This window comes from Cynocephalus volans, chromosome 10 (genome assembly GCF_027409185.1).
Source record: "Cynocephalus volans isolate mCynVol1 chromosome 10, mCynVol1.pri, whole genome shotgun sequence".
NCBI lineage: Eukaryota > Metazoa > Chordata > Mammalia > Dermoptera > Cynocephalidae > Cynocephalus > Cynocephalus volans.
This window is the reverse complement of record NC_084469.1, coordinates 44,701,158-44,809,092: the sequence shown is the minus strand read 5'-3', so window position 1 is coordinate 44,809,092 and position 107,935 is coordinate 44,701,158. Positions and strand designations below refer to the sequence as shown.

Genomic DNA, 107,935 nt, shown 5'->3' with positions numbered 1-107,935 from the left:
CCATCCCCTCATGGTCCTCTTCCCCAGTAGCCCACCGAGCCCAGTTTGTGAGACGATATTTAGTCTTTTGCCTCCTCCTCTGTCTCCCTCACTGCCAAACGCATGAGGACACAAACTTATCTTGCCTCCTGCCCAAAGCCCAGGGTCTGGCCAAGGGTCTGGCACACAGTAAGTGCTCAATAAATGCTTGTCAAGTAAATGAACCATTGCCTAAACCACTTGTCTTTGGTTAACTCCTTGCTCCTCTGTTCCAGATGTAAATGCCACCTTCTCCAGGCAGCCTTCCCTGATTCCTCTTTGGGTTCCCAGAATCCTCCCTTTTCCTCTTCCCTGCAGCTGCCTCGCCTACTGGGTCCCGCTGCCCAACTACTGGGACCCCGGCCCAGCCCCTGCCCCCTCAAGCTGCCTTCCCCAGGCCTGCCCGGAGCCCGCCCGCCCGCCACGAGGGAATAAAGGGCGGAAGGAAGAGGAAGGAGGAACGAGGAGCCGCAGATGCATCTGGAAGGCTCGGGGTGGCGGCGGGACAGTCTTCCTGCTCCTCGAAGGCCCAGTCCGAGCGATCCCGCATTCCCGGGGGTGGAGACGCGAGCGGAGACCGGGCGGCCGGAAGGAAGTGGAGGAGGGGCGGCGGGGAGCGGGGACGGGGGGGCGGGGACGGGGGCGAGGGCGGGAGGGGCAGGGAGGCACGGCGGGGAGGCGGGTCGGGAGGGGCAGGGAGGCGCGTCGGGGGGGCGGGTCGGGAGGGGCAGGGAGGCGCGTCGGGGGGGCGGGTCGGGAGGGGCGGGGAGGCGCGTCGGGGGAGCCGGCGGGGGGGGGGGGCAGGGAGGCGCGGCGGGGAGGCGGGTCGGGAGGGGCAGGGAGGCGCGTCGGGGGGGCGGGTCGGGAGGGGCGGGGAGGCGCGTCGGGGGGGGCGGGTCGGGAGGGGCGGGGGGGGGCGCAGGGAGGCGCGGCGGGGGTCGGCGGCGGGTCTGGCATTTCCCGGGGCCTGGCAGGAAACGCTTGGGGCTGGCGCAGGGGCGGGATCGTCGGGTGGGACCGGCCGGGAGGGACCCCACGCGGCGCACGGGCCGCACAGCGTGCCCCACCCTCTTAACCGGCCAAGGAGGTGCTGTCCTACTCCCCATTTTACAGTGAGGAAACTGAGGCTCGGAGAGGGCCACGGGGCTGCCGGGGTCACGGTGTCTCCAGCATCTTCCTGCGGACGGGGACAGGCTGCTCTCTCCAGGTCCCCCGGGCGCCCGGGTCTGCGTCACCCACACGCCCCGCCCACCGCGGCTCAGGGTCGGGTCCCCTGCGGCAGGGCGGAGGGACGTGGCGACGGGTCCCGAGCCGGGAGCGGTTGCTGGCTCACCCCCCCTCCCCCGGACGGCTCCGCCCGCCGCCCAGGCCCGCGGCGGGAGCAGGTGCAGCCCGTCGCGGGGCACGTCTCTGTCCCCCTCCCCGCCCCGGGCCAGCCTCAGCCCTCGTCGCAGCAAGGCAGGCGCCCCCCCAAACGTCACAGAGCCCCCGTTTCACGTTTGGAAGACTGAAGCCCGAGCAGGGCGGGGACGCTCCGTTGTTCGCACACCCACTCCTGCTCCATTGACTGAGGAGCCAGAGCCCATCTCTGGCTGGATTCCGTCTGTCTGAGTTCAGATCCTGCCCGTGCTGTCCACTGCCCCGAGGGCCTTTGGACAGGTCACTCTGGGCTGTGTGGTGGACGTGAAGCAGCCGGCCTCAGGCTGTGCTGGGAACTGAGTGGGTCGATCCGTGTGAATTACTGTGCTTGAGCGTGGTACGTGCTCAGCAGATGTTGACTATTATGATAGAAACATGCTCAGGACTCTCCTGAGACAAAAAGTCTCACCCTTTGACCTTTACCCTCCACTGACTCCCGCCCAGCGTCTGCTTTTCCCTCCTCTTGGGAATTTTATCAAATATCCATCTTCTGTAAAGTTAGGAATGTGTTTGGGAGATGGCTTTAGTCTGGCCATTCTCCAAGTTTAGCAGGAAAGATGGGTTGGCCTAACATCTCTCCTCAGGTCACCGGTACTCCTCAATATTAGTTTGAGACACAATAGGGCTAGGCCTGTGCACCAAACTGACTCCATTTTCCCTGCAGAGGACACTTGTTACTTTTCCCTTCCTCAGTCATGAGACCCCAGGGCACGTGATATCCCCATGACCCACCCTGATAAAATAAACTGAGATAAGAGGGGAACAGATGTTCACTGAGTTGCAAAACCCCTTCCCAAGGCTTGTTTCCTGTAATTGTAAAAATGAAGTTACAGATTAACCTTAAGACCCCTTTAGGAATTCCTGCACAGGCACAAAGCTTCAAGGCCACCACTACAATGACCCTCCTGGGGTGAGGATAATGAACACCACCACCATCTTAGACTTACTGAGCAGGCAAAAGGACTAAAGTTGTAACTGAGCATGCACCCATGACGTGACAGAAAGAACAGAATGGACCATCTCCAGAGGTGCAGAATGATGGCACTGGCCTGCACCCCTTAATCCCTTGCCCTATAAAGGACCCTGAACAGCTGCCCTCGGGGGCGCTAGCTTTACTGTGGCTACCACCCTTATGCATAAGTCTATCTCCTCTTGCAGTAAAGCGTTGCTTGCTTTACTGCTGGGTACATTGTTCATTTCTATGACTTTGGGGCCCAAGCACCTAATTCGGTAACAAGCTGACTTCCTATTCCACCAACAATTTGACTTTTAAGTTACTTGTTTGTTTATTTGGGGCAGGTAGCCAGACTTGGGTTCAGTAACAAGGTTTTGGGTGAGCCGAGCCAGGGTTTTTGTACTGGGCAGGTAGCTGGACTTGGATTTGGTAACACTTAGGTAGCCAGAATCATGGAAGGGTTTCTTGGTTATGCTCTGTACTATTGTTAAGTAAAAATTATAGAAGGCCATTGCTTTGGACTAAGTTCTTGCACTAGGCCTCAACAGACCAGGCTAAAAGTCAAAATGGGGTCACCCATGCTAATAGTTCCACATCAGCTAACCCAAACTAAGTTGTGGTCTGACCTTCTGAGAAATCAGGAGAGAGAGATAGTAGCCAGTTTCCCTGACAGGCCAGTTTAAGTCTTCCATATGCATGATAATGAACTTCCCTCCATTTTAATCCTTACACAAAAGAAGTGAGCTGAGGTTAAATAATCAGTCATTTTTTCATTGTTCTGTCTCCCTATCCCCACCTTTACAGGGAAAGTAACTGTGAAATGACCAGTCTGCTTTTCGTTCTCTACTTTCATCAGCCCTTTGTCGATACAGCCACCCTCTGAGTAAAGAGAGCTCAGCTTGGTACACACAGTAGCAACTGTTCTTTGCCTGGGGATTCATAGGTGTCTCTGTTTATTGCTCAAAATCTTTGACTCTTATGCTATCTGTGTCTCTTATGGAAAGTTGAAGTAGACGGAGTAAAATTAATAATAATTGTAATATTAAAGATCTCACTCAATGGGCCAGCCCCGTGGCTCACTCGGGAGAGTGCAGCTCTGGTAGCACCAAGGCCGTGGGTTCGGATCCTATATAGGGATGGCCGGTGCGCTCACTGGCTGAGTGTGGTGCAGACCACACCGTGCCGACGGTTGTGATCCCCTTACGGGTCAGAAAAAAAAAAAGATCTCATTCAAAGTTACAGTGAGTGATGGATTCAGGACATAAATTCAGGTCACAGAGTCCAAGGGCTTGTATTAGTGGATGGAACAATCCAGGCTTTGGAGTCATGAAGATCCGGTTCTCTCCCTGTTCCCCCGCGGCCAGCAGGGGGTCTGGGCCTGTCTCTCCCTCACTCTGATCCTGTTTTCTTCTTTGTAGAGTGGGACTAATAATAATAATACCAACCCCAGAAGACCAATATGAGGATTCAGTAGCGTAGGTTTATGGTGTCATCTGTCTGGAAGACCAGGTTTACTGCCACACAGTAAGTGCCTGATAAAAAGTGGCCATTAATATTCTTATTATGGCTGGTCCGAAGGTAGTGAGTGATGTCAGTTGATTGCTCACAGGCAGTACAGATCGAACCCCTTGTTCTACTCCCTTCTCACCACTGCACTGGACTAGTCTTAAAAAAGAAAAGTAGGGCCAGCCCGTGGCTCACTCGGGAGAGTGCGGTGCTGATAACACCAAGGCCCCGGGTTCGGATCCCATATACGGATGGCCGGTTCGCTCACTGGCTGAGCGTGGTGCTGACAACACCAAGTCAAGGGTTAAGATCCCCTTACCGGTCATCTTTTAAAAAAAAAAAAAAAAAAAAAAAAAAAAAAAAAAAAGAAAAGTATCCTCATCCCTGCTAGTAGTATCCCATTTGGGCCTCGCATTGTGAAGAGATTAGGGGAGGGTTATTACCCTCACTTGACAGATGAGGAGACGGAGCTTCAGAGCGGTGAACCTTCACGGCCTTGTGCTGTGAAACCAAACCCTACAAGGCCGATGGGCTCCCTGACCCCATCCGGGCAACGGGGCTTTCTGGAACTCACCCCTGAGTCTGATGACTGGAGGATGAATCCCTTTAGGGACTTGCAGCCTCACAGGTGCCAAAGACTTGCTAATGGTGGGCGTCTGGGGATCGCGACATACTGAGGCAGGGAGATGCCTCAAATCCCTTGGGCCTCCAAGTGGGTCCTGGGCTGACCTCACCCTGGCCAGGGGCATCAGGCGGGGGCAGGTGATCCCATCTGAGCCTTGGAGACTTGTGACCTTGGCGGCAGCACAGAGGGCCTCAGTGGCACCCTATGACGCCCCCTCTGCTGCATGTGACGTGAGTTTCCAGGCCTGGGAGAGGCAGAGGTGCCGAAGGAGAGCAGCGGTCAGTGCTTCGTCTGCACCGTTTCACCTAATCCTCACAGTGGTTTTGTAAAGGAGGGGCTGTTGTTACCCCCTCAGTACAGAAAAGGAAAGTGAGGCACAGAGCAGCGAGGTAACCTACCTGGAATCACACAGCAGAGTGGTACAGCTGGGATTTTAATGCCCACCTGCTACTCCAGGGCCAGCACCCAGGCAAGCTGGGAACTGTCTCCTGACCCAGGGCTGACTGCCCAAATCCAGCTTAGCTCTAGGGCTTGGCAGCCCCCAGGCTGAAGGGAGCCCTTTCCCTCAGCCCTCCAGGTCACTCTGACTGGTGGTGACACCTGAAGCCACCTAGGGCTGTGTGCTCAGAGCAGGGCCAAGATCTGGGGCCTCTTCATCCCTGGTATGGGGCTGGGGCACTAAAGTCACCTCAGGGACCCAGAGGCTCAGGAGCCAGACTACTCTTTCCCGGCCGTGTGGCTTTGGGCAAGCCTCCTCCCCTCTCTGAGTCTGTTTCCTCACCTGTAAAAAGGCATCAGTAAATGTCTCTCACTCATGAGGTTGTGGGGGATTAAACGATTTAATAAATACAGGAATCATTTAGGAAAGTTCCTGGAATGTAGGAACACAAGAAGAGAGGAAGAGGAGCAGAAGGAGGGAGGGGGAAGGGAGAGGAGACTGCCGTTATTACTATTGGTAATATTGTCCTTGGAATCTCTTGCAGCAGGAAGCAGGGGGACAATCTGCTGGGAAGGGGGACCCTAGAGGCCAGTTCCTCCTGCTGACCTAGGACCCAGCACATGGTAGCTGGAAGGGGCCTCAGGACATCCCCTGAAATCCCATTCTACAGCCGACGAGACTGAGGCCTGGGGAGAGGCAGCCCCTGGGTCCAGGCCACCTAGCGGAGCAGTCCAGGCTGCCTGCCCTCCTCTCTGCTTCCCCTTCCCCCGGTCCCTGCCCACCCCTGCTTGGTCCTGGTCTCCAGTGTTTTCGTATCTCCAATGACCAGAGGCTCCCAGAAGTGCAGGTGCTCTCCCACCTGGCTTGACCTCTGACCTTCAGGGACTTCAGGTTCTGACCCCAGTTGTTGCCAGTTATTGCCCCTCCTTGGGGTACAGGGGAGAGGCTCTGTGTGGGCCCAGGGGAAGTCCCCTGGGAAGGGATGAGCCCCATTGTCCAGAGCCCCCTGCTGAGATGGGCTCAGGGTAGGGTGGGGAGAACACAGGGGTGGGGATGAGGGCTGGCGGCTCCCCTGTGGGAGGTACCAATGTCGGCCACAGAGCATCTTGTTCTGAGTCTGGGAAGTGTGTCAACCAGGGAGCCCTTCCTGTCTGACCAGGGGCAGCTCTGTGCAAGGACTCAAGCCTAGGGCTGTGAGCCGGGGACACGTGGGCCAGCTGCCGCCCCTTCTGGGATTCACTGACACTCAGGAAAGGTTACGCGCCGATGCACCCAGAGGTGCTGCACGGGGCTGTGGGAGCCTGCCCAGCCTCTTATCCCCTTTACCTCCTTTGCCTGAAGACCCACCAGGACCGCTGCTGCACAGCTCTGGAGGGCCAGTCATGCTGTCCTGACCAGCTCATTGCCCCTGACCGAGTTGTACACTTAGTCCGGGAGACCTACTCTGGCCTTTGCACATCCTGTGCCTGCACCGTTCCTTTCTCAAATGCCATTGCCCATGTACTTTTCAGGACACAGTTAAAAAATCAACTCCTGAGAAGCCTGCCTTCATCCCACTGGTAAAGGCCCTCCTGCAGGCTCCCACAGCCTCCCTCTGGCCTCAGTCTCCCCAACCTGTCTGCTCCCCAGAGCAGACCCATTGCTCCCTTTTCCTCCCCAGATTCAGCCCGACCAGCACCACTTGGGCGTGGACACGCGTCGGCAGCGCCCTCTGCCGGCAACTCCAGCTCTGCCCCAGGCTCCAGTCGGGGAACCCGGGGGTCCAGAGGTCCAGACGAAGCCGGAATCCCAGGAAGAGCATCATCCGGAGACGGGCCTCGGTCTTGGAGCCACAGGACCCTGCCTGAGTCCTTGTCCTGCCTTTTCTTTTTCATGTGATCTCGGGCAAATCGCCTTCCCTCTCCGAGCCTCACTTTCCCCTTCTGCAAAATGTATCCATTTATTCCATAGATATTTCCTACTGTATACTATATACTGAGCTGGGCATTGCGGATACAGTGGGGACAAGGATGAGCAAAGTCACTGCCTCAGGCCGCTGACACGGAGGGGACAGGCAGTAAACAAATGAGTACTACATGTCACGTCAGTTGTACTGGTGCACTTGGGGCGAGTGCTCTGAAGAAACAAACCCAGGTGGAGGCTGCTGGGAGAGGCCTCACAGGGAGGGCAGGACACGGGCCCCACGCCGCGGGCCATCTGGGAGGACATGCCGCTGCAACCCCCTTGCTCGCGGTGGTCCTCCCCGGCCCCCTCCAGCTCTCAGGCCGCTCCTCACTGTCTCCTCTGCTGGTTCCTCCTCCTCTGTTCTCAGACCTGTTAACGTCAGAGTGCACACGGACGCATCCTGGCCTCTCTTCTGTCTACACTAACTCTGGGGGTGGGCTCAGCCAACCTTAGGGCTCTAAACACCAGCTTTACCCTGACAGTTCCTGAAATGTCACCCTCAGACCTGTTATCCCTCAACTCCAGGCTCTTGCATCTAACATCCCACATCTAAAAACAAGCTCAGGCCTGCCCAATTAGCTCAGTTGGTTAAAGCACAGCCTTATAACACCAAGGTCATGGGTTTGGATCCCCCTACTGGCCAGCTGACAAAAAGATAATAAATTTAAAAAAAAAAAACAAGCTCGTCTTTTCCCCCAAACCCATTCTGCCCCACTGTCTTTTCTATTTCCAAAAAACTCTACCCTGCCAATTGCTCAGAGTGAGAAATCTCTTTGTCTCCTGCCCTGCATCTGATCTGCCAGAAAGTCCTGTTGGCTCCCTCTGGAATGTGCCTGACGGACCCTGTGGCCCTCAGGGCCCAACACCATTCACCTGGACCGACCAGTGCAGGGGCCTCATCGCCAGCCCCCGTCCCCAACACAGGATGGAAGCATCACTGGAAACCTAACTCAGATCTCGCTCTCTTCTGCTCAGGACCCTCCTGGGGCTCCCAGCTCAGAGTCAACATCAAAGGTCTCACCATGGTTGACAAAGCCACCTCCTTCAGAGCAGTATCTGGGTTTTTTGGGGGCCTGACGCTTCTCTAACGTAAGAGGCCCTCTTTAAGAAAAAGAATACAACCTTACAAATAGAAAACAAGGGGATCTGGGACGAACAGTGAAGTCAGAATGGAAGACAGAGTGGAAGACAGTGTTCTTAACCAACTGCCATTAAAATAACTTGTTTGTCATGGACGACACTTGGGAAAACAGCCTCATCCTGCTGCTCAGCCCCCAGGAGCAGCCCCCACAGGGCCTTTGCACCTGCTCTTCCCTCCGCCCCGAGCGCTCCCCAGGTCTCCCGTGGTTCCCCCACCTCCTCAGCGAGGCCTTCCCTGCCCGCCTTGTTGAAGATTCTGCTTTCCTACTCCTCAGCTCCCTTCCCTGCTCTTTTTCTCTTTGTTTTTCTTATCACGGCCTGCCAGCTCTCCAGCTCTCCGTTCTGCTAATCAAGGTTGTTGCTCGTCTGCCCCATGAGAGGGAAGATGCTGTGAGTGTAGGGACTTTTTTTGTGTGCCATGCACACAGTAGTTGCCCACTGAATGCTGGTTTACAGATTTATGAACCAGCCGTGGGCCAGTCTCAGGCCTGGGCAGGATGGTGCCTCTCACTCAGCTGTCCACACCTCCAAAGCCAGCCTTGTGCCAGGCCTGTGCTGGGCAGTGCTGGGACTCAGCCATGGAGCAGCTGGGGACCCCACCCTCAGGAAACTCCTGTGCCGGTGGGAAGAGAGAGACAGAGATGGCCTGCATGCTTGAATAGGGGACACTGGGAGGCCATGGGAGCCCACAGAAGCCTGACCAACCTTGGTGCAGGACAGGCTTCCTGGAGAAGGCAGTGCAGACTGACCTGAGACTTGAAAAGTGGCGATAACAAGGGGGAAGGTGTTCAAGGCTGGGGAACAGCAGTGACAAGGCACAAGGCATCGGGGTTCTTCAACTGGTTCAGGGTGGCTGGAAAAGAGAGCACAAACGACAGAGATGACCAGGTCAGGGAAGGCCTCGAGGGCCAGTCCAAGGGCTTGGATTTCACTCCAGGGCTTGGAGAGGCCCTGCAGCCCAGCATCAACACATGGGCACTGAGCCCCACCTCCTGGACGTGGACCCATTTCTGCTGCTCGCCAGCAGTGGGACACTGAGGAAGTCACTCGTTTCCTTGCGCGTGAAATGACTTACCAGCGCCTCAGAAGGTTGTTGGTGAGAAGTGAGTTAATACATCTGGAACATGTAGGCAGTAAGTGCTCCGTAAATGTCAGCTGCGACTGTTGCATTCAGGTTCACTGTCCTCCACTGTGAGGCGACACGTGGGTGAGTAGGTAGAATACCTATCGTCACGATAGTTAGCCTTCACTGAGCTCTTCCTGTCTTCGCTGGGTTCTCCTAAAACAGACCCTGAGACAAGAGCTTGGGTGCGAGGAGTTTCTTGGGGATGTGACCAGCAGGGCTGTGGGGACGTGAGATGCTGCAGGAGGAAAGCAAAGAAGAAGGAGGTCACTGCTGCGGGCAGCTGAGGCTCAAAAAGCTGGGAGGGCACACCTCAGAGCTGTCCCCTTAAGGGCTGGGGAAGGTCGTATCTGTCCTCATTGTCCTTTGCCTCTCACTGGGGCTGAACACTCTCCTGCAGCCAGAAAAAGCCCTCAGCGTTGCCACATACAGCAAATAGATATATGCTGGACTCCCAGTTAAATTTGAAAGCAATAAATGATTTTTTTTTCTTTTTAGTGTAAATATATCTCATATGATATTTGGGACATTCTTTTTTTTTTTTTTTTTTTTTTAAAGATGACCGGTAAGGGGATCTTAACCCTTGACTTGGTGTTGTCAGCACCACGCTCAGCCAGTGAGCGAACCGGCCATCCGTATATGGGATCCGAACCAGGGGCCTTGGTGTTATCAGCACCGCACTCTCCCGAGTGAGCCACGGGCCGGCCCAGGGACATTCTTATACCAAAAAATTATTCATTCTTTATCTGAAAATCAAATTTAACTGTCTGTCCTGTGTTTTGAGGTTGGAATCCATAGGCACGGGCAGGAGGTAGAGGCTGGCAGCTGGAGCCCCGTTCTCCACCCAGGGTCTTCTCTCCTTGCATCTTGGGCTTCCTCACAACATGGCGGCTCATTCCAAGCTGGACATACCAAGAGGTAGGAATCAGAAGCTGCCAGTTCTCTTGAGGTCTTGACTCAGAGGTCCCAGACATTACTTCTGGCATATTCTATTGGTCAAAACAGCCTCAGGGCCAGGCCAGACTCGAGGGGAGGAGAAATAAACTTCACCTCTTGATGTGAGAGCAGCATTTGTGTACAGGGAGGGGAGAAACTGATGGTGACCGTTTTGTAAGATAATCAGCTACAATGGGAGGCTTTTAGTGCTCTTTTAGACTGATGATTACATCCAGGTAAAATCTCTGCATGGTGCCAGGGCAACTTTAAATCTTTCTCAAACAGTTTTTCCACCCATGGGAAACTAAGATCACTTAGTGAGCTGAAAAATCAATACACTGGATTCGAACCAGTAGTTGTTTTCTTTTGTTTTGTTTTGTAATTTGCAATCTCTGAACATGCACAAAAGTAGAAAGTACACGCCCCCGTGTACACTCAGCTTCAGTCTCAACAACATTTTCTGTATTTGTTGTGTCTACCCACTTTGGAGTATTTTAAAAATTAAATAAATAGCATGAATAAAATACAATAGAAAATATCAGAATTTTTTTTCCCACAAAATTTTGTGGAAATTTTGTTTCACCTTTATGGGTCTATTGAGCCGGAATGTGAAATGTGTTTGAGAAACGTCCTCTGATACTTTGCTAATCTCCCTTTTGAGCAGAGGAAGCAAGGCACAGCCTTTGTGGGAACATATCCAACAGCGTTTAGTGATATTGTTTTGTTTTTCTCCGATTTATTTTCATTGTTATTGTTTATGAAAGTGACACAGATTTTCCATTTAAAAATAGCGATATAAGGGCCAGCCCCTGGCTCACTCGGGAGAGTGTGGTGCTGATAACACCAAGGCCACGGGTTCGGATCCCATATAGGGATGGCCGGTTGGCTCACTTGGGAGAGCGCGGTGCTGACAACACCAAGTCAAGGGTTAAGATCCCCTTACCGGAGCCCCGGCCACGGTGGCTCAGCCTCGCGGGGCCCCAGGCTGTCTGTCCGGGCTCCAGGCCTGCCTGTGGCTCCGCTGCAGCCTGCCCCTCGGCAGGTCCCTTCGTCGCTGTCTCGGTCTCTCTGTCTGTGGGAAGCCTGGGTGGGTGGCGGCAGTCGCTGCCTTGGGTTCTGTCTCTGTGTGGCTTGGGTGACCCTGTCGATCCCTCCTTCTCAGCGCAGCCCAGGCCGCGGACCCCTCACTTCTGCGACCGGAAGGCGACGTGTAGTTCCGAGAGGCTCCGCAAGAGGGCAGCGGCGACCATAGGACGAGGAGCTGCCTCGGGCTGGGCACGAAGACACCGCGGAGCCCTGGCACGTCCCTGTCGCCTTCCCTTGGGAGGCTCTTCATGCGGTCCCCGGTAGAACGGTCCCTGTAAGGAGTAAACCGTGTGCACGTAAGCTGCCTAGTTTATCGCTAGTGCCTGATAGGGAGAGCAGGGAGCAGGGGGATGAAATCTTTAGAAAATGCAAAATAAGTGAATAAGAATCAAAAAAGAAGGAAAAAAGGTACCTAACAAAATCTACCTGTAATTCTGCCCCTCCTCGCTAACCACAGGAGGTTTGGGTATATGATGGATTTGCAGTCTTCTTCTCCCTGCAAACTCTTACACACAAATGTAAATAGAGAACTACTTGCCCACATACTCAGAAGTGCAAGACATGTCACCTAACTTCACTTAAAAAGTTTCTAAATTTTTTTTCAATGACCGTTTTTGTAAAAATAATATTATCTCAACAGAAAAAAATCCAAGCGATTTAGAAAATACACAGGAAAAAAAGCAATAAATCACCCAATATTTGTGGGATTTTATATTTCATGAATATCATGACAGGATTCTCTCTACACAGCTTCCTCTTTTCTCTTAGGATGAACGGATGGGTGGACAGGTAAGATTTTTAAGACTAGGATCATAATCTATGCCATTTTTTGCTTCTCTGGGTGTGTATTTTTTAAAAATTAATGGACTTTCCTGGGGGGAGCAGTTTTAGGTTTACAGAAAAATTGAGCGCAAAGTCTAGAGAATTCCTACACATCCCCCACACATCCTCCACACCCTGTTCCCTATTGACATTTTGTATTATAATGTGACATTTGTCACAACCGATGAGCCAATATTCATACACAATTATTAAATAAGGCCCATAGCTTACATTAGCGGTCACTCTTGGTGATGTACGTTCTGTGGGTTTGGGCGAATCTATGCTGACGTGTGTCCTTTATTATGGTGTCATACAGAATATTTTCACTGCCCTAAAAATCCTCTGTGTTCTGCTTACTCATCCCTCCCTGCCCTCCTAACCTCTGGCAACCGCCAATCTTTTTGCTGTCTCCATAGTTAGGCCTTTTCCAGAATGTCACACGGTTGTAATCATACAGTATGTAGCCTTTGGCCCCTCTCACTTAGTGATAGGCACTTGTGGTTCCTCCATGTCTTTCCGTGGCCTGATAACTCATTTCTTTTTAGCGCTGAATAATATTCCAGTGTCTGGATGGACCACAGTTTACCCATTCACCTACTGAAGGACGTCTCTGTTGCTTCCAAGTACTGGCAATTATGAATAAAGCTGCTATAAACATCTGTGCACGAGATTGTGTGAGGACATACATTTTCAATTCATTTGGTTAAATACCAAGGGGTGTAATTGCTCTATCATATGGTAAGAGGATGTTTAGTTTTCTAAGAAACTGCCTGTCCTCGCTCGGGCTGCCATAACAAAACACCACAGACTGGGTGGCTTCAACAATGGAAATTTATTTCTCGCAGTTCTGGAGGCTGGAAGTCCCAGATCGAGGTGCTGGCAGGGTGGGTTTCACTCTGTGGCTCTTCTCTTGGCTTGTGGACGGCAGCCTTCTCACTGTGTCCTCACACGGCGGGGAGAGCGAGAGACAGAGAGAACTCTCGCGTCTGGTCTTAAAAAGACACTAATCCTATCAGGTCAGGGCCCCATCCTAGGACCTCACTTACCCTTAATTACCTCCATAAAGGCCCTATCTCCAAATAGAGTCACATTAGGGGTTGGGACTTCAACATATGAAATTTGAGGAGACAAACATTCTGTCCATAACATGTCCAACTGTCTTCTGCAGCAGCTGGACTGTTTTGCACTCACCAGCAATGAATGACAGGCCCTGTTGCTCCACATTCTCACCAGCATTTGATGTTGTCACTGTTTTGGGTTTTAGCCATTTGCATAGGTGTGTGGTGATATCTCATTGCTGTTTAATTCCCTGATGACATATGATGTTGAACGTCTTTTCATATGCTTATTTGCCGTCTTATATCGTCTCTGGTGAGGTATCTAGGTCTTTTGCCCATTCGTAAATTGAGTGTTTTTTTTTTTTTATTGTTGAGTTTGAAGAGATGTTTGTATACTTTGGACAATAGTCCTTTATCAAATGTGTCTTTTGCAAATATTTTCTCCCATTTTGTGGCATGTCTTCTCGCTCTCTTGCTATTGTCTTTCATAGAGCAGAAGTTTTTCATTTTGATGTCCAGCTTATCAATTGTTTCTTTTTTTAATTTACTTTTGGTATGTGTATTTATTTATTTTTGAGAAATGAGTTTTGAGCTTGATTTCAATCTCCCATAACAGTCTGTCAAAGAAAATGAACGATAGTTACATTTAACAAGTTACACAATATATATAATGATTATTATACCCTAAAAGAAGTATGTAAATTTAACGTTGATTAAAATATTTACATCAACGGTGCTTTGTAAACTGCTCAATAGTCGGTTTTTGTTGTTGTTGTTTTTTTTTTTGATTCTTTAAAAAGGTCAACAAAATTTGCAAACCTTTAACTAGACTGACCAAGAAAAAAAGAGAGAAGACAGAAATTACTAAAACCAGAGGATAAAGCAGGGGCATGGTAGAGCAGTTGTTTCTTCTATTGCACTGGAGTAGGCTTTGAGGGGAGAGACGTCCTCTTCTTTTTCTGGTCTCCCCTGGTGACTCTCCTTGGGTCATTGCAGTTGGGTGTCTGGCAGGCCACCTGCATGGTAGCTGTGGCTACTGCTGTGGTGTCGAGCTGCTTTTGCGACAGCTGTGGCTATGGTGGTGGCTGTGGAGGGCCACCTGCGAGGAAGTGGTGTTTTTGGCTTGCTCCTTGTCTGTTTCCCAGCGGGGGATGCTGCCCTCGGCTCCTGCCTAAGGATCCTGGGCGTGCTCTGTTTCTTGCCTGCTTCCGGGTGGAGGGGGCTGGCTCTTAGCTCCTGCTTTAGGACCTCAAATATTTCTTTCATGGATTGTGCATTTGGTGTTACATCTAAAAAGTCATCACCATATCTGAGGTTAAGTGAGGTGTCAGGCCTAGTAACCATTTGATGTAGGGATTGTAGGGGTGGGGGAAAGACTTTACAGTGGGGTCTGGGACCCTATGTGAGCAACTGGGCAGATGAGAGGTCCTGGAGAGGGAGTAAATGGAGAAAAGGAAGCACGAGGAGGGGAAAGTGATGAGTTTTATCTGGGCTGTGGCAAATATGGGGAATGTGCCACCCAGGAGGCCTTTGGAGCTTAGAGGAGAGGTCAAGGATACACTTATAGGAGTGTGAGAGGCTCTCAGGGAAGTGGGAGTGGCTCCTGAGCTGTGACCCCCACTGTCCCCCAACATACATGCCCAGAAAGGCCAGGCTTGGGTAACAGTGGCCTCACCTGCTCTCCCTTAAGTGACTAATCTGGGCAGAACTCGGGGCTTCCTTTCCAGGATCCAAAGTTAGGGACAGGCTGGAGGCCTCCCTGGCAGGGTCTCTCAGCCCTGGAAGGATCTGATTCACCATAATTAGTCTTTTCATTCTAGGAACTAGCTGGGTAAAGCCAGGACCCAGCAATGCCTGCACTCATGGAGCTCAAGGACCAGGATGGGGAAGCAGCAGACAGGGGTCAGTGGTCATCAGGACACCAGACATGATTATATAGCCATTCTAGGGGATGTGCAGGGTATATCTTGTGGGTCTGACTTGCATTCCCTAACGACTAATGATATTGAGCATCCTTCATGGGCTTGTGAGCCATTGTATACCATCTTTGGAGAAAAGTCTATTCAGGTCATTTGCCCATTTTTAAATTGGGTTGTGTTTTGTTGTTGAGTTGTAAGAGTTCTTGTGTATTCTGGATATGAGAACTTCATCAGATATATGATTTGCCAATATTTTCTCTCATTCTATAGGTTTTTGGGTTTTTTTTTCACTTCCTTGATAGTATCTTCTGATGCACAAAAGTTTTAATTTTGATGGAGTACAGTTTATCTTTTTCTTTAGTTGCTTTGGTTTTGGGTGTCATAGCTAAGAATCCATTGCCAAATCCAAGGTCATGAAATTTTACCAGTATGTTTTATTTTAAGAGTATTAGGCTTTTAGCTCTTATATTTAGGTCTTTGATCCATTTGGGGTTAATTTTTTATATATGGTGTGAAGTAGGGATCCAGCTTCATTCTTTCTGCATGTGGCTATCCAGTGCCCCAGCAGCATTTGTTGAAATTATTCTTTTCCTCATTGAATAGTCTTGGCACCCTTGTAAGAGATCAATTGGCCAAAGGTTTATTTCTGGACCCTCAATTCTATTTTATTGATCTGTATGTGTATTCTTATGCCAGACCCATACTGTTTTGATTATTGTAGCTTTGTACAATGAGTCCTCCTAAATTGTTCTCTTTTTGAAGATTGCTGTGGCTATTCTGGGTCATTTGCAATTCCATGTGAATTTTATTTTATTTTTATTTTTTAAATTTTTTAAAAGATGACCAGTAAGGGGATCTTAGCCCTTGACTTGGTGTTGTCAGCACCACACTCTCCCAAGTGAGCCACAGGCTGTCCCTACCTTCTGTCCTTTACGGTTTCTGCTGAGAAGTCAGATGTGAGTCTTAGTCAGGTTCTCTTATAAGTATGGAGTCTTTTTTTCTCTTGCTACTTTCAAGATCTTCTCCTTGTCTTTGACTGTCAGTATTTTTGCTACGGGGCATCTGTTTGTGGCTTGCTTTGTGCTTATCTTACTTGAAGTTTGTGGAGCTTCCTGGACGTGCAGGTTACTGTTTTTCAATAAATTTGGGAAGTTTCCTTCCATTATTTCTTTGAATATCTTTCCTATTCCTTTCTACTCCCTCCTTCCATCTGGCAATCTTATTATGTATACGGTGATGTGCTCAGTGGTGTCCCACATTTCTATAAGGCTGTCTCCATTTTGGTTCATTTTTTCTCTCTGTTCAACTTGCATAATCTCTATCAATCTACCTCCAAGTTCGCTCATTCTTTTTTCTGCCTGTTAAAATCTATTTTCAAGTCCTTCTAGTGAATTTTTTGTTTCGGTATTGTACTTTCAACTACGTAATTTCCATTTGGCAATTTTTCATACCTTTTTATGGATACTATCTATTTCTTTTTTTTTCTCTGTGTTTTTTAATATTCTTCATTTTACGCAACATTGTCATATACAGTCCTGTACTTATCTCATCATGATTTCCTTTAGTTCTATGAACATGTGTATAAGGTTGCTTTAAAGTCTTTTTCTGACTAATCTGACATCTGCTCTCTCTTGCAGGCAGTTTCTGTTGCCTGCTTTTCCTCCCAGTGTATGGATCATGCTTTCCTGTTGTTTTGCATGCCTCATAATTTTTTTTGTTGTTGTTGGAAACTGGACATTGCAGCATTTCTGGGTATTGTTATTGTTACTTTCTTGTTTATGTGTTTAGTGACTGACCAGACTATTTTAGTGACTCCCCAGAGTGTTCAGCCTCTGATGTTGCTTCTCAGGGAGGCACAGCTTTGGGTAGGCCCACGGTCCCCCAGGATGACAGTGGTTTTGGTAGGACTCTCTTCCTCTTTTTCCCCCAACCACAACCAGATGTTAAGCTCCATAAATTGCCAACTTATTGCTCTAACATTTTCAACAATGCCCTGAGGCATAAATTGCTCTACAAATGCATCCAGTCAACTTTGGTTCCCTGGAGAGAAGAGTGTGTGAGGTCCATATGCGATATTTGTTCTGACCTTGGGATGGCTCCTCCTGCCTGTTTTATTTCCTGATCTCTCCTGCAAACAGCTGGCCTACAGTTTAGCCTGTATCTTGAGTCTCCTCCCAATTGCCTCTTACGATAACCTCCACCACTCTTAAGAGCGCCCTTAAGAAGAAATTTAAAAATAAAAATAAATAAAAAGAAGATTACCCTTAGGCTTGATTTTCTTCCTTCTCTGTTGAAAACCAGGCCCATTCCTTTGGGAAGAGATGAAGAGGTCTCTGTTTTATGGCCTGCTTCCAACCCCAGGTGAAAACTCTCTCTCAGGTAGGGCTCTGGAGCTGGGGTGGAGACAGTGGCAAGCTTCTCTCTGAGTGACATCCGCTCCAAATGGCCTGAGGTCCTCTCGGCTGGCCTCTTGGGTACAGAGCCACCTCCTCACGAGCCAGGGCAGGGGTGATCAGCGATCCAGTACTCACAGCACACTGAGCCCAAGGTAAAGGCTCTGTTCCATGAGTGGGGCTGGGCAGAAGAAGGGGGCTCCTACCTCTTGGGTACAGTCACCCAGGACTTAGCCTCAGCAACAGGTAGCTGGGAGCAGGATGGGAAAATTTGACACCCTGCTCATCCAAGGAAGAAAGCCCCCCCACTGGGAGCTGGGGCCAGAGGGAGCCCACGTCCTTGGTCTGGGGGCAGTTTGCCATGCCCTTGGCTGCAGCCGTCCGGAGTCTCTGCCTCACTGAAGTGAAAGGAGGGGACGGAGGGGTGGGATTGGTTCCAATGCCACACTTACCGAATTTTCACAGATGTTCTGGAATACACGTGTCTGCACTTTCCGTTCATCCAAAGGGCTGTTTCCTGAGGCTTTAAATGTGTGTCTGTTTGTTTACTAGTTCTCCCCAGTCTCACTGGGGAGCTGGAAGTTGATCTCTGAAGTCTTCTCTTTTTTTCACTGTTATAGACACAAAACCTCACACAGAGTCTGGCACGGAATTTAGCCTCAAGAAATATTTCTTGAGTAAGTGAGTAGCAGGAAACTTGATTCTTTCTCTCCACTCTATAAACTTTCCCTGAAAAACGCTTCCATCCCTACCCTAGATAAAAACTCAGGGAGGTCCCGCAGATGTCCCAGCCAAGCTCTGAGGATGAAAAGCCACCACCCAGCCTCTCTGGAGTGTTTGAGGGTCTAGTCCAGTCTGATTAATTATAGAACTCTAAACTTCACTGAAACATGCACCTCCCTTCCCCACCTCACACCAGCTCTGGACTGGCATGGGAGGTCACGTTGAAAGGACGAGTCGACACCAGTTGCCGATCCAGAGAGAGCTCGTTTATTAGGCAGCACACACACATATATATAGGGCTTTAAGGGAAGGCTGATTGGCTTAAAATACAATCCCTACTTAGCATACCGCATGGGGCTTGGGGTGGGTGTGGCCGAGAAGGATCAGGGTGTGATCCCTTGGGGCATTTGGGTTCTTACATTCCTCGGTGTGATCCCTTGGGGCATTTGGGTTCTTACACACGTGGTCAGTTTCTTCCCTCTGTCCTCATCTTCCTCACCCCCAGTCTCAAGCTGCCAGTTCTGACTCTCATCCCCTTAGGATCAGCCCCAAGGGAGAGGGGGTGTGTTTGTTTCCTGTTGCTGCTGCTATAACAGATTAGCACAGATTTAGTGGCTTGCAACAACACAAGGTTATTCTCTACGGTTCTGGAGGCCAGCAGTCCAAGATCAGTTTCACTGGCTTAGAGTCGAGCTGTGGGTGGGGCTGGCTCCTTCTGGGGCCTCCAGGGGAGAAGCCCTCTTGCCTCTTCCAGCATCTGGAGCTGCATTCCTGGCATTGCCGGCCAGCAGGGCCCTTCCTCCACCTTCAAAGCCAGCAGCATCTTACTTCTGTGGTCACGTCTCCTCTTCTTTGTGGCATCTCCCTGTTATGATGAGCCTTGTGATTACATTTAGTGCCCACCCAGATATCCAGGGCAATCTCCCCATCTCAACATCCTTAACTTAATCACACCTGCAAAGTCCCTTTTGTCATACAGGGAAACTTCACAAGTTCCAGGGATTAGAGTGTGAGTGTTTTCAGGGCCATTACTCCGCCAACCAGAGGGGGCTAGGGTTTAAGCACAGACAGTGGCTGCTTCTGCTGTGGCCAACACTGATGTCTTCCTCCTGTGGGCTGCTTTCGAGGGGCCTCCCGTGATGGGTCTTGATGCTGAAGGAGTGAAGATTGTGCTATCCCCAAATATGCCGGATTGATGTATTGATTATTTCAAGCTGAAAATATTGGAGAAACTGGTTTCAGAAAGGGCTCACTGGCCTGTCTTCCTGCACGCACCAACCATAAAGATCTCTCTGGGAGGGGTGCCTCCCCACACCAGGGCAAGAAAACAGGCCTTGTCACTGCAGCCTGGGAACTGTGGCTGCTTGGGGCCAAATAAACCTCCGAAGCACCTCTGGTCTTCCACCAGTTTTATACTCACCCCATATATCTCCTAGTGACCCCTGGTGCTGACTGCCCCGAGCCAGAGCCCCTCTGTCCTGTCATTTCTTTATAAATTTATCATGCTTTGTTTAAAAAGTATAAAAGTATCTCGGGGTCAGACTATGAATCACTCAGGAGAGCGTGGTGCTGACAACACCAAGTCAAGGGTTAAGATCCCCTTACCGGTCATCTTTAAAAAAAAAGGTATAAAAGTATCTTGCTTTGCCCACTTTGGACTTTACACTCTTGCAAAGATCCCCATGGATGTGTAAAACTAATAAAATTTATATGCTTTCTCTTCTTAATCTGAGTTGTGTCAATTTGGTTCCCAGATCCAGCCAAAGAGCCCACATGGGAACCAAGGTCAGGGCTGGAGATAACCCTAACCCTGATGTTCCCTCACTCTAGGCCCCAGCAACTGCCTCAAGTGGGGTGCCTGCACCCCCAAGAGGTCCTGTCAGTCAAGTGCCATTTGTGGAGGCCCATGTGCTCCCTGGGAGTGCCCACTGGCACGGCTCTCTGGGCTAACCTGCAGCAGGTGTGCAGGGGACAGGCTGGTGGCTGCTTTGAACTGGCTGGCACCTCGGGAGGGTTACTTGCCTCTTTACACAGGACTTGGCACAGAGCAAATACTCTTAAAAACTAAAAGATAAAGCAGCCATCTGGCCTGCAAGGCCCAGGGGACCGATGCCCAGCTTCATGAGAGGAAGCCCTCCCCACATTTGGCTGGAGACACCTCAGATTTGGGGTGGGGGTGGGTCCACTATTCTGAGGCTTTGAAACCTCAGCTAAAACTGAGCCGGAAAGAGGCGCCTTCTAACATCCTGTCACCCTGGGGTTGGGGCAGGTGGAAGACGGGGAGGGCACAGGGGACAGAGGGAGGCCCAGGAGGCAGCCACGGTGCCACCCGCGAGCCTGGGCAGCTCTACTGCCCAGGGGATCAGGGGCCCAGGGGCCACCAGAGAGGCTCCTGGCTTCTGCCACCTCCCCATCTTTTCCCTCAGCCGTTAGAAAAGTAAACCTTTTAAGATAACTGTAGATTCACATACAGAGTCTCAATTTTTATATAGAAAAAATTCAAACCTTCAGAAAAGCCGTAAGAATGATGCAGATGCCACCAGTACCTTCACCTGCTTCCACAATCACATTTGGTTGAGTTTCTGGTTTTCAATCTGTTATCCTTTTTTAACAGACAGCTGTGCGTGGTGGTGGCTTGGAAAGGCCTCGAATGCCAGGCAAGGTGCTTGGGGTTGAAGGAGCAGGTGTTGGGTTTAGAGATCGTGGAGGATAAGCTGGTGGCAAGTGCTGTGAGACACCGTGTCGGAGCATGCAGGATGGTCACCTTTCTCCTCCAGACACCTCAGTTTTATCATCTGTAACGTGGGTACAGGGGGCCCCACTCCCAGGACCTCAGGGTCTGAGGCAGGGGCTGGGCCAGCTCACCCGCCCTCCCTGTTCTGTGACATGTCTCTGCTTCCTGTTTCTCCCCCATCAGAGGCAGATTCAGTCTCAGCTTCAAAAGAGCAAACAGGCGCTCGGAACAAAGGAAGACGGTCCTCTGCAGAGGAAGCAGGAAGCGCGGCCTGCTCTGAGCGCAGCTGCGGGAGTGCAGGGGCCAGTGCGATGGAGTCCGTGGCCCTGTACAGCTTCCAGGCCACAGAAAGCGACGAGCTGGCCTTCAACAAGGGGGACACACTCAAGGTAGGGTGGGTCAGAGCCAGGCCGACCAGTCCTCGCAGGGGGCGGGGGTGGATTTGAGAGCTGGGGCCCCAGGACAGCCCCAAGCGGAGTCTGGTCTCTGGAGGACAGGCCCAGCCTCTCCAGTCACTTATGCACTGTGTGATTTGGGACGAGTCACCGCCACCCTCTGAGCCTCGGTTTTGCTGTCTAGGAAATGGGGAGAAAATTCATGATCCTTCCTTTGGGGGCTGTTGTAAGGATTCAAGGAGACATTACCACAGTGCCTGGCAGGAGTTGTTCAACCCCCAGTTTTCCAGGAAAAAAATTTGAGAAGACTATTGTTGAGAGAGCAAGAGAATGAGAGCTAGAGAGACAGACAGACAGACAGCCGGTGTGGGGGGAGAGGGAAGGGTCTTAGGAAAGAAGCAAGTGCACACACTAACCTAGCAGGGCTAAAGCAGCTGTGGTTTAAGTGCCAAGAAGGAACTTCCCAGCAGGGTGGAGAGGGAAACAAGTCACCCCACCGCTCATTTCTCTTGTCTGAGCCACCACCCCCCCACTTTTTTTTTTTTTTTTTTTTTACTTTTTTGCTGTCATTGTTTTTTGCTTTTTTTGGCCACTGGCCAGTACATGAGCCATTTCTGATGGACGTCACAGACTTCCAAGACAGTCCAGGCAGATGGGTCTGTGCAGTCCTTCTCTGGAAATGTTTTTGCTTAAAAGTTTGTGTAGGAAAGCAGAGCCCAGGGGCCAGATTTAGGGCTCAGGGGGTGGCCGTGCCAAGACTTGGGCACTGGAGCTGCCGCTAACTCTCTCTAAGGAAGTCACTGCCTCTCCCTGGGCCTCAGTCTTCCCACTGGAGCAATGGGTACTAAGACTAGATGTCCCTCCACTCTGAGCCCTGGGCCTTGCTCTTGACCCCAAGCTTCAAGCACAAGAAGGGACAGGAGCTCCCCTTTGCCATCACCCTACTACAGCTGGGTCCCAAACTCAGCGATGCTCACCAGTGTCTCGTTTAAGCTGCTCAGGTGGCGAGGATCAGCATCCCTCTTTCGCAGGTGACTCTGCTGAGGCACAGGGAGGTGGGATGTCTTGCTTGGTAGGGGGTCACATTTGAACCTACGTCCCTTTGACTCTGGAACCTGCATTCAGTTCCCTGCAAGACTGAAAAGGCTGGGGGGAGGGATGGGGAAGTAGGCACTGAGGTCAAGAGGAGCCATGTGCCCTTGAGGAAGTCCCCCCATCTCTTTGCTAGCTGCTGGTACCTGGTTCCACCTGCACTGCTGGCTTTGGACCTGTGGACATGTGGCCAGCTGGGGACAAGGGCAGGCTGAGCACTGGGACTGTGCAGACAGGGCAAGAGACTCTTTGTGAGGATCCAGGCCTAGTTCAGAGGCCTCAGTTACTCATCTGAGAGCAGTTTGGCATGTCTAGACCCAGGGTTAGGGGCTGAGAGGGAGTGGGACAATGAGGAACCAGGAATGAGTGTCAGGGTCTCTGACCCAGGCCCAGAAGGATCCGCTGGCCGTGGATAGGGGTGGATCGTGGGAGTCCCCCTTGCCAGACTCTTGTGCCCACCACCCCCACCCTGAGACTTGGCAAGTTTCCCAGTAACCTTTGCTAAAGTGTTAGTGGATTCCTGGTGTGTTTGCATCTAACATAGGTGCTGGCTGCTGAGGAAGGAGTGAGCCCATGATAGTGTCCCCCCACCACCCCCAGATCGTGAGCACCGTGAGGGCAGGGATCACACTGGAGCACCAGGACATAAAACAGTGCCTGGCACATAGTAGGTCCTCTGTAAGACACGGGGAACGTCAAAAGGAAGAGGGCAGGCAGACAGGAGTGATTACAAGATGAGCTGAAACTGGGCAGTAGCCCTCCCAGTGGGACTTGCACCCTGGGTCCCTGGAGACCGGCAGTGGGGGTGGGGACCTTTCAAGCTCAAGGAACAACAGGCAGTGGGAGGGGCTGCCTCTTCCTTCCTTCATTCGACAAGCTACTCTGTCCAGGCATCGCCTAAGTGCTGAGGATGTGCAGTGAGCAAAGCGAAATCTCTGGCCTCCTGGAGCTGACGTTCCAGAAGGTAAACAACATTGGGAGACGATCAGTGGGTTGCAGAAGTCAACACAGGGAGGTGGAGTGCAGAGTGACAGTGGGGTGGTCAGGGCAGTCTCTCAAAAGAGGTGATGCCTGAGCTGAAACCTGAAGGATGAGCAGGAACCCATCATGCAAAGAGCCAGGGGAAGAGAGGACCTGGCTGGGGAAACAGCTGGTGCAAAGGCCCTGAGGCAGAATCATATTAACTGGAGGAGTTGAAAGAAAGGCTGTGGCTGGAGAGCAGTGAGAGAGGAGGGGGTGAGGCTGAGCTGGGAGGTGGGCAGGAGTCGGGGCTTGTGCAGGATTTTGATTTCACTCTAAATGTGAGGGGCACTCAGGACTTGGTCAGATTTACATTTTGAAAAGAAAACAGAAGGGCAGGAATGGAGGCAGGGAGGGAGCCTGGCAGTCGCGAAGGTGGGAAATGAAGGTAGCTTAGGCTAATGAATAATTCATGGCAACAGTGACAAAATATCGATGTCCTTGATACATGAAGAGCTCTTATAAATCGACAAGAAAATCACACATAGCAGAATAGAAAAACGGGCAAAGGATAAATAGGAAAATTGCTAAGGAAGCCATGTGAGCAAGTAAATGCCCAATTCCTTCAATAACAAAAGATGTGTAACTTAAAGAAAATACCTATTTTCTACTTGCCCGGTCAGCAAAATTTTATTTTAAAAAGAATCTCTGAGGTTGTAGGGGGCTGTGGGAAAAAGTGCACTTTCACATGTAAGTGGTGATAGGTAACGTGACACTGTCATTTTGAAGTCCATTTGCGAAGCAGATAAAGAGACTTAAAAATATCTACACCCCATGGCCCAGAAAACCTCTTCCTGGGAAACAGATGTGATCAGAGATGCTCACGCACTCTGCCATTAGCAAGGACTCAGGGAGCGCCAGTGTGTCCCGGGGCCAGTTCTAGGCACTGGTGAAATCACCAGGGAAGAAAACAGACGCGGTCGCTGCTCTCATGCTGCTGACGTTCTGGTGGTAGACACGGAGCATAAGCCAGAAAGTGAGGAAAATACAGAGCTTGTGGACAGTGAAAGTGCCAAGCAGACAAAGCAGGTGGGGATGCAGGACACTGGTGAGAGTTTGCAGCCCTGAATCAACAGATGCCTGTTCAGCGGTGGTAGGTACAAAATACTGCGTAGCCCCTAAAAATGCTATTTTTGGAGGGTGTTTAATGACATAAAAATGCTCACGATGCACGATGAAGTGGCAAAAGTCAGAATGCAAACATATATACATGTGCAGCGCGTCAACTCTACACACAGCTAATCCACAGCCATCAGTTTTGTGAGGGAAAACTGACGTCCATGCACTGGATTTGTACATAGAAAAAACGCTGGAAGGAAATGTCTCGATGAGCTGGCAGCTGCGCGTTCTGGGAGGTGGCCCCTGAGTAATGTGTGTTTTCTTCTTCTCTCTTTCTGCGTTCCCCAGATGTTCTGCAATGAGTGAGTATTTCTTCCAGGGCCAGGGCCAGGGCTATGCAAGTGCGAGGTCAAATCCTGACCTTGTTTAAGATTTTGGTGGATTTTTTATATTAATTAATTTTTTTTTTTTAAAGATGACCCGTAAGAGGATCTTAACCCTTGACTTGGTGTTGTCCAGCCAGGGGCTGGCCATATATTAATTTTTAAAGAGACTTTATTTTTTAGAACAATTTTAGATTTACAGAGAACTTGAGGAGACAGTGCAGAGTGTTTCCACAGCCCCGCACCCAGCTTCCCCTGTTGTTAGTTTCTGAACTGAGCACAGTACACTCGTTAAAATCAATGAACCGATACCCATACATTATTATTTACAAATGCCCACTGTATTAGTCCGTTTCTACATGGAACTACGTGATTTTATAAAGAAAACGAAATTTATTGCTTACGGTTTCTGAGGCTGGGAAATCCAAAGTCACCTGGTGGTGGTGACAGTAACCCAAGGGTCGCACATTGCAAGATGGTGGAAGCAGAGAGAGAAAGACAAACCTCCTCTCCTTTTAAAGCCTCAGAACCACACCCCTGACCACCATTATTAATCCATTCACTACAGCACAGTCCTACAATCCAATCACCTCTTCAAGGCTCCACCTTTCAATTACGGTAATAGGATTTCCCACCCTCTTAACAGTCACAGTGGGGGCCAAGTTTCTAATGCATAAAACTTGGGGGACACAATTCAAGCTTCAGAGAGTTTTGGGGGAACACAATTCAATCCACTACACCCACGTTCAGATTTCTACATTTGATTTTTTAACATATTGCATTAAGACATTATTTCTATTGATTCTTGAGTTTTTGGTGTCCCCTTACATTTCTCACCGGCCTCACTCTAGTCCAGGGCTGCTTTCTATAATGTACGCATGTAATGGCGTTGTGGGGCTGCGTGCCCTCTTCCTCTCCCAGCCAAGGCCACAATGCGTCAAGCAGGTACATTGCCAGCCCCTCCCTGCTGGTGCCTGGTGGGACCATCCAGTTCTCTCATCCAACAAGTGTCTCCTATGCACCCCCTGCGGGCTCAGCCATGGCAGCACCCACAGTGCAGATGTGTCCAGCCTGGAGGAGCCTGAATGAAAACTCATGCAGGCACACCCACTCCAGACACATGGCCCCAGGTGTCACCTCCCTCCTTGACGGGCCAGGCGTGTCTGGGTGCCCTGTACCTGCTGTTGCAGCTGGAGGACGGACGTGGGTGGTGGCTGCACTCCCATCTCTCTGTGAACAGCCTGGCCCTCGGGACACAGACTCGGAGATCCCAAGGCCTCCTCGACATGTCCCTGGGGAAGGCCGGTGGCACGGACCCAACACAGCCAACCTGAGCTCCCCGCACCTGCTCCTCTGCAGCCTGTCATTGAGTCTTGTCAGCAACTCTGGCAAAACCTTCCCCAATCTCACCGCTTCTCAGCACCCCCACCGTGCCCTCTCCCTGGCCAGGTCCAGGCCTCCATCGTCTCTCACTCACTCAGTGCCTCCCGCTTGCCTGTGCTCCCCAGCCCAGCCCCATGAAGCAACCACAACTCAGACCTTGACCCTCCCCAGATCATCTCACGACCCCCCCTTCCTCTCAACTCTGGACACACCGGCCTCCTTCCTGTGCTGGGCACGGAGCTTGCTCCCACCTCAGGGTCTTTGCACTGGCTGTTCCCTCTGCCTGGACACCGTTCCCCACATCTTCTCACCATTGCTTCCTTCTTGTAATTTGGGCCTCAGCTCACATGTCACCTCCTCAGAGAGGCCTGTCTTGACCACCCCAGCTACCCCCTTGACAATTTCCCTGCCCCCAACCAGACATTCTCAATCTGTCATCCTCACGTGTATTTTTCAGAGCACTTACCACTACTTTAAACTATCTTGTTTACTAGTTTCTTTCCTTGTTTACGGTCTGTCTCTGCTCACTGGAATGTCAACTCCTTGTTCCATGCTGTGTCACGGGGCTTAGCACAGTGCCTGGCACACAGCAAGTGTCAGTAAGGGTCTGAGGCTCCTGAGCAATGTTAACATTAGAATTCAGCTCTTAGGGCCAGCCTGTGGCTCACTTGGGAGAATGTGGTGCTGATAACAGCAAGGCCATGGGTTCGGATCTCACATAGGGATGGCCGGTTAGCTCACTTGGGAGAGTGTGGTGCTGATACCAAGTCAAGGGTTAAGATCCCCTTATCTGTCATCTTTAAAAAAAAAAAAAAAAAACAGCTAATGAGCATTCCTGGGTTGAGATGACATGGAAACACAATAAAAGAAAAAAGGGATTAGATTAGATATTTAACATTCACAGATCCACACAGGACCTTGTAATTTAGAAGACACTGCCACGTTCGGTGTAGGCCACAAATGTGCCCATTTAACAGATGAGGAAACTGAAGCCAAGGCCACACAGCATCAGAAGCACACAGAGTGGTCTAGAGCCCCGGGCCCAGGGCATCTTCCATGAATCCACGTTCAGGGAAGGTGGCCCACGGGCCCTAATTTTCTCATTAGGTTGGGGGAATTGTTTTGTGTTGTGTTGTGTTGAGTGAAAGTTTTCCTGAGTCAGCCACCTGCTTCCATCTGTCCCTGGAGTCGCTGACCTTGCCCAGGCTGCGGGGGCAGGAAGGAAGAGGCTCAGCCAGCAGTGGACAGGCAAAAAGGTCACGGCCTGTGAGGGTGGGGACTCAGGCCTGGGGCTGAGGGAGTAAATCCAGCTCCTCTTGGCAAAATTTTCCCACCTGCGTTGATGTCCTGGCATGGGCCTGCCTGAGCCTTTGTTGTTCTGTATCCAATTTTTTTCTCAACTATCTCTGCTAGGATTGAACTGACATTGGAGCCTGCTCCAAGACTGACAGGGAGATGTCCCCTCTGGCTCAGTCCAGAGACAAAGTGGGAGGTGGAGTGGGGGTAAAAACTGGTGGGCTAGGCTCCCCTGACCACGGCCAGCTGAACCAAAGACCCCAGGCTTCTGAGTCCTGGCTGACCTCTGCCTCTCCCCTGCTGTGTGGTTCCGGCCCAATCACTTCCCCTCTCTGGGCCCCCGTGTTGTCATCTGTAAAATAGTGTTTGGTGATGTCCACCTTGGAGGGTTACATGAGAATCAGGAGTGGAGGAAGGAACCCCAACCTTCGTGCTGTGCCCCGTCCCCAGGCCTGGCCCGTTCCCCACTCATTCGCTTGGTTGCTTACTGCAGTGACTCCCTGTCCCCGCCTTGGCTATCTCAGTTCCTCTTGGCCCACCTGTGGGGCACCAGGGCTTCGGGGTGTGGAAGATGAGTCCCTGTGAGCCGAGCAGGCCAGGCCAGAGCCTGAGAACCAGCCCCATCCCAACCCAAAGGTCTCCCTTATTTGTCCCCCAGTGCCTGAAATCCCCCCACTGAACTCAAACTGTAAGGGCTGTTTAAATGCAAATGACCCAAGGTGACCACTAGCGCTGAGCTCAGCTGGGGTTCCCCAAGCTTCCTGGGGACCTCCGACCTTCAACCCAAGGCACAGTGCATGGTGTGCAAATGCTGTGGGACCCCATGCTCAGGGCACAGCTCAGGAACTGAGGCCCCCCATTTCTACTCCCCAAGACCCCATAGTCTGCTGGGGGTCTGGGTGGCAGAACCTGAGAGTCCAGCTCCAGCTGTCTCAAACCCTCAACCTGAAACCTCTTCTGGGTCCCCAGCTGTCCCACTCTGGGAGGCTGTGACCCTCCTGTGTCCCGTGGAATCAGACAGCTGGTTCTAACTCGGCCCTGTGACCTTGGGCAGGTCCCCATCCTGGCCCCAGCCCTCCTCTGTGAATGGGCACAGGAGCTGGTGCAGGTGAAGCCCACCTGGGGCCCGGTGTGCCACAGGCTCTCAGCAGGTGACAGTTGTCCCTTCTCAGTTGACTGAGTGGCCATGTCTCTCCCGCCCGCAGATCCTGAACATGGAAGATGATCAGAACTGGTACAAGGCTGAGCTCCGGGGTGCCGAGGGGTTTGTCCCCAAGAACTACATCCGCGTCAAGCCCCACCCGTGAGTGGCCGCCACCCCCCACCCCCAGCCCCCTGCAGCTGTATGTCCCCACTTGGCCTGGCCCAGGCTGAGTTAAGCTGCCTGCGGAGGCCTAGACATGGCGTTTCCCTCAGGTGCAGCACTACCTTGGGGGAGCTGGATGTTGGCTGAGCAGAATCTGGGACCAGGGTGGAGTGGGAGTCATATCGGGGGCCCAGGTATCCTGGGTCCTGCTGGTCCAGGGAAGTCCCAGGTCAGGCTCTCAGCAGGTGGCATCCAACACTGCTGCCCTGAGAATGGCTGGGGCAGACCGCAGCCCCAGAACAGGTCTAGGTGGCCAAGAAGTCTATGCTAACTGGGACAGCCTCAAGATGCAAACGCTTACTCAGTCATTCAGCAAACACTGGCCACGGTTCTAGGAGGCCCACCCTGGGTGGTGCTGGAGACCCAGAGGGCTCAGAGCAGCCTGTTCGGTGGGAGAGACAGTACACAAAGAAAATACTACATGGAAGGCATGCAGTGCTGAGGTGACTAACCTGCGAAGGCTTCTTAGAAGAGGTGGCAACGCATGAGGCTGTAAAGGATGTGCAGAAAAAGAGAAAGCGTCAGGACAAGCAAAGGGAGAGCCATCAGGGAGAGCCGGTGTGTGCGGGACTGGCAGGGGGCCTCAGGTGCCAGGCCCAGGCTTGTGGGGAGCCATGGAGGTGTTAGCGGAGGGGAGGGCCTCAGTCAGATGTGGGGGCAGGTGACAGGGCCAGCAGGCAGGTCAGGAGCTGTGATGGGTATGTGGCTGTGGGGTGGAAGGGGAAGGAGGTTCAGGGCCAGGGAGGGGCCTGAGGAGTGTTTCCTCTTTACCTCTCTTCAAGTTGTTTCCATGGCTGCCACCACCCCCGGCTTCCTGTGCTGGGCACAGCCCCCGTCCCACCTAGGTCCCCAGCCACTCTATCTGGGCTGCAGGCACTCCCAGCCGGCTGGAGGACACGGGCAGGAGTGTCGCCGTGGGCTGGCTGGTCAGGGGGGCCTTCGGGTCGAGGAAATGGCCTGGCAAAGGCTGGAATGCCTGAAGCTACTGAGAAGCCCTGAGCAGAGGGTTCCATTTGCTCAGGCGGGGAGAAGATATAACGATGGCCGTGGTGCTGGCCCAGGACTGCATGGGGTGGTGCCCATGGATGAGGCAAGACTCCACCAGGAGGGCTGGCCGTTAGCTCAATTGGTCAGAGCGTGGTGCTGACAACATCAAGGTCTGGGGTTCAATCCTGTACCTGCCAGCTGCCAAAAAAAACCCAAAAGTAGACTCGACAGGGCCAGCCTGTGGCTTACTTGGGAGAGTGTGGTGCTGATGACACCAAGGCCACAGGTTCGGATCCCTATATAGGGATGGCCGGTTAGCTCACTTGGGAGAGCGTGGTGCTGACACCACCAGGTCAAGGGTTGAGATCCCCTTACCTGTCATCTTTAAAAAAAAAAAAAAAAATAGATTCCACCAGGGTAGTTGAGAGCTTTGGAGGGGTCCAGCCTCCAATACCCCCGGGGTCAGCTCTGGCCACTTGTGTGTGGGACAGTGCAGGGATGGGGTCAGGCCCCTGCCCAACCTGCCTGCAGCCGTGCCCAGGTGTGTTCTTAGCTAACCTCAGCACCTGCACTGGTCCCTAAATAGCTGTGGGGAAACTCCAGATTCGCACCTGACTCAGCCCATAAAAGTCCCAGGGTGTGGGGGAGGCTAGGCCCCAGAAGGCCTCGTGCCTGCCCCAGGCTCAGTCTTCCCCGAGCACCCCCTGTCACCCCCTGCCTGCCCCGGGAGCCCCTGAGAGAGGCATGATGCAGACCCGGCAGGCCATAGAAGCATCTGATGCCACTACGTGTCCGGTGGGCACAGGGAGGGCTTCCTAAAAGACGGGCATGGCCCACTGGGCCTGGAAGCTTGAGGACAAGTTTGCTGCAGGCGGGGAGACAGGCCTATGGGAGGCACATGTGGGAGGAGGGGTCTATGAGGTGAGTAATAGCGTCAGAAAAGGAGACAGAGGCACAGAGAGGTCGGGGGACTTGTCCAGGGTCACACAGCTGGTGGAGGGCCCTGTGCTGTGCGGCCCGGGCAGGGCGGTGGGGCGCCCGTGAGAGCAGCTGTGGGGCCGGGGCGAGTTGGAGGCCTTGCACTAGCTGTGCAAACTGGGGACGGGGGTGTTCCCTTCCATCAGTCAGATGGGGACTCTGTGAGGTGCCACTAGTGGGGCGACGCTGGTGTGGTGGCCGGCGCTGGGCTCGGGGCACCAGGGAGTGCTCTCTTCTCCCGGCCCCCATCTTTTAAGCTGCCCTCGGTAGGTGCAGGGCTGGCGGCGGATGTGGGGGCCGCCTTAGAGGGTGTGATTGTGACAGCCACCCGCACGCTGACGCCTCCTGTGGGGTTTTGTGGGTTCTTTGGAGACACCCGGCCTCTCAGGATACTTCCCCCAAGGTCCCCTTGGGTCCTGTGTTGACAGGACAGAGTTGGGGGCTTCCTGGGGTAGGAACAGGCGGCAACCCCCCTTCCCTGGTCACTCCTTCCCTGGGTCCCCCACGCTCCATTTCTGCCAAGGCCGGCAGCATTAGCCTCGGTTGGAGCCTCTAGGTCTCCAGCTCCGGAGACCAGGCCAAGCTTTGCAGGTGGCTGCCTGAGCCCCCCGCTCAGCAACCGCCTCCACCCCTCCTCAGCCCCCCCGGGGGAAAGTCACTGTGATGTGGGCCGCAGGTCCCCACCAGGGCCTAGAACCTCATGTTTGAGGGTGTGGCTCCCCCAGATGCAGTCCCTGAGAAACAGATGTGAGGACAGGAATTTATTTAGAAGAAGGCAGCAGACAGGGAAGGGAAGCAGCCACTAGGGGTGGTGGCAACGTCATTGCCACTGGGGCAGCTGGAGCTGCAGGAGCCAGGCAGGCAGCATAGGACCAGCACCTGAGTTGCCCCACCTGACGGGCAGGGGCCAGGTGTCTACCCACGTGCTCCCACTGTCCTCACTTGAGAATATTCCCATGGCCTCGGCCTGCCCTGCACACAGGTCAAGTATGTTAGGCCCCAGTAAAAAGCCTTGGGGTGGAATCCCCAGGTTTGTGCTCAGCAGCCTTCGTCTTTCAGAGAGCAGGGATGTGGGCAGGACACCAGCAGCGTCTGCGTGTCACCACCGCCCTCTGATCTCAGCTTCAAGGTCTTGTCAACATCCTGAGACCACAGGAAAAGTCCCACCTGACACCTGCCACCTATGCCAGGCTGAGCGAGACTCAGGAAGCGTTTGCTGAAGGAGTGAAGGAACCATTACAGGGAAACCGAGGCAGGAGGGGCCGGCAGCTCTCTGGGGTCTCTTTTGTAAGGGCACTAATCCCATTCGTGAGGGTCCTCATCACTTCCCAAAGGCCCACCCCAGGTCTGCTCGTGCTGGGGATTAGGTTTCCATATGTGAATGTAGAGGGACACGCGCGGTCTGTCTGCAGCAGCGGGTAGGCACCAAGAGGCCGGGGCCGCCTGGAGCCGCACGGCAGGACGGGCAGGACTGGGACAGAGGTCGCAGCCCAGCCTTTCAGCCCCAGACCCTGGGGAGCTTGCAAAAGTCCAAGCACTTACCAGGCGCCTTCTATATGCCCTGTTCTGTTTGGTCAGCAGGAAGAGGAAGCTGGACCTGCAAAAATGTGCGGGAGGCCTGAGTGTGTGTCTGTGGGATGGCTACAGGCCGGGATGTCTCATCAGATTGAAGCCACAATTACTTTTGTCATCATTTTTATATTTTTTGACTTTTAAGAATCTCCCATCTGAACAGAAAAGTTAGGCTGAGGTCGGCTGGAGGGGGCCCACTGGAGTATGACTTTTCTGTTTGCCCAGTGTGGTAGGATAGGCTGGGCTCAGGAGCCCACATGCTGGGGTTGTGTCCCGGTTCCTGCCTGCCTCAGCCATGTGACCTTGGGCACATCGCTTTGCCTCTCTGTGCCTCAGTCTCCCCACTTGTAAAATGGGTGCCCTCACCTCTCCCACATCTTGGGAATGCTGAGGACCAGCGATGTGGAGCACCCGGCACATGCTGCTGGGGGAGGCCCGAGAGCCTGGTGTCCACGCTGCCCTCACTGCCCCCTCTCTCTGCAGGTGGTACTCGGGCAGGATCTCCCGGCAGCTGGCCGAAGAGACTCTGATGAAGCGAAACCAGCTGGGAGCCTTCCTGATCCGGGAGAGCGAGAGCTCCCCAGGGGAGTTCTCTGTCTCCGTAAAGTGAGCTCCGATCCTCGGGGGTGTGCAGAGGAGGGTGGGCAGGGAGTTGGCATCCGAGCTGAACCTTGAAGCCCAGGACAGGGGGGAGGGATGGTGTCCCTGTAGGAGGAGTCACCTGAGCAGTGGCCTGGGTGTGGCCCAGAGCAGCAGAGTTGTGCTGGGAAAGTGGGCTCTGGACCTCTGAGCAGGGCCTCGAATGCCAGGCTGAAGGGTCCAGACTTTATCCCATGAGCAGGAAGCAACCATCAAAGATTCCTCATCAGGGTAGGAAGGACGATGTCGCCGGTTGACGTGGCAAAGAGAGTGGAAGCAGGAGAGTGCTGAGGCGCACAGGGCAGGTGTCCGGCATGTGGCCCGAACAGGCTCCCGCTCGGTGGTGATGTAGCTGAGAGAATAGACTCTGAGGCCGGGCTGCCTTGGGTTCAGATTCTGACTCTGCCTCCTCCTGGCTGTGTACCTTGGGCAAGTCACTTAACGTCTCTGTGCCCGTTTCCTCACATGGAAAATAGGTTATTGTAAGGAATAATGAGTCGATATATTTAGTGCAATTAGAATAGTGCGTGGAAGGCTGGCCCGTGGCTCACTTGGGAGAGTGTGGTGCTGACAACACCAAGTCAAGGGTTCGGATCCCCTTACTGGTCATCTTTAAAAAAAAAAAAAAGGAATAGTGCCTGGCATCCGGGCAGAGTAGCCATGATGGGGACTGTCTGGTACTGTGACAGGGTGGCTCCTCAGTCATGGCGTGGCAGCTTCTGGGCAGCACAGAACCCTATCCCAAAGGCCACAACTGGGATGACTGAGGGATCCAGGCTGTATGGTAGTGGCAGGAATGGGGGTGGAGGTGACAGAGTCAGGCCCCTGGAAGCTCTCTGTCTTTCCTACTCCCAGTGCCCAGAAGAGTAGGGTCTAGATGCATAAATTTAAGAAATATTTACTGAGCTCTGTGCCATGTGCCAGGTACCCCAGGAGATGGAGAAATGACATTGGAAAAAAACAAACTTGCTGCCCTTATGGTTTAAGTCTTAGTGAGGGAGACAGACAGTGAACAAGAAAACAGATAAATACAGAATGAACCCGGGCGGTCAGGTAAGGTCTCTCTGAGAGGCAGCATTTGAGCAAAGATCTGAACTAGGAGGCAGAGGCTGCCCATGTTCCTGGGAATGAGGACCTGGGAGGGAGACTTCCAGGCAGAGGGAACAGCAAATGCAAAGGCCCTGAGGTGGGAATGCACCTGGGGTGTGCAGGAGCCAGAGGAGGTGACAAGACTGAGCAGAGTGAACAAGGGGCAGGGAGGTGGGGGTTTCAGCCAAAGAGATGGGTGAGCCAGATCACGCAGGGCCTGACAGACCCCCCACAAGGAGGGTGTGTTTTCTCTCAGAGCAATAGGGAGCCATGGAAGGTCTTGAGCAGGGGAGAGGTGTAATTGGCTTCCATTTTTTAGCAGACCCCTCTGGCTGCTGTGAGGGGAAAGGAGTGTTGGGAGTCAGTGTGGCAGCGGAGAGGCCAGTGAGGAACCAGGCAGGAGGTGATGGCATCTGGGAGAGTCTGGGACGTGGTGTGGATCTGTGCAGCTGGACCCAGCAGTGCCAGCTCTCAGGGATGCTGTGGGCACACAGCCTGGCATGGAGTAGGTGCTCACTGTGCCAGTCCTTCCTGCTGCTGTCAGAGCTACCTTGGGGCGGCACAACTGCCAGCTGGAAGGAAGGGATGGAAGGCAGGGGTGGACCCTGGAGCCCAGCAACGTGGCCTCTGGGTGGAGGTGGCTCTGCTGGAATGACCATTTTCCTAGGACTGGCTTTACTCACAGCCAGTAGCTCCATGATTTTCCAAAGGATAAACAAACACAGAGCACCTTGATGCTGGGGTTGGGTGTGACCGGGCACAGGGGTCAGGGGGATCCCAAAGAAGCAGAGGAAGAGACTCAGACAGGGACAATTCATGTTGTCCTCACGCAGCTGGGCCATCATAGCCCACACGAGGGCTCCTACTTGTAGAAAAATATCCCTGCTTGACACCCTCTGGGCTATCAGGGCCCTGCATGAGCCCCGTGGCATGAAACCCAGTGGGCCATTCCAGATGTGCTCCCTGCTGTGTGATCAGCACATCTGCTGTCAGCCCTGCGAGGTGGCCATCTCCCATCCGGGACTGGAGGCACCCACGAGGGGCAGGACACCCTGGTCAGGGAGGCTGCTCTGGGGGCAGATTTAATGTCAAGAGGGGCCATAGCCCCCCAGCACTCACCCTGACCTCACCGCCCCGGCTGTGTAACCAGCCATCAGCTTTGTTCACTGCCCTTCTCCCCTGGGAACAGGCTGGTTATCCTGAGGGGTAGAGATGGCTCTTGCCCTCTCTGGGCCTCTATTTCCCCATCTTAAAAATGGGAGCACTGTCTGTGTGAGTGTGTGTGGGTTCTTGGCCCCAACTGCTCCCCCCCAGGATGGTCGTGGGCATCTGGAGGCTGGAGTCCCTGCTGGTTCACCCCCAACACCTGCATAGTCCAGCCCCCACTTCCCACCAGGCTCCCTGCAGTCCCCGGGGAGTCGCTGCTTCTGCAGAGGCAGGAAGTGTGGCTTTTCCTAGTGCTGGCTGTCCAGGGGCCTGGCCATCTCCTGGGAATGGCACCCGCCAGGTGGGCTGGTGTGGCTTGAGTAGCTCCTGGAACCTACGCCAGAGCTCAAGGTCACCCGGCACAGCAGGGGCACAGGGGACTCAAACCATTTGTGGAGCCCGAGCTGAGGAGGTGTTGGCCCTGTCTGCCCCCGCCCCTGCCCCCTCTGCTACCAAATCCACGGCCTGAACCTCCACCGTGAAGGCCCGGCGCACTGCCCTCTTCTGGTGTCTCTCTGTAAATGCAGCCCCCCCACACACACCCAAGATCAGACCTGACACCTCAGCTCTGGGACTTTGTTCAACGTGCATATATTGAGCATTGGCTGTGTGTGCCCACGGGGCTGGCAGAGAGGAGTCAGACCCAAGCAGGGATATGGGGAAACGGACTGTGCCTGGCCCAGTGGGTCTCCACGATGAACAAATGAACAAGTGAAATTCAATGATGGTGGACACATTCCACACGGGGAAGGTACCAGGCCGGAGGTGACATCTGAGCTGGTCCTGAAGCATGAGGAGGCGTCTGGTGCACAAGGAGAGGAGTGGGTATGCCAGGCACAGGGAACAGCGTGTGCAAAGACCCAGAGGTGGGGCAGTGAGAGGTGTGTGGGACAGCAACAAGTTGTCTGAGAAGGAGGGGAGGTGGTCAGTACTCGGGAGCAGTTCTGGGGCAGGGAGCCAGCACCATCATTTCCTGGGAAGGGATCTGGTAATGTCTCTCTGAGAAATCCTGGCCCATGCCCCCCAAGGGCATTCTGGGCTTGCACCTCAAGGTCAGAACCAGCAGGAGCTTCCTGGGCTCAGCCAGCACCACCAGGTGGCAACCTCCAACCTCCATTTCTGCCCAGCTGGGCCAGGGCTCCTGGGTCCTGCTCCCACTCTCGCTCCATCCTCTGTCATAGCCCTTGGACCACCACTGAGCAGGGATCAGAATAGGAAACTGAGACTCAGGTGACACATGGCTAGGAGTGTGGGATTATGAACAAGAATCTCAGCTCTGATTACACTAGCTGTATTATCCTGGGCAAGTTACTCTCTGAGCCTCAGTATCCTTACCTATAAAATGAACATCTATGCAAAGTGCTTAGTATGATGAGTAGCACATAATAAGTGATCAAATAAATACCAGTAATAGTAATTCTCATTCTATTGACCCCCCAAGGGCCACACGATGTGCTGGGGAGTCCCTTCTGGCCTGGAAGGCTGCTCGCCCCTCCCCCCCCAGCCCATGAATCCGGGGCTCCCAGAGAAGAGGCAGTGGCATGGGGAGGTCCAGCTCTCATGCTGCTTTGCCCTGGACCTGCTGCATGACCTCAGGCAGCTTCCGGCCTGCTCTTGGCTGTGGTGTGCTCATCTACAACGTGGAGGCAGTTGTGAAGTCCAGTGACCCGATGGCCAGTCAGAAATGTGACAGCTTGGCAGATCTGTGTCTGAGAGCTCTTCTGCCCTCGCTGGCTTGGTGCTTGGGAACTCTGACCCCACTGAGCGTGGCATCTCCTGCACACTCATGCCAAGCCTCGTAAAGCTGTCAGAGGCGGGGTTTATGGGCCTGAGCTACCTCGCAGCATGATAGTTGCCATAGCCAGCTGCTCTCTACTAGTTTACAAAGGGTTGCCCCCCCATCTCCAGGGAGCACGTCTGAGCTGGCGGCCCGTGGGCCCGGAGCCAAGAACAGACAGTGCCTGATCTGCATAACTTCTGCCCCACGCTCTATCCCCTGTGGACTCTGCTGCCACAGATGACAGCTTGTCCTCAAGTGAGGAGTTTGGCTTCCTCTCTGGCCAGAAGTGCCCTGGAGTCAGTGCACATGTGTTTGCTCTGCCTGTATAGTCACTGAGCACCTACCATGTGCCAGGGCCTATCTCAGGACCTGCCCCAACAAAGTAGGACAAAGCTCCCTGTCCTTTAGGCACTTGCCTTCTACTGGAGAACAGACAATAAACGGTTAGTAAATTATATAACATCATGTACAGTAATAAAGGCTTTGGAGCAAATGAGGCAGGGAAGAGGTGGGGGTATGATTTTAGGGAGGGAAGGACTGCCTGCATACAAAGACAGGCAGGAAGTGAGGAAACCTGCATGATCCCCAGAAACCCAGTTTGCAGATAAGAAAACTGAAGCTCAGAGAGGTGTAGTAAATTGTCCAAAGCCACATAGCAAGGAACAGCAGAGCTGCTGCCCACTAACCCTCTGGCCCTGACAGACCTGGTCTACCCTTCCACCCACCTTCCCTGAGACCCAAACACCCAGCAGGAGTCAGTCTCCACCTGCTGTGCCCCACCCCCTCCCAAGGTCAGTTTGATGCTATTTCCTGTCTGCTGCTGTATAGGTTATTTCACCCCTCCCTTTTCACAAATGGGCAAACTGAGGCTAGAGAGAGGCCATGCCTAATGGACATCACCCAGTGGGCACCCACGCCTCTGCCCAGGTGGGTCCACACACCTTGGTTGGGGCAGTGGGGGCATCCTGGGCTCCTGCCTCCAGCCCAGCCTTGTTTTTCCTCCCTGGGCTGCCATTGTCACCTTTGCTGCTGCTGCAGCCAGGCCAGAAAAACCCGCTGGGCAGGACTGGCTGCTGCCAGCATTAGGCCTGACTTGGTCCTTGGGGCTTTTCTGACAGACCAGCCCTTTATCCCCCTGGGTAGGTGCATGTGGGAGTCACACAGAGAGATAAACACACCCACAACTGCTCAGGGAGAGACACACATAAAGTCACTCCCTCAGAGTGGGGACACATGCAGACATACACACAAAAGCGCGTGTGTATCTCTCACCCCTCCGCCCCACAGACACTGTCCCCTGTAGGGGACCACCTGAGCTGCTCTCTCTTCACCAACCCCAGGCTCAGATCCCAGCTCCCTGCAGTCACCTTTCCCTCCTCCAGCTCCAGAGGGCTCACCTGGCGAGCGGGCTGTCTGCACTTAATCCAGCTGACTAGGTCCCTCCTGCAATCCCTGAAGCTCCCCTGGACCTGGGGGTGAGGATGGCTGAGGTCTGGAGAAGCCCAAGGCTCTACCTGGGCCTTGAAGGATGGCTAAGGCCAGACCAGGCAGAGGAAAGGGAACGCGTTCCTGGTGAGGGACGAACAGGGGCCCAGGGATGCGGGGTGACAGGCCAGGCTGGAATGAGAGATTGCCCCAGATGCTGAGCGTGGGGTCCTAAGACAGGGACAGCACTGGCTGGCCTCAGACAGGGGCTGGCCCAACAGAAGGGGCCCCACCCATGCCACACACAGCAGCAGTGCCCAGCATGCTGCCCAGTGGCTGCTGGCAGGCCCCTCTCTGGGCCTTGCTGTCCTCAGATGTGAGCGGGAAATGTGGACCAGGTGGGAGAAGGAGAAAGACTTTTACTTTTCACTGAGCACCTGCCATATGCCAGGCAAAGGCTAGGGGCTGGCACATGCACGTTTCCCAGATTTGCGAATTCTTGAATTCTCAGGTTGGAAAGTTCTAGAATTCCTGAGTCCCTTGCCCCTTTTTCTTGTCTCATCTCCTGTTCTCCACTCCCTGACCCCCCTATATGATCAGAGCTTGCTTTGCTCTGGATAACTTTTCAGGTAACTGAAGATGACACCAAAGTGTTCAAAGTTGTGGTCATTTGGGGTTGAAATCTGTACCCCAGCCTCCTCACTGGGGTCAGCATAGAGCCAGGGCCTCTCCCTCCATCCACTGCCCGGAGCACACACGGCCAAAGTCCAGGAAAGCCCCGAGCTCGCTGGAGCACCCCACGAAGGCATCACTGCGCTCAGAGGCGGCCTCTCCGAAGCATGTGGGAGGCTGCTGTGGGCCAGACAGGGCGGGAGGCACCTGTCACCTGCCACCTCCTCTCCATCGCAGGCACAGCCGACAACACAAGCGGCTTAGTCACCTGGGAACAATGCTCACTGATGGCACATGAGCAGCTCTGTCCCAGGTGTGGGGACCATTGGCTCCACCTGATCGAGAGCCTCTATTCCCTTGGGGAGAACTGGCTCCCTGGGAGCCGAACACATCTTAGAGTACTGGGCCTGCCACCAGATCCCCTGTTTCAGGGTCAGGACACCTGGAGGGCTGGAGTCCCAGTTCAGAGCCAAGAGGAGAGGGTTTCAGGAACACGGCATCCCGCTGACGCTCGGGTCGTGGTGCTCCACTCCCCGAGTCTCAACTAGAGGGGACCCTCAGGGCCTCCTCCCACCTCCCTGCCTTTCCAGTGTCTCCTATGCAAGTTATTAGGAGCAGCGGGTTACAAGAAGGCTGTACAAGGGCTGAGGGACCCCAGGAGACCCCTGACTCTGATGTGGTCTGAGGCAGCTCTCCGAGGATGGGCCATTTTGCTGGGGCTTTGAAGCATGGGGAGTTTGAGAATTGCTTGCAGCGGCAGGACAGAGCGTGTGCAAAGGCCTGGGGGTGTGCTGAGAAGTGGAGACAGAGGCCCTGCGTGCTTTGCATCCCTTGACTTGGGCGTGGTGGGGGGGATCCTGCCTCTCCCTACACCTCATGCACCAGAGGGAAGTAGCCTTTATCTTCAGTCCTTATCTTGAAACGAAGCAGCACGACAGCCCCAGGGCTGAGAGCGGAGGCAGTGAACTGCAGCCAGGGACGGGGCAGACAGTGCGGCAGGTCTGGGCAGCTGGGGGTGACGGACACCACCCCCTGTTCCGGAGAATTGTAGCCCTGAAGGAACTCAGGCTGCGGGGAACCCCAGCTTGCAAATGAGCTGCATCCAAATTGTTTAAGGAGATTTTAATTTAGAACTCAGGAGGTGTGTGGGTTTTTTTTTTTTTTTTACACCATCGGGTCTCTGGACTGGTGATCCGATCTCATTTAGCCCCAAATGTGAACAAAACTGATGAAGGGGCCTCTCCCTCCCAACAGCCATCCTGGTCCCCCCCCAACCTGGCCCCGCCTGGCTGGCCACAGGTGCCCAGGCTTTCCTGGCTCTCAGCGCCACGAGAAACCTGAACAGGACACTCTGCCCTGAGCTCCTAAACTGGCTTCTTCCAGGTTGGGAGCTGGGGCTGTTCTGTGTTCTCCCCATGGCCCCCAGCATGGCCAGGGCTGCTCCATTGGTGGCGCCTGCACTGTCCCCAGTCCCAGGCCTCTCTACCTTTCTTCATCTGTGAGGAGGGCGCCAGTGCTTTCTGTGTGGCAGGTGAGGACACGGGCTGGGTGCAAGTCCAGGCGGGCTGACTGCAGATGGGAGGGATGTTAAGGTTTGGCCAGGCAGAGAGGACGAGGGAGAGAGGGCTGGTTACATGATGATAGCCAAGCAGAGAGCAAGTTAGAGCCACACTGTACGGATATAAGCTCAGATGTGGCCCCAGCTCCAGCCTTGCTTGCAGTGTGGCTCTGGACAGGTTGAGGCTGCGCTCAGGGCCTCAGTTTCCCCACTATACAAAGGGCCCAATTTACTTCTGGGCAGGGAGGGAATCACAACAGTTGTGTCTTCCCACTGTCCCAACTCACGCCACCATTACCTCCAGTCTCATCCCTGCATGCCCTGACCTAGTGTGGGAGGCGTGGGGCAGGTCTCTCTGCCCAGTCCCAGCTAGGACAGGCTCCACCCCGCCGGCCAGTTTGGGGAGAGCAGGCTATCTGCTCAGCTGGGCTGGAAGGTACCTCGGATGATTTAGTGGTACTGGGTGGGAAGGCTGAGCAGAGGCTAGGAGAAGAGAAAGGGGCCTGCTGACTGCGTCAGAGAGGGTACGAGGGAAATGAGGTTGGACATGCCATCAGAGCCAGATCTTGAGTCTAAAGTGTAAAGATTTTATCCTGAGGGCAATGGGGAGCCATAGAAGGTTCTTGGGGGGGGGGGGGCGTGAAGATGCAACACACCTGAGTTCCTGTCACACCGGCAGGCTCTGGTCTGAGTCACGATGATCTTTGGACTTGCTCTCCAAGGGACTGCAGGGATGGGAGAGGGGCAGGGGAGGGAGAGAAAGTCAGCACTGAGCGGGATTTGGAAGAGATGCTGTCTGATCGCCACTGACTCCGAGTATCCACTTAACATTGTCTATAAGCCACGGTCGGCATTTTCTACACACTTATCCATTAGGGAGGTATTATAAAGAAACCGAGGGTCAGAGAAGTTCAGTGTCTTGCCTAAGGTCACACAGCAAGAAAGTGTCCTGGTCCAGAGCTCACACCCTTAGCCCCATATTCCACTGCCGGGGGGATTCCCCAGGTCTTATGTGGAGCCAGGTCAGTGGGGTCTCCCCCACATGTACCTGATCCTGACTCCAGGTCTCACCGTGAGAAAGGCCTGGTTCCAGGTGGTAATGAAACGGGAGCACTGGGACAGTGTCGGGCTGGGAGAGCCATGGTCTGAGGGGGCCATGGGTCCTGTCCTCTAGCTACGGGGACCAGGTGCAGCACTTCAAGGTGCTACGAGAGGCCTCGGGGAAATACTTCCTGTGGGAAGAGAAGTTCAACTCCCTCAACGAGCTGGTTGACTTCTACCGCACCACCACCATTGCCAAGAAGCGGCAGATCTTCCTGCAGGACGAGGAGCCCCTGCCCAAGGTAGGGGACAGGAGGTGGGGGGCAGGCGGGGACCAGCCCACGTGAGCCTCTCTGCATCTCCTGCCATCTGCGAGGGGTGCGGGGGAGAGGCTGATGCTGATTCCAGGTTCAGGCCTGGCCTCCCTTTCTTCCCCAGCAGCCTGGTGTTGTAGGAGGAGGGTCCAGCCCAGGTCTAACATTCTGTCCTGGTGGTGGCTGCAGTGAGACAAGCAAGGGTGGGAAAGGAGAAGAGGGAAAGAAAAGGAAGGGACAGAATGGAAATCCCATGGGGGCCAACTGCGTCTGCCTTATTCTAAGCTCCTATAATGGTGTGTGGCACACAGTAGGTACTCAATAAATGTTGGTTGAAGGTGCAGACACCTGCTGAACCTCCTGAGTACCACATACCAAGCTGGTCTCTGTACTCTGGGAGCCTCACCATTCCCATTACACAGATGAGGAAACTGAGGCTCAGAGAGTGATGTGACTCATCTGAGGCCACATACGCAGCAGCTTCAGTACGGGTTTCTGCTCCCTGAGGAGCTGAGCTGGCCGTGGGCGGGGTGTGGGGCAGTGTGAGTGCTCGTGGGCGAGGTCCTGGCCGGGCACTGGGTGTGGGGGGCAGTCCACCCGCCCCTTGTCCTCACAATAACAGCAATTTGCCATCCAGCCCTTTCATCAAGGGGCCCCGAGGACCAGCTCTCATCCTCATTAGGATGACGACACAGCCAACAGGGTTATTAGCCCTGACATGCTGTTCTCCTAGGAAGGGGGTGTTGGCAAGGCCTGGGGCTAGAGGTCAAGGCTTGGATTTGGGCTCTGCAGAAGGTATAGGGCGTATGGCCAAGGCCAAGTTCTGGGGAGGGGGCTGATTGACCACTGCAGAGAAGGTCCAGTCTTGCCCTGTCCCCTGCCCCACCTTCCAACCACCTTGCCATGGGACCTAAGGGCCAGTTCATCCCTTGACTGGGCCTCAGTTTCCCCTCTGTCCAGATGAGCCCTCGGGTCTGATATGCCAGGAGAGTCAAACAGTGTCTCAGAAGACGCCCCCTAGTGTATCCTGTGTTGGCCTCCTCTGCCTGACCCTGAGGGCCGAGGTCAGCTGTGAGCTCCCAGTCTCGGGGACTGTCCTTCCCAGCTGGGCCTCTGTCTCCTAGACCTCCATCCCGCGCCTGGGCCGCTCTGCCCTGGGAAAGTGTGAGGGAAACAGGATGGAGCTGGGGGGCTGACTGAGGGTTCCCCTACACCCACCACCTCATTGTGGCTTGTGCCCTGGGGTCACCCATCCTGTGGGGCAACTCCAGAGCCGGCTCAGTTCCCTGGGACCCAAGACGCCTCCTCTTTCCTGGGCAGAGAACTGCTAATTACAGCCTCTCTGCTGATCCTATCACCCATGCTGGATGAGATTCTGCAGGCTCAGAGCTGAGATCCCAGTGGGGCAGGCAGGGCTAGGACATTGGGTGTAATAGTCACAGTGCCGAGCAGATGTGTTACAGGGGGCTCCTGTCCAGCTGCCATGATGCACAGGTTGCGAAAGTCCCACCAAGGGCAGGGATGTACTCAAGATCACACACAGGGCATAGATAGGACTGGAACTCAGGTCTGTGAGCTGGCAGAAGCTCCAAGTGACAGTCCTCTCCCTCAGCGTCTGACCAAAAGCCAACAGCAGCAAACACAGTTCATAGCTGCATATCACTTTATAGTTTATAACCATTCGTGTGGTTCCATGATCTGAAATCAAAAGTTATGAGGGCTGCTGCAGAGCCAGGAAAATGAGACCCCAAGAGAGGCAGGGACCTAACCAAAGTCCTGCCTTGAGGACCAGGACTAAGGTCCTTGACCCACCAGCTCTATGGTCCCAGCTGGGACACCAGGGAGGTCCTATGTAGATGCAGCATTTGCCTGCACAGCAGACATGCAGGAACATGGCTAGCAGGAGGCCCATGGGGTGGAACGACCACCGATCTGGACTAGGAGGCAGCCTCAAAGTCCAGCTCCAATGCTACTCCAAGACCCCTCCCCAGCTGCGGCATGTCACCTCTCCATCACTTCTCTCCTGGGGGCCTCCGCAGGGAGAGTCTGAGGACGCCCCACTAACCACTTCCTCCCCTCGCAGCCGCCCCGGGCCTGCTTTGCCCAGGCCCAGTTTGACTTCTCGGCCCAGGACCCCTCACAGCTCAGCTTCCGCCGCGGTGACATTATCGAGGTCCTAGAGCGTCCGGACCCCCACTGGTGGCAGGGCCGGTGCTGCGGACGCGTCGGCTTCTTCCCGCGGAGCTACGTGCAGCCCGTGCACCTGTGACCGGTGTGGGCCGTGGCAGGCAGAGCCAGAACTGAGGTCCAGAGGGACGACGTGGGCACCCCACTCGAGGCCACACAGGGCCCAGCGAAGGCCTCGGACTGAATGTGGGCTCCTAACTGCCTCCGGCCACTCCAAACAAACCGGGATGGTCCCCCAGCGCCCCCAAACCACCGCTGCCTTAAGTGACCACGTGGAGGGGGGTGGCTCCCAGGACTTCCTGCCTGGCCACTTCCCATTGGCCAGCGTCTGACGTCAGAGGGTGGAGCACGTGGAGCCCCGCCCACTCCTGTCAATGGCATCCTCTCCTCCTGGAGGGTTGGGGACTCCTAGGTTCCACCCACTGGGGGCTCAAGCCAAGGAGCCCTGGGCTTGGTGGGTGGGTTTGCATTGGGCTGACCACACGCCGGGCCTTCCTGCCCCTCCCTCAAAAGGCCTCTGGAATTGTTCCAGATATTGGGAAGGTGGCTCAGCCCCTAAAGACGGGCCGCGCACTTGCTGACCTGGATTCTCTGGACAGACTGCAGGTGGACACCAGCTTCTCGGCAGCCCCATGACTGCAGGCTCCACCTGGAGCGTCCAGCACCCTGACCCTTACCACAGGCACATTATGGAGGGGCCCTTAGAGGCCTTGAGACCCTCAGAAAGGGGCAGGCGGTGGTGAACATGGAGGCAGCGGCTCCTCTCCTGTTGGGCCCACGCACAGACAAGCTCGGAGGGGGAAGCCCTGGCCCATCCATGGGAGACCAGGCCGCACTGGCTCTTGTTTGTTGAGGCTCAGGTTCTGCCCAGGCTAAGGCCCAGGAGGAGACAGAGAAACCTGCAAACCAGCTGGGAAGTTGGGGCCAGAGCCAGGTTTTGGAGATCGAACAGGATCCAGAATGGGGCGGGCAGCACAGGGAGGGGCACAGCTCGAGAAAAGGCAGAATATCCAGAAGGAATGTGCAACCATCAGGAGATGCTAAGCAGTACCTCCCAGAGCCTGGGCACCTTTGGAAGCAGGAAAAGTGAGGTGGGACTTGGGAAGGCCTTAAATGCCGGGTTGATGGTGGAGGGATGGTGAGCAGGGAGGGAGAGAGGCTCCCGCTGGCAGCTGGGAGCAGGTGGGGACGGAGGGACATGCTATGGAGGTGGCTGCCGTCTCTTGAGGGGGGCCCCCTGCTGTAGGTATGGGGGGCTCTCCCTCTGTCCAGGGCTGGCCCAAGACGCTTAGAGCCCTGAGCCCTGGTAAATTACGCTGCTCCTGACCTATGCCTGTGTATTCAAAATAAAAACGACAAAACCAATATAAGGATGTCCATCAGAAATTTAATTTTCTATCCAGTTATGACTACTTTGGTGCTATTTTTGAAATATCACACTCTTTTTTCCCATTCCCCCCTAATTTTTCAGGGCTCTTGCTTTACTGGCTCAGCCAGGCCCTGAGCATTGCCTGGGCACTGCCCCACTGTGTGGCAGTGAGGGGAGTCCGGCCCTCTCTGGGCCTCGGTGTCCTCAGGGAAGGGGGGTGTGCCCCAGGACTCAGGGCTCCCACCTTCCTGCCCAGCATCAGGCGAAGTAGGCGTAGAGGAAGATGTTGACGCACAGGAGGAGAATGGCGTTGAAGCCACAGGCACGGGCCCAGAAGGCATGTTTCCAGGGCAGTTGGCCGTCACCTGGAGGGGGTTGGAGAGGGACAGGGACAGATGAGGGACACAAGGTCACACTGGTGCCCATGCCTCCAGCCCAGCCTTAGGGTGGGAAGTGACAGAGAGTGCCTACAGTTGCCTACTTGCCTGCTTTGGCTCCCAAGGGCAGGTCCCGAGCCAGGGTCCACCAGGTAAGGTTCTCGATCTGCAAGGAACAGGAGGACGGAGTGTCCCAGGATGGAGGTGGACCCAGACAGGGTCAGGGGTCAGTGATAAGAAGATGGCAGCTGAATTCAAAAAGGGACAGGGGTCAGGGCCAGCCAGGGTTAGGGGACAATTCTTAAGTCAGAGAGGATCAGGGATCAGAATGGGACTAGAGTCAAAATTCTTAGGGGTCAGGGTCAGGGATGACATGCAGGGGTCAGGGGTCAGGGCAGGCTCACCTGAACACCCTGGGGGGGCGGAGTCAGCAGGCTCCCGGCCACCACAACAGCACTGCTGAGCATGAAGAGGGCGACGGCAAAGTGCAGGTAGTGGATGCTGTGGAGGATGGCGGGCCGCACGTCGGAGTGACCACAGGGTGGGGCCGGGTACAGGAATTCCAGGACCAGCCTCGTGGCGCCCAACGCCAGCCCTGCCATCAGGCCCCAGAAGGCCCCCTGAGGAGAAGGGAGGCAGAGCATGTGGGGCTGTGGGAGGGAGACCAGCACCCCCCAACACAGACACAAGAGCAGCAGGGGGGGATCTGGGCATGCTGCAGCACATCTGTGGGGACAGGCTGAGGCCTCCCCACTGCACCTGACCCCTGGTCCTGTCCCGCCCCCACCTGCTCATTGGCACGCCGCCAGAAGATGCCCAGGATGAAGACTGCAGTCACCGGGGGGGCCAGGGAGCTGGTCACTGACTGCATGTAAATGAAGAGTTGCCCGCTGTTGGAGCCCTGCAGGACGGGGATCCAGGCCACACTTACGCCGATGAGCACCACGATGACCAGCCTGCGGGCGGCAGTGGGTAGCAGACTTCACTGAGACCCTTCTCCAACCCCCCGCCTCGCCCAGTAAGTAGGACTTGCTCCCCAGTCTGTCCCGTGTTGCCCCAGCTCCTGCCTACTCCCTGGCCTCTGGTTCACTCCACCGGTGGCCTGGCCAGGCCTGCCCCTGCCCCAAACCCTCCCATGGCTCCCTGCCACCTGCAGGTACAGCCCCAACTCAGCGCTGGCTATTCCTCCCTCCCCTGGGGTCTACACTGAGTCAGCCGGTAGAGCGCCCCTCCATGGCCACCAAGGGTCTCCCATTTGTCTCCCCCCTCAAGGCACCTGTCCTAACGTCTAGTGCACATTTGCGTGGGTGTCTGACTGTCTCCCCCTCCCAACCAGAAGCTCCGGGAGGGCAGGGCTTCACCTCTTTCCTTCTCGGCCATGTCCGCCTGCATACAGTGGGTGCTCACTAAACATCTGGTGACCGTGTGAATGGCCCGCTGTCCTCACAGCTGGGCCAGACTGGCCTGCCGGCAGCTCTCGAGCACATCGTGCTTTCTCAGGCCACCAGGCCTTGGCAGGAGCTGGGACCTGTAGCTGGCGCACCCCCACCCTTGCAGCCCTTGGCTGCTGACTCGCCTGTCACAGGCAACCTCCGTCCTAAGAGTGCGAGGTTTGGAGCCAGGCGGTGGGAGCCAGGACTCCCCAGCTACGGATCCTGAGTGCTTCCAACCAGCCAGTGTGAGCCCCCTTCCCACCCTGATTCCAAGCCTCCTGTCAGCTCCTGCCGAGAGCCCTCCACAGCCTGGACACACTTTGCTCCTTCAGGCAATAAACGACTGGCGGGAGCCCACTGGAGCGTGGGGCACTGCGCTAGGAGCCCGACTCGGCGATGAACAGGCCCTGGTGCCTGCCCACACTCAGAGTCCAGCACAGAAAAGAGACGAGCCTGTCACCTGTCCTCAGGGCTGGGCCGATTGAGCCCAGAGGAAACATCAATCTAGGAGGGCTTCCAGGAGGAGGGACCCCCCAGAGCCTTAAAGGGGTGTGGAGCCCAGATAAAGGGACAGGGCTGGGGCACGGTGTCTGTCTGCTGCTTGTTAGCTGAGTGCCCCTCATCCGTGTCCTGGGCAGTTGGCGCCCCTCACCCCCAAGGTGGGTGGTGGGTGAGACCCGCTGGAACCCTGCCAGGCTGGCAGGGGTGACAGAAGCTGCGTGTGCAGCTGGGTGGGTCCTCCGCTGCCCGCCGCCCGCCTCCCTTTCTTCCCTTCAGGCCTGAGGGAGAGGGTGGAGGAAGGAGGTGCCGCCTTGATTAAGGCTAATTAACCCTCAGCCTGGCAGGCAGGCGGGCACTGCCCTCTTCAAAGGCACAGGCGGGCCTCCATTAGTGCTGTCGCACCCCACCCTCCACACACAGGCTTCCACTGCCCAAGACCAGGCCGAGCATCTCTGCACAGGCTGGGGCCGCTGCAGCCGGGCCTGGCTTCTGACCGCCCTCCAGGCTCCTGCTTCCCACTCAGCTGCCCCCAGGCTGCCAGAGGTGCCCCCAAACCCAGAGGCCATTCCTGCTGCCTGGAATGCCCTCCCCCAACTCCCCCTGCAAACCCTCCTCAGCCTCCAAGGAGCCTTCATGAGCCCACCCCCTCCTACACTGCCATCACCATGAATGGTCCCCTTCATCACCTGCAGCCATGGTCACAGGGGAGCCCCTCAAGATAGGGGGTCTGAGATCTCTCTGAGTCCCCCTTATTGCCCAGCTCAATGCAGGGTTCCGGGAAGGCCTGGCCCTCTGTGCACTGAGCAGCAGAGAACAGCAGACAGCTGGGACAGCAGGGGAGGGAAATAGAGGGAGAGAAGGGCTGGAGCGCAGGGGCTTGGAGCTAGCAAAGGTTAGGGTCCAGGGGTGAGGTCACCGCTGCTCGTTCCCCTGCCCCAGCCCAGCCTATAACAGCTCCTCTGGCCTCCCCTAACCTGATGAGACCATTGGGGTCACTGACACGCCCCTGCCTGCCCCTGCCTGTCCCTGCCCCACGACAGCCTGCTCCGGAGACGCCTGGCTCTGCTTTGTTGACCCCTCTCTGTAAGTCCCACATCTCCTTGATTGAGGCTGTGGTCATGCTGCTGCATCCTACCAGAGACCCAAGACCCCACGGGGCCTAGGAAACCCCACTTGAATGGGAGTGTTTTAGGCAGGGGGCTGTGATGGCGTCTGAGTGGCTGGAGGTGTTGGAGAGTGTCCCAGTGCTTCAGGAGGGGGGGTGGCAGAGCTGAACCCAGCCTGACACCTGGCACTGTGCCCTTTGTCCTCCACTGAACTGGCAACTGAGAGAACTGGGGCCCAGAGAGGGTGAGCAAACTGCCCAGTGTCACACAGCCTTGTGCCCTGCCCCACAGGGAGGCTGAACGCCAGGCAGGCAGGGCCTGGGAGGGGTAGGGGCAGAGGGGCTTGACTTAGCAGAAGGGGTAAGAAGTAGGTCAAGGGGAGGGGGGCTGGGAGGGTGAGCCGGCACAGAGGGGACACCAGGGCAGGACTTTGGCTTTGGCGGGAGCAGGGACATTAGCAGGGGACATGAGGGCCACTAGGTGGGTACAGGCCCACCAGTGTCCCAGGCCAAAGGGCCAACACATACACTGTGGTCAGAGAGGAGCAGGGTCCCCCCCAGGCCACACAGCAGCTGAGGAGAGGCAGGGAAACCAGAGCAGGAGAGGTGGCCAAGAGGTCAAATGCCCAGGATGTGCCGACTGGGAAGTGTCCTGGCCAGCGGGAGGTGGGAGGCCCTTGTTTTGGAGGAGGCCATGAGCCTGCAGATGAGCTCACACTCGCCCGTGTCTGGCATGTCCCAACAGGGCCCTTCCCACAGAAGCTGGCTGTTTTGCATCACTGGGACAAATGCCTGGAGCTCCAGGGAGACCCCACCCTGAGGATGGGCATGCTGGACTCCTGGCTGGAGGGTGCACCATTGGCCAAGCTGAGCACCAGCCGTCTGGACCCCTCAACCAGCCAGGGCGGGGGTCACATGGCTCAGAGGTAGAAGGAGGGGTGGGAGAGGGCCCAAATAGTGCACAAACACGTGCACACACTCAGAGACACCAACCCTCATCATCCATGGCCACGTGCACCCCTACAGGACTCCCGGATACATGGCTGGATATGGGGACGGAGGGGCCCCTATCCTCATTGAGTGCCCAGCCCCATGGGAGCGGTGTTGGGGAGACCAGTTGGACCTTTAATTGGCCACATGTGCTGTGGGAGGAATCTGGCAATTGTCCCCCAGGGCCTAGAGGGGAGAGGGGTTGATTCCTTGGTTGGGGGTATCAGGGAGGGCTGCATGGAAGAGGGGACACTTGGGCAGAGTCTAGGAAGACCAGGTGAGTTGCTGAGGTGAATAAGGAGAGGACAAGCAGGGCAAGGAGGGAATGGGCTCAGTGGGGCCAGGGACCTGGGGGCCAGGGCGACAGCTGCGGCCTGAGTGTGGCCAGTCCTGAGTGGCTTGGGGCAGCTGAGACTCATCAGGAGAGCTGGGGGCTCAGATTTGGGGGAGAAAGAGAGATCTCTGGGAAGGTAGGGGAAGGGAGGGTTGGACCCTGAAGAGGGATCCAGCTCAGGGTGAGAGATGCAGCCCCGATGAGGGCTGTGACCGTGAAGGGTGGACGGGAGAGCCCTGCGGGAGGTGGATGGATGGGACACTCTGGTCCCTTCTCTCGCCTCCTTCCTGGCATCCTTGCTCCAACTGGCAAACTCCTATCCATCCCTCCAAGCCTGCCGCTGGTGGGGGCACGAAGGCTGGTCACTTGGCTGGGAACTACTCAGCCGCTCCTGGGGGTGATGGCCTCCACCCACTGTACCGTCCCACCAGCAGCAGCTCCCGCTCGCCAGCGCGGGGCCGCAGCCGCCTCCAGATGTCCATGGTGAAGAGCGTGCTGCTGCTGTTAAAGATGGACGTCAGCGACGACATGAGCGCGGCCAGCATCACTGCGATCATCAGCCCTCGCAGACCTGGGGGTCAGGGACGGGGGCTTGCTGTGACCCTGCCCTGGCCCCTGGGAGCCTATCCTGCCCGTGCCCTGCTGTCTAAGGCCCCCCGTCAGCACCATGGGCCTCCCGGGAGAGAGGGCTGCAGGCAGAGGGGCTGAGGATGTTTGAGGTCAGCGAGACCCCACGACAGGGGCCTGGGGAGGCCGAGGCGAGCTGCGGGGACTTCTGGGTCTGCTGCTTGAGCCTGCGGCTGGCTGGCAGCACCAGTGCGGGCTGTGATCACGTGTGCTGCTGATGCTGTTACTCTCGTTTCTGCAGAGCCTGCAGTTGACAAAGCACTTTCACACCCCTGACTTCACTGGAGGGAGAGATTATTAACCCATTTGACAGAGGAGGAAACGGAAGCTCAGAGAAGGGAAGCGAGTTGCCCAGGGACCCACAGCAGGCCAGAGGCAGAACCTCTGGGTGGCAGGGGGTGGCATGGTGGGGAAGGTTGGGGAGGGACCCTCTGCTAGAGGTCACACCCTGGCAGGGCACACACCCCACCCCAGCCTTGAGTGGCCCAGCCTCTGGAAATTCCTGCCACTTCCTGTGCATGGCGGGCCCCAGCAGGCACGGTGGATCCCCCCCCTTGTTGGCTCTGTGGAAAAAGAGAGATGCAGCTCCCCAGAGAGGGAGGAAAAAAACCCACCCGGCTCTTGCCTGAAAATGAATGCAGGGTCCCTATGGAGGAGGGGGAGGCATTGCCGTGCAAAGCCTTCTGGGAGTCATGGGCTCAAGAGGGCTGTGTGGAGAGCCCAAAGGAGGTGGAAGGATGCTCGACTGCCAACTCAGTGCTGTGTGCCTTCAGGCTGCTCACCTCCCCTCTCTGCGCCTTGGTCTGCGTCTGTCTCCAAGGACTCTTGCGATTTTTCTTTAAGCATTTAAGCACCTCCACCTCTGCAGACTCCCTGCCCATCTGTCCTCTACCCCTCCCCTAGGATAAGCCTAACATGGGGCCCCTTCCTGAGGGCTCAGCCTTAGAGAGCTATCTATTTAGGGCCTGGATGGGTTGCCTTCCTTTGGTTCTGCGTTTGATTTGCTATGTGACTCCCAGGTAACCCGTGGCCCTCTCTGTTCACTTGTCAGACTGACTGGGATGGGCCAAAGGAAAGTGAGTTAATTCACGGTTTTCCCCAAAACATTTCTCCACCATCTCTGTCTTGCTCGGGAAGTGGATTAACTTGGGGCTTATTTCACCCATTTCTCAGACAAGGCCTAGAGAGGGGTTGTGGCCCAAAGATGGCTGGGTGTCAGCGCTGGGGGGCTTCACGAGTCCCCCCACCCCACCCTCAGCTCAGAGAGGAAGGCAAGGACCAGAGGTGGGAACCACAACAAGGCCAAGTTTTGCACCAGGCAGTTTCCCTGTGTTATTATGTTTAATCCCAGCAACAACACTGAGGGGTGGGTAGGTGCCATTATCTTCAATTTACAAATGAGGACACCGAGGCTCTGAGCAGGGAAGTGACATGTCCCAAATATCTTGGCCAGCGAGTTGCAGAGCCAAAATCTAATCCCTGGTTGGTGCACTCATGTCCCCTGGGCCTGGGCTCTGCAGGAGAGAGGGAGGGAGGGAGAGAGAGAGAAAAGGGAGGAAGAGGGGTGGGACTTGAGGGACCAGGAAGCTTCCAAGGTGGGGGTGAGAGGGGGTGGCAGGGAGAACTCAAGCACCTGAGAACCCAGAGAGGAAAGGCTCGGCTGCAAAAGTCTCAGAAAGCTGTCTCCTCTTCTGCTTAAGGTGGGACTTCCCACGCCCCTTGTTAAGTTGCTCCTACTTGTACACCTCCTGTGATGGGGAACTCACCACCCTGTATCAGACTGTCAGGGCTGCTGCTGCCACAAGAAACATGAAAAAAGCTGATACGTGCCCCATAGTTCTACCTGTTGGCCTGCAATGTCTTGGGGGAGACAGAAGATGGGAACTTATGCCTGCAGATATGGGGGAGTCCTGAACTCCTGGTCCTGACAGAGTAAGCAGTGGACTTGGGCTTATGTTGGTTTGTATGTCAGTCACTCTGTAACCCTGGACTTTCCCCTCTCCGTGCCTCAGTTTCCCCATCTGTAAAATGGAGCCAATAATCCCACTTTACAGCGTTCAATGAGAAGTAGTTTGTAAAAGGGCCTGGCACCCAGGATGCATGTGGAAGAGAAAGCGGGTGGCCTTTCTCAGGAGGTGGTGCAGCACCGACTAGGAGGACAAGCTCTGCAGGCAGATTAACTGGGTTTCAAGCCCAGCTTTGCAGCGTTCTTACCACATGACCTTAACCAGGGCATTTAACCTCTCTGAGTCTCGATTTTCCCATCTTTAGAATGGGGGTGATACCAACAGCACTTGGAGTTCTCGAGGAGGGGAGGCGAGGTGAGTGCATCCCATTGGAAGTCCTTGGGACAGGCCGGGCACACGATGGGTGCCACGAGGGTAGATGACCACTGCGCCTCTCCTCCCCTAGGGGCAGAGCATCCCCCCTGGATGTTGCACTGGATCTGGAGTGGACTCCACAGCCACCAGGACCCCTCACCTGCATTGGGCCCCATGTTCCAGCCCTGCCCCACCCCACCTCCTGGACCTCCCCCCAGCTGGCCTCACCTACGGGCATCAGTTCCAGGATCAGCTTGGGGTAGGCGATGTTGGAGCAGCCAATCTCAGCCCCGCAGGCCCGCAGGCACTCGGATGGCACCACACAGCCCACGTCATCTGCGCGAGAGGGACGCTCAGTGCCCCACGCTGCCCCACGTCCCCTCCCCACAGATGTAGGCACCTTCTGGGGGTGGGAGCCTGCCCCAGACCTGCTCTGTCACTTCCTCTGACCTGTTAGTGCTTGGCCCTGGGCCTCAGTTTCCCAGTCTGAGCCATGGGGGAGGCTGGCCTCTGAGGACCTTCTGGCTCCTCACCCCTGCCTCTTTTCCCCCCTGCTGTGCCCCATTGTAATCCCTTCTCCTCCCACTTCCCACGAGGCCAGGGGCCTCGATTGCAGTGCGGCCCTGCCCACGTGAACAGTCCTCACTAGAGTCTAGCTGGGGCGCTGGTCTCCCTTGTCCCCCCCTCCTGCCCCCAGCCCTTCTCCCCAAAGGGGAAATGGAGGCTAGAGAGGGGAGAAGGCCTGGGGGGCAGGGCACAGCCTGTGGGATGGGGCCCAGGATACTCAGAACCCATCCTCATCACCACATGGGCAGCCCCTCGGGGTTGCTGAGTCACTCCCCTCCGTGAAAGCCCAGGCGCCTCCGCGGCCTGCCTGCTTGACCCTCCCTGTGGCAGGGCGTGGGGTCAAAGCCCACCCATGCTGGTCGCCCACCCCTAGGGTCTTCCCCACCCCCAGGGTCAGAGCTTTAGTCCAGGCCATGGCCCACTGCTGCACCATCCCCTACATGAGCCCAGACAGATGCCTAGAACTCTCCAGTTGCTCAAAACAGTCTGCCAGCCCCTCCATCGTGCAGACCCCCGGACCCTTCTTGTCATGTCCGTCCTTGCTCTGCTGGCCCCGTCACGCTCCAGCCACACAGGCCCTCCGTCCTCCCCCAGCACACAGCTTCAATCCCCCCGAGGCCTCCGCACGCTCTCCCCAGGCCTTGCCACAAAGGACTGACTCCTTCACACATCTGGGTCTGTCCTCAGAAGTCCCCTCCTCCGTCTAAAATAAACCCACCCCACTCCCCCATCTGTTCCCTTGCCCCACATGGCTTTTCCTCAACCCTTGTCACCACTGGGATGACTTGGACATGTTTATTTAGTCCTTGTCTCCTCCCTATAGCAGGTAAGCCCCATAGGGATGGGGACTTTGTCTCGTGCTGTCTTCCCTGTGGTCGGGGCAGTGCACACTGGTTATCCGTTGAATGAATGAAAGAACCCATGAACTTCCTGGGCTCAGCCAGATCTGACTGAACCCTAAATCCAGGTGTCCCTAGTGTGCTGTGTGGCTTCAGGCTGGTCACTTCTCCTCTCTGGGCCTTGGTCCGTAAGGACTCTGCTGCTGGGGACAACTCCTGGCCTCCACCCCGCATCGGGCAGAAGACTGACCCTGCATCCACAGCCCTGGGCGAGAGGCTGTCCTCAGGGCTCCCTCTGAGCGGCTCCGCAGGACTCTGCTGCTCCGGGCAGTGTGGGGCCGGCCTGTGCCTGCTGACCAGCAGCATGCAGGTGACGGAGAGAGTCTGCCCCACGTTCCCTTTTCCTCCCGTGAAGTACTTTCTAAAAATCTTTGGCCCCTGCCCCTGTGGTTCTCAGCAGGACTCACAGAGCACAGAGCAAAGCAGCTGGTTGTGACTATGGGGGACGTTCTGAGGCAGAAGCTGACTGACGGTGCTCAGAAGGGAGGAATGACAGCCACTTCAGATCCGGTGGGCCGACTGAGGCTGGCATGGATGTTTCTGTGACTTGGTGATCCCTGCACAGACCATCTTCTCAAAACACCCCTTCTGTAATGTCCCTCCTTAGATGCCCAGCCCCACGGGGGCAGGTCCGAGCCCGTCCTCGAGGCCAGCTGCGCTCCGCACACGCTGCCCCCACGACCCACACACCAGTCTCCAGGCCAGGCTTCCTGGACATCTGGTCCCCCAGGCACTTCCTACTCAGTGTGTCTAAGTCAGACTCATTCCCTTCCTGTCCTTGTCCTGGTGCTGGGCCTGTCATCCCCTGTCCTCCGGCCAGCCCCCAGTGCCATGGCCTCTCCTCTGTCCCCTGGGGGCAGGCCCTGCCCACTCACTGGCCGCACCACCGTCCACCCCGCTGGGTGCACCAGCTCCTCCCACCCTCTCCTCCCCTGCAAAATCACAGCTCTCATCACACCACGTACCCCTCCACAACTCAGCGACCTCCTCCCGCCCCCACCCCTGCAACCAGCGGCATCCTGGAAAAAAATCCTTTCCATGGCATTCGAGGCCCCTGACACCCAGTGCCAGGCACTCCCACCCTGTGCCAGGCACCCGCAGCCTGAGCTGCCTGCATTTTCTCACACACCCAGCCCTGGACGCCTCCGTGCCTCACAGACGCCTCCCTCCTCCCAGTGTACCCATCCACTTACCACCCCACCCACCCCTGTTTGCCCCGTTTCCAGACCCACGACAGAGGGCTTGTCCTCTGAGGCGTCCCCATCCCCTCCTACCCCCCAGGCAGTGGCAGCTTCCTCCCGAGGGCTCCTGGGGCCAAGGATTGAATCACGCTTGCTTGTTTGTTTATATATTTTCCCTCCCCCACCAGACCGGGAGCTCCCCAAGGGCAGACACTGGGTTTGAATCACCTCCAAGTCCTGGGTATCACCCAGCCCAGGGCTGGGCCCAGAGCTGTTCTGTGAAGCTCGCTGAATGAATAAGGGAGTGAGTGATGGGAGGAGGAAGGAAATGCACAGGAGGAGAAGCGGAGAGGGAGAAAGGATCCCAGAGAGAGTGAGGATGGGGTTCAGACATAGTTAGATCCAGCTGCCCTACCCTATCACCTCCACCCCGTTCAGTCTTGCAGGACCAGAAAGGACATAACTTGCCCAGGACACACGGTCAGACCTGGGACAGAGCCCAGGGGCCCAGGGCAGGACTCTGAGGCCACAAGGGTTCAAGAGTCAGAGGGCAGGTGATGGGCCCCTCCTGATGGACTCTGGGCCTGGACTGGCTGGCTCTGGCACTTGGAGGGCCCAACCCTCCTGGGAGGGACAGGTGAGGCGTCAAAGCCACATAATGGCTCAGAAAGCCCGAGTCAGGAGTTTCTTCCTGAGTTTATACAGCCCATTCCAGGCTCCCAGCATGGGGCACCGCCTCCGGGCACTGCTGGCTCCACAGAGGGTTTGTGCTGAGCAGCAAGAAAGAACCACCTCTCCTCTGTGACAGCAGTGGCAGTGGTGCTGCCACTTAAACACAGTTCCCCAGGGCAGCAACTCAGGGGTGAGCAGCCCCAGGGCCATTAAGGGTTGGGGAACTGGGGGGGGGAGGGCGTCTGGGGTTTGCCAGACCCCTGGCTTCTGGGACTGGGAGCTCCCCACTGGGCTCCACTTCTGCATCAGCCCCGCCCCTGCCCCTGTCCACACCAGAACCCTGGGAGCTGCTCTCTCCTTGCCCCCATGTCGTCCCTCCCCACAGCCAATGCCAAGTCCCGCTTGATTACTGGGGACCGCACAACCTGCTTGCTCCCCTCTAACCCAGTCCCCTACAAGCCAGCAGAGGGAGCTTCCAAAACCACCGATCTGCCCACACTCCTCCCTGCTCACAGCCATTCTGCACTCTCCGTCCACTGCAGGGGTATCATGAGGCCCTAACTGTGCTCTCCACCCACTTCTCCACCACCCTCACCCCTGCCAATTTCACCCAGACCGCTGGCACCCCAGGCTCTCTTGGACACCTCCGGGCCTGTGGGTGTGCTGTTCCCTCTCCCTAGAATACCTTTCCACCTTCATAAACTCAGGGAACAAACTCATACTCATTCCTCTCAACTCATCATGGATGTCTGGGCTCCCCAGGCTTTGGGGCAACGGCCTCTATGGCACCAATAACTCTATGGCCTGCATCTGTCTGCCTGTTTACCAGGCTATGACTATGGGGCCTCGGGAGGAGGCCTGGGCCCCAACAGTGTTTGTTGACTGACTATGATTCTCTCCCAAGAAGGCCACTGCACACACTGCCCTGAGGAGTAATAAAGGTATTCCCCAACCCCAACCAGGCCTGGCCCATCCTTGGGAGCCAGCCCAGACGCTGTCATTACAGTAGGAGCAGGAGAAAGGCACATAGGCCCGGGTTCGAGTCCAATTCTCCCAATTCCTTGCTGTGTGATTATTTAAGGTCTCTGAGGCTGTTTTCTCCTCTGTAAAAACCCTGCTGGGGACATTTGTAGGCCAAAAACTTAACTTCAACCTAAACTTCACACCTTATACAAAAATGAACTCAAAATAGATTGCAGATTTAAATGTAAAATGTAAAAAACTATCAAACTTTTGGGGAAACAAAATAGATCTTCAGGACCTAGGGCTAGGTTAAAAAGTTCTTAGACTTGATCAAAAGCATGATCCATAAAAGGAAAAACTGGTAAGTTGGACCTCATCAAAATTAAAAAACTTGTGCTCTGTGCAAGACACCAGTGAGGTGGATGAAGAGACAAGCCACAGGCTGGAAGGAAGAACGTGCAGCCCACATACCCAACAGAGTCTCTATCTACAACTTATAAAGAGCTCTCAAAACCCAACAGTAAAAAAATAATCCACTTAGAAAATGGGCAAACGACATTTCACTGAATAGGACAGACAGATGGCAAATAAGCACATGAAAAGATATTCAATGACATTAGCCATCAGAAAACTGCAAATTAAAACCACAACAGGTATTATACACCTATCAGAAAGGCCATATAATAAAATACCAGTGGTAACACCACACGTTGGCAGAATAAAATGGTTGATCACTCACACATCGTGGAGGGAATGTAAGATGGTGCAGGCACTCCAGAAAACAGTGTGGCAGTTTGTTAACGAACAGGCAACCGCCATAGGACCCTGGAATTGCACTCTTGGGCATTTATCCCAGAGAAATGAAGCCTAATGTTTATAGACATAATATGTATATGAATGTCCATAGCAGCTTTATTTGTAATAGTCAAAAACTGGAAACAACCCACATGTCCTTCAACTGTCGAAATGGTTAAACAGACTGTGGGGCGTCCATATCATGGAACAGTGGTCAGCAATAAAAAGGAACAAACTACTGATAATTATGACATCCTGGATGGATCTCCAGAGAATTATGCTGAGTGGGAAAATAGCTGATCCCAGAATGTTACATACTGTATTTTCCATCCATACAGCATTCCTGAAACGATGCAATTGCAGAGACGGAGAACAGATCCACGGTGGCAGAGGGTAGGGATGGTGGGGGGTGCGTAGACGTGGCTATAAAGAGCGAGGTCCTTGCGGTGATAGATGGTTCTGTGTGTTGACTGTGATGGTGGTTACACGAATCTACACATGTGATAAGGTTGCACACATCGGTACACACACACGAATGAGCGCATGTAAAACTGGTGAAATCTGAATAAGCTCTGTGGATTCCACGGTTAATTTTCTGGCTGTGATATTATTGTACTATAGTTATGCAAGATGTCACCATTGGGGGAAACTGGGTGAAGGGTGTGTGCGACCTCCCTGTTCACTTGTTTTTACAACTTCCTGTGAATGAATAACTATGAGCAGGTAACTGCAGAGGTCGGAGAGCCCAAGGCCTTTCAGCCCTGACAGCCAGGACTCCCATCATGAACCCCAGTGCCTCTATAATAGCAAAAGAAGAAGCCGAAGCCCAGAGAAGTCTTGCCAGGGGACCACGGTGGCCTCAGGAACCCCAGGGCAGTGCTCTCCCACTGGGACCTCCTCCTCTCTCTGGCCCTGGGTAGGGAGGATCAGGTATGTGTGCATGTACCTGGGATGAGCTGGGGGACTGTGCAGGAGACTGGCCTCTGGGCCCAGTATGTTCACATGCAGCATAAAACCCCCTTGGGGCCAGGGTGGGGGCTGTATGGTAGGGACCACAGGACTTGAGGCTTGAGATGTCACTGATGGGGACTACAGGAGTGCCAGGCCTGTGAGAGAATGGTCACTGCTCTAAGGCAGCGGACTCAGGCGCAAGGAGGTCTGACAGCACATGGATGGTGTGGAGGGGGCTGGGGAAGGTGTGGAGGGGGCAAGAGGACTAGAGATGTCACCACTCAGGCCTCAGCAGCACAGAGCGTGTCCTGAGGGTCCCAGACCAGCCCTGCCGAGATCCAGAGTGAGTGGTGAGGGATGCCGGGGAAGGGCTGGCCCAGGTCCCTGGCAGACTGGCTGCGGCACACGACGGGGCGGGGGCTGTTTGTCCAGCCGGGTTTAATGGGCTTTGCCGTTCCGCCCTGACAGCCTGCCTTCAGATGTGGTCCCCACGCCCCCCATAACCAAGGTCCCAAGCCCCAGGGACGCGGAGCAGAGAGCCAGGCCTGACCCCAGCCCACAGCAGCCCTCGCCGCCCCTCCCTGCCTCAGGGTTCAGGCGGAGTACTGCTCACCATGTAGGACCAGTGTGGGGGACTCCTCCGGGCAGGGAGCAGGCTCAGGACCAAGAACTGGGTACCTGCTCTGTGAAAGCCCCTGAGGTGGGGTCAGATAGTGCCCTATGCCTGCCCGGGGGCTCCCAGCCCAGGACTCCAACCCTACTTCCACAACTGGACAGCTGGGTATCTTGCCGCCCAGACTTCCCACTTGCAAGACAGGGCACAGCTACGGATGGAGCAGGATCACCCACAGGCCCTGGGACAACAGGGAGGTGCCCAAACTGCTGAGTGCTGTGTGACCTCACGAAGAACACTGTCCCTCTCTGGGCTGCAGCGGTCCAGGAGCTCTTGGTCTTTGGCCCATGGGGACCACGTACCACGTCCGTGTCTGTTGGGGGGTGAATCAGCTTCCGGCCCCGCCCCGGGACGGCACGTGACCGCAGGTGGCTGCGGCGGAGGGGGCGGGGCGGCCCTTAGTCACCGGCCCGCCCCCGCCCCCGCCCGGCCTCGGGCCGCCGCCGCCGCCGCCTGTTCGCTCCGCTCCGCCCGCGCTCTCGCCCGCGCCCGCCCGGTAAGCGAGTCCCGGCCGCGCCCCCCGTATCCCGGCCCCCGCGGGGCGCCGCCGCCCGCCCGCCACGTTTCCGGGACCCCTGGGCCCCCCAGCCCCGCGCCCGGGGCCTCCTCCGGGCAGGCCTCTGGGATTGCCGCCCGCCGGAGTCCGGGGACTTACGAGCCCCGCCGGCCCGGAAGCCCTCGGGAGCGCGGCGCCTGCAGCGGGGACCGGGACCGCGGAGCTCCCGCTCCCGCCTCCCGCTCCCGCCTCCCGCTCCCGCCTCCCGCTCCCGCCTCCCGCTCCCGCCTCCCGCTCCCGCCTCCCGCTCGTGGAAACTTCGGGGAGTTCCCGCTTGGCCCGGTTTTCCCCAGAAGGTGCCGAGGACTTCGGGCAGACCTGGACCTCCGGGATGTGGGGTCCCCTGCCCCCTACGCATACATGCACCCTGAGCCCTGGGGTGTGGCCCACCGGCCCCTCACCCCTGTCCCGACCCCCCACTCTCGCCCGTCCCAGCCCGCTCCTTCCCGCGGCCCCACCCTTCCCTGTCGCCCCTCCCCGCCCGGTCCGCCCTCTGACCTGAGCCCCGCGTTCGTCAGGCCTTTCCCACAGGTCGCTGCCGGCCACAGGAGCAGACCCAGCCGGGCGGAATTAGGATCTCGACCTTGCCGAGCGTTGTCACCCACTCAGCCCACGCAGAAGTGCCCGGGCAGGTGGCACCATGGCCTTCTCCCAGGTGCAGTGTCTGGACGACAGCCATGTGAACTGGCGCTCCAGCGAGTCCAAGCCCGAGTTCTTCTACAGTGAGGAGCAGCGACTGGCGCTGGAAGCCCTGGTGGCCCGCGGACCCGAGGCCTTCTATGAGGTGCTGAAGCGGGAGAACATCCGCGACTTCCTCTCGGAGCTGGAGCTCAAGCGCATCCTGGAGACCATCGAGGTGTACGACCCAGGCTCTGAGGACCCTCGGGCCACGGGCCGCTCCCAGGGGCCCGAGGACAATGGGGTCGGGGACAATGGGGTCGGGGACGGCGAGGAAGCCAGTGGGGCAGGTGGGGCCCCCACCGAGGCCGAGCCATTGCCCTCGCTAGAGTACTGGCCCCAGAAGTCGGACCGCTCCATCCCACAGCTGGACCTGGGCTGGCCCGACACCATTGCCTACCGCGGTGTGACCCGGGCCAGCGTCTACATGCAGCCCCCCATCGATGGGCAGCCGCACATCAAAGAGGTGGTTCGCAAGATGATCAGCCAGGCCCAGAAGGTGAGGGGCCATGGGCGGGACTTCCTGGAGAGGTGGCTGGACCAGTGGGCCTCACTCAAGAGCCCCACATGGGGATCCCAAGATAGTCCCCTGTGGGTCTCTGCTGCTTCCCTGGCTACCTCCCAGGAGAAGGTTTCCTCCCCACCTTCATGGGGTGCCTCAGTTTCTTTGCAAAGGGTAGAGTGCCTGGGTCCTCTACCAAGCGACATTGGGCTGCCCCATCTAAAAGGGCCCTCATGCATTGTTGGGGGGCGTTTCTGATTTCCCCAGACTTGGTGAGCAGGTTCCCCAGAAGGCGGCGCTGTGATGGGGTGGGGCAGGAGGAACCACTGTCCCTTGGGATGCCTCTGATTCACTGAGAAGCGGGAGGCTCTCATACACACCATGAGCTCTCTGGTGGGGAGAGTTTCTGTTAGTGTGGGGGGGCATAGGCATGGAGATTGCGAAGCAGCTTGAGTTCGTCTGAGGCAGGCCCGAATGTCCAAGTTCAAATCTAATTGCTGGGTGACTGAGAGTGAGTTGCTCACCCTCTCTGAGCCTGTTCGTGTGTTTTGCAACGTCAGGATCTTTCCAGGCTGGGATATGTGGATGGGGGTGGGGTGGCCCTCAGCAGTGGGAATGGAGTGAGTCCAGCGGCGGGTTGTCCACCTGGCTTGAATTTTGCTACCGGAAGGGACTTTAAGTCTTGTCTAGATAGAGCTCCCCGTCCCTGTCCCTGCCGGGCTGTGCAGTATCCTGGCTGTGGGTGGCCATTCTCAGCTGACACGCTGACACATATTTTGGGAAGGGGTGCTTGCCACTTGCAGAGACGGCCAGGTCATTGCTGGGCAGCCATGACCGTGAGTGGGAGCTTCTTCCTGCTGAGTGAGAGCACCTTTGCGTGATTTGAAAGCACATTCTGACATGTTTGACTGTTTCGCCCTCTCTGAGCCCCACCAAGCCTTTGTTGTCTGTACAATGGAGAGCTGTGTTGAAAAGGATTCTGAAACCAGGTCTGGCCTTGGATGGTGGGACGAGGTGTCTAGCCCCCCCTTCACTGTTTCAATCCCAGAGTGGGACAGCTAATTGCACAAGACCAGGATGCTGGCTTTGGGGACCATCCTGGCTGATAGGGCCTGGTGGAGCTCTTGGGCAGAGAAACCAGAAGTGGGTCAGGAGCTGATGAGGTGGCCACAGCTCAGGTTTCCAGAAAGGTGGAGTGCCATATCCATGAGGGGGCTGACTGAGTCGGATAGCCCTGTCAGGGAGCCTGGCTGTCAGCCTGCCCGCTCCTGACTCACTGGCTGACCCCAGGCAGCTTTGGGGCTTCAGGTTTCTGGTCTGTAAAATGGGGGTGGTGAGGATAAAAGCTGCATCTTTGACTATTGTGAAGATGGAATATCGGGTGACAGGAGTGAGGAAGGAGTTGAAGGAAGAGGAGGAGGCAAGGGAGGAGGAAGGGGGCTTCATAGTTTTCAGGCTGGATAACCCGCCCCACACCTGCCATGGGTAGAAAGGTGCTGCTGACGTCAGTGCCTGGTGGGGGTGGCCTTGGCTGGAGGTCACAGAACCCAGTCCCCTGAGAGGGCCTGCTGGGATTCCATTACCCATCCTCCATACCCATCTTAAACATGGGGAAACCGAGGCCCTGGGGAAGTGGGCTTGACCTGCTGTGCCCGGGTCCCATCCTCTGCACTGCTCCTTCCCACCAGCAGCAGAAAGAAGGCAGACACCGTTTTCCAGCTTAGCGTGGGAATAGCAGAGGGTCTGATCTCCCGAAGACAGAAAGACAGATGGCCAGCCCAGTGATGGGGCCAGGTAGTGGTGCCCGGGGCAAGCGGGTCACTCAGGGCCTCTCCTGCCGACCCCTGCTTCCTCTCCACGTCTCTGTGGCGGCAGCTGAGATCCAGCCACTCCACGCAGGTCTACAGGCCCCCGTAGCTCAATTTGCTTCCCACAGAAGCCCAACACGGTGGTTGTTGGTGTCACCGTCTAAGGTGACATAGCCAGGAAGAGGCCCCGGTCTGTCTATGTGGCACCACAGTGGGCGGTTTCCTGCAGCCCACAGGTAGGTGCTGCGCACTGCCTTCGTACCCCTCAGGACGTGGCTGGGTGCTCACTGCTGAGGCCATCCCCACTCAGACAGCAGGGTCCTTGCGGCTCAGGGGTGATGGAAGCCAAGCCCCTCATCTTACAGACAGGGACGCTGAGGCTCGGAGGACAGGGATTTGTTACTGACACCACAGCACTGGGGCCAAGTGCGTCCCTGCCCCCTCCATCCTGGGGCCTGGGGCTAAATGGCGTGTGTGTGGGCAGGCCGTAATAACAATAGCTACTGTTTATGGCGTGCAAGGCACTTTGTAATCTCAGGTAGTGTTATCTACCCCATTTTCAGATGTAGAAACTGAGGCCCGACTGGTTAGTCCTCACCTGGCAAGTTCTTGGGTGGAGGGGTGGGGGCAGCCTGTGTTGCCCTCAGACTCTAGGACGGGTCCCCCCTACCCCTCGTGCCCTGGCCCTGGCAGACAGAGTGACACACAGGGCTTGGGAGGTGCAGCTTGTCCCGGCGACCTGCAATCCTCATCTCCCCCGCATGGGCTGCTTCCCAGGCTCACCGAGGCAGGGCTGGGACAGCGCCGGATACTGACACTGCTGACGGGGTGCTTTGCCCGCCTGCCCGTAGGGAGCTGTCCTGCCTTATTTCTCCCCATGAATCACCTCCCTTTGCCCCGCCTCCTCTTCTCACCCGGAGCCAGTGCAGGGAGGGCCCCAGCCCCTGGCCTGGAACGGGGATCCCTCTGTTCTGGCCGCCTGGCTGTGCACTGGCCCACTTTCTACTGGGGGTATCTGGGCTGGGACTGCTGGGACTGAGTCAGGGCAGCTCAGCTGCCACCTCCTCACTCACCTACCCTGTCGTCAGCATGACAGGCAGACCCTGGGGCAGGGAAATGACACAGCACACACTCAGCTGCGCCAACCTGGCCGCTGGGGAGTGGCTGTGTTCCCGTCAGGACTACCGCCGGATCCCCCTCTTCCCAAAAGACTGCAATGGAGTGACAGCACCGGGAGCCAGGAGTGCTCCGCCTCCGCCTGGCTCTGTGACCCGGGACAAGCCCCAGCTCCTCTCTGAGCCCCGGCCATCCCATCTGTAAAATGGGTACAGGCACTGAAGACTGTTAGGGCTGCCTTCCACCCTGACACCCTGCTGTTTCCTCTGGGACAAGAGACAGGTGGGTCCCAGGTCTTGCTCCCCTGGCTGTGCGCTCTCTGAGCTGCCCTCTAGCCTCAGTGGGCTCCGACTCCAAAGGCAGAAGGTCATCTGCCCACTCTTCCCTGAGCCCCCAGGAGCCGGTGATTTATCTGCAGAAAAAACCTGCTGTGGGCTTCCAACTGCATACCACAGGCCGGGCCTGTAGGATCACGCCCGGGAGGGACCAGCCCCGGCCTCGCTGGGCTGCAGCCTTACAGAGGGGTGAGGCCGGGCTGGGTCGGGAGGGGGCTGGGTCAGGACTGCCTCAGCCAGAAATGGGTCAGATGTTCCAGCACACTGTGCTTCTAGCAGATGCTGAGTCCCCCATCCCCATGACAGCCCAGGGGAAGGCCCCGGGGGCAGCGACAAACCATACCTTCCCCCTTTTACAGTAGAGGAAATTGAGGGAGGATGAGGTGTCAGTGGTGAAGGCCAGACTAAAACCTAGATCTGTGCCTGCCAGGCCAGGGCTTGGGGATAGAGACCCAGAGAAGTTAAGTTTCTGGCCCAAGGCCACACAGCAGAAGGGGACTTGAATCCAGGTTTGATGACGCCTGATTAACCCCACATCTTTTTGGTCAGGCCCCCGCCTTCACGCACTGAAGTCGTGGCCCACGGCTTGGCTCCAGGAGAATAAAAGCAGCTTAATAAGGCATTTATTAAATGCCAGCTGCACGCCAGGTGCTGAGCAGGCACTTTGCCTGCACTGCGTAATCCTCACCAGACTCCATAAAGTAGGTGTTGTCTCTACTGTGCAGGTGAGGAAACTGAAGCTGGTTGGGGCTCAAGAGGGTGAGCAGCTTGCCTGGGGTCGCAGTGCTGATGACTGCAGGAGCTGGGCCCAGAACCCAGGTCTGCAGGCTTGGAACACCCCTGTTCCCTGGGAGAGCAGCGCTGCCCTTCCTCCCAAGCCCTGCCCCTTATGGGAGCATCGGAGCCTTGCTTCTGGGCCCCAGTTTGACTCAGGACAGTAAAAGCATTTCACAAGGCTCCTTGGCACCCAAATACCAGGCTCTCTGTTGGGGGGGAGCAGAAGTCTGACCTCAGCGGGACTGGCAAGGACAGGGTGACAGGGAGCCAAGACCACTGCTGGCTGTGTTGCATGGGAGTTGTCCAGCCCCTTCCTGGGGACCAGGAGGGAGAGCTGTCATCATATGTCTCAGCTAGGCAGTCGCAGGACAGCCCCAACACCGTGAGGGGCCCCAGGGGTGGCGATGGCCCAGCTGGAGCCCAGAGGAGGCAGCAGCGGTCCAGCTCAGACAGCCTCCTGCCTGCTCAGGTAGCTCCCAGCCCAGGGCTCAGGGCCTACACCTGTCAAGGTGGGGAAACATCTGATAACATAATCCCAGGTGTTGGCACCTGTCTTCTGCGAAGGCTCCCTGCCCCCACGGTGCTTGCATTTTAATTGAGAGTTCAGGGGACAGTCGGAGCAGCTCTAGGAGGAAGGAGCTCTGTGAAGGGGCATGCCAGCCCCTCTGGGCACCTAGGCAGGCAGCCGCACGCCCACCAGCGCTGCCCTCCCTCCCACAACCCTGAGAGGTGGGGCCTGCCTCATGCTCATCACAGATGAGGAAACTGAGGCTCAGAGTGGGCTGGGGCCAGCCAAAGGTCACAGAAGGGTCTTTGTCATGGCTGAGCCTGGACTGGTTCCACAGAGTCCCCAGTCTCCCTGGTTTGGGAAGCTCTCCCTGAAGCTGAGGGTCCTGCCCCCGGGGCCAGCAGAAGGGGCTGGTCCTCTTGCAGGTCCCAGCTCATCTGCCCTGGTTAGTCACTACCACATTGCATGACCTTGGGCCTCAGTTTCTTCATTTGTAAAACGGGATCAGGTGCTTGTCTTGAAGCAGTAACAGCTATTACTGAGCGCTCTGAGGATGCTCGGTGAGGGGCAGGGGAGGAAGGGGGGTCACGCCCTACGGCTTGGCACATGCTGGCCCCAGCCTGGCAGGCCCTGGCCTGGGTGGGCTGCAGCAGCCTCCTTTGTGGGTATCACTTGGACCCGGGCCTGAGCCCCGGCTGTGGGGTTATCTTTCGTGGCCGCCCTGAGAGTCGCTTCACCGCTCTGACCTTCCATTCCTCCCTTCTCGGTGCCACAGTGATGCTAACACTAGCCTTGTAAAATCTCGGTGAGGTTTAGATGGGAAAAGGGGGTATGCAGAGCCCTCGGCCTGGGTTTGGCACAGAGCTGGCCTCCAGTAAATGGCAGGTCTCTTCCCCAGTCTCCTCTACTTTCCTGCTCACCCCTCCTCTCCTGAGCACCTGCCTCTGGGAGTAGTCTGGGTTGAGAAGTGGTGAGCTCCCTGTCCTGGGGTCATCACCTGGAGGTTCAGTGCAACACAGCAGAGAGGACGCAGACATCAGGCCTGGCTCGCTGTGTGACCTTGGGTAAGTCCTTTCCTGGCCAGGCTTTCCTGGGGCTTAGGATGCTCGATGATCCCAGCATCTGTCGCTCTTGGACCCGGGAAAGCTGAGGTTTTAAAGGCTTTTGAATCTGTGGTTCTGAGATTTTCCTGCTTGAAAATTCTTGACTGGTGCCATTCACTGCCTTCTGTGGGATGGTCTGCTTGGCTGGATCCTGCGCCTGCAGGCCTGGGAGTTGTGAGGATTGCAAGGCCTCCTGTGGCTGGCAGGAGGAGGGAGGGATCTTGTCCTCTTGCCTCATTCACAGGGCTGTGCCCTGGTCACCTGCCGGCCTTTCCCCAGACTGCCAGCCCCTTGTCTGGGCAGCATTCCTGAGCCGTGGTGAGCAGGCCACTGTCTATCTGGGAGAGGCCTGAGCCTCATTTAATTGACCTTCACAGAGCTTCCGTCTTAATAGTCAGAGGGTAGGGAAGGTGTTCACAGAGCTGAATGAGTGTCAGAGGGGAAGGGACCTCAAAGATCATCCTGTCCAACTCCCCGTGTTACCAAGAAAAGAAACTGAGGCTTAATGTGGGGAAGTGACCTGCTGGGAGGCCCCTGGACATTGGCCTTCTGGACAGTGCTGGGGTCAGTTGTCTATTTCAGGACCCGAGGTGGGTTCTGGGAGGTGGCAGGCCAGGTCAGAGCTAGGAATGGACACAGGATCCCCCACCAGGGGGACTCTGGGAACAGGAGGCCCCTGCCACTGGCTGACTGTGTGGCTCTGGGATAGTGGCTCCCCATCTGGGAAATGGGAGTGGTCGTTGCCGCCCCTCCCTGGTCTCCTGAAAAGGGGCACTGTATGAGTGTCAGCTGGTTGGCCTGGTTATCCGAAGCTGTGACTTGGGCTAGCATTTATTACCAAGTGCACAGACTCCCTCTATACCAAGAGGCAAGAGGAGCTGTTACCTAAACTTTTCTTCACTTGGTGACAGGTCTTCGGAGCCACAGGATGGGCAGACTGGTTTGGAGGATGCCAGGAACCAGAGGGGAACACCACCTGGGGATCCCAGGAGACCTCCCTAACACCCAGAGAACCTTCCCAGGCCTCTCATTAATCCTGCCAGCAACATGGGAAGGGATGGGAGGGGAAAGGGAGTGGGGCCATGTCATGAACATGGGAGGACTGAGGCTGTGGCCAGGTCTGTCCCAGCCTTGCTGCTGGAGGGGGGGGGTCGGGGCAGGAGAGTAGCTCTCTCTCTCCATTCCACACCCCCAGTAAGGGAGGGGAGGGCCTGAGCCCCCCACCCCCGTGGAGACAGCTGTGGTGCCCTGCAGCCTCAGCCTCTCCATCTATACAGAAGGGTGGTGATACCTGCACTGTGGGCCTGCCTGGGGGTGAATTCTCCTAGCTTTTGTATGTCTGAACGTCTTTATTTTGCCTTTGGTTTTGAAAAATGTTTTCCCTGGGTGTAGGATTCTAGGTTGACCATTTTTCCACTTAGTTCTTCAAAGATGTTTCTCGTTGTCTTGTGGTTGCACTGACTCCAGCGAGAAGTCTGCTTCTCTCTGCTGCTCAGTGTGGAATGGTCTCTTTTCCTCCGGCTGCTTTTATGATTCTTGCTTTCTTCCTGATTTGAGTGTAATATGTGTTGGTATAGTTTTCTTCCTGTCTCTTCTGCTTGGAAGTCATTGAACTTCTTGGGGCTGTGGATTTAGTTTTCATCAAATGTGAAAGTCTTTGGTCATTATTTTTTCAAACGTTTTTCTGTCTCTCCCCCACTCCCAACCCCTGCACCTTCTGAGACTCCAATTACACGTATATTTGACTACTTGAAGCTGACCCACAGTTCACTGAGGCTCAGATCATGTTTTTAGTCTCTTTCTCTTTGTATATAGTTTTGCATAGTTTCTATTGGTATGTCTTCCAGTTCACTAGTCTTTTCTTCTATAGTGTCTAGTTTGATATTAATTCTGCTCAGTATATTTCTCATCTTATATGTTGCATTTTTCATCTCTTGAGGTTTGATTTGTTAGGTTTGTTTTGTTTTGTTTTGTTTTTTTAAAGATGACCGGTAAGGGGATCTTAACCCTTGACTTGGTGTTGTCAACACGACGCTCACCCAGTGAGCAAACCGGCCATCCCTATATGGGATCCGAACCTGTGGCCTTGGTGTTATCAGCACCGCACTCTCCCGAGTGAGCCACAGGCCGGCCCCTGATTTGTTGGTTTTAAAAAAAAATCTTCCATGTTCCTACTTAACTTTTTGAACATATGGAATACATTTATAATTGTTTTCATGTCTTTGTCTGCCAGTTCTAACATCTATGTCAGTTTTTGATTGATTTTTTTCTTGCGTGGGTCTTATTTTCCTGTTTCTTTGTGTGTCTGGTAATTTTTGATTGGATACCAGACATGGTGGATTTTATGTTATGGGCTACTGGCATTGTTAGCTTGTTTGTTTTGGTTTTTCTTTAAATATTTTGGGGCTTTGTTCTGGAATGCAGCTAAGTTACCTGAAACAATTTAATACTTTTGAGGCTTGCTGTTAAGTTTCCTTAGGCAGGACTAGAGCAGACTTTAGGGTAGGAGTTGGCAAACTGTGGACCACAGGCCAAATCAAGCCTGCTGCCTGCTTTTGTAAATAGTGGAACACAGACATACATACATTCATTTATGTTCTGTCTATGGCTGCTTTCATGCTACGACAGCGGATTTGAATAGTTGGACAGAGAATATATGGCCTGAAAAGCCAAAGATATTTGCTTTCTGTCCTTTTACAGAGAAAGTTTGTCCATCCCTGGTTTAGGGCTTATTTGCTTACTACTCAGACAATATCCTCCTGAGACTTCTCCTGCAGGCCCTGGGTGTTAGGAGGGTTTCCACTCTGGTTGGGGGAACATGAGTTGTTCCTGGTCCTGTGTGAGCACCGGTGATTATACCAGGTGCTCCTTTCCAATGGTTCTCTCTGCATCCTCAGTAGTTTTCTCCTTGCCTGTGCTCCTCAGTTGTCAGCAGGAGACGCGGGGGCTCTCTGCTGGTCTCTGGAGTTTGCTGTGTGCAGCTCTCTGCCTTCCAGTACTCTGTCTTGCAAATTCCTCAACTCAGGGAGACTGCTGGACTCCACTGGGCCCCTCCCCACCACCATGCTGCAGCCTGGAAGAAGCTGGGCAGGCTTGGGCTTGCCTGGCTTGTCCCCTTCTCATAGGGACGACTGTGCTGTGCTGCCTGTTGTCCATAGCTGCAGAGAGTTTGTCTGGGTCGTTCAGTCTGTGACTCCATCATGGCTGGAAGGGGAAGTGGAATCCGAGGCCTAATGGCCATCGCCCAACTTTTAGGACTGTCCGCAGCATTCTCAGTGTCATTCCCATGAGCAGCCTTGACACAGCAGCAACTGCTGTCCATAGTCTTCCACCTGGCCCGGAGGGAAGTGGGAAATGGGCAGATGACAGTTCCTGGCCTGTTGACCCCAGAGGCTGCTGTGGGTCTGCTGGCGTAGGGCTCGGTTCTGTGGGATGAGGAGGAGGAGGGTAGACACAGCTGCTACCTGCAGGCCCCGTGCTGCCCCTCACCTTGCCAGTTCACCTTTTCCTCCAACAGCCTTGCAGGTGGGGACTGTTGTGATCCCCATGAGGAAACTGAGACACTTGCCCAAGGTCACACAGCTTCCCGGAAGGAGCAGAGATGGGTCCAGAGCCTACACTGTCCCTTTCTGGGTATCCACCATCAGAACCAGGGATGCCAGGCTCTCCCCACCTCACGTCCTTCCCAGGTGGGGAAAGTGAGGCCCAGTGAGGGCCAGGGACTTGTGTATGTAGTGCACGGTGTCCGTGGCTCCAGGCCCTGGGGTGGGCTGAGGTGTGTCTCTCCCCTGCCCCTCTGAAACACTTTGGGGAGAGAGACCACGCTGGCTCTCCCTGAGCCACCTCTTGGAATCTCTGAGGCCTGGGAGGGTGAGGCAGGTGGGACCCTTACAGAGGACTTGTCATGCACAGGTCAGAAACTCTTCCCCCTGCCTGGGTCTCAGGGTCCAGGCTTGGGTAGACTGCATTGCTGTGGTATTGCCAGCAGAATTGCACAAGAGACATGCTGGATGGGCCAGAGCAATGACAGAGAGTAGCCGGGGGCAGCATTTGAGTTGGGTCTTGCAGGATGAGTAGTTGTCTGAGTAGAGGCAAAATGGGCAGGCAGCCCAGCAAGAACAGCGTGTGTGGAGCGGTGCTGGCTTGGGGCAGGATGTTTTGGGGAGAGGGGCCAGTGGGGTCTCCCCAGGAGAGGTGCTGCTGCGCAGGCTGGGCTCCCACAGCGGTTTCCCAGCTGTGCTCAGAACCAGTCCGGCATCTCTCTCGCTGCCATCCTGCCCGGGCACTTCTGCGGAGACCTGTTCTGCCTACTCACCCTGCAAGGGCGCTGCTACAAGAGTGGGTTCTGTGGTCACAGGAGGCTAGAAAACAGCTGTTGTGGGTGCCGGGAGCCGCGGGCGGGTGTCGATGCCTGGCGGGGCGGGAGTGCCGTCAGGTGGGGAGGTGGCGCGGCGGCCAGCACGTGCTCTCCCAGCCCCGTGGGCACAGCGAGCTGCTCCAGCCGGCCCAGACAGCACGGAGAGTCGGGATCCCACGGCAGGGACGTCAGAGGGGAAAGGCCTTGGACGTCATGTCCACCTCCCCCATTTTCAGATGAGGAAACTGAGGCTCAGAAAAGGGATACGGCCACCTAAACCCCTGCCTAGAGCCCAGAGCACCCACGCAGGCCCACTCTGCCCTGGCTCAGGGTCTCAGACTGGGGCTGAGGGAAATTGGGGAGGATGCCCACTCCATTGCTCCCTGCCTGTGTGACCTAATGCCCCTGGCCCACGCCACCAATGCCAACAGCCAGTTTTACAGAGCACAGGCTATGCCTGTTGGGAGGCAGTGGCTGCAAGTGAGGGCTACCCCCTTTTTGGCTCAGACACAGCCCTCCACCCTGGCTTCAGCCTGTCTGGTCACCACCTGGGTGATAAGGCATCTGTCAGGGCACTGGGGACCCATGTGTACCACCCCACTGGCCCGAAGGGGGACCTCAGGCCAGTCCCCTCCCCTCTCTGAGCCACAGTTTCTGCGTCTCTCACGTGGGATAGATGTCCACCTGTTCCAGCAGGAGATGGGCAGAGGGGGAGGTGCGGAGGCCTGCGAGCTGTCTTGGCTGCATGGAGGGCAGCGGGGATTCGAGACAAAGACAGGAGGCAGGATGGAGAGGACCGCCTCCAAGAAACCTTTGTGGCTCTGAACCATGGACAGGCCAAGCTGTGGGGGACTGCCTGGGGAAGCACCCCCTCCCTGTCCCCAGTATTAGACTGGAGCCTAGGGAGCTCCAAGCACGCCCTCCCTGTCCCTAGCACCAGCTGGCACCCATTCCAAGCCCTCCTTTGACCACCCCCAGGCACCAAGCCCAACGCCTGGGGTGAGCCAGCACTCAGCCACGAGACCCATGGGGGGATCTGCCATGGGTACAGGCCCCAACAGATCCAGCCCCACAGCACACATTACTCTGCCTGGCTGAGGGCGACGTGGGCAACAGTGCACATGGCGCAGGTCCTGCTGGGACACGTACCCCAGCCCGAGCCCAGGGTATGGAACTAGCCCCGACCAATCTGGGGGTGCTGGCGTGCCTCCAGGGAGAAGCATGTGGGCTGTGCCCCGATTAGGCTCCTTTCCAGAGTGGCACGTGAGGCTGTTTGCCTGCCCAGTAGTGGTTTATCTGAGGGAATCCGGGGCTGGAGTGGCTTTGGGGCTGTGGGATCCCATGCAAGGAGGTGCCTGCTGTCCCCATCCCCTGACCTAAGGGTCTCATCACCTCAACTGGCGGTGAAGCCCAAGGTCATTGTGAGCCCACCAGCCCTGACATTGCGTCTCCTCTGCCCTCTCATCCACTCCCTCCCTCAGAAGTCTCTGGCCTTTCCTTGAACATCTCCTGGGACGGGGAGCTTATTCCCTCTCAAGACCCCTGCCTAACTTTGGGCAGCCGTAGTGGGCAGAAGGTTCTTTCTTGTCTGGTGCTGACATCTGTCTCCTTTTGGCTTACCCCTGCTGGTCCCAGCCCCATCCAGCAACCCTCCAGAGACTCAGAGACAGTGAGCAACTGTTCCCCTAGTGGACAGAAAGAACTCAAGCCTCACCATCCATGGAGTCCAGCTGGCCCTGCATTACCACTCTCTGGGTGGACCCGTGTCTACCAGGCCCTCCAAGACTAAACATCCAAGGGAAGGGGCTGGAGACGAACCCTGCCCTGGCCTGGAGATGGCCCAGGCCCTGCCTTGACTTGCTCTGTGACCTCCAGCAAGCCTTATGACCTCACGAGCCTCAGTTTACCCAGATGCACCCTGGAATCTCATGACCGCGGTGCTTGCGAGAGGTGGCAGGAGTCGGGGCTGAGAAGACTGCCCGTAAACTGTGGCATGCGAGGCTCATTGTGGGAAGAGGCAGCAAATAGGCGTCACTGAGCCCCTCCTCTGAGTTGGGGTCCTTCACACATGTGGCTGTGTCTGGGCAGGCTTAATTGTCCTGTGAGAAGGAGCCTGTTGTACTGGTGTGAGGAAGCTGGGCCTAGAGAAGCTTAGTGTCTTGCTCAGGGTCACACAGTGAGTCTGTGGCAGGGCAGGTGTGGAGCCCTCCCCCACGCAGGAGTTTGGGCTTTGGTGCCAGACAAGTGACAGGCATCATCAGAGGCCTGAGGCCTGGGAGGAGCCTGCAGGGGCCAGCCAGGTGAGCTCACTGTGAGGTGTGCAGGCATGTCCCCAGCAGGCTTCGGGCTGCCTCTGTCACCCTGTGTCTAGGATCCCAGCGAGGGGAGCCACCCTCATGATGGGGGCGGGGTGAGTTTGGCTCCATGGCAGTCCTGGGTAGGTTCTAGCCCAACTCTGTCACCAACCGAGTGGCACTGGTCTTAGAGTGTGGGAAGGGTGGGACAATCTAGAGAGCTGGACGTCTAGGTCAACAGCGTTGGGCAGCTGTGACCAAGCACATGCCCTTGTTTGACTACGCCCCTCTGCTGCTCAGTGGACAGGGAGGAGAGGGGCTGAGAGAGAGACTGAGGCACAGGGCCTGAGTCACAGAGCGTCTGCCGGGGCCAGGCCCACGCTGCCCCGTCATGTCCCTGCTCCTGTTCCACCTCGTGCCCAGGCTGGGGACGCTGAGGGGATGGTTGAGCTAGGCTGGGCTGAGGGTGGGTAGATGCACCCTGACCTCTGGGGATCCACCCTGAGCCAGGTCCAGGAGGCTGGAAGTCACCTGCTGTGGGGACAGATGTTGTCAGGTGACAGGGAGAGCACACGTGCTGGTTCGGGCTCTGCCTGCCTCCCAGGCTGTTGACATGTCTGGTTTGTCTCAGCATCACCGGGACTGGGAGGAGGGCAGTGTAGCCGGCCCTGGTTCAGTAATGCAACCCAAGAACAGACCAACACGGGACCCCTGGGCTGAGCCCCACACTGGGGCTGTGCATCCTGCCGAGGCACCCTGTCCCCACTGCCATGCTGTCTGACAGCTCCGCTCTCCCTTACTGACTGCAGGTGATAGCTGTGGTCATGGACATGTTCACCGATGTGGACATCTTCAAGGACCTCCTGGATGCTGGCTTCAAGAGGAAGGTGGCCGTGTACATCATTGTGGATGACAGTAACGTCAAGTACTTCCTGCACATGTGCGAGCGGGCCCACATGCACCTGGGGCACCTCAAGGTGAGCGTGCTCCCCATTTGCCTGGGGTCATTCAGTTGGCCAGTAAGCAGTTTGAGTACCTGCCTGCTCTGGACGGAGCCCTGTGCCAGGCACAGAGTTCAGTAACGCTAGAGCTTCCTGCCAAGGGGTTATATAGCCTCTGTTTGAAAGCCTTGGGGGACATGATACTCACTACCTCCAATAAGCAAAGATAAACATTAAGTGCCTGCTGACCAGGTGCTAGAGTTCATGACAGGTATTACATCAACATGTTATTTCAAAGCAGCTCATGCCACATTGGCTACTTGTCTGCCTGCACACCTCTAGTGACAGGTGCTCACCCCTCCTCAGGCAGCTCATGCCCTGTCTGAAGAGCTCTGACTCCCAGGAAGTCCTTTCTTGGGTTAACCCAAAATCTGTCTCCTCATAATGTCCACTTACTGGTTTTAGGATCTGGCTCAGACAGAAGAAGCTCCTTTGGGCTGAGGTCAGGGAAGGCTTCCTTGATGGCTGCAGAGTTGAAATGGATTTGAGATGCAAGAGCAGAGTAGAAAGGACATCATGGTGCAGAGGTGGAGGGGAGAAAGCTGCCTGCAGGGTCAGGGTGGTCCTGGGTTCTGAGCACTGCTTTGCTGTGTGTCCTAGAGCATGTCACCTCCCCTCTCTGGGCTTCAGGATCTCATTGTTCCAACAGAGGGGCAGATGAGCTGGTGTGGCTGGGTGCTTCTGCGCAGACACCGTGGCATTCAGTGCTTACTTGGCAGCAGGGAGAGCCCTTCTTGCAGCCATGCCTTGGCACCTATTGTGTACAGTATGTTCCCCCAACAGAGATCAATATGCATAATGACAGCTAATGCTTCTAAAGTGTTTGACATGCACCAGGACCGTCCTAGGCACTTTACATGGGTTACTTAATCCTCTCACAACCCAGTGGGATAGGGCAATTGCCCCCTTTTGCCGATGAGGAAATGGAGGCATGTGCCCAGGTGTTACTGCTAGAAAGTTAAAGATAAGATGAGTGAGGTGCCAGCACCAGACCCCTCAGGCTCAGCACCAGTGCCTGACAGGTCAGAATTCCTTGGGCTCTAGGCCTGTGATCTGAACAAAGATCCCAGGAAAAGGGGCGACGCCAGGCTGTTTAACAAGGATCTGGGCTCCGCACCTGTAATTTGTCAGCATTTGTCAAGCACCCACCGTCCCCCACCCTCCCTGCAGCTGAGTCCTTTTAAGTGGGTGTGAGCTCTCTGCAGCGAGTCTCTAACTCTCAAGAGATTTTTATGTGGTCTCCCTGGAAGGTGGACCTCAAGCCCCACGCTGGCCCGCCTCAGTGCCCGCCGTGTAATTAGCACAGGGAATTGACTGGTGGCAGACAGCTCAGGCAGGAGAGCCCTGATGTGGAAAAGGCGACTTTTGGAATGAGACTGCAGAGACCCCGGGCCTGTGGGCAGCAGATCAGAGAACCTCAGGGCTGTCTGTCCAGCCCTCCTCCATGCCTGGGAAGAGACCCGACAGGTCCTGCCACTGTGCACCTGCTGCAAGCGGAGCGGGTGCATTAGCACATCCTTGTGTGCAGGTGCAGAGGTGGGGGGGCTTTTGGTGCTGAGTGGGGATCCTAATTGAGCTCTCAGGAGGTGGGAGATAGGTAGGGTGGGGTGAGGGTGGGCTGTGTGCGAGGCTCCCTCCCCGTGGCTTCATGGGGGCCTGGAGTGCCCGAGACCATCAGACTAGGGCTCCCACAGGACAGATGGGGGAACTGAGGTCTGAGGGAGGCTATGACTTGCCCAAAGGTGTTCTGCCAAGTAAGGGGCTGAACCTAAAAGCCAGCAGTGAGCAGTCAGCTCTGACGAGGAGGGCACAGGCTGCTGGTCCCCCCCCCCGGCTTAGGCTGCACTGCAGGCTGCCCTCACAGGCTTGCTGGCCACTGACCCACTGTGGGACTTGGGCACGTGGTCCCACCTCTCCAGGCCTCCAGTGCCTTATGGTCATAATGATGCCTCATCGGGTTGTTTGAGGATGAAATTAAAGGAGACAGCAGTTAGGGTTAGGTGCTCTGTGAGCAGAGGGTGGCTATGCAGCTGCTGTAATAACAATAAATTATGAGCCTCAGGCTGTGGCTGGGGCAGGGGTTTGGGTGTGAAGCCTTCCCCACACCACCCCCAGCCCTTCACCTGGCTCAGGGACACTTGGAACAGGGGAGGGACAGCACGCACATAGGGTCTCTGGCCCAGCCTGTCCCACTCAGCCACCTCCCTCTCTGGGACAGGTGGCAGGGTCTACAGGGTGGCATGCCCAGGAGCTGGATGCCTTCGTGGGAAAGTGTGACCCTGCTTCCTCATTCTCACCTCGGAACCTGCCCCTCCGCAGCCCTGGGCAGGTGGCCAGAGGCTCCTATGGGCCCAGCCCTGGCCAGGTGTCACCTTGTTGAGGGCCTGCCCAGCCCACCTCCCTGCCCGTGGGCCAGCTGGGCCTGGGCCTGTCTCAGGAGCACTTCCTCTGCCAGTAATCCCTGAGCCTGCCTTGGCCACCCCGGCTCGGCTTTGCACCGACCTGCCCAGAGGCTTTGGGCCCAGGGTATTGGCTGTTCCTGGTGGGGTCATATTTGTGACCATGGGGGTGTTAGGTGCCAGTCTAGGGGTAACCAGGAGCCAGGCCTGAGTCACAGCTCTGCCACCTGCATGGTTAACCTCTGACAGAGTTGCTTAATCTTTCTGGGCCTCTGTCATCTTGTCTGAAAAGTGGGAATATTGTCAGTTATTAGGCAGGGCTGCTATGGAGAGTAAAGGGGTCGTGTGTGGGTGCTCACCTGGGAATGAACTCCCTTCCTCTCCTGTCTTGGGCTGGGGATGGGCATGGCCCCTCCCATGAGACCCAGCTCTGGTCTGAGTGCCTCGGGGCTTTCCTGTCTCTGCACCATGTCCCTCCGGCTAGGACCCCCTCCGTTCCTTCCTTCCCCCTGTGCTTTGAGCCCGCACCAACACGCTCTGGGAATGGCTGCCGAACTGCTTGGGCTGACCACCTCCTGGTCTCCAGGTGAGGTGGGAGAGGTGTACACCAGCAGCTCCCTAGCCTGTAGCACAGCTGGCCCCAACAGCCTTTCAGGCAGGAGTATGGGAATGATCACCCCAGATGACAAATGGGGAGCAGAGGACCCAGCCTTTCACCACCCCCATCCACAGGTGCACAGGGCCAGGCGCCGCCGTGACTTGGTCACATCTGGGGGCGATACCAGGTGCTGAGGGATGCCTCCGAGCCCATGGGAGCCAGGCGGGCTGAGGCTCAGCCCAGGCTTAGCTGAGCAGGAGCTATGAGGTGCCTGGCCCATCTGAAAAGCTAGTCGGCTTTGTGCAGCTAAACTGGAAAAACCAGCAGCCACTCGGGTGAAGGCTGGACCCATTTCTGAACAAAGAAACGTCAAGGGGTTAGCCGTGGGAAGGCACGTGGTGAGGTTGTAGGACGCGGCTGTAGCTCAGGCCCCGCGCTGGACAGGCCTGACCGGCACCCGTTGGTGCCCAGGGCTTCCTCCCCTCCCCGGGTCCCCTCCCTAGGTGTACCTGCGTCCTGCCTTCTCTGATCCTGGCCTGGGTCTGTGATGGATTCAGGGTATAGAGCAGGGGTTTTCCATGGGGGACAGGGGGGTTCACCCCACCAAGGGACGTTTGGCAATGTCCAGAGTTGTTTTTAATTGTCTTGACTCTGGTGCTGTAGGCATCTAGGGGTTAGAGGCCAAGGGTGCTGTTAAGCATCCTGCAGTGCACAGGACAGATCCCACAACAATTACCTAACCCCAGGGCCGGCCCGTGGCTCACTCGGGAGAGTGCGGTGCTGATAACACCAAGGCCCCGGGTTCGGATCCCATATACGGATGGCCGGTTCGCTCACTGGCTGAGCGTGGTGCTGACAACACCAAGTCAAGGGTTAAGATCCCCTTACCGGTCATCTTTTAAAAAAAAAAAAAAAAAAAAAAACAATTACCTAACCCCAACTGTCGTCATGCCAAGGTGGAGCAGCCCTGGCCTTGGGGAAGAGCTGGGAACCCCGACAAGGGCCTGGGAGCTAGGCTGGCTCAGCCCTGCCCTGTCCCCACTGCTCCACCCACCATGTACCTTGGGCCAAAGGTGGTTCAGAAAGGGCTGCCCGTCCCAACCTCACGACAGCCCTGGGGAGGCAGGGTGAATGTTGCCCCCTCGCCAGGCTCTGACCTCACTGTCCCCTGCGTGGGCATGCTCAGGACGCATCTCTGGGCCTCCTCACTTCTCCTCATCCAGCCTAGGAGATGCCAGCTGGCCCCCATGGAGGTGGGACGTGACAGAGCGCGTGGCACTGCTGCAGGCCCATCCTCAGTCCTGAGGTCTGGGCTGGGCCCTGCCCCTGGGAGACATGCACAAGGCACCTCCCCTCTCTGAGCTCACGTGATTGTGCAGCAGGAATGGCTCTCTGGGGAGCCCATGCCATCCCAGATGTATCCAGTTCTCCCTGTATCTGGTCCCCACCACACAACACAGTCACAACCCGCAGTGCCACCTCGAGTTCCTGCGTGCCCACTGAGAGCTGGGCACCCTCCAGGCCCACCTGCACTGTGGCTTCACTCAGCCCTCCCAGTGGCCCTGTAGCACAAGGGTGGGCAGGCCATTGCACAGATGAGCAAACAGGCATGGGGAGGTTTAGTCGGCGTCCGTTTGGTACCAGGACTGGAGCCAGGTTTGACCAGAGCTCAAGAATGCCCAGCCACGCCTGCTGCAGGGGGGCCCAGGTTCAGTCTCTTCTGTCCCCCACCAGCCCAGGCCTGGGACTGGCGAGCTTGGCACAGGGTTGAGTCACGTGTCCTTATGGGCACAGGTGGCACGGAGGCCTGGGGGGGTTGGGTCAGGGCAGTGCAGTTTGCCTGAGCCCTGTCCACCCCACCTTGCTCCTGCACACAGGGCAGAAGCCACCCTCTGAGAGCGGGTAAAGCCCCACCCGCATCCTCCCTGTTCTGACGCGCCCTCGATACCCTCTCTTTACACAGAAGGAAACTGAGGTCCCAGAGGGTCCTCAGGGCACCCCACTTGGCCAGCGAGTTCCCTCCACCCTGTCTGCCTGCCCTCTACTTAGGGTGTCCCAGGAGCTCAGAGACAATGTGGCTTTGTGGGATCTTCCACCTCTGCTCACACGAGCCCAGACTCCGGAGACGTTACCTCATCCGGGCCAGGCCCTATGGGGTGGGGCCCACCCCGGAACAGGCAGGGGAGCAGGCCATGAGGCAGGGGGTGGGGGACCCTGCCACAGTCCCCACCTGCTGCTGAGCTCCAGGGTTGGATGGGGTCTTCAAGTTCGAGCCGACCCCCAAAGTGCAGACAGGAAAACTAAGGCCCAGAGAGGGCCAGAGACTTGCTTAGAGTCACACAGCAAGTCAGTGGCATGGCCGAGGCCTGCCTCTCACACAGGGCTGAGTCACTCTGAGAGGGAAGTGGTGACTTTCTGAGCTCTGCTCAGGACAAGGTCTAGGGTGGGTGGGGTCAGACCCCAGTGAGAGGGGTATTGAGGCCGGCGGCCCATGTTCCAGGCTGAGGAGGGGCTTGTAGCCCCAGCAGGCAGAGCACCAGACAGGGTCCCACAGGAGGCCACAAATCTGGTCTGGGGGTGGGCACAGGTGATGGGAATTCACATCACCTCTGTGATCTTTGTTCCAGTCCCCAGGCATGCTAGTGTTGGGTACAAAGTCACGAGCACTAATTGTCCTGGGCTGTGGCCAGCTTCCTGCTGCTCTGGCTGTGTGCAGACAAGCAGCCTGTGGGTGGGGGGAGAGCCCTGGGAACAGAAGCTTATCTGCCTTCTGGGCAGAACCCAATGACAAGGCAACTGTCACCCCATGGGTAGGCAGGGGGACCCATACAGGGACCCACGCCTGTCATCTGTGTGGATACTGCCTTGCAACCACCCCAGCCACAGGGGTCTGGGACACAGAAAGGACTGACCACAGGAGCACCGGGGCGGGGGCTGGCGGATGGCAGCTGCAGCTCGGCTCTCCCGCCCCCATCCCCAGCAGCCTCTTCTCCTGTCTCTCTATTCATCTTGCACAGCTGCCCGATGCCAGAGGAGCTGTTCTTGAGACGCAGACCCAGCCTCGTCACTTTCTGCTCTGTGTCTTCCCATGGCTCCCTACTGCCCCAGGGCCAAGCCCAGGTGTAGGGTCTTCCGTCAGCCTCTGGCTCGGCCCGCTCTGCAGGCTCCGCCACCCACCCCACCTCCCCAGAGGGACTCACGTATAAAGGCCTCTCATGCCAGGCCTTTGTCTTCCTCACCTGGAATGCTCCTCCTCCCTGACCCGGGAGCCTCCCCAGCCAGCCCCCCACACCTGGCTCCCACACTGTGGTCCCTGGTCATTCTTGTTTACTCGTCTGCCTCCCCCACACTCCCGGGTGGGGTCCTTGTCACAGTCATCTCTGCATCTGCAGCTGGGGGCCTTGGCAGGGGTTGGTGAGCAGGTGAACAAGGGGACAGTTAACGGGTAGGGGGACAGACGGGTAAGTCACAGCCAAGTGCCAGAAGCTGGCAGAGTCCCTGGGTGGGAATGAGACTCCTGTCACGAGGTGTGCAAGCAGACCAGTCAGGATGCTGTTGAGGGCAGGTGTCAGAGTCGCTGGGCTTGTGTTAAAACTGAAATCCCTGGCGTGACCACAGGCCTCCTGAATCAGACTCTGGGGGCACCCAGGAGCCTGCATGTCCAACACACTGCCCTGGCGATGCTGTGACCAGATGAGCCGCAGGTCCCCATACCACCTGAGGTTCTACTTTGAGGTGCCATCCCTGCCCTTCCTGGTGGGTTGCTCATCCTGGAGGGCCACAGATTTGTCAGTGTGGAAGGCCCAGACTCCTAAGTGCAGGTCCCCCTTCCTCCTCCTCCTCCCCTGCTGCATGGACCCCCAGCCATCCACGGGAACTTTCTAAAAAGTGTACGTCATCCTCCTGCTCAAGACCCTACAACGCTTCCACCATCTGCAGCAGCATTTCCCAAACAGGCCTGGCCACACAAGTCTTGTCCTGCCCGCTGCTGTTCTTTGGACACCCTTGGGGTCAAAGCCCAGGCCATCCTGCCCCACATCCTTTGTACCCAGCCCCCGCCATCTCCTCCCCAGCTCCATGTCCCAAGTTACTCCAGGCCCTGCAGCCCCAGACAGACCACCCCTCTTCTCCAGGCTTTATGGCCTCCCACTTCCCCACGTGCACTCCCCCAATCCCTCCCTGAGCCTAGGACAGTTTCCTTCCCCACCCCCACCCTATGTAGTCAGTGCTGTGGTCACATAATTCTGTCTCCGTGTCCCCAACACAGAATCTCAGAGTGCGGAGCAGTGGGGGAACTGAGTTCTTCACACGGTCAGCTACCAAGTTCAAAGGCGCCCTGGCCCAGAAGTTCATGTTCGTGGATGGAGACCGGGCTGTGTGTGGCTCCTACAGGTGACACTCCTGCTTTCTGGGGGCTTGCGGGAGAGGAACCTCCAGTATCCAGGTGGTTTCTGCTCTTAATCCTGACATCTGTCACCCTGGTTATTCCAGTTCATTGGTCCAAAAACTGCTGAGGTGTTCACGGGGTGGGGGCGCGCCTTCCTGCCCGTCTGTGTCTGGAGGCAGGTGGAGGAGGGCTATTGTCCAAGAGGACACTGTTGTTCCAGTCCAGAGGTGTCACTGGCCTGGAGGTGGGGTGTGGGCCAGGCCAGGCTGTGCTGTCCCAAGCCCAAAAGTGGGCACTCTGAGAGCCGTCCTTGGGGATGAGGCCAGAGCAAGGGGACAGTGGCCCAGCTCTGTGGTGGGGGCTTCCCACATCATGCAGGGGTTGGTGGCAGCAAAGACACTGGTGACGGAATTGGCCACCATGTGCTGGATGACCCCTGGTGTCCAGAGCTGCACAGAGCAGTCCTGAGCTGCCTTTACAGACCATGCAACAGCCTGGGAGGTGCACCGTGGTGGGAAGGGACTCAGTGTGAGAACAGGGGCCTGCGGGGACACAGTTGCCTGACCAGCATGGCCCCTCCTCTGTGTTGCAGCTTCACGTGGTCAGCCGCGAGGACGGACCGAAATGTGATCTCCGTGCTGTCTGGTCAGGTGGTGGAGATGTTCGACCGGCAGTTCCAGGAGCTGTACCTCATGTCGCACAGCGTCAGCCTCAAGGACGTCCCCATGGAGAAGGAGCCTGAGCCAGAGCCCATTGTGCTGCCCTCTGTGGTCCCGCTGGTGCCCTCAGGCACCGTGGCTAAGAAGCTTGTCAACCCCAAGTACGCACTGGTCAAGGCCAAGAGCGCCGACGAGATTGCCAAGACCTCCTCGGAGAAGCAGGAGGCCAAGAGGCCCCCGGGGCTGCAGGGCCCGGCGCTGGCTGAGCGGCCCGGGGACCTCTCTGAGCTGCCACCACCCATCCACCCAGGGCTGCTCAACCTGGAGCGGGCCAATATGTTTGAATACCTGCCCACGTGGGTGGAGCCGGACCCAGAGCCCGGCAGTGACATCCTGGGCTACATCAACATCATCGACCCCAACATCTGGAACCCCCAGCCCAGTCAGATGAACCGCATCAAGATCCGCGACACGTCCCACGCCAGTGCCCAGCACCAGCTGTGGAAGCAGAGCCAGAACTGTAGCCCTGCCCCAGAGCCGCACCCTCCCCCAGGGCCCAGTGCCCCCCAGGACGGGGTCCTAGCTGAGAATGGCCTCCCACAGGGGGAACCTGAGCCTCAGCCCCCTGTGCCCAAGCCCCGGACAGTCCCTGTGGCCGATCTACTTGCCCAGGATGGCAGCGAAATTGGCTGGGCCCTTGAGACCCCAGAAGATGAGGCACCCCCGAACAGGACCGATCACAGGCTGCCCAAGACGGCGGGCCCGGACCATGCCCCGCTGCAGGAGCAGCTGTCTTTGACCCAGGATAACCCCGACGGCCTGGAGGTGGGGATCCCCAATGGGATAGATGGGGAGGAGGAGGAGGAGGAGGATGACGACTTTGTGACCCTCAGTGACCAGGACAGCCTCTCAGGCAGCTCCAGCTGTGGCCCCAGCCCCCGGCGACCCTCAGTGGCCTCTTCCGTGTCGGATGAGTACTTCGAGGTTAGGGACCGCTCAGCCCCTCTCCGGAGGCGCCACTCAGAGCAGGTGGCCAATGGGCCAGCACAGCCCCCCCGCCGACAGCTGAGTGCCCCCCACATAACCCAAGGGACCTTTGGTGGACCCTGGGCTGGCTCCCCGTGGACCCAGAGTCGGGGGAGAGGAGAGGCGGATGTGTCAAGGAGGACACAGGCCCCACGTTCCACGGACACAGAGGCACAGGTGAGTCAGGGGAACCTGTGCCCAGGAGTTTTGGGAATTCCTCCCTGCAAGGCACCTGAGAGTCCAGAGCTGCCATCTTCTGGGCTACAGTGTCCCTGGCTCTGATGGCTTTCCTTGTTACAGATGGGGAAACTGATGAACGGGCATGGGAGGGAACCACCCAGGGCCACATGACAGGCTGTTAGCAACACTGGGGACTCTTGGTGCCAGAGTCCTGAAAAGGCCCCCTAAGGAAATACATAATTTCCACACCCAAAAGTGTCAAATGCCTGGAGTTATTGGATCTTAATGCTGCCTGCCAAGTGGGTGGCACAGCCCCTAGATTGTACAGGAGGAAACAGCAGGGCAGAGACATTCCTTCACACCCTCAAGGTCACACAGCAATAAGTGGCCCTTGTCCAGACCTCTTTGTCGATCCCTCTGATTGTGGCCCTGGAGACCACTCTCCCCCCATCCAGGCCAGAAAAGAGCTCACATCCATCCTTTACTTCTCCCCTGGTGACCATTGCAGGACAAGGACCCAGAACCTGGGTGCCCTGCAGCACCTGAGCCTGTCCTACCTGGGAACAGTGCACGGCTGATCATGCCTGGCATGACTATCAGGCCCAGGGGAAGCATCTTGAGGTAGCTGGCGAGGATGGAGCCCGCCTTAGCGTGGTTCAGGTCCCGGGCGGACAGTGACCGTTGCACGATGACCTGGGGGAGCGGGGTGAGAGGGAGTGAGTCCCAGCCTGAGGAGACACTCTTTCAGGATTTCTCCCTGGTAGGCCTTAGAGTGTTATGAGACATGACACTGTCCCATTAGTCCATGACCCGCCCGAGACAACCACAGTCAGAGCCCTGGTACCTGATGGCATCCCACCAGGAGAGCTCACCCCAGTCAGCCCAGCAAAGAGGGCCAAGGACGCTCATTCCAGGGACTCAGTCTCCCCATCTGTCCAATAGGGAAGGTGTGGATCCTGCCCCGTCCACCGCCCCTGGTAATTGTCAGGACTGGAGAAGACCCTGGGTGGGACAATATCAGGGACCACATTCGCGGTGCCTGGAGTAGACTTTAGCACCAACTGTGTTTGTGTGTCTGGCAGAGGCCAGGAGTTTTAAAGCCTGGGGTTTTGGACAGCTTGCAGTTGAGGAGTGCAGGGAGCCTTAGGCAAATCCTAACTGGGCCTCAGTTTCCAGATCTGCAGAATGGGATCCAGCTGTGGCCCCAGACCTGGTCACAGGAGGAGGGAGCAGTGATTTGGGCTAATGACATCTGAGGTCCCTCCCAGCTCTGATATGATGATTCTACTTTTTATAAAAAAGTATAATTCTTTTTAAACAACTTTATCAAGATATAATAATTCACAGACCATACAATTTATCCATTTAAAGTATATGCTCCCTTGGTTTTTAGTACGTTCACAGAATTCTGCAACCTATAACTCTGAAATATAAGGATTTTTCCTTTGCTGTTCCATAGTTTAAGTCACCACTGAAACTCAGAAGGAGGAATTATCTGTGATTTTAACTTGTTTTACAAACATGTCCATTTAGGGGACAGCTCCCAGCATTTCCCCTAAGGCACGGCTGTCGCTGAAACCTTAATTACTGAGGAAAAGAGGGCTGGGGGCTGCAGCGTTGGGATGCAGCGCAAGCTGATTTCTGTCCTAGTTTTCTGCCAGCTTCCTGAGACTCGGGACAAGTCCTTGCCTCAATTTGGGCCTCAGTTTCCCCATCTGGACAATGAGGGGATTAGACCCTTCTCCTCTACTGTCCTGGGATTGCAAGAACCCCAGGGCCTTGGTCGTCATGGGAGGGAAGCATTTCCCTGAGAACCTGCGTGTCATATTCTGCCCTTGACAGGGGTGTTTGCCTCCCGTATGTCATTCCGTGCTCGTGGCTGCTGGCCCTGGGACAGGTGCTGTCATCCCAGATGAAGAAGCTGAGGCTCAGAGTTTCAATGAGCTCTGAGGCCCACTAGCCCCCACCCCACTGCCAGCAGGGCAGGGGTTCCCTACTTGCCCCCCACAAGCAGCAAAGCTGGGACCCTGCCCTCAGGTGTCAGCGGGCCACTGCCTCCTTGGTGCCTCTCAGCAAGGGTGTCCAGTCCCAGCCTGGTCGTCCTCCCTGCAGGAGGCCAGCCTCATTCCCCAAAGCTTGGCCATTTCACCTCCTCATCTGCAAAATGGTTACTACCATTGACCGCAGGGTTGCTGCAAGGACTAAATGAGACCGCTGGTGTAGACGGCTGAGCCTTGCCTGGCTCCTCAGTGGCCGTCGGTTCGGTAGACGTGAGTCCCCTTTCTTGGTGAGTTTTAGGCTTCCCTTAGGGTGCGGCCATGGCTGACCACGAGGAATTGTGGTCGCGTTTATGATTGAGGCGGCTGCTGCTGACTAAAAGGGAAGACGTTCATCTCAAGCTGCAGCCTCCAGAGCCTCCAGGTCTGTATGCCACCAGAGCTGGCAGGACCCCAGGAGGCGTTCTGGTCTGTGCACCACCCTGTGTTACAGACAGGGCCACTGAGGCCCAGCGACAGGCAGTGCAGAGGCCAGACGGGAGCCCAGGCCAGGGCTCTGCCTCATTTGTGACTGGTTTTGTTTTTTTCTGTTTACAAAAGTGTCATCTACTCATTGTGGATGAGCCAGAAGATAGGGAAAAGTCTAAAGATAAAAAGCCCCCATGTTGCCAGCACACAGAACTGCTGCCTCCCTTCTGACCAGACTGTGGCATCTTTGAGGGCCTGCCCTGGCCAAGGAGCTGTGTGGAGTCAGACCCCAGGTGTCCTGAAAAGTCCTCAAGGTGCCAGGGGTTCTGGATCAAGACCCTACATCCTCCAAGCTGATCTGGCCCAAGGCACGAAGGCCAGGCCAGCCAGGCCCAAGCCCTCATGGGAAAATCTGAATGATGTTCAACCCAGAGACGCCAGTGCCTTGCCAGGCCTCAATAACAAATGTGACCACAACTGTTTGTGGTCAGCCATGGCCGTGTGTGGGGGGGAGACAGGAGGTGGCTGGGGTGAAGGGGCTGAGCCCAGCAGGGGCGTCCACACCCCCAGCACACCCTCCTTTGCCAGCCTTTCAGCCAGCACCTGCCTGTCTGGGCTGACTCTTGGCCCTCCAAGGGCAGCTGGGCAGATACCTACATGGGCCCACATTTTCCCTGGAAAGGCCATACATGAGGCACAGCTGATGTGGGGATCTTGAGAGTATGGGATGCCAGAGTGGGAGGAGCCCTGCTTGAGGGCAAGTTACAGATGGGGAAACTGAGGCCCATCCTCCCCACCTGGGTCACTCCCCGCTGTTGGAACCCCGGCAGGGTCTTTGGGCAGATGCTGACTGAGCCCCTACCCTCCAGGAGAGACAGAGTCAGGTCAGGAATCCAGGAAAGGTCACTGCACTGTGGCTGCAGATCCAGTTCTGTCTCTAGGCCTCAGTGCTCCATTCCCAGGGAGGAGGGAGAGGCTCGTGGGATTGCCATCGTCATGCCTGTGCCCACAGGGGCCCTGCTGCCTCGCAAGGCCTCCTCCACCACATGACCCTGGAGCTGTGCGTGGCTTGCAGGGCAGACAGAGCAGGGGCACCATCTGCTTCTACCTGGAGAGGGGAAGCGGCTTGTCTGAGGTCGCCTGGAGGGTTCATGATGGTCAGGGCAGACCAGAGTCACCCTTTGCATTCAGCTAAAATCCCACTACTGCCTTCCATAACCCATCAGTCTTTCCAGCCACGTCCAGCCCTGTTCATAGGCAGAGGAGGGTGGGGTGGGGCGGGAGGCAGAGCCGCAGGAACTTGCCATATAACCATAGAGGGCAGGGTCCTTCCCATTCTACAGAGAAGGAAACTGAGGCACAAAGGGGTTAAACAAACTGGTCTGGGCCCACCATCTGGGGAGAGGCAGAGCCAAGAGGCAAAGCCGGGTCTACCCGGCTGCGACGTGCCTGCTGAGAGTCCTGTGTGAAGGCACAGCATTGACTCCTCTGCCGTCGCAGTTCCTCACTTTCTGCTTTCCCTCTCTCTCCCAGGGCCAGCAGTTCCACCATTATGGGGTCCCTGCCTCGGGGACCAGGGATAAGGATGGCTTCCCGGGACCTCCCCACTACCGCCGTGCTGCTGATGGTGTCCGGAGCTCTACCAGGAAAGTGGGCCCGGCTGCAGCAGGCCCCCATCACTGGCAGGCCAAGGGTGGCCCTGTACCCCATGTGCTGGCAGACCCTGGGAGCCCACGGACTGCCCGAAAGGTCCGCCCCCTGGCCCACGGCAGGGCCACCGAGGAGCATCTGAGTCCCTTCGGAATCCCGTACTCCAAACTGTCTCAGTCGAAGCACCTAAAAGCCAGGACGGGCGGTGGCCAGTGGGCCTCGTCTGATTCCAAACGGAGGGCTACGGCCCCCCGGGACCGCAAGGACCCCTAGCAGCCTGTCCCAGCCTGGAGCCACGCCTCCCGAGGACTCTGCCCCAGCCCGGACTCGAGATGCAGATGGCAGATGGCTGCCTGCATCCACCACAGCCCCCTGGATGGCAGAAGGTGGGGTGGGCAGGTGACATCGGCACTCACCTGGTCGGTGCACCAGTACCAGGTGGCTATGATGGTCAGGCCAAAGGTCATTCCAGTCCACGGGAGGTCCCCCGTGTAGGGGTCTCGGAACATGTGCATGGCGTCTGCACGAGGCAGGTGGCAGGTGGTGTTGGCAATGGTTCTAGAGGGGATGGCCCGGGCATAGGCTGCCTCCAGCTGCCCGTAACCGCCGATCTGGTCAAAAGCTGGAGGGATTGGGGTGGAACAGGGACAGTGGGTGGTTGGTGATTGTGGCTTCTGCGCTCCCACTGCCCTTATCTCACAGGTAACTTCCTGACAAATCCAACTTGAGTTTTCCCATCTCATCTTTCCCAGGGTTTGGAAAGATGTGGAGAGTAGAGAGCTTTAGAGAAAAAGATGAATTTGAATGACTATTTTATTTGTATTTAAAATAATACTATTAAATGAGCATTTTGCACATGGGCACCCAGTGTCCTTTGGCCCAGCAGGGTCACTGCTGGCCTCCAGATGCCCATCAGCCTCTGGCAAGGGCCTCTCTGCCAGGTTCCTAAATGTCGATTCAAGGAAACAAAAGTATTTTTTCTTGGCATTTGAGGACTTTCCTGAGGCATCTCAAGTGTTAGAAGTCCTAACTCAGGTCTCCCGAAAGGTGTGATTTTGGCAGAGCTGAGAATGGCTAGCAGTGATGCAGCCCAACCCCTCATGGCACAGAGAGGGGCAGGGGCAGGGGCTCTGCCGAGGCCACCCAGCCCACGGGGCGCGACTCATGTCTACCTCAGGGTCAGGGCCCACCTGTCTGTAGCTTTTGTCGTGTCTGTGGTCACTCCCCTCCTGTCCAGACTGGATCTGGCTGCCTGGTCCCTCTCAGGCAGTGGGTTCTGGGGACACAGGGGCCCCTGGTCTGAGAAGAGGGAGCCTGAACATAGGACAGCCCATCTCGTCCCCAGCCCCATTCCTGGCCTTTCCCGAGCAGGACGTGGAGGAGGAAGCCTGCTGCCTGGCCCCGGCCCCCAGTGTTACTGCCTCCCTGGATTCCAGGCCAGGGTCTGTATTCAGACCAAGGACCCACATGAGGCTCAGCAAATGCACAAATGCTATTGAGGATTAGAAACAGGATCCCGGAGTCTGAGGCTAAAGTCTTTATAGGCCTCTGTTCGCTCTCTGTGGGATCCTCTTGGCTCTGCTTGCACACTCCCAGGTATGGGGACCTCCCTACCTCCCGGGTCAGCCCCAGGAGCTTCCTGTCTTCCCAGACTAATATCACAATGTGTCTAAAAGCTCTTCTCTCCTCCCCTGCCTTTGTCTAGCAGGAGGTAGCATTGCCTCTTGGGATTTTGTACATGATTTTAAACAATTGGAGGAGATGCACAGGCATTTTGTGGTCTAATCGTGTGCCTCCGCACCTGCCTGCAGCCCCACCTCACTGTCAATCCCTGAGCCAGGGCAGGCACGACTGTTCCTATGCTCCTGAGTCAGCTCCTTGCCAGACCTGGAGCTGGCCTGGGGCTGGTGACAGCTGGGCAGCAGGGATGGGAAGGAAGCGGGCAGCCTCCATCTGCCAGAGGGTGCCAGCAGTGGCTGACTTCCCAGTGGCTTTACCTCGTCACCCCCACCCCCACCCCCACCCCAAGCGCTGACACAAGTCTCTCTGCAGGGTGTGGGCAATACCAGACTGCAATAGGCTTGATGCTGGGACAGCCCCAATGTGGCCACCTCTCTCCCCCTCACCTTTGACCGTCAGGATGACAGCCCCCACCGTCATGATGAGAGTCTGCAGGGCGTCCGTGTAGATCACAGTGGCCAGGCCCCCTGCAGGTGGACACAAGGTTGCTGGAGGGGCCCTGGCCTCAGGGAGGAGGGATGTGGAAGTTCCCCTTGCATGTCCCCCGCCCTTTACGGTGGGGAGCTGTGAAACCCGCAGGCCAGGTTCCAAATCCCCGTCTATCTGGCTCTGAGCTGGCCACGTCCCAGGCTACTCCCCTGGCCTGTGGGAAGAGGTCCCTCTGCCTCCTGGGAGGCGTCATACCTGCAATGGTGTATAGGGCGGTGATGGCGAGCGTTAGGGTGGTGGAGAGGTAGAAATTCCAGCCCAGGCAGATGTGCACAAAGAGGGCCCCAGCGTACAGGTCCATCTGGGGGAGGGGTGTGCAGAGTCCTAGGTGACTGTTAGGTCCAGGGCCCCAGCAGGCCACTCACTCGCTGCAGGACTTCAGGCAAGGCCTTCCCTGGGCCTTGGTGCCCCATGCACTGAGAGGAGGGGAGACCCCCGGCCACCTGCCCACCTGCATCACGGGACTGCTGTGGGGGGAGGAAGAGCTGGCGTGCACAGGCTGTGCCGTGTCCTATAGGGAGCGTTGCTCTTATTAATAAAGTCCACACTGGCCAATGCCCAGCAGAGCAGCGTTGTTACTGAATCTGGCCCTGCCCCGGATACAAAAGGCTGAGCCCTGTCACCTTGATTTCCAGGGGGACCTTGAGTGCAAATGGAGTTCAGCGGGGAGACCTGTGAAGACTAGTGGGCCTTACAAAAAGTGTGCTGGGGGCAAGCTGGAGGAACAGAGGGGCCACCTTGCCTTGCTTGTTGCCCCCCGATGGGGTTGGGACTGAAGCCAGGTGTCCCCAAGCTGAGGCTGATCCCCGGGCTGGACTGGACACGGCCCCTGTCATCCCAGAACCCATGGGGCAGGAGTCCTAACCTGGAGTGAGACGGTCTCAGTGCTAGAATGGATTTACAGACCATAATCCCACCCCTCCACTCATCAGTGGGGGTCCAGCAGGAGGAGGGCAGAACCCTGTCCTGCAGGACCTGGGGCTGGTTAGGGCTCTGTCCCACATCACCCCTAAGTTTCCAAACCTGCCATTGTGTGTTGGCTTGGTGGAGGGGAGATAACCCGAAATACAGCCTCAGGGGCCATGAGATTCCTTCCTGAGAAGGCTGGGGCAGGGCAGCAGGGCAGCTGAGCGCACTGGCGTGTGGGACAAGCCTGAGCCGGGCCCAGCCTTCCTGGGGCCCTGGCCTTGGAGCCCCCTCAGGGCCTAGCCCAACTTGGAGCAGACCAGTGCTGCCTGGAGCCAGGCTGCAGGGACCCCCCACTTAGCCCAGCCTGAGCCCTTTATTCCTCAGAGATAGTTCATCCCTCCCTCCTTCCCATGATGCCGGCCCTGCAGGGGAGGCTCCAGGCAAGGTCTGGTGGCCTCAGAGGGACTGACTGTCCTCTGAGCCTCCCTCCCCCAGGGGCCCCCCCGGAACAGCTGCAGAGTCTAATCTAATTCCCTGAAGGCACAGATGGGGAGGCCCAGCCAGGAGCACTGAGGAACTTGCCTGCGGTTGCGAAACCCTGGAATAGCCCTGGGGAAGGGCCACTCTCAAGGGCATAAGGTGAGCCAGGGCCTCACCCCTGACTCTGAGACCTGCCGGCTCCCCTTGCTACTGGCTGATAGGAGACGCGTGCCCACGCTGTGATCTGGCCCCGCACCTCCCTGACTCCCTCCTTGCTGCTCCTTCCACGCCTTGCCCACGCCGTCGACCCCCAGCTGCCTCCGCAGCCTCATGTCCTCTCCTCCACGGGCTGCACCGCCTGGGTCGTGGCTGCAAGGCCCGCGTTCCCATCCAGACCACACTCCTCCCACTCTCCATTCTCCATTTCAGCCCATCACATTTCTGCCATGGGTCATGATTTTGCTGGTCTGTGTCCTTAACTCGTCCGTCGGGAAGGCGTGCGTGGGTGCGGGGTGTGGGGTGCTCGCCAGGGCCTGGCCCACAGCAGTTGCCCGGCAAGTAGGCACGTTTCTGTAGCTCAGGGAGGGGCACGTGCCCTACCGTCCATGGCTTGTAGCCTCTCGCTCAGTCCCGTGAGGTGTGCCCGCCATGTGGTAGACTGGGGACACATCAGTAAGTGACGAGAAAGACGGGGAGACACAGGGTGGCATTCCACTCACTCTGTGTGGTGGCAGCCTCCGCGGGCAAGTGCAGGGAAGGAGGGAGGGCGGGGGAGGGGCCGGGGCCGCTGGGCCGGGGTAGAGGAGGAGAGACCCGAAAGCCTTGAGAGATGTGAGGGGACCACGTGGACATCCAGGTGAGAGGGTTCCAGGCAGAGGCCCCGGCAAGGGCAGAGGCTCTGAGGCAGGACCGCACCTGGTGTGCTCGTGGACGTGCAAGGAGGCCTGCGTGGCTGGAACGGTGTGTGCCGTGGGGGAAGAGGGAGGTGGAGGTCACTCGGGTAGCAGGGCCACACCACAGAGGGCCTATGGGCCACGGTGGGCCTTTTCCCCAAGCAGCATGGGGTGTCCTGCCTGGTTTCCCCATTTTCCAGAAGTTAAATGGCTGGCAAAGCCTCACAGTGGTGGAGCTGGACCTGGTCTGAGGGTCAGCATGGTGCTTCTCGCACCTGCCATCACAGGTCCTCTCTGCAGGCCAGTGCCCCCACCTGCCGGATGGCAGCAGGCAGGCCCTGTGGTCTCTGTCCAGGCAGGCTGCGGCTGCGACGGGCTCTGGATGCAGAGACACACGAGGTGTTCCTGGGGCTCAGCCCGGTGAGGTCAGGCCCCTGGGGACCGAACCGGCTGGGTGCGTGCACTTCAAACAGCCAAACTCCATGGCCATCAGCCAGGGTGGCCCCAGTCCCCTCCCAACCAAGCCCAGCAATTAGCGTCCTCGAGCTTCACCCTGGGCTTCACCCGGGCTGCCCCAGCATTGGTTCTGAAGCCCAGCCTTGATGTGAGTGGGCTGCTCCCCATTTTATAGTTGGGTAAACTGAATCACCCCCATCACAAAGTGGAGTTGGAAGCGCCACATCCTGGCTGCTTCGGGGCAGCCGTGCAGGCTGCAGCCAGGTCCTGGGCCCTGGGCCGGGAGGTGAGGCCTGGCTTCTAACTGTGATCTCTGCCTGATTCGCCATGACCAAGGGCAAGTGACAGTCGCTCTCAATGGTCTCATCTGTAAACTGGGGAGCCAGGGAAGACATCTCTAAAGACCCTCCCATTTTATTGAGCTCTTTCTGTCATTCCAGAAGTCCCACCCAAGCCACCCACTTCAAGCATGCTCCAAGTGTGAGGTATAAACTGTGCCACAGAGACATCAGCACGTGACACCGGGGCTCCAGGCACCCTGTGCCCACAGCTCGGCCTCATCCCCCACACTGCACCCCACCTAGGCCTCCTCCCAGGCCTCCCCTCCTCTCATCTGTCCCCTCCAGCCTATCTGGGAGGTTCCAGAGAGCATTAACAGACAAACCTGGCCACGTCACGCCCCTGCTTACAGGCTCCAGTGCCACATGGGCACACTGGCCTCTTACAATCAGAGCTCTCCTGTCTATTTGCTCACTGCATCCCCCTAGGCCAGGGGTTGAAAACTGACAACCCGAGAGCCAAATGTGGCACACAGGCCTGCTTTGTGTGAACACTGGAACACGTTCTGTGGTTTGCCTCAGTCCCCACCACTCCCTATTACCTCACTTCCAGCTTATCCTCACATCGTTTCCCATCTGGCCCCTGGAAGAGTCTGCTTAGTGACCCCTAGAGTCCAGGCCTCCTGACCCGACCACCCCCAGACGTGTCCTACAATGCCCACTTCTCTCCTTGCGTTTGTTCCCTCCCCCACAGGATCCCGTTCTCCATGAGATGCTGCCCCAGCAAGCTGCAACCCTGCCTCTTCCTTCCTACTGGTCCATCTACCTCCTGCTGCAGTGGGAGCCCCCTGTGGGTCAGGCCAGGTCTTACTGATTTCCGCATCCCCAGCTTCCATGGAGGTGGCTGGCGGAAGGGGGGCTCAGGAAATGTGGGAGAGGGAGGAAGGAACTCAGCTCCAAGGGCAGCCCAGGGCCAGGTCCCTCTGGATTTTAAAGGGATCCTCAGAGGAAGAAAACCTCTTACAACATTCTGAGAGCGTCTATTGAACATGGCAGTGCAGTGTTTGCTGCTAACAACCCCGGAAACCTGCCCGCATGGACAACAAGATGCTCTGGAGACCCCCTGCCATCGGCCCATGGGCACACAGCACAGGTGGGGGCTGGGCCGAGGCTGCAGGGGGGATGCCCATGGCAGGGAAAGGGCAGGTCGAATGCCCACTTGGACCCCCAGTCAGGGCCCAGTGAGGGCTCTGGGGGGACCTCTCAGGACCCCATTCCCAGGCAGCCCTACCCACAGCTCCTGGCTGACCACGAGCCTCTACCTCCCCAGCCTCCATTCCCTCTGCTAAATCTGCGCCATGCCTGGGTTTTCCTCATCCGAGCGGAATGAAGCTGCATATCAGCACCACCAACATGGCCCAAGGCCTGGGAGCTGACCCGGCCACTGAGGAGATCGTGGCCTTACAGAGCATTCCCCCTGCAGCCCCACAGCCCTCGTGCAAGCCCTGAGAGGCAGGCTCTGTCACCCTCTTGACAAGTGGGGAAGCTGAGGCTCAGGGAGGCTCAGTGACTAGTCTGGGTTCCCTCAGCCAGAGCCAGGCAGCCCCAGGACCCAAGCTCCTTTCAGAAGCTTGGAGCTGAATGAGGCAGGATGCCCCCAGGGACTCCAAGTGAGAACCAGAGGCCTGATGTTGCCACCAAGTCACTGAAGTCACTGAAGGAGGCTTGGAACAAGTTCCTTCCCCTCCCTGGGCTCCAGTTTCCCTATTTGTAAAATCAGGAACTTAGACAAGACAAGCCCTAAGCTCCTCCTGACTCTGACGTTCAAGGTGTAATTCCTGCTTTTAATATTCCAGGGGGCCCAGAACAGAGGGACCCCCTGCAGTGGGGGAGGCAGGAGTCAGTCTTCGCTGAGGGCAGACTCAGAACTGGCTGAGACCACATGGGCTTTTGGCGCCCTCTCCTGGGCCATCCTGTTTCACCTCATTGCCGGCCCCAGAGAAGACACCCAGGCCTAGCCCCTTACGAGGAACCTGAGGCAAAGCAGGGGTGTCAGGGGGCCTGCCTTCTACCCCCGACTGGGGCTGGCTGATGAGCTTGGATCTGATGTCCCACACTGGCTGTGCGACTCTGGGCAAGTTGTGGTCCCTCTCTGAGCCTCAGTTTCCCCAGCTATTAAACCAGGCAGAGATGAATGAAAGGATGTCAGCTCCGTTAGAGGGGCCCCAGATCGGGGGTGTTTCCAGGCTATGTTGCCTGGAGCTGGGGGTGGGGGGGTAGCTCACCGATATCTTAGTGAAGATGGACAGCAACAGGGACAGGACGGACAGGTACATGCGTATCCGCTGGCCTCCGAAGCGCTTCTGAATGTATTCAGGCAAGGTGATGATCTGAGGAGACCCGGGGGCAGGGGGGCAAGCATGTTCAGGCAGGGGCCCATCCCAATCACTCTGCCTCTCCCCTGGCACATGAAGCAGCCGTGGGCCTCTGGAGAGCAAGGCCAGGCCACTTACTCATCACAGCCCCAGCACCAGCCTTAAATTCAAGGCTGAGGTCTGACTGTGTCCAAAGAGTTTTAGGCAGGGGGGGTGGCATGCTGAGAATGGCTCTTCAGGCTAAGACGAGGAATGGAGTGGAGGGGCCACAGCTGGGGACAGTGGGACAAGTTTGGAGACTGTTATGACAAATCCAGATGAGCTGCAATGAAGCTGGATGCGGGGTGGCCATGAGGGGAAGAGCAGGGGATTGACCAGGAGAGATCCAGCAAGAGGAAGTGACAGGACTTAGTGGCTGCACTTCTGGGGTTGGAGGAGTGGGCAGAGTCGAGGATGGTGCTGCCCAGGGGTGTTGCCCAGGTGTGCAGCCTGTGTTCACAGGTAGATGGCGCATCATCCCCAAGATGCAGCATGCAGGGCAGTGGAAACCAGTCAAGGCGCCCAAGCCGAGGTCTGAGGGGGTCCTCCTTACTGGGTCGATAGGAATGTTACCCAGCCCTGAGTTCACCATCTTGTGACGTGAGGCCATGGGGTCCTGCCCATCACCACCAACAACCTGGCCCAAAGCCCAGCTCCCAGCTGGCATGCCCCAGAGCAGACTCACCTCTGAAGATATATAGATGGGCAAGAACACCCACGCCAATGCCAGCAGCACGTATGTGGCCTGTGGGGACAGAGGCAGGTGAGGACCATGGGCTCAGCTCCCATAGTCCCAGTCCAGAGACACAGCAGGACGCACATGGGACTAGCAGTCTAGAGGCCTGGCTTCCCCCAGCCCCTCCTGACTTGTCACAACAACCCAGGTCAGCCCTTTTCCCTCTCTGGGGCCTCTGTGGATAGATGATCTGGGCTGAGCTACCCAGCACTTCGGTATTCTGAAGACCAGCCTTGCCCAGGAGCACCACTGCACAGAGCCTGCCTGGACATCAGCTGGCACCAGTTGCTGGGAGCTGCCCCAACCAGGGGTCAGCCGATCAAGGTTGCTGCCCGCTGCACCAGCCCTCCCACAGGCCGTGCCGTCCTCGGGGGGCTCACATGCATCTCAAAGCCTGCCACAGCCACGCCTCCAGCTGCACCCGAGCCTGCCAGTCCAATAAAAAGCCCAGAGCCCTCGCTGCTGGCAAAGAGGGAGGCTCCGATCTGGAGGAGAGAGGGGGAAACATATCAGCAGCAGGCCCACCGTGCAGGCCCCACCTCACGCATGAGGAACCCGGGCTCAGGGGTGTGAATTGGTGTCCCCACAGCTGCCTGCACAGCTTTACATAATTTCCAGCATCCCATCCCTACACCCTGAGCTTGGGGGCCTCCTGCCAGCCTGGCCTATGACCTTGGATGAGGAAAACACAAGAATTGACCTTAGGGACGCAGGTGCTGGCTGACCAAGAGGTCAGATGCAGCCCATGGACAGAGGGGTGTGAGAAGTCAGGGTGCACTCACCGGCCACCACCTCATGTCCCGGCCTGCCAGGAAGTAGCCGCTCACCGTGTTCCTGCTGGCCTGACAAGAGGTCTGCATGAACAGAGAAGAAGAGACAGGGAAGAGGAAGGAGCTTGTGCCTTGCTGGTGGGAATGCAGAATGGCAGCTGCTGTGGAAAAACGGTGTGACGGCTCCTCAAAAAGTTAAGCATGGAATTACCACGTGACCCAGCAATCCCACTCCCAGGTATGTGCCCTGAAGAGTTGAAAACATGTCCACACAAAAACTTGTACAAGAATGTTCGCAGTACCGTTACTCATGATAGCCCAAAGTGGAAACAACCCAAATTGCTGATAAATGAGTAAACAAATTGTGGTATAGCTCTCGAAAAGAATGAAGTTCTGACACATGCTACAATTCGGGTGAACCTTCAAAACATCCTGAGTGAAAGAAGCCAGACACAAAAGGTCACACAGTGTGGGTCAAATGTGGGCCCCCAAAGTTCATGTACTGGAAACTTGATCTCCATTGCAGCAGTGGTGAGAGGGTGGGAATCCAATTATAGCCTTTGAAAGGTGGGCCTTTTAGAGGTGACTGGTTGTGAGGACTGTGCCCTGAAGGATCATGATCCATTCATGCAGGAACGGGTGTGGTCCTGACGGCCTTATACAGAGGGTGAGTGAGGTTACTCTCTCTTGCTCAGCCATTCCTCACCACGTGACACTCTGTGATGCCACCCAGAAGGTGGCCCTCACCATAAGTGCCCACGGCCTGTTGATTGACTTCCCAGCTTCCAAAACTGTAAGAAATAAATTTTGTTTCTTTGTAAATTACCCAGTTTCAGGTGTTCTGTTATAAGCAGCAGAAACAGACCAATACTCAGTGTCTGATTCCATATAAAATGTCCAGAATGAGCAGATTAGTTGCTTCCAGGGGCTGTAGGCAACTGCTAATAGGCACAGGGTTTCCTTTTGGGTGATGGAAATGTTTGGGAGCTAGACAGAGGTGATGGCTCACAACATTGTGAATGCACTAAATGTCATGAATTGTACACTTTAAAATAGCGAAAATGGTAAGTTTTGTGTTATGTGGGTTTTACCTCAATTAAAAAAGAAAGAACAGAAGCAGTCAGTTCCCCACGCCCGGCCGGTCACCCAGCCCCTGGGCCCAGCAGCCACTCCTCCAGGTTCTCATTTGCTTACTTGGAGCATTGCCCGGGCCCCTGTGTGGCAAGCGCTAGGGCAGGGGAGCTGGTGTGGCCTTGGCCGCCCTGGGGGGGCTTCTGGTCTAGGGGAGGAAAGGACACAGACAAATGGGAAGCCGGTGACCATGGGTACTGCTGGCCACTGCCATCGACTAAGGTGCCAGTACCGGCCCCTGAGCCTGGCTCCTCCACGCTACTCCCGTTCTCTGAGCCTCCAGACAGCCTCAAGACAGTCACTGTGGGCCTTGAAAGTCAAGTTTCGACCTCCGTGAGACCATCCCACAGCAAGCAACTGAGCCAAGCTTTCCTTTTTGCCTCTTGATGAGGACCTTGAACCCAGGGATGTGAAAGCCCTTCAGGCTTTATTTCTTACTTGAAATATATATATATATATATTTTGGTGGCTGGCCAGTTCAGGGAACCGAACCCTTGGCCTTGGTGCTGCAGGGCCACACTCTAACCAACTGGGCTAACTATCCAGCCCCTATTTATATTTCTGATACATTTCAACAAGTATCACTCGTGTATTCCTGCATGCCCTTTGTTTGGGGAGAGTATAGAATTTTGTCCTCCATGTGTATGGGATAAAATATCTGAAATCAGAATGCCTGGGAGTAAAATCCTGGTTCTTCTGCTTCCTGGCCATGGGATCTTGGGCAAGTTACTTAACCGATGTGCCTCAGTTTCCTCGTCTGTAATGCAGGCTTGATAAGTTCTTCCCTCACAAGGTTTTTATGCCGTGTAATCAGGCAACACGTAACACACCAAGAAGCGTGCCTGGTGCCTGGTAAGTGTTCAATAAGGGTCAGTGATTCTGTGGATTTTTTCAAGCCCCCATTTAGTGCTATCTGGATGAGAGATATTGAGAAGATGTCAAATTGAAAACAGGAGAAATTTGAAAAGAGGGACACAGGAGGTATACTTAGATAGATGTTTTGCATTCCTTTTTCACAACATACATAAGGCTGGATCACAAACTATCAATCGATCTTCCTTACCCTAATTGCCTGTCCTACACTCAATATGACTAAGCCACACTGTCTGAACCCACCATTCAAAGCTTCGCTGTGGCTCCCGCCTGCCTCTCCAGCCTCAGCTCCCGCCACTGTGTGTGTGCTGTGATCCTGCTATACCCAGTGTAGCACAGTCTGAGGACTTTCACAGTCATGGCCGGGATGGCTGTATCCCGCTGTTTAGGCTGTGCACTGCACAACTCCAAAGCAGCTCTGATCATAGCCCAGGCTTTTTCCTAACCTTCTGAGCTTTCACGACTATACTGGGTATTGCCAGTTGCCCCCTTATACCCTTTCCCTTCTTAAAGAGGCCTTGTTTTTCCCAGCAGTTGGCTTGGGTGGTCCTGATCTCTAGCTCCGGGGACCCTGAGACATCTAAGCCACAGAGTCTATTACATTCTGTAGCTGTTGTGCCTGGCCTCCTTGGAGGTGAGTGAAGGAGCTGGGGCTCTGGGGGCTGCTGGCGGACACATATACCTGGTTAATATTCACCGAGTGCCCCCTGTGGCTGAGTTAGTTCCGACTGCTTTACCTGCATGAGGTTTTTAGTCCTCAAAACAGCCTCATGAAGTAGGTACCATGATCATCCCCAAGTTCATGAGGAAACCAAGGTTCTCAGAGGTGAAAGGACACCCAGCTAGTAAGTGGTAGAACCAGGATTTGAAGCCTCAGGACATGAGGGAAACTAGGCTTGGGACAAAACCACACACGAGTGGAGGCTGAAAAAACTGCATTGAGGTATAGCCATCGAGATTGTGAACTCCTGGATCAAACTGCACCTGAAGCCTTCCCTATTGCTGGACTTTTCTGTATGGACACTATTGCATTTCCTTCATTGTTAGAGCTCATTTGAAAGTGGTTTTCTGTCACTCATTAACAAATTCCTTACATCTCCTCCTTAAAGGCTCTGCCCTGGGCGCTCCCAGCCCCACCTTCAAAGCATCTTTGCAGGGCTGACCTGCCCAGCTTGCTCTGCCTTCCTCTGGGCTGCGAGCACCTTGTGCTGTTTCCTGTGGGATGCGGCTCCAGCACCCCTGTCTGGGCCTGTTATTTTCTGGATGTGCTCACTGCTCTCTGGCCGGCTGCACCCAGCTGGGCCAGCCTGGCCTGCTTGGAGGGACAGGGCAGAACTCCTACAGCCCTACTGCCTGGGCCACCAGCCTGCAAATAGGAAGGCTGGGCTGGGAGAGGTGGGTCCCTGCAGCAAGGGCAGATGGCCTGAGTCACTGGGTGGCAAAGGGCCTGGCCTCAGATGCCCAGAACATCTACCTCACACGTGCATTTCCAAGTAGACACTCCATCCACACTGCCCGGAAAGGCCTTCTCTCCCCTCCTCTTCCCCTCCAGACCTTGCTGACCTCCAGCCCCAGCTCTCCCCTCACTTTCTCCAGAAAGCCTCTGCTGCCCATTCTGTCCCATGTGGGCACCCCACTACCCTGCATTCCTAGCCACCAACTCTCACAGAATATGGCACACCACAGTTTGCAATAGATTTCCACATCCATGGGTACCTTGCTCCCTGGAACAGCCCCAGAAAGTGAGCTGCACAGACATCCACACTGTGTGTTTGAGGAGACTGAAGCCCAGAGAGGTTAAGGAACTTGCTTCAAGTACACAGAGCAGAGCCAGGACTGGAACCCAGTCACCCCAATGGCTGGCACTCAGCTACTTGTGATTTAATATTGAATCACATAATGATTGATTTCAATCACTGCTGCTGCTGCTGCTACCACGACAACCAGTACGACCACGACAACCAGTACGACCACGACAACCAGTACTACCACGACAACCAGTACTACCACGGCAACCAGTACTACCACGACAACCAGTACTACCACGACAACCAGTACTACCACGGCAACCAGTACTACCACGGCAACCAGTATGACCACGACAACCAGTACTACCACGACAACCAGTACTACCACGACAACCAGTACTACCACGGCAACCAGTACTACCATGACAACCAGTAAGACCACGGCAACCAGTACGACCACGGCAATCAGTACGACCACGACAACCAGTACAACCACGGCAACTAGTATTACCACGGCAACCAGTAAGACCATGGCAACCAGTATGACCACGACAACCAGTACTACCACGGCAACCAGTACTACCACGGCAACCAGTACTACCACTACCACCGCTTCTACCACCTCTACAGCCACCATCAACACCACCACCACTCCTTCTGGCACCACTACTACCGCAGAGCCAGTGGTGGCAGCAGGGTCCAGTCCTGTGTGGGCCCCTTTGGCAGGAGACCTCACCGTGTGAGGTAGGTGGTATCCCTATCCCAAGATCAAGACACTGAGGCCCAGAAAACTGAGGGGACATGACCAGTCTCCTGTTCCCAGGCCCTCGGGAAGATCAGAGGGGTCCTCATGTTCCCCAGGAGAATGTCAGGACTCAGGGCCACCAGCCTGGGGACCTGCGGTGCCAAGGAGGTGGAGCCGACCTCTCCAGGCCCGAGTCACGGAGCCGTGAACTGGACGTGGCTGGCGTGCCGTGCCCACCTTCCCATCAGGAGGCCTCCAAGGTCGGCACAGCAACAGACTGAAGAGGAGCAGCCTCCCTCTCTGTGCGGGGCCTGGGTCCACCGGGCAAGCCCCAGCTGCCCCGAGCCCCGGCTTCTTCACCCGCACACAGGGCTGCCCTTTTCCGGGGCTGTGGGCTGGCCGGGTCCTGAGCAACTGCCCGGCCTCGTGCCTGCTCCGGAGGCCCCAGCGCCCCAGAAATCTGTGCATGGGGTCCAGTCACTTCTCTCTCTCATCAAGGGAGAGAAGCTGGCTGATGAGCAAGGACTCGGCCTGCGGGACAGGGGTCCACCGGGAGCTTGTTCACTGCGGCGATCCCCAGGCCCCACGTGCTCCTCCCCAGCTCCCCCAGCTCCGGGTGTGGCCGGGAATCCCTGGGATTCCATTGCTCAGGCAGGCGATCACCTCAGGGGCGTCTGACACTGTGGACACGGAGACCAGCAGGGCGATGTGCTCACCCCGGGCCCCCGGCTTGCCAGAAACACGAGCCCCATTGCTGGTTCGAGAGACCTTCCTCCTCCTTCTCACTTTGCACATGGAGAAGCCGTTGCCCAAAGAGAGAAAGAGGCTTGGTCCAAGTTTCCAAGCAAATCTACCCCAGGCTGGGAGGAGGACCCCAGCGGTCATCAGGCCACCAGGTGAGATCAATGCCATGCCGCAGGGACAGCCAGACCCCAGTTCCTGTCCCAAGCGCCCACCCAGAGAGCCCACATGGCCGGCTCCACGGCTCTCTCACCCATATGCCCACGGCCAGGTTGAGGGCAAAATACACGGTGATGATGATGATGTCAGCGACGCTCAGCTGCTGCCCTGGAGCGTGGAGGTCGCCGGTGGAGTTGCCAGCCATGGCCGTGCTGCAGCAGGCGTCAGGTCTGAGCTGGGGGAACTGAGGAGCAGACCAGGCCGGAAGGGCTTTCCGGCAGGGAACTAATTGATCATTAAACCGAGCAGGACGGTGGCACCTCCAGCCCACAATGTGGCTGCGTGCAGAGCAACTGCTTCCAAGTGAGGCATCTTGGCCCCGGCGGGGCGCCAGTTCCAGAGCGCGGGAGTGGCGGGAGGACCGGGGAGATGGGAGTGTCCTAAACTCAGTGGGGGCTGGGGAGGGAAAGGGAGTTCAGGGAATGCAAAGACAACGCCAACAGTCCCGGGAAGGAAGGGCTGAGTTGCCTACTGGGCGGCCTGGCCCACGTTTGGTTTGTATAAGAAGCAGGAGCATCAGGATGGACGCCTCACCTCGGGCGACACTGCTGTCACAGACAGCCATGTCTTCCTGCAGCCAGTGGGCCATAGATGGACTGAGGGACTTGGGATGATGACTCCTGCCTTATGGTCCCCTCCCAGCCATGACAGCCCCAGCCTCAGAAATGTCCGCAAGTCAGCCGGCGAAGTCCTCTGGCCAACATTTCTCCTCTCTCTTTCTATACAAGGGAAACAGGCCCCAGACCCTGGAGTTGACAATCCATTCGGCCACCGTGGTCTGCCTGGGACTACGGCCGGACCCGGTGTCTGTCAAACACCGAGTGTGCTGGGCTGCTCTGCACACTCTCCCATTTCATGCCCAAAGTGACCGCACAGAGGAGGTGATGTCTCATCCTAGTCAAGGAAATGGAGGCGAGAGCTGAGCCATCATTATGTGGCTGTGAGGGGGCAGAGCTGCAGCCAGCTGTGGATGTGGCCCGAGTCTCCACCATGGTGACAGTGACAGCTCTGACTCCATCTGGATTCCATCAGAGGCTGATCCTCACTCACTAATTAAATCAGTGCACACAGCCCAGCCGGCTGTCTCACCTCTGCTCCATGACATGGCTGTCGCTTTGCAGAGCATTTGGTTTAACCAGACACGCAGAAGAGTTAATGAGTGAGCGGCTGCCACTGGGAGTGCACAGGCCTGCAACTGTGCCAGCTACTGAGTAACCTGAGGTGGGGGGTAAAGATTAATCCCCTCACATGCAGGCCTAGACAGAGGAGGGAAAAAACGAAGTCACTACTGATAGTAAACCTCAGACAGGCTCAGACTGCTCCGTCCCTTACTGCCCTCGCCTTCGACCAACTAGCCTCAGATGGCGTTGGCTTCCCAAGCGATTGCCTGAAATGTATGGTAAATGAAAAGATTGCTTTGCATTGGTCAGAAGGATCCAGATGAATAATATCCAGATTTATTAAACCTGTCTCATTCAGATAAAGCAGTTGAACCAACAGCATTTGGTCCCCTCTCTTTGGCTGGGTCTCAGAAGGAAATAAACCACTTAGAGATAACTGTGCCCTCTTCCCATCAAAAGTCCTGTGGAAAGAATGCAGTGATTTGCTGGCTCTGCCCTAAAGGATGGGGACAGGAGGAGGGTTGCAGGGAAAGACACAGAGGGAGATATACCACCCTAGCCTGGCCACATCCATGGGGGAGAAATTCCACCCTGGAGCCGGGCATACCCACCCCACCTGACTCAGCATACTGGGAGACCCAATCCTCTGGTAGACTCACCCCAAGGAAGACAGAGACACTCCTAGTGAGAAGCCACCCATACCACACCCCTCTAAGCTGCATCCATCCCAAGAGGAGGTCCCCAGACTCGTGAGAATCACCCTCCTGGACAAGGAGTGGGTCGGGGATAGCAGGTGTTGTGGGGCCAAAGCAGGATGACTGGGACCATTTGTATCTTTTGTGGGGGAGGGGACATCTATGGGTTTCTTTTCTTTTCTTTTTTTTTTAAAGATGACCGGTAAGGGGATCTTGACCCTTGGCTTGGTGGTGTCAGCACCATGCTCTCCCAAGTGAGCTAACAGACCATCCCTACATAGGGATCCGAACCCACAGCCTTGGTGTTATCAGCACCACACTCTCCCGAGGGAGCCACGGGCCAGCCCTCCCATGGGCTTATTTTCTTAAGTGTCTCAGAATTGTGACAGAGGCATGACTCAGTGAACCATGTGGAGGGGCTGGAAAGAACTGGAACAGGCCCCACACAGTTGAAGTGGCCACAGCTATTCTGCAACAGCTTGTGAACCAAGCTCTCCAGCTCCTCTCTCATGACCGGCTGCCAGATCTAGTTCCAGCCTGTCTGTTGCTTCTGCTTTTGCAATAAACCCAGGAGTCCTAAGCTACAACACAAGGATGCTCGGGGCAGCAGAAAATTGGAAATTTCCTACATGACCACCACAAGGAGGTGGTTGAGTGAATTATCATACCTCCATAGCATGGAACACCATGACCATTAAAAAGATTAGGTGGTCTTATATAGAGATATGGAAGGATGATACATTTGTAAGGGAAGAAAGCAAGTTACAGAACAATACTCGTATATGTACACACACACAGATGCTCCTTGCTATGAGTTAAATAGGTCCCCCAAAGTTTCATGTATTAGAAACTTAATCCCTACTGTGACAGTGGTAAGAGGGTGGGAAATACTATTACAGTAATTGAAAGGTGGGGCCTTGAGGAGGTGATTAGATTGTGAGGACTGTGTCCTCGTGAATGGACTGACCCATTCATGGAGTCATGAGCGTGTTTCTGACGTCTGTATACGGAGAACAAGTGAGGACTTAGCTCTCTCTGCTCATCCATCTTGCCATGTGACACCCTGCATCACTGTAGAGTCACCACCAAGAACAAGAAGGCTCTCACCGGATGTGTTCCTTGGACTGTGGACTTCCCAGCCTCCAAAACTGTAAGAAATAAATTCCATTTCTTTATCAATTACCCAGTTTCAGGTATTCTGTCATAAGCAACAGAAAAAAAAACTAATGCACTCCTTGACTTATGATGGGGTTATGTCCCCATAAACCCCTGGTAAGTTGAAAATATGTAAGTCGAAATGCGTTCAGTACACCTAACCTACAGAGCATCAGAGCTTAGCTGGGCGTTTAAAACGTGCTCAGAACACTTAGCTAGCCTACAGTTGGGCAAAATCATCTAACACAAAGCCTATTTTATAATAAAGTGTTCTTCTGTCACTCTGGAATAGGCTTTGTGGAGAGGGACATCCTCTTCTTTTCTTTGGACTCTGCTGGTGACTCTCCTTGTGTCAACGCACTCCAGTGGCTGGCGGACCATCTGTGTGGTGGTTGTGGCATCCAGCTGCTTTCATGGCAGCCATGGTTACTGTGGCGGCTGTGGTGGGCCACCCACATGGAGGAGATGCTTTTAGCATGCTCCTTGGTGCTGGTGGTGTGCCTGGTTGTGGGGGGGTGTCTGGTCCCTGGCTGAATGCCCCGGGTCCCCGGGCGGGGTCCTGAGGTGACTTCGTCCATTTTTTTAAGGATTTTTTTTTTTTTTTTTAGCAGTTTAGGTTCACAGCAGCATTAAGAGGAAGGTAGAGAGATATCCCTGTCCCTTACACCACCCAACCTCCCCCATTTTTAAAATCCCCAACCAAAGTGGTACACTTGTTATGATTGATGAGCCTGCATTGATAGGTCATCACAGAAAGCCTGTAGTTCACATTAGGGTTCACTCTTGGTGTTGAATTCTACGGATCTGGACAAATGTATACTGACCTGTATTGACCATTATAGTATCACACGGAGTTGTTCCACTGCCCTAAAAACCCTCTGCGGTCTGCATATTCATCCCTCCCTCCCCACCAACCCCTGGCAACCACTGATCTTTTTACTCCATAGTTCTGTCTTTTCCAAAATGTCACATAGTTGAAATCATACACTTTGTAGCCTTTTCAAAATGGCTTCTTTCACTTAGTAATACGTATTTAAATTCCCTCCATGTCTTTTCATGGCTCAACAGATCATTTCTTAGCATTGAATAATATTCCACTGTCTGGATGGAACATAGTTTATTTATCTATTCACCTACTGAAGGACGTCTTAGTTGCTTCCAAGTTTTGGCAATTATGAATAAAGCTGCTGTAAACATCCATCCATATGCAAATTTTTGTGTGGACATAAGTTTTCAATTCCTTTGGATAAATACCAGAGCGTGATGGCTGGATCACATGGTAAGAGTAGGTTAAGTTTGGTAAGAAACTTCCAACCTGTCTCTCTCCCAACGTAGCTGTACCCTTCACACTCCCACCAGCAATGACTGAGAGTTCCTGTTGCTCCACACCAGCATTTGGTGATGTCAGTGTTCTGGATTTTAGCCATTCACACAGGGGTACAGCAGTATCTCATTGTTTTAATTTGTATTTCTCTAATGACATTCAATGCTGAACATCTTTTATGCTTATTTGCCATCTTTATATCCTCTTTGGTGAGGTGTCTGTTCAGATCTCGCACCCGTTTAATTGGATTGTTTGTTTTCTTATTGAGTTCTTTGTATGTTTTGAACAACAATCCTTTATCAGTTATGTCTTTTGCAAATATTTTCTCCCAGTCTGAGGCTTGTCTTTTCATTCTTTTGACACTGTCTTTTGCAGAGCAGAAATTTTTAATTTTAATAAAGTTCAGCTTATCAATTCTTTCTTTCATGGATCATGCCTTTGATGTCTTTTCTGAAAAGCATCACCAAACCCAGAGCCATCCAGATTTTTCTCCTATGTTATTTTCTAGGAGGATTATACTTTGTGTTTTACATTTAGGTCTGTTATCCATTTTGAGTTAATTTTTGTGAAGGGTGTAAG

At 56.1% G+C, this 107,935-nt stretch overlaps 3 protein-coding genes across 6 annotated transcripts; 2 read left to right on the top strand and 1 right to left on the bottom strand.

The window, feature by feature from the left end:
* Positions 1 to 21,102: 21,102 nt before the first annotated feature.
* Positions 21,103 to 44,364, top strand: GRAP (GRB2 related adaptor protein). The gene is made up of 5 exons (XM_063112840.1): positions 21,103 to 21,229; positions 28,674 to 28,771; positions 32,855 to 32,977; positions 41,915 to 42,083; positions 44,179 to 44,364. The coding sequence occupies exons 1-5, from the start codon at positions 21,152 to 21,154 to the stop codon at positions 44,362 to 44,364; spliced, it is 654 nt and encodes a 217-aa protein (XP_062968910.1). The 5' UTR covers positions 21,103 to 21,151.
* A 1,545-nt stretch (positions 44,365 to 45,909) lies between these two features.
* On the bottom strand, positions 45,910 to 103,206 carry SLC5A10 (solute carrier family 5 member 10). 4 transcript variants are annotated; one of them, XM_063110244.1, is made up of 16 exons: positions 103,096 to 103,206; positions 97,617 to 97,688; positions 97,215 to 97,319; positions 96,784 to 96,843; positions 95,970 to 96,074; positions 90,864 to 90,969; positions 90,566 to 90,646; positions 88,856 to 89,061; positions 84,882 to 85,017; positions 83,995 to 84,026; positions 53,568 to 53,691; positions 50,812 to 50,962; positions 46,816 to 46,984; positions 46,433 to 46,648; positions 46,137 to 46,194; positions 45,910 to 46,016 (listed from the first exon to the last, which is right to left on the bottom strand). In XM_063110244.1, exons 1-16 carry the CDS (start codon positions 103,204 to 103,206, stop codon positions 45,910 to 45,912), a joined length of 1,839 nt encoding a protein of 612 aa, XP_062966314.1. The 4 variants fall into 4 exon arrangements, with proteins under 4 accessions (XP_062966314.1, XP_062966315.1, XP_062966317.1 ...); XM_063110245.1 differs by lacking the exon at positions 83,995 to 84,026 and having other exon boundaries at positions 53,568 to 53,675; XM_063110247.1 differs by lacking the exons at positions 53,568 to 53,691; positions 83,995 to 84,026.
* On the top strand, positions 60,461 to 91,229 carry FAM83G (family with sequence similarity 83 member G). Its single transcript, XM_063110243.1, has 6 exons — positions 60,461 to 60,536; positions 61,115 to 61,773; positions 74,884 to 75,051; positions 82,340 to 82,464; positions 83,052 to 84,321; positions 88,323 to 91,229. Exons 2-6 carry the CDS (start codon positions 61,237 to 61,239, stop codon positions 88,710 to 88,712), a joined length of 2,490 nt encoding a protein of 829 aa, XP_062966313.1. The 5' UTR covers positions 60,461 to 60,536; positions 61,115 to 61,236; the 3' UTR covers positions 88,713 to 91,229.
* Positions 103,207 to 107,935: the final 4,729 nt, after the last annotated feature.

Excerpts from the sequence above, each read along its gene's own strand:
- FAM83G (XM_063110243.1), top strand. The coding sequence starts at position 61,237 with ATGGCCTTCTCCCAGGTGCAGTGTCTGGACGACAGCCATGTGAACTGG. Across the intron at positions 75,052-82,339 it reads TGCACCTGGGGCACCTCAAG|AATCTCAGAGTGCGGAGCAG; the intron begins GTGAGCGTGCTC and ends TCCCCAACACAG. Across the intron at positions 82,465-83,051 it reads GCTGTGTGTGGCTCCTACAG|CTTCACGTGGTCAGCCGCGA; the intron begins GTGACACTCCTG and ends TCTGTGTTGCAG.
- SLC5A10 (XM_063110244.1), bottom strand. The coding sequence starts at position 103,206 with ATGGCTGGCAACTCCACCGGCGACCTCCACGCTCCAGGGCAGCAGCTG. Across the intron at positions 50,963-53,567 it reads CCTGGAACTGATGCCCGTAG|GTCTGCGAGGGCTGATGATC; the intron begins GTGAGGCCAGCT and ends CCTGACCCCCAG. Across the intron at positions 46,985-50,811 it reads GAGCTGCTGCTGGTGGGACG|GCTGGTCATCGTGGTGCTCA; the intron begins GTACAGTGGGTG and ends TGCCGCCCGCAG.
- GRAP (XM_063112840.1), top strand. The coding sequence starts at position 21,152 with ATGGAGTCCGTGGCCCTGTACAGCTTCCAGGCCACAGAAAGCGACGAG. Across the intron at positions 32,978-41,914 it reads GAGTTCTCTGTCTCCGTAAA|CTACGGGGACCAGGTGCAGC; the intron begins GTGAGCTCCGAT and ends CCTGTCCTCTAG. Across the intron at positions 42,084-44,178 it reads ACGAGGAGCCCCTGCCCAAG|CCGCCCCGGGCCTGCTTTGC; the intron begins GTAGGGGACAGG and ends CTCCCCTCGCAG.